General features: G+C 39.9%; 2 protein-coding genes across 2 annotated transcripts; both read left to right on the top strand.

Annotated features, from left to right (window-relative positions):
* Window positions 1-1,595: 1,595 nt before the first annotated feature.
* Window positions 1,596-2,799, top strand: Tacstd2 (tumor associated calcium signal transducer 2). The gene has a single exon (XM_090333738.1). The coding sequence runs from the start codon at window positions 1,814-1,816 to the stop codon at window positions 2,789-2,791; it is 978 nt and encodes a 325-aa protein (XP_090189864.1). The 5' UTR covers window positions 1,596-1,813; the 3' UTR covers window positions 2,792-2,799.
* A 15,475-nt stretch (window positions 2,800-18,274) lies between these two features.
* On the top strand, window positions 18,275-77,574 carry Oma1 (OMA1 zinc metallopeptidase). The gene is made up of 9 exons (XM_090333739.1): window positions 18,275-18,350; window positions 26,036-26,554; window positions 29,689-29,917; window positions 32,285-32,458; window positions 32,563-32,670; window positions 35,754-35,882; window positions 38,693-38,767; window positions 52,983-53,132; window positions 77,115-77,574. The coding sequence occupies exons 2-9, from the start codon at window positions 26,055-26,057 to the stop codon at window positions 77,325-77,327; spliced, it is 1,578 nt and encodes a 525-aa protein (XP_090189865.1). The 5' UTR covers window positions 18,275-18,350; window positions 26,036-26,054; the 3' UTR covers window positions 77,328-77,574.
* The last annotated feature ends 66,605 nt before the right edge of the window (window positions 77,575-144,179 follow it).

Here is a 144,179-nt window from a genome sequence, read left to right on the forward strand (position 1 = left end):
GGTATGAATTTTATTCTAAGAGCCATGGGTACACCTTTCTCCAAAGCATACACTTCAAGCTTGAAGCATTCTCAGCACAGAGGAGATAAGAACACATCTGTGACTTAGGAAGTGTTCTCTGAGGCAGAGTGAACTGCGATTAGTGAGCAGGAAAGAAACTAGAAGCTGGCTAGGCTGTTGGGCCAAGGAAGACCTGAACAGAAGTACGGGGAGTAGAAAGCACAGGGGTAAATGCATATCATCTCTTGTCGCTTACATCTCCACTTCCTCTACCTGTAATAATAGACAAAAATAATATGTTTCCATCTACCTGCCGCAGGAACTTCTTGAAAATTAATGGGGCAGAAGCCCATTATATGGCTTTCATATGTCAAACACCACCCTGTGCTTCTGGTAGTGTGCATTAAGTGCTGATTGTATAAAATGTGCTTTGATGGAGGACCTGGGAATAATTATAGCTTGCTAATGATTGTTAATTTTACCACAGCTTTGGAACCCTGGACTTTCTCAGTGATTCAGAGAAGAGATTGCAATCCCTCCATCCCATTAAGAGAGCCACAGGGGCAGAGCGGTGATTTCTCACAGGCTCTATCCTTTCATTTCATTTAGTGGTCCAGCTACTTACATGGGATTCAGAAAAACAAATGTTGTCATTTGCCTTTTTTGTTGGGTGGTGGTGGCTCAACCTGGGCAAAGTCTGTGAGACTCTTATCTCCAATTAATCAGCAAAAAGCCAGAAATGGAGATGTGGCTCAAGTGGTAGAGTAACAACCTTGCACAGAAAAATCTAACTGAAGACACAAGGTCCGGAATCACACACACATACACACACACACCCCTTGCCCTTTTAGAATTTATACAAAGACCTCCAGTCCCATCTTGGCTGGCTCTTTAAGAATGTGCTCTTACCATGTACAGACATAACAGACCTATGTGAAAGATGTTTAACAGAACGTCTAATAAATACACCGGACACTTGTGGCGTTCCCAGACCTTCTTCCCCCCCCCCCCCCCCTCCGTCTCCTTAGAGCCAGGCAGAGGACCAAGACTCTTGCCAGGAATGAGAGGGGAGCGAAGGCTTTGTGACTTGGGATCTCAGTGGAACTGAAAGGTAGCCAGGGGGATCTGTCGGGGACCGGTGTGAGTGGATGAGATCTGATACACCGTGTGGACGTGTGCTGCTGGGAGAACGTGGGTGCGAGAGCAGGTGGAAGAGACACGGATCCCCGGGAAGAACTTGAGAAAAACGAGCTGGGAAAAGGAGATCGCAGGGGAGGGAGTAGTCCGGAAGGAGAGGGCGCCGACTGTCTTGAGCCTCGCTTCCCAGTGAAGCTGCAGGGAGTCTCAGCCTGCCGGGCGGCCCCAGAGCTCCGCCGCGCGCGAAGGGGAGGGCGGGGCCCGGAGGGAAAGGTAAGGGGGCGGGCCCAGGCACCCAGCAGGTGAGTATCGGTTTTTTTCCCCTGCCCTGCTTTCGGTCGGGAGGAGGCGGGCGGGGAGGGGGGGGGGAGGGGGAGGAGAGTAGTTTTTCCGGGGCTCCCGATCCTATCGCGGGCGGCGCTGGGCTGGCGGGGTCCTCTGTGGGACGGCGGGTGGGAGCCACGATGTGTCACCCAGATACTATTGGGTGACTGACGGCCAACCAGCCGGGCCTGTCGGGCGGAGTATAAGAGCTGGGGAGGGAGCGGGCCCGGGCGACACGCTCGCCGGACGGTGCCCAGTGCGGGGGGAGAGGCGGGGGTCGTGAACCGGTAGGATCCTCTCCCCGCCCTCTCGCCTGCCCTCGTCGGGGTCCACGCGCCCCTACCGCCCCACCATGGCCCGGACTCCGGGCTTCGCGCCGCAGCGGCGGCCTCCGCCCTTCTTGCTGCTGCTGGCGCTGGCGACGGTGGCCGGCCTCGCCGAGGCTCAGCACAACTGCACCTGCGCCACCAACAAGATGACCGTCTGCGGCCCGGATGGCCCCGGAGGCGCCTGCCAGTGCCGGGCGCTGGGCTCGGGCGTGGTGGTGGACTGTTCCACGCTGACCTCCAAGTGCCTGCTGCTCAAGGCCCGCATGAGCGCCCCGAAGGGCGGCCGCGCGCTGGTGCGCCCCAGCGAGCAGGCGATCGTGGACAACGACGGCCTCTACGACCCCGACTGCGACCCCCAGGGCCGCTTCAAGGCGCGCCAGTGCAACCGGACCACCTCGGTGTGCTGGTGCGTGAACTCGGTGGGCGTGCGCCGCACCGACCGGGGCGACCCCAGCCTGCGCTGCGACGAGGTGGTCCGCACCCACCACATCCTCATCCACCTCCGCCACCGCCCCGCCGCGCGCGCCTTCAACCACTCCGACCTGGACGCCGAGCTGCGGCGGCTGTTCCGCGAGCGCTACCGCCTGCACCCCCGGTTCCTGGAGGCCGTGCACTACGAGGAGCCCACCATCCAGATCGAGCTGCGCCAGAACGCCTCGCAGAAGGCCCCTGGCGAAGTCGACATCGCCGACGCCGCCTACTACTTCGAGAGGGACGTCAAGGGCGAGTCCTTGTTCCCAGGGCGCCGGGACCTGGACGTGCGCGTACGCGGGGAGCCCCTGAGCGTGGAGCGCACGCTCATCTACTACCTGGATGAGAAGCCCCCCGAGTTCTCCATGCAGCGCCTCACTGCCGGCCTCATCGCCGTCATCGCGGTGGTCGTGGTGGCCCTGGTGGCCGGGCTCATTGTCCTGGTGGTCACCAATCGTAGGAAGTCCGGGAAGTACAAGAAGGTGGAGATCAAAGAACTGGGGGAGCTGAGGAGTGAACCGAGCTTGTAGAAGCAGGGAAGGGGTGGGAAGGGGGGGGGGGAGATGGGTAGGGGTGGTGGGGTACGCGGAGGGGCGGGGGACACCAGATTTGGGTCACCTCCCAAGTCCAAGTGAGTCACTCGTCATGATTCCTGGCCCAAAAGAGGTCCATCTTCTCCCCGAAGGCCAACCCTCCCCTACCGTCTCCACGGGGCAACAGATATGCTAGATCCTGGATCCAGGGTCTCTTCTTTCACCTTTCTTGAAGGAAGTGTTTTCTAAAACCCCCTGCCTTCCTTAGGGCCCAGCCAGACACCTAAGTTAGGGAAGGATGACCAGTCTGATTTGTCAGGAGCGAGCCTCTGAGACCCGCCATCCTTTCCCAGTGACTGAATTCTAGTCCTCCTCAAAGGCTCTCATCCTGGGTCCTGCTGGAAAGCAGCATCTCTGCTATCTTGGGTTTAAGTTACGGGAGGAGCTCCCTCCATCGTACCTTTCCCAAGAGAAGAGGACTTTGCTAATAGAACCTGGGTCTTATCCTCATACACCATGGTTTGTATTACCGACCACATTTATTGGCCACCAGGAAAGAAGCTGGTTTCGGTTGCCAGAACAGGTTTTCTGTATCTTTTACAGGAAGGCACACTGGCCTAGAAACAGCCTGTAACCATTCCTCAGCTCACCTTTAGTATAATTGAAATTAGTAATTTTTTTTGTAAAATGTTTGTATATATGCTGCCTTTGATAATGCTGCTGTGATTTTTTAAAATATGAATTTAATAAAGTATAAGAAAAACCACAACCCCAAAGATGGAGTATGGGAAAACTTCTTCCAGATTTCTTATCTGTCTTAATATTCTCAAGACTTGGGTTTTGTATTTCACATTCTAACAATACTTTGCAGGAGCAGCGGCATTGGTATTTTCAGAGCTATCATCACTGGTCAACAGAAATGTTCTTTGTAAGTAAGATTATTATGGAGGTGGGAGTGGTAGAGCACTTATCTAGCATGCTCAAAGACCTGGGTTCCATCAGCAGAGGGTGAGTGGTCAGGGTGATTTACAAACTGCCTTTAACAAGGAGAAGGCTAACACAGAGCTATCACTGGGAAAGCAGGCCAGATTCCTTGGCTATCTCTGGACAGGATTTCTTAACAGTGGCGATGAAGAACACCCACTTCTTTTACAAGCAGTCTCCCTCTGAAACCCAGCCCCATGTTGAAATAGGAGCTACTTTTCTCAGTTAGCCCCTGGGCATATTTCCTAATCTCAAAGTGTTGTTGTGGGTCTAAAAAGAAGCTAAACAAATTACAATTGATCTATAATGGCTCTGTGATCTGGCTGTGTGTGTCAGATTATAAACTTTTATTAGTAATACACGGTCAAGACTTGTATTTCCGATTTGCTGTCAAAATCAGCCACTGACTACTGCAGAAGTCTTCTCCTTTTTACTTATTTGTCTTCATTTGTGGGGAGCCATCTGTGTCACTGTAGGGCAGCTAAGGAGGAAAAGGAGTTTCGGCATACCAGAGAAGGAAACAAGGGGAGGGGAGGGGGAGAATTAAGAAGGGAGTGGTTGATATATCGGATATCATGCAACTAATAAACTAGACTCAGGACTTCAGATTCTGCCCCAGAAATTGAATCAACATGTCCTTACTTACATCCCACTTCTACAGTCTATGTTGACACATCCCATGCCTACAGTCTATGGCTGAAGATGCCATCCTCATGGTACTCATACTGTTTTCTTGTCACTGGTTTTAAAACTCAGGCCTGGGGCTGGGCTGTGGTGGTAAGACATAGGTGGGTCTCCTGAGATCTCAGCATCTGCTGTTGCCCCAGCTAGAGAAGAACTATCCTCAATTCTCAAACATCCTCTCAGAATGAAATAGGACTTCCCCAAAGGAGGGGGCTGCAATGGGATGATTGCCTTACAACCAGAAGTGCTAGAAGTTAAAAACAGGGAACAATGTCAATGAGACTCTTAAGTTGGTGCTTTTCCCTGTCTGGGTCATCCAAGTACTTTTAGCAGGTGAGATCTTAGCAATTCTCTAATCCCGCATTTTGCAGGTGAAAAGAAACAGTGACTGCTCAAGGCTAAAGTTCCCATGACCCAGGTGGGATTAGAAAGCCTTGTGGTTTCAAGAGTGACTCCAAAACAAAACAAACAAACAAACAAAAAACGATCACTTGACTAGAAAATAAACAGATTTACGACCAAGAGAGCAAATTGAGCTAAAGGGCTCCTCACCAAAGCCCTGTATTCCATCAGAGTATCACTTCCGCCTAATTAAGTTTCTGGGCTAATCCCTTGCTAGTATTTCCTGCACTTCATAACACTCATGGTTGGGAAAACACTTTCAGGTCAGAGGTATGATCTTTGAGATATTGACTAAGGAAATTAGTAACAAGTATTGATAAACATGAGTTCAAAGTTTACTCCTTTTTGTGAGGCAGTCTTGTATCTCCCCTGTAAAAATGAAACCACAACTGTCTATCTTTGTCTCTCTCTGTCTCTGTCTCTGTCTCTCTCTTGCTGTAGTGTTGATGGATGAGAGAGTTGATATCAGTGCCTAAAACAATCCAGTATTCAATGAACTATATTTTTCTCCCTGTTATATCTATGACACATATGAGAAAACGGAGGTCTGAAGAGACTGATAAAGCCTATGAACTCACATCCTCTAGGATCTTAGCTTCAAGCTCCCTGGCCCAGGTTGCCATCTCATAGGTGTAGAGATAGCTTTCTTTCCCATTTCCCCTAAGTAACTCATGCTTCTGTTTAGCTTCAGCTGAAGAGAAGTCTCACAGCCCAGCTACCCTCAGGGCTTACAGTCTACCTTCACAATCTCATCTCTCTCCCAAATTCACCATTCACTGTTTTGATTGAGCTCAGACCTGGGGCTGAGCTGGGAAGGAATGTGAGAGGCCTGAGCTGCTCAGCTAGCAGGTTGAAGCTTGTTTTCTGAGCCTCCAACAGGCTCAACAGATGTGCCTTGGGACTGCTCTTTCCTTAGGTTGGAACATTTGTCAATTAATCCCAATTCCTTTCTTACATATTTTTTAACCTTTAGAGCCGATAAGAGAATCATTTAGTGTAATACCCCTATTTTATAGATGAAGAAACTGAAGACCAAAGATGACTTGTATGATTTGATAGTCTCTTGTGTATTTCATTTTTAAATGTTTTTATTACATTTAAGTAGTTGTACAAAAGAATTGGAAGTAGCACTGTGGCTCAAGTGATAGAGGGCTCATGTTGAGCTGAAAAGCTCAGGGGCAACACCCAGGCCCAGAGTTCAAGCCCCATAACATACATACATACATAAAACAAAAAACTCCACAATAATAAAAGAATTGCCACTCAACAAAGCAGCTTATGATTATACTAGATCTCAATCAATGTCAAGGTTATCACTCAGCCCTCTCCACTTACCCCTCCCTCCCTTAATTTTGTAGGATATGCATTGAATTTTTTTTGTCACTTAACAAAATAGTTTGTGAGCACCTTGCATTGTTTAATTTTTTCTCAAGTGTTTTTCTCATTTTTCTTAAGTTGTGGTTCTTCTTTAGCTTTTAAAAATCAGTAAGTATAAAGAGATACTTCGGTTAAGTGTAAGATGGATGAGCGTTGGTATTACTGTTGTTTTCCTCTTTGTAAAGGAGTTGTAATTGTATCTAACATGCTTCATTTTAAAGCTCCCATGCATGATCTAAAAAGATCATTTAATGAATGTACCCTGTTATAGCAAGTCACCCTCAGGACCTGGGGTGAGGGAAATTCACTGGTTATGACATGTGAACAGCTCTTCTATTCCACTTGCTGCTGAGAACACCTCTGATCCTAGGCCTCTGCTGTTAGAGAGGCAGGAGCAGACTTGGAAGCCCTCTGCCATGGCTCACCTGATCTGTATAAAACAGTCCTGCTCAGCCAGGTGGCACACTGTTCCTCACCTAGCATGCACAAAGCTCTGGGTTCAATTCCGTGGTATCACATACCCAGAATAGCCAGAATTGGTGCTGTGGCTCAAGTGGTAGAATACTAACCTTGAGAAAGCTCAAGGACAGTTCCCAGGCCCTGAGTTCAAGCCCCAGCACTGGCAAAAGCAAAACAACAAACAAACACACAAAAAAAGCCCAAACCTGTAACCCCTCTGTATATGCCTTTATAATAACTATATATATATAGTTATATATATAGTTATTTTAAAGATTACAAGCCAACTCAGGAGGCTGAGATCTGAGGGACAAAGTGCAAAGCCAGCCTGGGCACAAAAGAACCTGAGACTCTTGTCTCCAGTTGACCTCTAGAAAACTGGAAGTGGGGCTTGGCTCCAGGGTAGGGTGGTAGCCTTGAGTTGAAGAGCTCAGGGACAACATCCAGGCCCTGGGGTAGGGTGGTAGCTTTGAGCTGAAGAGCTCAGGGACAGCACCCAGGCCAAGTTCAAGCCCCATGGCTTACCAAAAAAAAGATTACAAGCCATAGTATACTAGTTTTCAGAGGCTACTTTAACAAGTTACCCTAAACTTAGTGGCTTAAACAATATGTATCTGTTATCTCACTGTGCCCTAGTTCAGAAGCTCAGAACAGGTCTCTAGGGGTAAAGGGAAGTGTCATCAAATTCTGCCCCTTTCTGGAGGACTCAGGAGAAATTTTGTTTCCAACTCTCCCAGGTTGTTAGCAGAATTTAGGCCCTTTCAGTTATGGGACTACTTCTTCTGGCTTGGAACAGGCCTTTATCAGTTTTCAGAGTGGCCCACTTGTGTTCACTCATCCGTCTGTTCCTCTATCTTCACAGTCAGTGACTTTATCTCTCTGACCCTTCTTTTTTTGAAGATGTCCCACTTGTAGGAACTCATATGATTAGATGGGACCCACCAAGATAATCCAGGTTGAAATGGATTATCAAGATCTCCAACCTGATTCACATCTGCTAAATCCCTTCTGCCACGAAAAGGATAACAGATTCATAAGGTTCTGGGATGAGAGCTTGGGCACCTTTGGTGCAAAAGGACATTTCCCCTACCTGCTATCACTCAAGTTTTTGGGGGAGTTTGTCTATGCTTGATACAGTGTATTTTGATATTTTTTCACCTCGAACAATGTCTTTTCTTTTCCCTCTTTAATCCTTTCAAACAGTTCCACAATTGCAAGCATCTTCTATGTATGCATGTGTATATAGGTATGTGTTTATCTTTTTGGTCTAGCATCCACATATGAAGAGAAAATGACCTTTTTCCTGAACCTGACTTATTTCACTTATTTTGATAGACTCAATTCTATCCACTTACCTGCAAATTATATAGTTTGATCATACTTTATGGCAAAATTAATACTTAAAATGTGTGGATGTCTTGGGACTTGAACTCAGGGTCTAGGCACTGCCCCTGAGTTTTCTTTACTCAAGGCTATCACTCTACCACTTGACCCATAGTTCCACTTCCAGCTTTTTTGGTGTTTAACTGGAGATAAGCATCTTGTGAACTTTATTGCCCAAGCTGGCTTTGAACTACACTCTTCAGACCTCAGCCTCCTAAATAGCTAAGATTACAGGTGTGAGCCACCAGCATCCAGCTAAGTAATAGCTCTTCATGTCTTGAATATGTTAGTTCACTTGGCAGAGCCTCACAGCTGTGTTACAAATGATGTCCTCTCACTCTATCCAATAGTGGTGCTGTTTGTCTTCTTATGACACCTGTCTTTCGCTTGGCCTGGGAGTAGCTGGAATGCTGTGGCCTCAGTGAAGGAGGCCATACTGTGTCACTGTGAAATAGTCATGAGTCTGACTTAGAGCTGTACACCACAGTTTATTTATTTGTTTCTTCAAACCCTTTGTCTTTACGCCAATACTTTTGGGAATATAAAGCAATTTGAATAGATACGGTTTACTGAAGTTGATGTTCATTTATCATTTTCTGGTCTTACCTGGCATTCCTGCAGCCTTGTCACAGGACAAAATATCCCTGATATGTGAGTCTCGGTGGTCCAGCTGACTGGTGGTTGGGATATGGATGTGTGATCTGGACATATGATCTGGCTCAGCCAACTGAACTTTCCTGCCTGGGGCATATCCAGAGGACACAAAGCAATGAGTCAGGCAGCTGAGAAATTGCATACAGTGACATCATCTCTGCAGGAGCACAGCTGTTCCACAGGGACCAAGTGTCCATCAGTGGAGAATCCTGATTACATGGACTTGTAGCTAGACTTGGGTCACATTGTTTGCTGCACAGTGAATTTTAGCCCCCAGGCATTTTCCCATGTCTGCTTACTACTTACTGATTTTGTAAGCATATTCTGTATCCTCTCATACATTCCTTTTATGCTTAGGGAAAGCCAAAATCAGTTTCTGAATTTTTTTTTTTGGTAACAACTAAGAATCCTCTCTAGTAGAGTATCTGCCCTTATGTCTGGAGATGGAAACAGTGATTAATTACATAAGCATACAAGTAAGGACACATTTAAACCATGATATAAGCTGGGCACTGGTGGCTCATTCCCAGAATTCTAGCTACCCAGGATCATGAGATCTGAGGATCATGATTAGAAGCCAGTCCAGGCATGACAGTCAACAAGACTCATTGCCAGTTAACTAAGAAAACCCAAACCCAAAACCAAAAGGCAGAAGGCGTGGCCCAAATGATAGAGTGACAAAGTTAAGGGACAATGTCTAAGCCCTGAGTTCAAGCTCCAGAATGAACATGCACAAAATAAGAAGGAAAATAAAAGAAGACAAGTGCTCCTGCCCCACCTCCCAACACACACAAAGGAGTGGAAAGCTGGATGCTGGTGTCTCAAACTTTCATCTTAGCTGCTCAGAAGGCTGAGATCTGAGGATTGAGATTTGAAGCCAGCCCAGGCATAAAGTCCTTGAAGCACTAATATCTAATTAACCAGTAACAAGTCGAAAATGAGAGCAAGGTATGTCTCAAGTGAGACCATGAGGCTTTGAGTTCAAACTCTTGATGGACACATACACACACACACACACACACACACACACACACACACACACACACAGTATTAAAAATAATGGAGTGGAGATCAGAATTCTGACCCAATCATGGGGGAACCACATTCTTAACCTGATCTGAGATGCAAGATAGGAGCAGATGTTAATTATGCTAAAAGAGAAGCAGTTTCCTCAGTAAGAACAACATATTGTAAGGGTTTTGAAGCAGGAGGGATTATGGGTGAGGCAAGAGGAAACCAAAGTCACAGGAGAACCTGAGCAGATCAGCTATCTGGAATATGGGTTGCAAGGAAAAGGCAGAGGAATTTGTTTGAGGAAAGTAGGGGAGGCCTTTTGAGCCTATTAGATATTCTGATATTTATACAGATGACAAAATCATGTGCATTATATCAGTTAGCAAAGGAACCTCTGTAGTTGCAGTCAAGAACATGAAAAACAGACTTGTAGATAAAGCTGTGTGGAAAAAATAAGCTGTGTCTCCTTGCTGACACAGCCTCGACCTTCCTCAATCAAGAATGTAGGAATGCCATTGGAAAAAAGTGAGATTTTTGTTTCTGTTGTTGCTTTTAAAGCAGGGAGTGGTATGTGTGTTGGGGTGGGGGAGAGGGAGAGAGAGAGAGAGAGAGGGAGGAAGGAAGGGTGGAGAGAATCCAGTAACATCTGTGTTTTTAAAAGTTACCTGTGGCTGGAGTGTGAAGAACAGGAAGAAAAGGAAGAAGAGTAGAGGCAACGGTGCCAGAGGCTCATGCCCTTAATTCTAGCTACTCAAGAGGCTGAGATCTGAGGATCTCGGTTCAAAGCCAGCCTTGGTAGGAAAGACCATGAGACTCTTATTTCCCACTAACCACAAGGAAACCAGAAGTGGAGCTGTGGCTCAAGTGGTAAGAGTGCTAGCCTTGAGAGAAAGAGCTCAGGTACAGTGTCAAAGCCCTGAGTTCAAGCCCAATGACTGACAAAATTATTTTCCTAGTTACACCCATCAAGGAATTTATCAGAGATGAGCAACAATGTGACAATGATTTACAAATAGGATTTTGTTCTCTTCCTGTTGTGCTCGATGTAACAGTAATATATATCCAGGGAAATGGTTAGTTTCACAACTCCCTCTGGTGTAGTTTCAGACATTTTCAGATTGTTGAAGAGCAGTTTGGTGCCTATGTTACTTAATCCCTTCAACAAGATAGCTTCCTATTGCCACCAGATCCAAATTTTTTTGTTTATTTGTTTATTTATGGCAGGTCTCACTATGTAGACCAGCTTGGCTTAGATGCAAAACTCATCATTTAACATGGGTCAGTTTTCTTTTGAGATTTCATCCTTTTTTTTTTTTTTGCCAGTCCTGGGCTTGAGCTCAGGGCCTGAGCACTGTCCTTGGACTTTCTCAAGGCTAGAGCTCTACCACTTGAGCCTCAGCACCACTTCTGGCTTTTTTCTATGTATGTGATACCGAGGAATTGAACCCAGGTCTTCATGCATGCTAGGCAAGCACTTTAACCACTAGGCCAAACTCCCGGCCCCAGATTTCATCCTTTTAAATAGCCTTCTCAGAGCACAAGAAAAGTAAATCTGTGTGGTTCTTTTTGTTTGTTGGGGCAGAGGGTAAGCCTTTGGCTAAGCTAAGGGAACTCCTGGGCTCCAGGGAGAGGTAAAGCCAAATTGCTCTTCTTAAAGGTGAGAGGACATGTTTTTGACTATGTAGAAGCTGAATGAGCAGAAGATTGGACTGGGCATTAATTTCCTGGATCAGCCCTACAAACTTTACCATACACTTGGGAGTCTTCAATAACAGAAATTCATTTCTTATGGTTCTGGAAGCTAGACTTCTTACTTTTGATTCAGAAGTTTCAGAGGCCTCCAGAACCATTAGCCAAAGAGATGCCTTTCCTTGAACAGGCATTAAGCCCCTAGGTGGTGAGTTTTGACAAGGGCACTCTGCTGTCAATGAGTGTGGGTCTGGAATTTGGAAGACTTTGACTTTAGAATCATTCATAACAGCAAAAATAACAGAATTGGTGTAAATATCTGTCAACAGGGAAATCATAAATGATACCATATTCTTTGAACAGAACATCATATACTGATTAAAACAGATCAAGTTGACCTATGTCTCTTGACAACCCAATTTCTCCTTGTGTTCAAATGGTATACTGGAAGCTATTATATATATACATATATATATATATATTTATACATGTGTGTATGTGTGTGGATATACATATAATGATATCATGTTTAAACAAAAAAACACTAACATGTATCCAAGGCTCTGATTTTGTCAAGAGGGCGGCTCCGAGACAGATGGAGTGGGGGTGACAAGGTGATTTTTAAGTCCATTCCATCTCTCAGATTCTGTAATCCTAAGAAGTGAAAGTTTATAGTTTCTGTAAAAAAAATATACTGCTTTGACCCATATAAGCCAACTGTAAAACTTTATGGAGAGACATAAAAGAAGACCTGGATAAATGGAGATACATGCCAGTTTCCTGGACTGATAGTGAACACTGCAAAGATATACATTTCTCCTAAAGTAATATAAGATTAAAAACAATGACAAAATCAAAATTCCAATTCATTTTGGCAGGAGACTGGAGCAATAGTTTTATTACAATTTATCTTGTATGCTAAGTGTGTAAGAAAATCAGACATACTAAAAAATAAAATGTGCATTGCAAAATTATAATAAAATCATGTAGAAAGCCTAGAAGAGAAAGAGAACGTTCAAAATGTACAAAAACTTAACATGTAGCCAAAATGACACCTAGGGCAGTCAGGAAAGGACAAATCATTCTGTTCATTGTTGGGATGTCAGTTATCTTAGTGGTTCTACTCAGAATGAGGCAACATGTACGTATGTTTTGTGCAAGCCTGAGAATTTAGAAAATGCTTTAGCTTATGTTTTTCTTCCTATCTCCTGCAATAAATCCCTAGTAAATTAAAAAAGAGTTAACAAAAAAGGTCATTAAAGTATTTGGTGAAATATTGATAAAGGTATCATCTTGGGATTGAAACATATATAAATATATCCTCCAATATGAATATATCTCCAGAAGCAGAAACCACGAAGAATAAATGGATAGGATGTCCACTGATTATTTTTTAAAAAATGAATTAAGGGACCGGGGGTTTGGCCTAGTGGTTAAAGTGCTTGCCTAGCATGCATGAAGACCCGGGTTCGATTCCCCGGTACCACATACATAGAAAAAAGCCGGAAGTGGTGCTGAGGCTCAAGTGGTAGAGCTTTAGCCTTGAGAAAGTCCAAGGACAGTGCTCAGGCCCTGAGCTCAAGCCCAGGACTGGCAAAAAAAAAATGAATTAAGTATACAATCGATCCTGGGTGTTTGCAGGCATGTGGTTCCAAGAAGACCGCTCTTAAAGCATACAGCACTAAACTCTGAGGATACACTGAGGTCAGTACTTTACTGTATATACTTGATTCATTGCTCCTACATCTAAAATTTTACATTTGAATTAAGAACGTTAGCATTCACAGCTGCTTAGGAACCAGCTGTTTAGGGGGCAGATTTTTCACAAAGTCAACTGCAGATCACACAACAATGTGAATACAACTGAAGATCATGTCAAACTGATAGATTCTCCACATCAGTTGGCTCCGTAATACACGAATTCTCTCTTTTTTTAATTTTTAAATTTCTTCTTCTTTTCTATTTATTGTCCTTTGGTAATAATATGGCAAAAACACATTATACATAGATAACGAATAAGGAAGGACTAATGTATTTATATACATGAATTAGCAAATAGGAAGATAAATACCAAAGTGTGGAAATTGCTACATAAATGGCAGGCAATTCTTAAATACATACACAAATTTTACAAGCTAATAAAATAAAAATGAATATTTTATAGAAAAATGGGTTAAGGGCAGGAATAGAGACTTGCTAAAGAAGAAATTCAAATCGCCTGTAAGAATGAAAAAGTGTTTACTTTATAAGGAATCAAAGGAATGCACATTAAAATGACAAGGAGGAACATTTCATCCTATCAATGTTTTAAGTATTTTAAATATTTAAAGGATTTTAATCTTGCATTTCAAGAGGGTTACTTATCAAAATGTTAGCAGTGGTTATTTTGGGGTAGTAAGGTTAAGGGTAATTTTCTTATTTTTTAATGTTGCTTTTTCTGGCATTAATATTTTACTTGCACAATAAGAAATAATCATTTGCACCAACACATAGAAAAATACCCAACTGGAACTTCTGAGGAAGCCATCTGTGTAAAAGGAGCCATGGTGTGTTGAAGCCATGGCCTTTCTTGATGTGTTACTCTGACACCAACTTCAGGATGTAGCAGCTGCTGTTTATTCAAGATGCATGTGGCAAGACAATAAGCCAGAAAGCGGATGCAACGAGAACCCAGATGGCATTCATGAAAATAGCACATGCAATATTGAGGTGTCCACTCTGTTTAAGCAAAACTTTAAATTTCCAACAGCATACCTGCTAACTCACAAGGAGGAAAGGATTGGGATGGCAAGAAAGTAAAGGGAGTCAACTGTGGATAAAGGAAATACCAAATTAACTGCTGTTGGAATAGAACATGTGACTGGAAATGTTGAAATTCTCTAAGTGGGGGTGATTTCAAAGACTCAACCAGCCATTTCAGTCATATGAAAACATCTATTCAAGACAAGGTGACACTTAGATTGTGTGGCTCACCAAATATGCAGCCTTCATCAAGTCCTGTGACTATTTCACCTGGTTGGTTCTCAGTACACACCCAGATCTACAGAGATCTGAGTAATAATGTCAAGAGTGTCCAAACCTGTTACAAATGAATTCAAAGCTCTTCCATAATTCTTCAGAGCATCTATCCTCTTTATTTCAGTGTGTGGCTTCTAATTCTTCCTGTGGGATTTATGAATGAAAGTCTCTGTGAACCAAAGTGACTCCTGACCAGAAAAAAAAAACCCACAAAACACAACAAAAGTGAATTGTTTTAGTCTCAGTTCCTGGGAAACAGATGGAGATCAATATTTTTGTGCATAGTGACTGAAGCCAGACCTCAGGGACAACTCTTACAAGGAGTAAGGTGAAGAGCACTGGTGGTGGAGAAATGGATCTTCTCAGCCAATGTTAAAGAGAATGTGGAGTGGGATAACCCTGAAGCATTATCCTCAAGGGAAGCATGGAGGCCAGAACTTTGCAGCCCTACTTGACTGACTACGTATTTGTTGGGTAGGTGCTGTCCTTGCAGGAGGTTGGAGTGGAACCCAAATACACAAACACACACACACACACACACACACACACACACACACACACACACACACACACACACACACACGAATGCACGCACGCACGCACGCATGCACGCACACACACCTTCAACTAAGAACAATCTACAAGAAGCTCCTGATATGAGAACTGAGTACCTCTTTGAAATGGGATTTGGTGTGCAGGAAAGTGAGTGCTTTGAATGTTTATACCCAAAGTGCTAAACATCGTGATGGTGTCAAAAGATAAAAGCTTCAGAACCCCACAGGGAACTCTTCTCCTGGGTAAGCCACTTTTTCCTCTTTATACAAAGAGGAAGATTCACTAAAAAGGAGAAAAGATGTAGTTTGGCTCACGGCTTCTGTTCAGATTCTGCTGGCTTGTTTGCTCTGGGTCTGAAGACAGAAAGAGGAGACGCCATGATGGAGCACAGCTCCCTAACTCATGGCAGGCAGGAAGCAGAGAGACTGATAGGAAGGGTCTAAGGACCATATCTACCCTTTAAAGACTCACCCTCAGAAATCTACTTCCTCTCATAAAGACACATCTTCTGGTTTCCACCACTTCCCAATTATGCCATCAAATCATGAGTCTACTAGTGGATTATCCATTGGGTAGGCCTCAGCCATCATGACCCAGTCACCTCTCAATTATTGGACCCACCAGTTCATGGGGATATTTACCATGAATGCTCATTTAAGAACATCCACAAAAGGTTCTCATACCTCCCCAAGTTCTACTCAGAAAGCTTCACTTCTCCAAAGGGAATAATGAAAAGAAAATATTCTTGTCAATCCTCTGAATCCATCTGGCACAAATAACTTTGGAATCCTGACTAACACAATGTTTTAAGTTTAGTAACTTAATACAAGAATTTTGGTTCTCAGAAAGGGGTCCAATTGTGCTGCATCTCAGTCCATGCTGCTGTAACAAATTGCCATGGATTAGTTTGTTGCTTAGACAGCAAACACTTATTCCCTGCAATTCTGGAGGCTGGGAGTTCAAGAGCAAGGTGCCAACATGGCTACATTCTAATGAACATCTTTTCCTGTTTTGTAGTTATTTGGTTTTTAAGGGTGTTTGTTCAAAATAGGAAAGAAGACTGGCTAAAAGTTAATGTGGGGACACATTTTAGAACACGGCCTTGTCAGGGCTCAAAGAGATGAAGCAAAGTCACAACTTGGTGATTCTTAGATTCCTTAAGGATTCCATTCAGATGCTCTATTCCATGCTTCAAGTACCAGGTTTTCTCAACCAGGGTCCAGATCGGCTTTAGACATTTAAACAAAGCTGGAGTTCTGTGACTGTTACTATGCAAATCCCCATATTTGCTTCTCCTACTCTACTAGTAGAGAGACAAGAACCCGTGTTATCTATCAAGGAGACACTAACTTGCATTCAGTCTTAACCGTTTACTAAAGACCCTTAGTTTCTCATTATGCTCTGCAATGTGTCAACGCAATGTAGTAATAACTAGTTCACTCCAGTGTTTTCTCAGACACGTTCTTTCCATAACTCTCAAAAGTCAGAATTGGTTTCTCCTTCGACTAAAACATTTCCTCTAGATCAGCATTATTGAAATCTTTGGGCCCAATATCTTGTGTCAGAGACTATCCACACCTTATATAACACTCCAATGGAGTTCTCTTTCTAGTTAGACAGTTGGCAAGCTACTCTTAAAGCCTAACTTTCCACCTTTCCTTCAGATGATACTATTTCTTGTACCACCTGTTTCACTTCATTTGCTGTAAGAAGAAGAGACCAAGACAGGGTCACACGTGGTGAATGATTATTGAACAGGAAATTTGAAGAAGGATCATGGTGAGGGAGCAGAAAGAGGTATGGAGAGCCCTCAGAAATAATTCAGGTCTGATACTAAAGGAGAGTAGGGAGAAAGGAAAATGGTATAAGAAGAGTGTCAGACTATAGTATAGCCAGAGAAGGTTTTGGAATTATAGTCCTTGACTTCAAGTAGCCCATTAGAGGAATCCTGTATCTCACAGAATGGCATCCGTTAAAGTTCACACCATGTTAGTCATTGGCTAAGAGCAGCTGGAGGATCGTGAGCAAATGTGAGGGATGATAACTTCAGAGGTGGGGGATCATTCAGTTATATTACCACATAGATACAAGCATCACATTTCTACAGCTATAGAATCTGGAGGATTTACACTTTACATTTTCTGTTCTGGCTATGTAGCTTCTTTGTACTGCTATTTGGAAAATTCCTTCACGTGCCTTGGCTGGAATATTTATATATGTTGAAACCTATGGTGTTTAGAGTTTGGAGTTTTGGCAAGAGCTAATATGAATACTGAATGTTTCCCAGAGGTTCTTGTGGTAAGTGCCTGGTCCCCAGGCTTGAGTCTTTGAAAGTACACCTCCCAAAGGGGTGGTGAGGCCCTGGGTGTAGTCCTGTCTTTTTCATATTATGTGTCCTGATTTATGATGTGATTGTCTCCACCATTCACTCCCTGCCTTGCCATCTGCCATTCCAACCAGGGAGACACAGGAATGGGTCTACTCAGTTTTGGACCAGAGCCTCCAACATCATGTGTCAAAATAAACTTTCCTCTCTGGACAAGTTAATTATTTCCAGTATTTCATCCATTACTGTCGTGAGAAATTGGTTAACACAGGAAGTAATTAGGTCATGGAAGGGGAGTCCTCCTGTAAAAGATTAGCCCTGACAGGGAGATGGAGAAATCAGAACTCTTTGTTCCTTGGTATATCCTTGGCATGGACAATGCAGGTGGTCCTCAAGAAATGTTTTTTGGTGGAATGAAGCATATTATTTTCAGTAGGTGGCAGTATGCCAACAACCTGCCGGGTTATGCTGATACATCCAAACAATATTTTTCCACACTCCAAATATTATTTGTATCACCAACAGCTTCAAAACTAAGAATTTTTAGTCTTTTGGCAGTCTCTAAAGTCCCTTTCCTATTTGCCAATACTGAAGCAGGACAGACCTGGCCTGTAGCATAACTTTACTTTTATTTTTTCTTATGCTGGAGCTCGAATCCAGGGTCTTGTCCACGGTGGGCAAACCGTCTCCCTTTGAGCTACATACTCCCTGGTCCTTTATAAGATCCGACTCACTGAAGCTTGTGGGCTCCAACAAGAATGGAGCCTTTAGTTCCTAGAGCCCAGAGGTGATCCCCCTCCAGCCGCTAGGGGGAGCCATAGCGCGGGGGAGGGGGGTGGCCTGCTGGGAGGACGACTCTGGGCGTGGGTAACGACTGCTCCAAGTGGGCGGAGCAAAGGGGGCCCGGCGGCTCGCGGGCGGGAAATGCGGAAGTGGGGGGGGGGTGTCTGGGGAAGAGTGCGCGTGCGCCGAGGTCCGGCCGCGGAGTCTTCCCGCTCTCCCACTGACAGAGTACGTCCTCACGGTGACGCCTTTGCCCTCCCCTCTTCGTAGTGGGCCCGAGGTGGGGGGGGAGAGCGGAGCGTGGGGTGGGCGACACTGTGTGTGTATGGGAGGGCTCTGGTGGTGGTGGGGGCGGTGAGGAGGCGGCGGGTGGGGTGCGCGGGCTCTGGAGGGGGCTCAGGAGGGGGGTGTGGAGGGGCGCCGGGCCGGGTCTCCCGCCTGCGGGGCTGGGCCGCTACCTTGGCGGGGAAGGTGCCTGCTCCCTGCCGCCTGGCTGCCTGTTCCGGGGAGCTGCTGCTCCGGGAAGCGTTTGCATGGCCCGGGTCGTCCGAGTAACGCCCCCTGGCCGTGGAGGGCATCCCCGCGGCCGCCCCGCCCTGGGCTGGCCCGGCGCACCCCAAACTCCCCCCCCCCCCCCCCGGCATGGGAAAAAAGGAAATATCCAGTCCGACCAGTTCTTCCTAAACTTGTCTACAGAAAGCACACGTTTGGTACTCTTTAAATGTCACCATCAGTGTACATGAGAGCAAGATTTAAAAAAAAAATAGTTTCATTTAGTTATTTTTTTATTACTGTGCCATGCAATCTGCTACAGGAAATGTGAGTCCAGGGCAGTTGAAAGACCTCATTTGGTTATTCAGGAGTTGATCAACTGGAGGAGGCCTTGTGATTCACATCTCTCGCTCACAACCAGGTCTGGGGATCAGGGGTGCAGGGTGACATTTGGAAGTCAAAGAATCAAATCTGCCTTACAACTTATTTAGTTCTTTTTAAAAGCCTTCTAGTCGTGTGTGTACTTTGTCTGAATGACTATTTTAAAGTACATGTCCTATTTTTGCCAATGTGACAGCAGTTTCCATAGAAACTAGAGAAGAAATAGTCATTTCCACCAGGAGTTGTGAAAACTCTCCTAGGCTTCAGCTGCCATTGCCAGAGAGTGATGTACTTGCTCATTCTGAGATGCCACAGAAAAGAATTGAGGAAGAATTGAAGAATGTTCAAAGAGGCCAGCAAGGCAAATTGTTTTATTTTCTCACACCATTAATTTAGTCATCTTAGAAGTCTGCCAGCACTATTTGTTGGCCTGCCACAGTTCTTCTAAAGAGAACCTATCAGCACTTAATTGTTTCTTAGGTGCCTGATGGTCTAGTGATTGGCTCTTTGAAAAATGTATAAATAGATTTCTTCTTTCCATTCTTTAAGATAAGAAAAATGTATAAATAGATTTCTTCTTTCCATTCTTTATTTAAGATAAGGGACTACAGGTTATTAGCTACTATTTCCATTCTAAGTGACACTTGATTGTCAATGATACAATGATTTTAATTATATGCATGTGCTAGGGCTTTTGTTTTTACTTCTGTCAGTGAAGAATGTCTCCCATGTTCTGAGATGAACAGTTTTCTTGTCAGATGAGTAGAGCTAAGCAGTGCGAGTAGATGTGCACAGGCAGACATAGGAGACTCTTCTGACATGTGCAAGTAAACTATAGGTTCTGGGATTTAGCATTGGGGGAAGGAGGGGTTAATGAAAGAACCTGGGGTAGTGGCAGGCCACATTCTGAAGAAGTTTATTGAAGCCTAAAACTACTATGAAATAGGCATAGTGGTGCATACTTTTAACTTCAACGCTTCAGGAATCAGACACAGGCAGATTTTCCTCCAGAAAAAGTTAATGAGAACCTATCTCGGAAACAGAAGGGAAGAGTTGGGAGCATAACTCAAATGATAGGGCCCTTAGCCCTGGGTTCAATTCCCAATGAAAGAAGACTTTTAAAAATACAAAAGTGCTCGCTTGATTTTAAGATTTACAAAAGCAATGCATTCTGTAAAAATGTAAACTGCCCAGAAACAAGACTTAAATTCTGAGATACTACCCTCCTGCTACCCAAAATGAGTAGCTTGTATATGCTTCCTAAAATTTACTTTGTTACATTAGTATATTTATAGCAGATATATATACCTCTATATATGTGTGTATATCTGCTTTTTATAGATTCGACAAGGAGTTTTGTCTGTTTTTATTCTCTGTTCTTACTCAGAATCGTGTCTGGCACATAGTTGCACTCATATAATATTGAGTGAATGAAAAAGTTGAATGACTGGAATAACACTCTAGAGGTCAAAATTTGAATGAGAGAAGTGTTTCATCAAGGTAGTCAGAGAGAAATTTAAGAGCACTGAAACTTCCCTCTGTTTTCTTAATTTTGTAAGAACTGTATTGATTTTGATGACTGTATTCTGTCCCCTGCTTCATTCACCTACCTTTCCTTCTACTCCGCATTTTCTGCTGTTTGTTTTGTAGGACTTTGAGTTGTTAGCTTTTGCTGTTACTAGGCTCAAATCCATGATAGTAGTTATATCTCTTTTTAGGTGGTTTGAATCTATGTTAACCTCTCTGTGGCTTTGCTCGTACTGTAGGATCTTGCCTTGACCCTACAGATCTCCATAGTTTGGCTGTTGATTCATATTAACTAAACATTCTGTCCTTCAGATGAACCGGCCCCATGTCAGTAGCCACCTGCAGGGCGGCTCCACATACACAGCATTTCCATCTCTACTAGAAATCAAACTGCAAAAAAGCCAGACCCATTCCCTTTACTTCACATCTGGTGAAGTGGTAGAGTGCTGCTTTAAATCTTGTCTCATACTAAGCAGAGTTCTTGTGAGAAGCTTTTATTGTTATTATTTGTAAACCTGAATATCTGCCTAGACAGATTTCTGGTTCCAATAGTTCATAATGTTAACAGCATAGGACATTTAGTTGGGTGCTGGTGGCTCCTGCCTGTAATCCTAGCTACCCAAAAGACTGAGATCTGAGGGTAACAATTCAAAGTCATCCTGGGCAGGAAAGTTCATGACAGTTTTAATTCTAATTAACTATCAGAAAAATGGAAATGGAGCGGTGGCTCAAAGTGGTAGAGCACTAGCTTTGAGCTAGAAAGATTGGGGGCAGAGTCCAGGCTCTTGAGTTCAAGTACCATGACCAACAAACAAACAAAAAAATAAAATGGGACTTTTATATGCACTCTTTACTAGATTCTGTACTTCTGTTTGGTCCTTAGAACAATTGCTTTACTCTAATTTAGGGGATGAACTGGATAACTAGCACTCCAGGGTGGCAAAGCCCAGAAACAGCTGGGTGGAGTCATTTAGGAGGTGGAATTGATTGATTTAATGTGGACTTCAATCTTTTGAACGTCAGAAGTCACCAGGGATAATCTAGAATGTTTTAGAACTGACTCACTGAAAATTGGAAAACATAAGCCACAGAAGGAACCCCCAGGTAGTTCCAGTAACATTTATAACATTAAAATGCTATTAATTTTTATCTGAACTTACGTGCAACTGCTTCTTACTTTGTTTTGCTGCATACCACTAACTTTAGAGCCAACTTAACACAGGCTTTACAGTGTTATGCTGGACACTTTTGCATTACTTTCTGTGTTAGGATAGCCACTTCTTCCTCTGTGGCCAGTGGTAGGGGTCGCTAGGCACCAATATGTCCTTAATACCCCATTTTCTAAGTTGAGGCTAAGATGAGATTTGACATTTATCTGTTCAGTAGCTTAGATAGGAAGTAGAAGAAAGGACATTGGTTTGTCTTATTTTTGTAGTTTGATTTCTACTAGATAGTTTAAATTCCATTGTTAAGTGATTGATGATTGCTAGTTTTGAAATGATCTTTAGGGTTAAATTATTATTATTATTATTATTTTTACCACTTTTCAGCTTCATTCAAAAAGGAAAATAAAAAGGGCTATCATCTTTTTAATGATGGCAAGCTATTATAAATCAGCCTAGATTATAATTTTGTACTAACTTGAAATCAATTTTTATGTAGCATGACCTTTATTCACTTTATACATGAATAATGAAAGAGTGTAATGAATAAGCTTCATTGAGGCTAATTTGAGTATTTTCAAATAGTTTAATATAATGTTTATTACCATTTGCATTTTCTAAATATCTTTGTAGATAGTACTGTATTAGTTAAAGCTGAGTTAGTTTTACCTGCCTCCCCTAACTTTTACTATATAAATTTTAAGACTTCTGAAAACTTAAAAAAAAAGGAAACTAAGGAACTCACACATAAGCCATCATATCAGTATGATAATTGCTAACAGTATTGGCTCTGTCCGTGTGCAGAGCTTGTTTATGTGTGCATGTGTTTTCAGTAAATCTGTACATGTATATGTGTTTGTATTCTCAGTAGAATTTGAAAGTATCAGTTATCATTGAAGAGATACTTCAACAAGCATCAGTAATAAAAGCCACTTCTGTCACCAGAATATATCTAAGAAAAGAATGGCCTAAAATAACTTCAAAACAAGTCCATATTAGATTCCCTTATCTTGTTCTAATTGTTTTATAAAGCTTTTTTTTTCTTTCAGTCTAAGATGCAAAATTTACACATTGTCTCTTGGTTATTGTGTCTTTTTTAGAACCTTAAAAATAGATTGAAATGGAGTTAGTATATAGTAGTTGTATATTGAGTGTAACATAATTTTAGGGACTCTTTTTTGGTAGTTCTGTAGTTTTCTTTTCCTTCCTTCCTTCCTTCCTTCCTTCCTTCCTTCCTTCCTTCCTTCCTTCCTTTCTTCCTTTCTTTTTTCTTTTTCTTTTTGGTGGGTCATGGGGCATGGACTCCGCCTGGGCGCTGTCCCTGAGCTCTTCAGCTCAAGGCTACTACCTTACCCTTGAGCCATGCCCCCCTTCCCATTTTTTAGAGGTTAATTAGAGATAAGAGTCTTAGGTCCTTTTGTGCCTGGGCTGGCTTTGAACCCTGATCCTCAGATCTCGGCCTCCTGAGAAGCTAGGTGTGAGCCATCAGTGCCAGCTAGTTCTGGGGTTTTCAAGCCAGGGCCACATACTTAATATGCAAGTTCCTTGCAACTTCAGCCTTGTCCTGATCTTTTTTGCTTTAGTTTGTCTTTGAAAGGGTCTTATGTTTTTACCTGGTCTAGCCTCAGACTGGGATCTTTTCCCTTTACTTCCCACAAAGCTGGGATGGTGTTTGTACCATCATGCCCTGTTCATGAGACAGGTTCTAGCTAAAATTTGTTCCCTGAGATGGCCTAAAGCCTAGATCCTCCTATCCCTGCCCTTAAGTGGCTGGGATTGCAGGTATGTGCTTTTATTCACACACCTTTGGAAGAATTTGTACATCTCATGGAAAATAACAGATCTGATGTTGTCATTTACATTGATTTAAAGAAGTTATGATGTGCCTTAGAATTGTTTACTTTGTGTGTCTTGTGTGTGTGGGGGGGTCATTAAACTTCATGGGCTATTGAATTTTTAGTTTCTATCACATTTTGGCAGTTTGGGGCCATTACTTTTTTTTTTTTTTAAGATTTCCCTTTTCTTAAAGATTACAACTGCAAGGATATTAGTTTATTCAAAGTTGTCCCAGACTCTTGATACTTTCTTTTAAGTGTGTTTCTGTTTGGCACGTCTTCTAGTCTATAAGTTTTTATTCCTAAATACTTAATTCTAGTGTAAATTTCATCCAGTGTATCTTTACCTTAGAATGATGTGTTTTCTTGTTTGCATTAAATGTAGGCTTAAAAAAATTTTTTTTTTAAAGTTCCCTTACTGTGTAGCCCAGGAAGTTCTTGGACTCACTTTTCTTCAGCCTCTACAGTTACAGGATAATAAGGATGTACCACCATCCCTAGCATGTTGACCTTTTAAAAGAAGTAACCCGTGTTTCTACAAAAATATGCTCAAGTTTTCCTTTAGCTTCTTAACTATGGAATTCAATAAACTTATATATTTGCAAACTTATTACAGGTGGTTTTGACTATGTATACTCAAAGTAAAATATAAAATGAAACTTAAATCTCAAAAAAAAATGAAACTTAAATCTCACGTGCTTATATGTGGATTGGTTTTTAGAGAAGCTGGGTCCATCCCTTATTTACACCAGTTGTGTTTAAATCATGGTGCAGTCTTCCTCTCTAAAATCAAATGGTGTCCCAAAAGCAAAGCAAAAGTCAATATGATTAATTTGAGCCATACAGTGACAATGTTAGATCTCTTGAAAGGTAGCATGCTTTATAGTGGAAGTTGAGGGCATTGTGGGAAAAAATGAGCCAAAAATCTGCTGTACAATATGAACTTGGCATCCTGACTGTCCAATTTTTCCTTATTCTGACTAGAGCCGTATGCATGCCCATATCAACAGTCTACGATATAGTTACTATAGCTACTTGAATATACTTTCTACTAATACTGAAATCTGTCTTATTTTTCATTGATGTTTCTAATTATTTTATATTGATATGTCTAATTATTATTTTGCATTGATTGTTTGATTGTGGACAAAATGTATTTTTTTAACCTCTTGCACTCCTAGTAATACCTAATTGTAAACTGTACTTTGTAAAGTGCTGGGTATGTTTGTATTCTTATGGAGTTCTCTCCACTTTGCTCTTCTCCCCTCCCAGGGTTCCCAGAATGTTGTTTCTTAGAAACTGTTTCATCATTTTGGGTGTTGTTTTTACTATAGTAGGTTTTAGCTCAAATGTCTGAGGCCACTGGGTGTTGCTTGTAATCTGATGTGTGGCCAGAATACCTTTTATTGTAGGACTAATTTTCACCTGACATTAAGGCCAAATTCTTCAGTGTATTCTTCTCAATAGTCATGAATTATAAACATATTGGTTTTCAACTCTGAAAGGTCAGAACAGACACTAGACCCTATTCTCTGAGCTGTGCATATTGTGTGTGCTCTAGTCTTTTCATATTTTTTGGGGGGGAGGGCAGGTTTAGAGTTTTTTTTTCCCCTTCACACATATATCCTGCTAGGACTCAGCAAAATAGGAGCCAGGACTTTTCTGCAGATGGTCAGGTGTCCCTCTGTGTCCCTTTGTCATCTTATTCTTTGTCCAGTAAGCACTGGCTACTTGAGTCTACTTGAACTCCTAGCTTCTCTTCAATTTAGTGATGTGTTTTCTCTGCCAGGTGCCAGGGAACTGTCCAGGCAGTAATCTGGGCAGTTTTAGGACTTACGTTGTTTGTCTTCAGTCTCTCAGTCCTCCACTGCTCCACTGCTCATGTCCAGCCTGCTGAAACAGTTGTCACACACACACACACACACACACACACACACACACACACACACACACACAATCTGGTTTTTTTTTTTTGTTATTGTTTAAGTAGGAAAGTGAATTTGGTCCATTTTTTTTTACCCCAAGTACAAGTCTCAGGATTTTATATGAAGGAGTAAAATTTCAATTTCTAAGTCATATTTTGCAGGATTAGTTGAGTGGCTCAAGTGGTGGTAGAGAACCTGCTTAGCAAGTACTAGATTCTGAGTTCAAACTCCAGGACACCAAAAGAAAAAAAAAGATAAGTTTTCAAAAATTAGGTTTTTCTATCCTGTTACATATTCTTCTTGCCTACACTTACTGAGGACTGACTCTTTTGTTAATTTCATATAGTTTATTTGTTAGTTTCTAAATACTTTGTTAAAAAACTGAAAATAAGAAAATGATAGAAACAATTCTACTTTCTGAAGCCACCTTGCAGTAATGCAATGCATACTTTCTCTGCTCCATGTCATAGGGGGGCTTTGCGTAGGGAAGGCCCTGAGTAGAGTGTTAGAGCACCTACTTAATAAGCATGCTATTCCCACTTTCATAAATCTTTTCCTTGGGTATTTATATTTTATCTTTTGTGTCCTAGGTAATCAAGAACAAGGAAGATGAGCTTCTTCTATGGACTACAGTCTGGCACTAGAAACTATTTTTTCTCCCATTGTCATTCACTGGCGAAGTGGGCCAGATGGAACTCATGCACAGTGACTTCCATGGGCAGCCGTCAAGTACAAAGTCTCCTTGTAGTACATAGGTATCAGGGACTCAAGTCAGCCAGTCACTGTGATGTGGTCACTTTCCTGCCGGGAAATGTTCGTTTCTATAGGACTTTGAATAACAGACCAGAATACCTCTCAAGTACCCAAAGAAGGGCATTGTGGATGGACGCACATAAAGGCGCTATGGGACGTGGCTTTTATCCAGGATGGGTGCTGATAAAGCAAGGTGCTGTAGTTCCTGTTTTCAGGGCTGTCCAGCCTCCCAGCTGTTCTCCAGGAAGAGTAGCCCAGAGTCTCCACACTTCTCCCTGCATGCGGGCCGCCCCAGTGCCCCTCCTGCTGGTCATTTTGAAGCCCATGCAGAAGCTGCTGGCAATCATTGTGGGCAGGTAGAATGCTTTGGCAGCATGACCTTTTGTATTTCTTTTTTTTTGTTTTTGTGGAACAGTTATTTTTATTATCTGTACTGACTTAAAATTAGGCTTTAGTATTTGTACAACTATACTTTTAAAGAAGCCTGGTTACTCTTCCCCCATATCATGTTTAGCTCAATATTGTTTGTAAACAGTACATTTCACTCAATTGTGATTTAATCATCTTTGAAGTAATATGATGCACATCATGGTAGAGAAATGTGTTGTTTAGAAGTCGTGTGTTGGTGTAGTCATTTAAAAATATTTATAATTGCAAGAATCAGAAGTATTGGCAATAGTTCATGTATAAGAACATTGCCTATTTGTGAAATTTTAGGTTGTAAATCATGAAACTGAGTAATTGATAAGAAAGGGCTCATGTCTAGTGAAGTTAACTCTTAGACTATCAGAACTTATTTTTTTTTCTGTTCTATTTCCAAAACATTATTTTTTTTTCATGGTAATTCTTTATAACAATTACTATTTTTATAGCTAATTTTTTTTTTTTGAGTCATAGGGCTTGAACTCTGGGCCTGGGCACTGTCCCTGAGCCCTTCAGCTCAAGGCTACTGCCCTACCCATGGGCCTGGGCATTCTCTCTGACCTCTTCAGCTCAGTGTTACCGCCGCCCTACCCCTTGAGCCACAGCCCCACATCCCGGTTTTTAGTGATTAATTGGAGATTTTTAGTGATTAATTGGAGATAAGATGCGCACACTTGGACGGTTTTTAGGTCTTAGGTCTTTGGTACCCGTCTTTACTGCCTAGGCTGGCTTTAAACTGTGATGCTCAGATCTCAGCCTCCTGAGTAGCTAGTATTACATGAGCCACCAAGCCTGCCCAGCTAGGCTAAATCATTTTTAAGCCCTATTTTCTCTTGCTTGATGAAGATTAAAGCAATTCAATCATTACCTTTTCATAAAGCCGTCTTAAAATTGTTAACTCTGAAGTCCTTTGTACTAATATTTTTTCCCATAGTGACACTTCAATTTACATTTACTCAAAACTCAAGAACTTCCCTTAATATGTTGTCTTTGCAGTTTAGTATTGGCACTCAGAAAATAAGCAGCTATGTTGGCTTACAGGCTAAATAACCATATCATCATTTCCTGGAATAAGGAACGGCTTTCCCAGCTTTAATGTGTTCTCATCCTTGTAAATTATTTATATTTAATTTTGCTGTTGGTTAACACCGGAAGTTACCCATGATTTCATTTTTAGAATATGTTCTGCATACATTTTCTATTTTCTGTTTTTGGTAGTATTGGGGTTTGGACTGCTCCTCTACCACTTGAGTCACACTTCTAGACTGAATATATACACTTTAAATATGAAATATTTAAGTTCATCTCAAGTTTGAAATAGGAGATACGTATATTTTATAATTTGATTTATGGTCCTTCTGCTTCAAATGCCTTCTCTAAGGCATTTCCTGTATGCCACTGTCAGTCAACATTTTGCCACTGTCGCAGACACCTGAAGTATGTGAAGGGAAGAGGCTCACTGTTTTCTAGTTTCATTGGCTTTGGTCCATGATTTCTTGGGACTGTGGTGGCACAGTTCTTCATGGTGGGAGCATGTGGTACAGGAAGCCTTTTTATTTGTTGATGGCCAGGAAGCCTAAAGAGAAGTAAGAAGGAGCTGGGGTTCCAGTGTCCCACTAAGAGTATACCCAATGACTCAGTTCCACCTCCCACTTGGCTTCCCCTCCTAAATCCTCACCACCTCCAGAGGATGCAGGCTGGCAACAGATCTTTACTATTTGGACCCTTGGTGATTCTTCCAGACATTGTAACAAAAGTAAGATACTTTTCATAAGTTAACTATATTGTAAAAACAAAAGAAAATTTAAGGGAATGTTGTATGTATGTTGGATTTGTATTAACATTTTACAGATAACTCACAAGTAAATTTTTTTTTTTTGGTCACATTATTGAAAACATGGCTTATTGTTGAAGTGCTTGTGACCTCTGCTGAGCTCTGGAGTGACCTTTTGCTCACCCTGAGTTGTTACTTGTGAACTTTCCCATGTTCTTATTTCCAGTGCTTTGGGCCTTCTTATCACTTCTCTTTTACAACATAGCGAAATTTCTGCTTCTGAGATTTTTTTTTTTTTGGGTGGGTCATGGGGCTTGAACTTGGCCTTGACGCTGTCCCTGAGCTCTTCTACCACCCTATCCCTTGGCCTGGGTGGTGTCCCTAAACTCATCAGCTCAAGGCCATCGCCCTATCCTGGGCCTGGGTGGTGTCCCTAAACTCTTCAGCTCAAAGCCATCGCCCTATCCTGGGCCTGGGTATTGTTCCTAAGCTCTTCTGCTCAAAGCTACTGCCCTATCCCTTACCCAAGCCCCACTTTCCATTTTCTAGAGGTTAATTGGAGATAAGAGACCTAGGTCCTTTTGTGCCCGGGCTGGCTTTGAATCTTTATCCTCAGACCTTAGCCTCCTGAGTAGCTACAATTACAGACCTGAGCCACCATACCAAGCTGCAATATTTTTTTACTCCTCAAAAGTGAATGCTGAAGTAGTTTCCCTTTTCCCTTGCTGTCAGATTATGCTGTGAGTCTCAGTACAGCGGGCAGCATAGTGGTTGAAAATACAGATTTACTGTACCTAAAACTCTGATGTTTATTTGTGCAGTTTATCCCAGTTAAGCGATCACATGATCAGTCTCTGTAATGTTAGCCGTTGTGTTACCTGGTTTTCTTGTATTACTTCTGTCATCTTGGACAAGTCACTTAACTTCTCTGTATCCCAGTCTCCTATAATGTGGCTACGGGAAGATTAATATGTGTAATGATTAGAAAAGGACTTTATGGGTTATATAATAAATGCTTAGTAGCAGGAGTTTTAGCACAATAACTTCTCACTTAGTCCTTAAAATAGCTGAAGAAGAAAGCTTACATGAGCATTAAAGTTTTCATTTTCAACTATATACAGTGGATTACTCTTTCATTGTTTACGAAAGAGTGCATAAAATAAAGTCCTATTCATACAGTGAAATGTAATGATTGGAATCTTTGATAACATAAAATTCTAGCAGATGCATTTGAGTTTCAGTGATGCATGCTGATATAGTGATCAGAACTTTGAATTTTTCTCTTTGCTCCAGGGGCATAAGGAAATGGTGGCAGGCACTTCCTCCTAACAAGAAGGAACTGTTTAAGGAGAGTATAAGGAGGAATAAGTGGAAGTTACTCCTTGGTTTGAGTAGCTTTGGACTGCTATTTATAGTGTTTTATTTTACTCACCTGGAAGTAAGCCCGATCACAGGACGGAGCAAGCTACTATTATTGGGGAAAGAGCATTTCAGACTTCTATCAGAGCTGGAATATGAAGTAGTAAGTAGTAATTGTTTCTAATTAGATAATACTCAAAGCAAGAAAGTTTCTAAGTATGAAAGATGTACTTGTTTTATGTTAGACTTTGATATGAAGTGGGCAGTGTATCCCAGAAGGCCTTTCACCTTAGATTCCCATTGCCTGCATTGCTCTTGCTCCCATCTACCCAGCCAACTCCTGCTCAGTGCCTGCTCCCTTTACTGACAGTCTCAGGAAAGTCTTCCTAGCATGCTCCCATGGGATTAGGCAGAGTGACTAGCCTACGTGCCAGGGTATGTTCTGCATTCAGACTGAACTATAAACTAACTCAGTTATAGTTGTGTCCTGTGCTTGGCAGTTTAGAGTTATGTCTCCTACTCTGTTTTCTTCTTGGAGCTTACTGTGCTTCTCTTTGCTTACTTTGCTTTTCTTTCAAAGCATTAACTTGCTGTGCTTTCTCTATTGTTAGACTGAGCTCCGTGGGACCAAGGGCCATGGGTGTTTTGCAGATTAGTGCTTAGTGTGTACTAATTGAAGATACACCTATAGTGTGATGTTTTATATCTTGAAAGTCAGGCATAATAAATTAGCTTCCCCCCCAATATCATTTTTGAATTTTGGCAATTTATTGCATTTTTTTTTTAAGACAGGATCGTACTATATAACCCAGGCTCTTCTGGCCTGGAACTTTGTGTGTAACCCAGGCTGGCCTGCAAATCACAATCCTTCTATCTCAGTTTCCTGAGAGCTGGGTTATACATGTACCACCATGCCTGGCTGTATTTTCTGAATGCACAGTAAGTGAAGTTTAGAAGTTTTAACTCCTTGAAAAGCCATAACCCAGGTAGTAGCAGATTTGGACCCTGGTGAGTTCCACAGGGACAGAAGTGATCATCATGTCGCTCCTGTGTGGCACATGCATAGTATGTGCTCAGTTACCATTAGTCAGTTGATGTCTCAGCCTCATTTGATAGCTTTGACATGATTAGATCCACATACCATCCTTTCCAAATGAACTTCCGTTTGTGAAAGGAAAGCTGCCATTGATAAAAGAAGGTACAAGCACTCAGAGCCATAAAGACTGTTTTTAAAGTAAGAACAGTCTCTTGTAGTAGAATACATACAGAGGTTTGGAATGTTTCTTAGGATTCATTTAGTCAGATGCAGTTTTGAGGAAAAAAGTTCTAGAAAGATGGAGATAGGACTAGTTTCATTTATATTGCTTAGAAATGTTTAAGACATGTGCATATATGTCTATACGTGCATACACTTTGTTATTTCATTTTAAAACCAACACCTGTTTGGTATGAAAATTCAAACACATTTCATGATTTTACATTATAGATGTGTTATAAATGTATTATTATAAATAATAACTCCTTTAGAAATAGTTTTTTGTTTCACTTTTTTTTTTTTTGCCAGTCCCGGGGCTTGAACTCAGGGCCTGAGTCCTTGGGCTTTCCAAAGGTGAGAGCTCTACCCCTTGAGCCACAGCACCACTTTTTCTATGTGTATGGTACCACGGAATCGAACCCAGAACTTCATGAATGCTTGGCAAGCACTTTTCCACTAGGTTAAAGTCCTGGACTCTCTGTTTCAGTTTACACTGATGAGTTATACTTTACAATATTAATTCATATGAAGATTATTTTAAATCCATATTAAATAAAATTACATACTTTAACTTTCTGGCAGTACTGGAGTTTGAACTCTAGGTCTTATATTTTCTAGACTGGTATCCCACCACTTGAGCTATAATTCCCTTTCCTAAATGTATGTGTTTTAAATGCATCTTGGAGAAGAAGGTTATACATTTTATGGAAATTGAATATTTTCAGAGCATCCTTAATTTTCTCACTATAGTTTAAAGAGTCATAACTGAAGCTGCTGGTCTTTCTCAATCTACATCAAGTAGAAGAAATCTACGCCCTTTCAGTAATTTCCTTTAATCTCTGTGAATAAAAAATTTAAAAATGAGTGAAATGTCTTTTCTTGTGTATAAGTTAAATTTCACATTAAATATAGGGTTTTTTGTGACTTATAAAAGCAGTTTCCTTATGCATCTTTCTTTGTAATGTTAAATCTTTATTCTCTAGGTAGCATATTATTTTCTGAAATACTTAAAGGTGTAAAGATAATATAGACTAGTAGAAAATAAAAATTTGATTTTGATGCATTTATGTGCAAAACCATAGTGATAGTATTTATTCCTTTGTGAAATTCCTTTGAATAATTCACACTCTTGGAATTTTGAGTGCACAATAAATACATTTTACATGATTAAAAATAAAACTGTCCCACACTAGCTACATCACTTGCCATGAAGTAAAACAAATATTCTGTGGCACTAAACATTTTGTAAAATAAAGAATCCTCTTGCTCTTCTAGTGGATGGAAGAATTTAAAAATGATATGCTAACTGAGAAAGACCCTCGATATCTGACCGTGAAAGAAGTAGTGCATCATTTAATTGAATGCAACAAAGACATTCCTGGGATCCCTGAAATCGACTGGGTTATTCATGTGGTTCATTCCCCTGACATAAATGCCTTCGTACTTCCAGTAAGTCCGTGTGTGCAAACACGTTTTGTATTGCTAGATTTAATGTCCTCATTTCTTTCTTGTTGAGGTTTTCTAATTGCAACATTACTTTCCTTATGGTGCAGAATGGACACATGTTTATTTTCACCGGGCTTTTAAATAGTGTGACTGACATCCACCAACTTTCCTTCCTTCTGGGCCATGAAATTGCACATGCAGTTCTTGGACATGCAGTAAGTAACTATAATAAATGTTTAGTTGTTTAAATACTGTTTTGAAGTCCTCCAGGTGTATTGTTTAAAGAACAGAAGCATTTCAGGTTTCTTTATTTCAGTGATGGAACTTTAGTTTTGAGTAAATGCCTTTTAGTGTTACCTAAAACTAGCTGATTGGCTAATTTTGAGAATTTTTATGGCCTTTAGTATTTGATACTTAGTAATTAGTGTTTCTGTTAAATACTATTTTTTATCACCTGTCTCTTCAGCTAAAAAAAGTAATTATTCCCAACCTCTAATTATTTCAAATTAAAATTTAGACTTTCCATAATTATTAACATACTTATAATCCAGTCATAAAATTAATTGTTGCAAAGTGATATCACTATTAAGTGGGTAGATCAGTTTCCTTCCTTTTTTATTCTCAGAATAGCTTGGAGCATCTCAGAAATGTCTAGAATGATGTGCCATGTATAATTAATGCAAAGTAATAAGGCTACCTTGCTCTCTTACAGTTTCCCAAGGTTTTTCATATGTACCTTCCCATTCGTATCTTTAATGTCTCCTGAAGCATGTATTTATCATCCCTGTTTTATAGATGAGGAGAATAATGTTTGAAAAGACTACAAATCATATGACTAACATGCTACGGTGCTTGCCTATGTGCTGGTCTAGGTTTCCTTTTTTTGTTGCTGTAGTGATTATCTGCTGGTTAGTGTAGAGTCTACATCTACCGATCTTGGTATCAGTCCATTTGTGTGTGTGTGTGTGTGTGTGTGTGTGTGTGTGTGTGTGTGCGCGTGTGCGTGTGCGTGCACTTGTCAGTTCTAGGGCTTGAACTCAGGACTTATGTATTGTTTTTGAGCTTTTTGATTCAAGGATAGAATTCTGTTGCTTGAGCCACAGCTCTACTTTTGGTCTTTTGGTAGTTTATTAGAAATAAAAGTTTCAGACTTATAGGTCCAGGTTGAACCACAATCATCAGACCTCAGATTCCTTAGCAGCTAAGCTAGATAACAGATGTGAACCACTGGTATGTGGCTGTTTCATTCATTTTTAATTGTTATTTATTAAAATAATGAAGATCTCTTTTTGTCCATATAATTACAGAGAAGTATATTTTCTTTAATTGAACGCACAAAGGTTCAATAGTGAAAGGATTGCACAAAATCCAAAATATAAATAATATTAATGCCAAATGGGAACCGTAATACTTATACCTTGAAGTTATCTCAAGTTCTACCTATTTCTTTTTTTTTTTTGATGGGTTGTAATTTTTTTTTTCCTAGTCCTGGGCTTGAGCTCAGGGTCTGAGCACTGTCCTTGGACTTTCCTCAAGGCTAATGTTCTACCCTGAGCCACCGCACCACTTCTAGCTTTTTCTATGTATGTGGTACCGAGGAATCGAACCTGGGTCTTTGTGCATGCGAGGCAGGCACTCTACCTCTAGGTCAAACTCCCGGCCCCTGTAATTTTTTTTATTGTAATTAATAGAAGGGTTACATTATATTCACCCGATAGAAGGTGCATTACTTCACAAACGTTGATACCCTTTCTCATGACATGATCCCCATTTCCCTCTCCTCCTCCTCCCCAGTTCTACCTATTTCTTAGAGAGTGGTAATAAGATGAATAGGACCAGAGTTCTGCTTTTTCTGTGGCATGAATAGGAATTACCTCCCTGGTTTCTTCTGATTTATAGGAAATTTTTTTTAATGAAAAGGCATTTTTGTTAACTATCTGCAAGAATAAATCCAAGCAGTTGGAGTCATCATGTGTAATCTCCTGTCTTTCAAGTAATGGTGTCATACCTGCAAAAATGAATCAGGTTCTGGTTTTAGCAGGGAAAGGATGTTGCTGCCCTTCAGTCCTTTTGTTTTTAGGTCAGTGCAGCCTTGATGTCTCTTGTCAGTGTGAGAACAAAATGAGGTGAGATACAAAATGCAACTATCAGCCTTGATACAAAATAGTTATTAATAGCTCTTTGGCAGAGGTCTTTATTATCAACACAGTTTTTTTTTCTTTTGGGAAGATCAGCTTTGATTAAATCTGCCATTTATGTTGTTTCTTTTGTTCTACAAATAGCCCAGGTTTTTGTTTATTTCTAGTATTTTAAGACTCATAGCGATTCTGTTGTGCAATAGTAGATAAAAATGGCTTTCAAGGCATAGTGTATGTCTTATGTAAGTAAGTCTTACTTCCTTTTATTAAATCCTTGTCTGAATTGTTTCCATTTTAACTACTTTCTGTGTCAGGTAGTATGTAATCTTTATCTCAATATGTAAGTATAATAATATTTATTTGGTACTCGTAAAGACCTAAAATGATGTGATAGTGGTGATGATGGTAATAATGGGCCATGAATCTTAAAAGATGGGCAGTGGGTGGGAAAAGGAGGAGGGGGACAGGGAAAAGAAAGGATACATGGGGGAGGGACCTAGGGGTAAGAGGATTAATGGATTTTACACACATGCCACAAACACATCCATACTCGGGAAGACAGCACAATGAATCCCATCCAACACCGTAAAAGGGAGGAGGAGAAGGAGAAGGAGGGGAATATAATGGGAGGGGGCAATTCATTCAAATTACAGTATACGCATGCATTACCGCAAGAAACCCTCCCATGTTATTCACAAATAAAATTATTAAAAACCCAAAGAAAATATTTTTTTAAAGATATAATGACTATAATAGAGAAAAACAAAAACCCTTCCGGGGCTTGACTTTTGATCCTTTGAGTAAAAGCTGTGGGAAGGTAGGCAGCTTTAAAGATCTCATTCCTTCTTACTTTCTTTATGTATGAAGTGGGGACAATTGTACTTCCTTCATAGAATGGCTATACTTATCTCTGACAGTAAATAGCTTAGTAAATGTTTAGTGCATGCTAGTATCAATTAAATGCATGAAGGCATATATAGAGAAAACCAGAACTTCCTGAGAGCTTACTGTTCCCAATCTGAAGGAAAGTTTTGGACCTTAGTTGGTAAAGGCTAGTTGAACACATATAATTAATTATCTTATGATTCACGTGATGCCTGGAAAATGTAAATATGTACTTTATTTCTTACAAATATTTTCATTATTTTGATTATTTTTAGGCAGAAAAGGCTAGTTTGGTTCATTTATTGGATTTCCTGGGTATGATTTTCCTCACCATGATTTGGGCCATTTGTCCACGAGATAGCTTGGCAGTTTTGGGCCAATGGATACAGTCTAAGTTTCAGGAGGTAAGTCTGATATAATCACCTGAATTAATAATTACCTGTGGCAAAGGCATTTTAGTATTATGGTAAAGCAACAAATACCACATTTTGTTTTTTTTTTGACAGTCCTGGGCTTGAGCTCAGGGCCTGAGCACTGTCCTTGAACTTTCTCAAGGCTAGAGCTCTACCACTTGAGCCTCAGCACCATTTCTGGCTTTTTTTCTACATATATGGTACTGAGGAATTGAACCCAGGTCTTCATGCATGCTAGGCAAGCACTCTACCACTAGGCAAAACTCCTGGCCCCATCACCAATGTTTTTATTTTTTGTTGGTCCTGGGGCTTGAACTCAGGGTCTTCTCTGTCACTGATCTTTATTCTGAGGGCTAGCACTCTACCACTTGAACCACAGCACCATTTCTAACTATTTCTCAGTAGTTTACCAAAGATAAGAATCTCACAGACTTTCCTGTCCAGGCTGGCTTTGAAACTTGGTCCTCAGATCTGAGCTTTTTTAGTAGCTGGAATTACAGATGTGAGCCACTTGTGCCCAGCTACTAATGTTTTTGTCTTTTGTATTATAAAATATGGATACTAAATTTTGGCGTCACCTTTTCTCATTTTTAAGGGATATTTTTGTGTCTGAGCATTTAAATTAAGGAATAGGACATCCCTCAAATAATATATAAAGGATGGATTAGAAGGGCCTAGAAACTTCGAGTTAATGTAATTCTCCACCCCCACCCCCCAGCACTGTAGCTTTACAGAGAAAAAAAAACCCTAGTCTCTGAGCCTTCCTTCCAGCTTCCATTCAGTGCTATGGTATGTGCACTGAGCAAGTGGCCCTGCCCTGGATATTTACATTTTGATAGGGAACTTTAAAAAGAAACCTTCAGGGCTGGGAATATGGCCTAGTGGTAGGGTGCTTGCTTAGCACACATGAAGCCCTGGGTTCAATTCCTCGGTACCATATACACAGCAAAAGCTGGAAGTGGTACTGTGGCTCAAGTGGTAGCGTACTACCCTTGAGAAAGCCCATGGACAATGCTCAGGCCCCGAGTTCAAGCCCCAGGACTAGAAAAAAAAAAAGAGGAAAAAAGAAACCTCCAAATCTTAATGAATGCCGGGTTGACTAAAGGTGTTTCACTACAGTGTACTTCTGCTTCCAGTTAAATGAACACTCTCTGGAAATATTGGAAGCAACAGCCTTACTAGGTGTTGGTTGACATTTGTTCTTAGAAGTTATGTACTTATTAAGTCCCTCATTTTGTTCAAAACACTACCAAATGAAGGTCTTCACAACTACTTTGTTAGCTGATTAATGATTTTCTTTTGCATCTTTTTCTGAAAATATTTCCTCTTGCCTTGGGAGAGGGTTGGTTATTTAGGAGCAGCCTGTTATTTGTTTATTTAATGATTTGTTAGAGCACCCATCAGAGTGCCATCTGGGTGCTGTTCACATTGAATATGCGGCATTCTTTGAGACAAATTGCCTTTGAGACAAAATAGCTGTCATTTGTTAAGTGTTGCCATATCATCTGATCTCACATGCAGTGAAGGTTCATAAAGAAGAAGAAATAAATAGTACTTCTGTTTAGGACCTCATAATTTGAACTTTGTTTCTGTCATTGATATGCTGGAGGACAAAGGAATTAATGTCATTTTCCTGATCTGTCTGTAAATGCTTAATGCTTTTTTTTTTTTTTTTTTGTGGGTCATGGGGCTTGACCTTTGGGCTTGGGTGTTGTCCCTGAGCTCTTGAGCGCAAGGCCACTGTACTACCTCTTGAACTACAGCCCCACTTCCATTTTCTAGTGGTTAATTGGAGATAAGAGTCTCACGGGCTTCAGTGCCCGAGCTGGCTTTGAACTTTGATCCTCAGATCTCAGCTAGGATTTCAGGCATGAGCCATTGTGCCTGGCCATACCATTTATTTATAGCAGTAGTTTTAATTCTGTGTTAGTAGAGTCATTGTAACAGGTGCAGACTACTCATTCAGAGTGAAAACATTATGTAATTCAGTTTGTCAACTTAAAACATGTGCTTGAGAAGGAAAAAAGTTACACGTCCTGTGGATTGGATTGATTATGCTATTTCTAGCCATCACAAATATGTTGCTACTGTCGAAAAACTGCTTCCCCAATTAATAGCTTTTTCCCTCAGAAGTCCTGCATATTGATCCATCTCCTAAAAAGTTTTAGTACTCACTGAAAATTAGAATTTAACTGGAAAACATACTCATAAATACAAGTAATTAGGAAAATTAAAGTTACAATGTCTATTTGTATTTTTTTATTTGACTTCAAAAGAAAATTTCATTTTCTTGGCTAATCAATACTTGGAAAAGGAAGTAGAAATTAAGATAATTTATCAAAGAAGGAACATTCTGCTATATGGTTAATTTTCTTACTGAAATAAATCCTCTAGAGGTGTTACTGCATGTTATACACCTATTTTTTAAAAATATTTTTTCATTTAAAACTGTACAACCAGAATATGCCTTGGCCATAATGAAAGCTTTCATCAGTAAACTTTCTTAGGGAGGTCTGCATTTAGTTGTGAGCTTAAAATGAGAAATAAAGTAATGATATTACATACTTCCTAAAAATAAGTAAGCATAACTTTTTCTACCTTCTCTGTGCTCTTAAATTATTAATCTGTAGTAGTAATAAAGGCCACATTCCCACTTATATCTCAATGTCTATTAAATGTTAATCATACTGTAGAAAATTTTATCCTAGTTTCTTTATGAAATTAAAAAAATCATTTTGTTATTCCTTTAGTCATGAAATGAATCACCTTAACAGAGTTTTTTCTATACCGTTTCTTCTTAGTTCATGTTTGATAGACCATACAGCAGAACTCTGGAGTCTGAGGCTGACAAAATTGGACTTCAGCTCGCTGCAAAGGTAAAGTGATCCGTAGTGAAAGCCCTTCATGTTGTATGGGATGCATGTGGATTGTCCTAGTGTTTGGCATGGGCAGAGAATGAGAATTGGACTCACTAACCCTTTGTGTCAATCAGCTTTAGGTTGGCATAGCAAAATACTGGAGGCTACTATCAAAGGAAATGTTTAGTTTAGCTCACAGTTCTGCCTGCATTAGCTCAGTTCTGGGGAGAGTATAAGGAAGATGATGGCACATTGTGGGAGGAAAATTGGTCAGATTGGAGCCAGAGCAGAGGGAAAAGAGAGAACAGGTAGAGTTCCCAGTATCTTTCCAGGGTAAATCCCAATATCTTGAAGTCTTCTCAACAGGTGCTACCTTCAGAGAGTTCTACCTCTCAGTAAAACCATTGTAGGATAGAAACTTTTAATCATAGTGGACACTTGGGGTCCAAACCATAGTACCCTTTATACAACTTTAATTGAATGATAAAATAAGAACAGTGTGGATTCTGGAAGGATATATAACACTTTTCATCTAACTCTCTTCTGTATATGAGATTTGGTTATACTTTCCATAGAATATATGAAATTATAGCATAGTATTATCAGGTTTTATAAAATCTTAGATCTTTTTTTTGTATGGTGGGCTGTCAGTACTAGGGTTTAAAGTCAGGGTTTGTGCTTCCAAGGTGAGCACTCTCCTACTTTTGCCATGTTCCCAGCTCTTAATCTATTAGAAATAATTTTTGTTTATATAAAATTATTTGAATGCAGACCAGAGATATATGAATTAAAGATTTAAAACATAATCTTAGCTACTCAAGTGGCTTAGATCAAAGGATTGCAGTTCGAAACAAGCCCAGGCAGTCAAGTCCATGAGTCTGTTATCTCTAATAAGCTACTCTTAAAATGCTGGAAGTGGAGTTGTGGCTCAATGATAGAGCACTAGCTTTAAGCAAAAAGAGGCTCAAGGATAGTACCCAGGACCTGATAGACCCCAGGACCAGCACAAACCTCCCTCACTCCCCAACACACACACACACACACACACACACACACACACACACACACACACACACACACACACACACACACACACACACCAATAACCCTGTTTGATAATGTGTGCCTTTTGGAGAACTAAAGCTTTTTGTTGTTGTTTTGCTCCTTTCCTTTTGCTTCTTTCATTTAAGGAGTTGTTTGTTTGTATACACAAAAGATGTGTAATTGTTCTCCTTCACCTGTAGAAAGATGGATATTATTGTTACTATGATCCTAGCTAAGCAAACTGAGTTGTTGCTATTTGTATAGGTGGTAGAAGAACAGGCATTGATATTATTTTTGTTGTAGCAGATGAGGTTTTTTTTTTTCTCTTTCAAACCACCGAAAGCAACTCTGGGCTTTTACTAAGTTGGCTTCTTTCCTCTCTAGTGAAGATGACACTTCACACTTGTGTATTTTACCCACTTGTGATAACTGAATGCTAGGACTTAAAAGAATTGTAAATAATGCCAATTTACTCTTAAACTCAAGTTTTATTTGATCCTTTATTGAGTTTCCAAATAGTTACTAATTATTACATATAACTATTTTTAAAAATCTCTCATGAGTTTAATGAATTTAATTTTCTAAGTCAAAATACTACTCTTTTGCAAAAGTGGTTCTTTGAATTTTAGCTAAGTAGAGTTAAGGGAGTTATTAAAGTAAATATACTAAGAGGTTCCCCAATTTTAACTACATAGAGTTAAGGAAGTTATTAGAGTAAATAAACTAGAAGTTCCCCAAGAACGGTGCAAAAGATTGGCTGTAGCAAGAATTTTCTAATTTTAATATACTACAGTCTATCATCAATTCCTTTTATGTTAGGTGCATTCTGTGTTCTGGTTTAAAAAAAACCTTTTTACTTGTATTGTTTAGTTTGTATATATAAGATGCACAAGGGGTTTCATAGTGATTTTCCCATATGCATGCAATATGCGCCCCTGTTTCCTTCTATTTTCATATGTGCATATAGGATACTTAGGCCATGTTTCTGGCCTTCATACCTTCTTATTTCACTCTCCTGCTGGCACCTATCCAAACAGAACTATTTCTACATTCTTGTCATTCACATTTAAGGACTAGATCCCATATATGAGAGAGAACATGACTTGTCAGTCTGGCTATTTTTGTTTAACAACAGGATCTCTAGTTCCAATCATTTACCTGCATATGATATAATTTTATTATTCTTTATGACAGAATCATACTCCATTGTATATATCTCTCTCTCTATCATCTGTCTGTCTACCACATTTTCTTTATCCACTCATTAACTGATGGGCACGTGGGCTGCTTTTATAGTTTAACTATTGCTGATATTGCTGCTTTGAATATGAGTATACAGGTATCGCTATTGTATGTTGACTTACATTTCCTTGGCTGTATGGCCTTGAGTGTTTTAACAGAATACTGTAGTTATTGTAGCTTTAATTATTTTTTAACTCCATCTCAATTTCCATAGTGGCTGCTCTAATTTACCTTTCAAGGATTCCATTTCCTCCATGTGTACCAGTGTTTGTTGTTTGTTTTCTTGATGATAGCCATTCTGAAGCATGTGAGATGGGATCTCAATGATGTTTTGATTTGCATTTATTTTATGACTAGGAATGTCAAACTTTTTTTCGTATATTTCTGAGCTGTTTGTGTCTTTTATTTGGAAATAGTCTGTTCAATTCACTTGCCCATTCATTGAATAATTTATTCTTTTGTTGTTTAATAGGAGCTCTCTATATATTCTGGACATTAGTTCTTTATCTGGTAAATAATTGGTAGAGATTCTCTCTCATCTTGTGAAACCTTGTGATTATGAAATTTATTTTCCTTGTGTAAGAGGCCTTTAATTAGATACAATTCCATTTTTCAATTCTTGTTCTAGTTTTCTGAGCAAACTGTTGTTCTGTTTAGAAAAGCATTACCTCTGTCTACATTTTGAAGGATTTTTCCTGTTCTCCTCTAGGATTTTCAAAGTTCCTACTGTTATCCAAAAAAATCTTTGACCTATTTTGAGTTGATTTTTTTAAAATAAAAATTAAGAGATATGAATCTAATTTCATTTTTTACACATAGATATCTAGTTTTGTTGAGATGGTCTTTTTTCAACTATAATTTTGACATATTTTACAAATATCAGATAGCTGTAGCTGTGTGGTTTTATTTATGGATCTTTTATTCTATTTGTCTATATGTCTGTTCTTGTGCTAGTACTATGCCAGTTTTGTTACAAAGGCTTTGTGTTATACTATGAAGTCATATATTTTGTTATTTCTAGAATTGCTGTCAGAATAGCTTTGGCTATTCAAGATCTTTTATGATTGAATTTTAGGACTGATTTTTAAAAAGTTTCTATGAAGAATGACTATGGCATTTTGATGTGGATTGCATTGAATCTATAGATTACTTTTGGTCTTTTAGCCATTTTCATAATATTAATTCTGACAATCCATGGTGGGGGAGGGGTTCATCTTCTAATGTCTTCTTTACATTTTTTTTTTCATTGTGGAAGAGTTTCACCTCCTTAGTTAGGTTTTATACTAGGTATTCATTTTTTTGAGGTTATTGTGAATGGGATTGTTTTCCTGATTTATTTCTGTTATTGGTATATAGAAGAGTTGCTTTTTCTTTCTTTTTTTTTTTTCTATGTATGTGGTACCAAGGAATCGAACCTGGGTCTTCATGCATGCTAGGCAAGCACTTTAACCACTAGGCCAAACTCCCGGCTCATATTTTTTATTTTTTTAAAATATTTTTTATTGTAATTAATAAAAGGGTTACATGATATTTGCCAGATAAGAGTTGCTTTTTATTCTATTCATTTTATGGCTGAGATAAGTTGCTTACAGAACAATTTATTGGCCTAAAGTATACATGTTTAGAAGTAACAGACAGTGTTTTTACATTCAAGCATAGCATTGATTTTTAGAGTCATTAGTTGTGTAAGGCTTCTACATCGGGTTGAGAAACTGAAAAACAGTGTTAATCATAATCTAGTCAACCTCACTAAAGAACCAAGGAAGAAGATGGGGCTTCTGTATGTGTGCTATATGTGAAGAAATTAACAGTCGATATTTATTTAATGAAAAATTACTGAGAATTAAGACATAACCAAGGTTAATTTCCTAGACTTGGAACAATCCCACCTCATGCACATCCAGTCACAGAATCTTTCCACCCATAGCATTGCCTGCACCCATGAAATGCAAAATCCGGGCTCCCACCACAACTTCTGAGTCACAAACTTAGGCCCAGGCTCAGGGTCTGGGTTGAAACAAGCCTTCTTGGTGATTGTGATACACACTTAAATTTGAGATTAAGGGAACTATCAAATAAGGTGGTGGCACGAATCCTGTATTATTAATACTCTTCATCAACTTTCCCTTACTGTGCCTTCAGTGGAATTATGTTTGCTTTATTCTACCATGAATGGCCATGTGATTTGCTTTTGGCCAATGGGATGTAAGAAAAAGCTACCTTAAATAACTTTCTGTTACCCTACTGCAGAAGCAGAATTAAAACTCATGATCATGAGTTTTTAAAAAAAATTTATATCCTTCATTTTTATTTAAATTTGAAAAAATAGTATTTTTTCAAGGTATAAAAATTTTTATAAATTAAAAAAAGGTTTTCATAAGCATTAGAAGTAATGAGCATATTATATGAATCAAGATTCAGATAGCAAACACTTATTACTAATGCTATGAAAAGTTGTTTTTTAATGTTGACTTTGTGTACTGCTACTTTTCTGAAAGTGTTCATCTAGTCTAAAGTGTTCTGTTGGCATATTTATAGTTCTTAATGTAAAGAAATGGGATATTATCTACAAGTAAGAATAGTTTGACCTCTGCTGTTTGTATTCCTTTTATTTCTTTCTGCTACTTTATTGGAACTAAGAAACCAACCACTATATTGAAGAAGAGTGGAGAGAGTGGATACTCTGTCTCATTTAGAGAAAATGTTTTAGTCTTCCCTCAATGTTGATTATAGGTTTATCATAGATAGCCTTTCCTATGTTGAAGTATATTTTTAGTTTCTTCCAGGCTTTTATTGTAAAGGGATATTGAATTTGAAAAGGGCTTTTTTTTGCACATATTGAGATAATTGTGTGATTTTTGTTCTTGATTCTGTTTATATACTCTATTATGTTACTTGAGATACATATGTTGAGCCATCATCCTTCATTCCTAGAATGAAACTAACTTATTCACAGTATACGGTGCTTTTAATGTGTTATGGAATTAGGTGTGAATATTTTGTTGAGAATTTTTATATCTGTTCTTCAGGGAAACTATTTTTTTTGATATATCTTATTAGGTTTTGTTATTAGGGCATCATAGAATGAGTTTTATATTGTTCCTTCCCTTTTTATTTTATGTAATAATTTGAGGACAATTGATATTAATTCTCTATATAGCTGGTAAAGTATAGCAATTAATCCATTTGATTCTGGGCTTTTCTTTGTTGGGAGACATTTTTTTACTGTTTCAATTTAATTGTTATTATTTTGTTTAGATGGTTTATATTCTCTTGACTCAAAACTAGAAACTTACTCATTTCTTCTGGATTTTTCAGTTTATTGGACAATAGGATTTCAAAATACTTCCTGTTGAACTTCTGGATTTCTTTGGTATTAATTCCCTTTTTTTCCCCTCTACTTCTGTTATTTCTGCTCCCTCTTTCCTTTGGCTGAATGTTTATTCATCTTGTTTATCAAAGTAAAAATGTTCTGTTTCATTTTTCCTTTATGGTTTTCTTTAAATATGCATTTTTTTCTATCCTTATATTTATTACTTCTTTCTGTCTACTGGTATTAGGTTTGGTTTATTCTTGTTTTTCACACAGCTTGTGATGCATTGTTATATTACTTATTTGTAGTTTTCTCTTTTTTTTGAAGCTGTATATCTCTCTTTTAATGCAATTGCTGTATCCCAAAGTTTCAGTAACATTGTATTGTTATTCTTATTTGCTTGCAGGGATTCTTGATTTCCTCCATTATTCAGCAGCCCACTGTTTATTCAAAAGTGAATTGTTTGATCTTCATATGTTCAGATATTTTCTCTGATTTCTCTTGTTGGTTTCTAGTTTTATATCATTGTAGGCTGATAAAATACAGAAAGTTATTTCATTTTTCTTGTATTTGTTAAGATTTACTTCATGTCCTAAAATATAATCTGTTTTTGAAAAAGTTCCATGGGTTCCTGAGAAGAATGGGTATCCTGCAGCTGAGGGGTGGAATATTCTATAAATGTCTACCAGTTCCATTTGATCCATAGTGCTGATTAATGCTGATATTTCCTTGTGGACTTTTTCTGTCTGGATGACTTATCTGTTGGTTCATATATAGTGGCAACTTGTAAGTTTTCACCCAACTGTACTATCTTGTACCTAGACTCCTGCACCCATCTCTTTACAGATTTATAGATTCCATTTACTCTTCTTTTTCTGTTTCCTGCTGCAAACAGGAAGTAGATCTAGTAAGCTTTGATACTTTCTTTGGGAAAGACTTAGTGCATATTGACCTTCAGGCCTTTTCTGGGAAGACTAACACTTTACTTCTTGATGGATATATTCTTTTGTGTATAGGTTACTTCAGTCAGAAGGCAGATTTTAAAAACTCTGCTTTTTGTTACATTGATTTTTTTTTACCAATTGGACATATATTTTAAGTATTCCTCTAAATGTTAGGCTGTAATAATACATATTCTCTTCATAAAAGTCTGACGTAAAGTAGGAGACATAGACATTCAATAAAAATTCTAACAAAAGGCACAGAGGAGACAGACATTCAGGTTTTGGGAAAGTTTAGCAAAGAGGTATAACTTGGTCTATGGATAGTAAAACAGCTTAAGGAATGGATTGAGAAAGTAACCTGTAAAGTACAGTTCTGAAAAAGAATATCCTCTCAGAGAAATAGGTTCATGGAGGAAGGGCTGAGTGGTTGGCATACCACTTACCTGCTTACGGGCAGGAAAAACTGTGATCTAATCCTGGAACTCAAAATTCTGTATTTCTAAAATACACAGTTCCAGAGCACCAGTGACAGAGTAAAATGGAAACATGGGCAGGGAGCTCATGTTAGCAGTTTAAATTTTAGACCTTTTCTAGCATAGGGATTCAGATTTGGGCTCCCTAGACAGATCTTTGATCTCTTATCTTCCCCATAACTGTAGGGAAATTGCTTTATCTATTTTAGTCATTTTTCTAGTCGTAGAAATGTGAATTTACCTCAAATAATTATTTTACCTAGCTTGGACTTCATTCTTTTTTATAGCTTGTATCTTTTTTTTTTTTTTGCACATTAATACATTGGTGTGTGTGTGTGTGTGTGTGTGTGTGTGTGTGTGTCTGTCTGTCTGTCTGTCTGTCTGTCTGTCTGTCTCCAGGGGGATTAAATTCAGGGCTTCATGGATTAAGTATAGTGCTCTAATAGTGAGTAACTACTATCAGATTCCCTAGACTTCTTGTGCCTTAATATTCAAGTCATGTAACTTAATTCTACTTTTCCTAATTCTCTCCTCCCTAGGCAACCTTCTTTCAAGCACGGTTTTCATCATTACATTCCTAAAAGAGAAAAAATGTGCTGTATACTTTGAAGTTATCTCTGTAAATTAATAAGTTGAAATTCTGATTTTGTCTCAGTCATACGAGCTTGGTCAGTGAGAATGGATCCTGAGAGGCAGGCCTGTCATGTGTTGTTTCACTGAATTTATGAGCTTCCATGGCCCAGGGACAAACAGATCATGGAAAATTTCCTAAATGAAGTTACCCAGTAGGACTTGTTCACCCTCCTTAAGGTTCTTCCTTCTTCTGCTCTGCTGTTTGCTGTGAATTAGTATATTTTATGAGAATATATATATATATATATATATTTTTTTTTTTTCTTTTGGTCTTTCATGGGACTTCAACTCTAGGCCTGCATATTTTCTCTGAGCTTTTTAGCTCAAGGCTACTACCCTACCCCTTGAGCCACAGAGACACTTCCTGTTTTCTGGTGTTTAATTAAAAATGAGTCTCACGGACTTTAGTGCCCAGGCTGGCTTTGAACCTTGATTCTCAGATCTGAACCTCCTGAGTAGCTAGGATTACAGGTGTGAGCTATTGTGCCTGGCTTATGATTGTATTTTTTAAATCACTCTTTTAATTTTTCATCTTCAAGATCTCTTAATTATAAGAATCATGAGAATTGTTAAACAGTTAGTAATAACTAGTAGGATAATGTATCTAGTTACCACCTGACCAAAGAAAATATTTGGTTCAGGGCTATCTACAAATTCAGCGCAATACCCATCAATATCCCAATGGCATTCTTTAAAGAAATAGAAGAGGCAATTCAAAATTTCATATGGAATAATAAAAGACCCCGTATAGCAAAAACACTTCTTAGCAGAAAGAACAGCGCTGAAGGAATTTCAATTCCAAACTTTAGACTCTATTACAGGGCTATAATTATCAAAACAGCTTGGTACTGGCACAAGAACAGGCCTGAAGACCAATGCAATAGAACTGAGGACCCAGATATTAAACCACAGACCTATGGCCACCTAATCTTTGACAAGGGAGCCAAAAAAATAGAATGGAAGAAAGACAGCCTCTTCAACAAGTTGTGCTGGCAGAACTGGTTAAGCACCTGCAGAAAACTAAAGTTGGATCCTTCTTTGTCACCCTGCACTAGAATTAACTCCAAATGGATCAAAGACCTGGAGGTAAAAGCTGACACACTGAAAACTTTACAAGAAGGAATACGAGATATACTAGGCCTCCTTGACACAGGTCGAAACTTTCTTAATAAGGACCAAGAATCACAACAAATCAGAGAAAGGCTGGATAAGTGGGACTGCATTAAACTGCGGAGCTTTTGTGTGGCAAAGGACATAGCTAGTAAATTAATTAGGAAGCCTACAGAGTGGGAGAAGATCTTCACCAACCAAACAACGGACAAAGGCCTCATATCTAAACTATATCAACAGCTCAAAAAATTGAATCACCCCAAAACTAATCTCCAAAGTAACAACCATCCCATTAAAAGATGGGCCAAAGACTTAAAGAGAAACTTCTCTGAAGAAGAAACAAAAATGGCCTATAGACCCATGAAAAAATGCTCAATATCTCTGGTCATAAAAGAAAAGCAAAGCAAAACAACTCTAAGATTCCACCTCACTCCAGTTAGAATGGCCAGGATCAAAAAATCTAATAACAACAAATGCTGGAGGGGATGTGGCCAGGAGGGATCACTACTACACTGTTGGTGGGAGTGCAAACTCATTCAACCACTATGGAAAGCAGTATGGCAGTGCCTCAAAAGACTAAACATAGAACTCCCCTATGACCCAGCAATTCCACTACTTGGCATTTACCCAACCATCCAGAATCTAGGGCATACTAAATCCACTAGCACAACAATGTTCATTGCAGCATTATTCACCATAGCAAAGATATGGAACCAACCTAGATGTCCCTCAGTTGATGAGTGGATCAACAAGTTGTGGTATTTGTACACAATGGAATTCTATGCTGCTGTCAGAAAAAACGACATCGACCCATTTGTTAGGAAATGGAAAGACTTAGAAAAAATCATAGTAAGTGAAGTAAGCCAGACTCAAAGGCACTTAGGCTCAGTGGTTTCCCTCATTTGTCATAAGCAGTAGAAACCTTGGGCTCTACTAGCAGAGATCTGCAATAGAGCAAAACCTTGATGCATAAGGCCATATAGTATGAAGCTAATTGAAAGGACCTCTAGGATATTGAAACAAAAGCCATATAATGAATGACTGTTGTCCTTAATGTACTATGTTATCTCTCATCTCCTTTGCTGTCCCTTGGGTTACAGTATCTCACTTTGTTATCTGATATTTTGGATATATTTATATTTGGTTATTTGAAATTTGATAGGGAAGGGGGGAAAACAAGATGAGAGGTGGGGGTGGGAGGAGGGTAATGGGTACCAAGACATGTGAAAGGGTATCAATGTATGTGAATTAATGTACCTTCTATCTGGCAAATATCATGTAACCCTTTTATTAATTGCAATAAAAATATAAAAAAAAGAAAATATTTGGTTCAGTATTTTGGTGGCTGTGCATATTCATTTGTCACTGTAAGGAATCTTTGATATTTTACAGTCATTCCAAAAATGGCCTTTTATTTTTTTTATTAATTTTTAAATTAATTTTATGAGCAATTAAGACATTTATTTTTTGAGAATTTGTTATTTATATGTGAAAGGAAAGCTTAATTTTCTTTTAGTGATTCTAAACTGGGGTAGCCTCATGGGAAAATAGTATATGTAATTGTTTTTTTATTGTGGCAGCAATTGTGGACAGATTACTTTGTTTTATGGGCAGGAACTAGGATTGAAAAATACTCTAAGGTGGCTTGGAATGCCTTGACAGGGAGGAATTGTCCAGATGCCAGATGCCAGAGTTTTCCCCTTCTGGGAAACACTGCTGGTCTCTTCAAGTAAACAGATATAATTGTGCCAGTAGCACCATCTAGTGAGAAAATTAGGTAACAAACAGAATCTCCTTTCACCACTGAAATAAGAAGTAAGAAAAAAACTCAAATTCTAAGCTTGATGTAACATAGTGTATTGTAGAATCATATGCTTTGGGAGCAGAAAGGAAATGGGAGCTGATTTAATGTATATTTAATGTATTTTCTCCTTTAACTGGTAAGAAGTCAGAGGCCACTGAAGTAAATCCATTCATCTAATAATGTACCTAGTTAATAGCAAGACCTTCTACTCTTTTTTTCTGTTGTTGTTGGTCGTGGGACTTGAACTTGGCCTGGGCGCTGTCCTTGAGCTCTTCAGCTCAAGGCTACCACCATACACTTGAGCCAAGTCCCACTTCCCTACCTTCTACTCTTTTTTTCCCAGGAAGTATTCTGAGCCTTCATCACAGTGAACTGTCTTTGTGTTTTGTTTGAGTTTCTGTCTTAAGTTCTTGGCTTAGTCATTTAAGTAGGTAAAACAGCAAATGAAGGAATCACCTTGTTTAGTCATCTTGTTTAAACATACCCCGTCTTACTTAGAACCTAATTTTATGACCCATATAAATGAGTATTTACTTTCTAATTTCTGTGATTTTATTTCTTAGTATTTTCTTGTGATAAAGCTTGATGTAAGAAACATATATGAACATTTGTTTAAAACTTAATTTATTGTATTAATTGATAAAAGCTGACATGTTGGCAATCAAAGGATGTAGAGAAGTTGGGTAAAACACTATAAAATTAAATAAATGACAATGTGATGTTTCCACTTCCCTGTCTGTGGTCTTTTTCTTTTTTATTTGTTTACTGGTTTCCAGTGGTACTAGAGTTTGAAATTAGGGATTTATACTTGATGGATTGTCACTACCACTGAAATCACGCTCCATATATTTTTTTCTTTCTTTTTGTGCCAGACTTGAGGCATGAACTTAGGGGTTCGGTGCTGTCCCTGAAGTGGTGTTATTTGTTTTTGTTGTTTTCTTTTTACTCAAGGCTTGCACTCTACTACTCAAGCCATGGTTCCATTTTCAGCTTTTTGGTGGTTAATGAGAGATGAGTCCTATATACTTTCCTGCCCAGGCTGGCTTTATAGCCCTGTGATCCTGAGATGTCAGCCTCCTTAGATCTCAGCCTTCTGAGCAGCTAGGATTTACAGGCATCAGCTGCTGATGCCTGTCTTAATTTTCTTTTCTTTTTTTTATTAAAGAATTTATTAACATTGATTTTTACATTATATTTTAAATGTTAATTTTCTTTTAACAGCATCAGTTTTTATTATCAGAATAATGTTTGCCTTATGAAAGGTATTTGGAAACATTCCCTTCTCTTTGATGTATTTTGCTTTGGAGATATTTGCGAAAAATTGGCTTTAGTACTTTAAGACTTTGGTAGAATTTATCTCCTTAACGGGAGACTTTCTATTACTGATCCAGACTTACATTGATCTGGTTAGAAAAAAATGCTTGATACAATTGTAGTGTTCTTATGTTTACTGAGATTTGTTTTGTGTTCTAACATTTGATCTAGCCTGGTGACTGCATCACATATCCTGGAGAATGTCTGTTTTGTTGCTGTGGATGTTTATTAGTTCCATTTGGTCTAAGGTGTTGTTGCTCTAGCTCAGTGTTTTCTTATTAATCTTCTGTCTGGAAGATCTGCTCATTGTTGAAAGTGTGAGTATTGAAGTGCCCTTCTATTGCTGTATTCCATTATTGCTCCCTTTAGGTCCTTTAATGTTTTCTTTATGTATTTAGGGGGCCTGATGTTGGATGCAAACACGTTGACAATTATTATATCCTCTTAATGAATTTATCTCTTTATCACTGTATCCCTTCTTTGTCTCTTTTTTTTAAATGAAAGAATTTATTAATGTTGATTTTTTTTTTTTTGCCAGTCCTAGGCTTGAGCTCCAGGCCTGAGCACTGTCCTTGGGATTTCTCAAGGCTAGTGCTACTACCACTTGAGCCACAGCACCATTTCTAGCTTTTTTTTTTCTGTGTATGTGATACTAAGGAATCGAACCTGGGTCTTTGTGCATGCTAGGCAAGCACCCTGTCACTCGGCCAAACTCCCAGCCCCTTAACGTTGATTTTTTAAAAAGAATTTATTAATGTTGATTTTTACATCATATTTTAAATGACAAGTTTAACAAACAAGTGTTCAAGGAAGGAATCTCTATTTACAATCACTGGGACTTAGTATTTAGAACTTAATCAAAATTAGGCTAAGGGTTTGTATGTTATAGAAACATATTAATTTAAGAAATAAAACATTATGTCTATAGAGTCATAGGTTTTTATGTCTATATAGTTTATATTTCCATTACCATGTCCATAGCTTTGGGTATGCAGTTATTGAGTCCTCGCTCTTGTACTCTTTGGATTTAATAGCCACATATTAAGGATACCATGCGCCTTTTGTTCCTTAGGTCTTGGCTTGTCTCACTCGACATGATTCGCTCTAGGTTCATCCATTTCCCTGTGAATGCCATTATTTTATCTTGTCTGTTGGCTATGTAGAATTCCATTGTGTATATATACCACATTTTCTGTATCCATTCATCTTCAGTAGAGCATCTGGATTGTTTCCATTGCCTGGCTATTGTGAATAGTGCAGAGATGAACATAGCTGAGCAGGTGTCCTTATAATATCTTGGGTCATGATGTTTAGGATAGATGCCCAGAAGTGGTATGGCGGGATCATAGGGAAGGTCTATTTTCAGTTCTTTAAGAAACCTCCACACTGCTTTCCAGAGTGGCTGAACTAGTCTGCATTCCCACCAGCAGTGCAGTAGGGTTTCTTTTTCTCCACAACCCCACCAGCAACTGTCATTGTCTGAGTTCAAAATCTTGTCCATTCTTGTTGGGGTAAGGTGGTATCTTAGGGTTGTTTTTATTTGCATTTCCTTTATGACCATAGATGATGAACATTTTCTCATATGCTAACGTTGATTTTTACATCATATTTTAAATGACAAGTTTAACAAACAAGTGTTCAAGGAGAGTCTTTGTCTCTTTTTATACCTTTTCACTTGAAGTATATTTTGCCTGATGAAAGTATAACTTTCCTGCTCTCTTTTGGTTTCTGTTTTCCCTGAATATCTTTTTTCTAACTCTTTACTTTCTATCTGTGTGTTTCCTTAAAAGTCAGGTCAAATTCTTAGACTGTACGTGAAGTCTGCTGGGATCTCAGTTTTGATAATGTTTTTGTGCTGTACTGTAATAGTATGTCTTAATATTCATGCTGGTTTTAATAAATAAACAATAAATTTGAAAATAAAGTAAATTAGGCTCTTGTTAGCAATGTATAGTTCAGTATTGTTTTTATTTTTAGATAATCCACCCAGTGCTCTCTTTTTGAACATTTAAATTCATTTAGATACAAGCAATTATTGATAGGTAAGGATTTACTTGCCTGGCTCTTCCTTTTCCTTTTTACAGGTTCTTGCTTTCTAGTTCTGAGACCTTCAACTCAAGGCTACCACCCTACCCCTTGAGCCACAGTACCACTTCTGATTTTCTGGTGGTTAATTGGAGATAAGAGTCTCATGGACTTTGGTGCGTGGGCTGGCTTTGAACTATGATCCTCAGATCTCAGTCTCCTGAGTAGCTAGGATTGTGGGCATGAGCCACTGTGCCTGGCTCTAGATAAATTTTTAAACATACCTTTGCAACTAAGCTTATTTTGTGCTTTTTATTAATGTTGATTTCAGGCTTGCATGGACGTAAGAGCCAGTTCAGTGTTTTGGCAGCAGATGGAGTTTGCAGAAAGTCTCCATGGTTATCCCAAATTGCCAGAATGGTTATCCACGCACCCTTCTCATGGAAATCGAGCTGAATACTTGGATAGACTTATACCACAGGTGAGCAGCACTGTATATGGCTGGAACTTTATTTACCAGATCCCTTATTGTTAATGTTACTTCTTTTTGCCCAGTAAAAAGGAGTTCTAGTGTGTCAGCTGGTTTGGTTATTCTGTTTATGGAATATCAATTTTCAAAGGAATGGGTTGCAAAGATTTGCTTTCCCCAAATCTTAGGGGAATAAATTACTGTATGCCCTTGACTTTTTCTCAAAGGTGAAGCCATACTTTTTTTTTTTAAAGATTTTATTAACACTGATTTTTTTACATCATAATTCAAATGTCATGTTTAACAAATAAGTATTCAAGAAGGGAATCTCTGTATATAATCACTGGCACATAAATTTAAGAACAAATTAAAATTAAGCTGAGTCTTTGTATGTCATAGGCACATATTATTCTATATAATAGATCAATATATGTCTGTAGAATATATATCCCATATAGACTTATATGTCTATATAGTTATACTTATATCTCCAAGTTCATAGCAATGACATTGGGTACCTGAGTATTGATTCATCGATCTTGTACTTGTTGGATCCAATATCCACATATCGAGAACATGTGCCTTTTCTTTCTTTGGTCTTGGCTCATCTCACTTAATATGATTTTCTTTAGTTTCATCCACTTCCCAGTGACTGCCATTATTTTATCTTGTCTGGTGGCTATGTAGAATTCCACTGTGCATATATATATATATATATATATATATATTGTATCTGTTCATCTGTAGTGGGCATCTGGGTTGTTTCCATCACTTGGCTATTGTGAATATGAAGCCATAACTTTTAAATTTTAATGATTTGATCAAAGTTTGAGACTTGAGGCATAGTTTTTCAATACATTGGTCATAATTTAGGTTTTCTTTGGTAGATGAAAGCTTTTTATTTGAAATACCACTTAATAAATTGTATAGAAGTTTTGGATTGATTCAGTTGTTTTAGAGAGAATTTCTCATAGTATGTATCTATTTTTTTTTTTCACTCATGGGATATGAACTCTGGGCCTGAGCATTGTCCTTGCGCTCTTCAGCTCAAGGATACCACCTTGAGCCACAGCCACACTTCGAGTTTTCTGGTGGTTAATTGGAGATGAAAGTGTCATGGATTTTAGTTTCTGGGCTGGCTTTGAATCCCAATCCTCAGATCTCAGCCTCCTGAGTAGCTAGAATTACAAGTATGAGCCACCGTGCCCTGCTGACATATGGATATTTTAATGTAGAATCAATAGATCAAGCTTTCTGCCACGTGTTTTTCACTATCCTATGAAAATCTGTTGAATTTTTACATCATTCAAAACATTTTCTGTGCAGGCCATAAAAGAAATGCAAATCTAAACAACTTTGAGATTCTACCCCACTCCAGTTATAATGGCCATGATCAAGAAATCTAATAATAACAGATGCTGGCAGGGATGCAGCCAGGAGGGATAGCTACTACCCAGTTGGTGGGAGTGTAAACTTGTTCAACCACTATGGAAAACAATTTGGTGGTTCCTCAAAAGACTAAACATAGAGCTCCCCTATGACTCAGCAATTCCACTACTTGGCACTTAACCCAACTGTCCAGAAACAAGGACATACTAAATTGACTAGCACAACAATGTTCATTGCAGCACTATTTACCATAGCAAAGATATGGAACCAATCCAGATGCCCCTCAGTTGATGAGTGGATCGACAAGATGTGGTATTTATACACAATGGAATTCTATGCTGCCATCAGAAAGAATGACATTGCCTCATTTGCAAGGAAATGGGAAGACTTGGAAAAAAATCATATTAAGTGAAATAAGCCAGACCCAAAGGAACATAAGCTCAATGGTTTCCCTTATCTGTAATAATTAGTACACATCTAGAACACTCCTAGCAGAGGATTACAATAGCTCAAACCCTAGATACATAAGGCCAGATAGGATGAGGCTAAATGAAAGGACCTCCAGGATATGGAAACAAGACCTTTATACTGTGTGATTGTTGTTCTTAAAGTACTATGTAATTTCTCATCTCTTTTGTTGCCCCTTGGTTAATCTTACATTGTTACAGTATCTTACCTTGTTCTGTGATATATTGTATATATATTTATTTGTTTATTTGAAATAGGAAAGGGAAGGGGGGAAATAAGAAGATTGGGAGGGGCTAGGGGGAGAGGAATGGGGACCAAAACATGAGAAGGGGTGTCAGTGTATGAGAAGTAATGTACCTTCTATCTGGCGAATATAACTGTAAATCCTCTATTAATTACAATAATAAAAAACATTTTCTGTGGCTTCCACATTAATACAGATGGATATCAGATGCAAGTTGGCTAGACACCACACTCCTACAGTTTCATTTGCACTCTGTTTGTGAGTTGCTTATGAAAGCAGAGCATTCATTTTTTTTTTGTTTTTGTTTTTGTTTTTGCCAGTCCTGGGCTTGGGCTCAGGGCCTGAGCACTGTCCTTGGACTTTCTCAAGGCTAGCACTCTACCACTTGAGCCTCAGCACCACTTCTGGCTGTTTGCCATGTATATGGTACCGAGGAATCGAACCCGGGTCTTCGTGCATGCTAGGCAAGCACTCTACCACTAGGCCAAACTCCCAGCCCCTGAAAGCAGAGCATTCTTTAGTGATTATAGAAGTGGTATTGCTTACTTGCTCAAGGACAGCACAGCAGATTCAGGTATATTTGGTATCACTTCAAATTTACCTCAACAAATATTAAGTCCTTGTTAATAGGGACAAAGAGAAATAAGATGTGTTTCTTGATATTTGCATGATGCTAAGAGTATGTTTCTTAAAAGAAAACTAGAAATATGAGCATATGGTTTAAGGCTGAAGAGCCTTCATTGAGTGCTGGGTAAAGAAACAAGCACAGGATTTATTTATTCATTCATTAGATCAATATTTATTGACATTAATTGCTAGTCTATCATTCTGTGCTTTATTGCTAGGAAATGAGTAAGAATGGAACAATTCTTGCTTTCCTGGAGCTAGCATCCCAGTTAAATAATGTATATTGATAACATTAATATAATATGCCAAGTATCAGTAAGCATGCTGGGAAAAATAAAGTAGGTGGAATTATAGGTGACAGAAAGGAGGTGCTGTTTTATGATATAATGTCAAGGAAGGATTCATTGAGCAGAATCTGTGAGGAAATAGGGAGCCAGCCCTATGGATATTTGTAGGCATAGGATTTCAGGATGCAGAAACAGAGGACCTAAAACGAGAGTATGTTTGTTGTGTTCAGAAATAGCAAGGAAGACATGGTATGAATAGAGCAAGGTTGGTGGGAGAAACCAGTCCACAATGAGGTCCAGAGGACCAGGCCATGGAAGATCATTTCAGGTATCATCAGGACTTGGCATTTACTTCAGGCCAGTATGGTATTTCAAATGGATGTGTGATGATGAGTCTTATGCTCTGTAGTGATCACAATATGGACACTGGACTGTAATGGACAAGAGTCCACATGGGAGGTTAATGAAAGAAGCCTGGTAAGCAATGATGGTGGTTGGAACAAGACACACAGAAACAGAAGTGGGAGTTGGAGCTGTCAGATTTTGAGTTCTTTTGAGTGGTGATAGGATTTATTGGTAATCCCAGCATCTCTGTACCTTTTCTGAGTATATGGGACAATCAAACCTGACTTCATAACACATGCTTTGTTTCATTTGGGCTATTACAACATAAGATCATGGACCAAAAGGTTCATAAATAATAGAAAGGTCTTTCTCCCTGGAGAACCTCAGCTCAGCATGCCAATAGATGTAGTGTCTAGTGAGTGCCCACTTCCAAGTTCATAGTCTTCTTGTTTCACAAGATAAAAGGGCAAAGGGATCATTTACTTGTGTTTTGGAGACCAGGTCTTGATATGTAGCTCAGGCTGCCTTGAGTTTATCATCCTACTTCCCTGGCCTTCTGATGCTAGCGTGACAGATGTGGATTACCATGCCTGCCTTGGGATGGTTTTTATAAAAGCTCTAATTCCACATGAGGACTTTTGTGACCAAATCCTGTCATTAAGGTCTCACCTCATCACATTAGGGGTTTGGATTCCAGCATATAAATTCTGAGGGACACAACCATTCAGTTGATAGACTTAATTTAAAGAAAAAAATGGAGAAAGCAATAATAGAGAAATCTATCTGATTAATGTGTAGTAATCTTCAAAGTCCTGTGTAAGCTAAGGACAGTGTATATTTTCTCTGGAACTGAGCTTTGTACCTTTAAGAGTTTCCTTTTTGCTGCACAAGAACCATAGACCTTGTGTAGCAAAGCCACAGACCTTATATAGAGCTGTAGACCTTATAGCACCTAGGAAACCTCAGCCTGTCTCTAAAGCCACAAAAAATGTATGATTTCTCTTTATAATCCTAGAAATATGTAGTGTAAATGAATGAATTCTGTCTCCTAGCTAACTTTTAAAAGTTTTCAAGTTGTAATTTCATCAAATTGCTGAAGGTCTTCATGGAAGTTAAAAAATGTGCTTTAAAGAGGGCTGTAAAATAATTAAAATATAATGGGTTGTCTGGGTGCTGGTAGCTCATCCCTGTAATTGTAGCTACTTAGGAGGCTGAGATGTAAGAATTACAGTTGAAGCCAGCCAGGGAAGGAAAGTCCATCAGATTCTTATCTCCAATTAACCAGTAAAAACTAAGACGTGACGGTACAGTTCAAATGATAGAGCACCACCTGCGAATAGAAAAGGCCAAGCAAGAGTATGAAGCCCTGGGTTCAAGCCTCCGTACACACACACACACACACACACACACACACACACACAAAATAACAGTGGGTTGATAGTGAGTATGGAGAAAAATGGTTAGAGAAACAAATGTTACTTGAGAGCCATTTATGAAGAAAAACATAGGAGGTATTTTTCTTCTAAAAATAAACTATCCCAGTTCAGAAATTTAATTTGAAAACCTTAGATAAATTCCTTATATCCACCCCCCCAAGTGATTAAATTCAATTCGAAAGCAATAAAATTCTACTACAATATTGGGACTAACTCGGTGATTGAAGTGAAACTGGTAGTTAGTGCAAGGGTATGTTGTTAATTAGAATACACAGTCATAACTCAAAGATTGGAATTCCCTTCTATCATAGTTCTAATTTCTATAATGAAGCAAAGCAATTCCTTTGGCAGTATATGGAATTATATGAGTCTGTATGCTACTCAAGACCATGTTTTAAAGTTTTATATACAGTATTTTTTTTCTCGTTAAATGAGGACAGTGTTATACACAATCATTGAATCGCCTGTCCTTTTGATGTTTTGGGCTCTCAGTCAGGGACATAAGCCTTGAAAAAGTACTTGTAGGCCAGGTGTGATGGCTCACACCTGTAATCCTCGTTATTTAGGAGGCTGAGGGTTTGGTTTAAGGACAGACTGGGCAAAAAGTCAGTGAAACCTTCATCTTAATATGCTGGGCCTGGGTGTCACAAGCGTGTCACCACAACTACTTAAGAGGCCAGAGATGGGAGGATTTCCCTGAACAAAAGGCAAGACCCTATTTGAAAAATAACCAAGAAGGAAAAAGGTCTAGAGTTTTGGCTCAAGTGATGGAAGTGCTTATAAGGCTCTGAGTTCAAACTCCAGTCCTCTTCACCCTCATCTCCTCTTGAAAATGGCAGTAGAGCATGGAGAAACCTAGCCAGAAATAATGGTTTCTGTCACTCAAAATATGTGATGGCTAAAGAACTGAAATTGGAGTATTTGGACCAATTTACCAGGAGTTGTGTAGAGAACAAGATGTAGGACAGAAGAACTAACACCAAAGCTGAGAATACCAATTTTGGTAACTATAACTTTTTAATTAACTGAATGTTCTCCCTGTGATCTTTCTGGATTTCATCCATTATTTTAAAAAATATTATTATAATATGCCAGCATTTAAGATATTTTGAACTTAAATTTTATGTATTCAATGAATGTTATCAATTGCTTGTTTGTGCCAAGTCGCAGGTCTTGTAGCCAGGTAGACAAAGCCATGCTCATACAGCTTATTCTAAATAGGAAAGGTGGGGAGAGGTGGGTCTCTGGTGTCTCTTCTTGTAAGGGTGCTAATCCCGTTAAATCGAGACTCCCCCCTTTATGACCTTATCAGCCTTAATTATCTTCTTTGGCTTCCATCTCCAAGTAGGTTCACCTTGGAGACAAAGGCTTCACAATCTGAATTTGGGGTTTAACAGACAGGTAATGTGTGAGTAGAGATGAGTGGTGCTGGGAAGAGCAGCTTCAAAGGTGTTAGTCAGGGAAGTTGGGCCCTGTGAGGACTCTTGCTTTTGCACAGAGATGAAATGCTGGGGAAGGTTTCAGCAGACAGCCTAGTAGCAGGCTTGGCTTGTTCATGGAAGGATGGGATCTGTAGATCCTGTAGAGCCGTGCAGTTGTATCATTTTATAGTGTGTTGTCACAGGATATTGTTCAGAAAATAGACGTTCTTTTCTTGTTTTGTTTTTAAATCGAGATAACACCCCCAAATTAGAAAAAAAATACCCTGGCTATGTAAATTCTGAGGTAAAGCATGTGTGAATGTCTAGTTAAATATAATGCTGTAATCTACTAGCATTTAAAGAGGATAAATACAGGTTTGTAGTAGTAATATTATTTGTTGTTAATAAGCTGATATGTTGTAATTTTATTTACTTGAAATACTGTGTTAAATTTAGGAAACATCCCACATATTTTGGTTACCATAACAACTGGGGTGAAAAATTGAAGAACAGATGTTGTATCAACCTGTTGATGTTTGTGTGACAGTTTTAAAATTATAGTTACACTGTTGATACTTTAAATTTATGTATATCATAATTTGTCCTTCAAAGAAATACTTTATTGCAGTTTTTGCATTAAAAATTTTTATAAAATGTGAATAGGAGACAGTAAACGAAGTTGGCTTCACAGATTTATTTTAAACCCCAAGTATCTACTTGAGGTATTCATGCCTGCTTCTTTCATCAAGTCTCTCTCTCTGCTATCCATCTTTGGAGATGAAGAGGAGGCAACGATAAAACACCCAGGAAAAGCATTTAACTTGTAGTTGTTGCATAGCATTACATTATTATGATCTTAATTTGAATGACATTTATTTTTTGATGTCCCCCCCCTTTTTTTGCCAGTCCTGGGGCTTGAACTCAGGGCTTAGGCACTGTTCTTGAGCTTTCTCAAGGCCAAACCCCCACCACTTGAGCATTACTTCCACCTTTTTCTGTGTATGTGGTACCAAGGAATCAAACCCAGGGCTTTGTGCATGCTAAGCAAGCACTCTATCATTAGGCCCCATTCCCGGCCCTCTTTTTTAAACTATAATTTTACTGTTATCATTAAGGTATTATACAAAGGGCTTACCATTTCATAAACAGGATAATGAGTACATTTTTTATGGATGATATTTCTTTTCTTTCCCCTTCTTCCAGTTTCCCTCTCCCATCCCTTCCCACAACTTACATAGTTCATTTTCCACATAGTATATACTGAACAGCATGACTGCATTTGTTCATTCTGCCTCTCTCACTTTCTGCCTCTTCCCCCTAACAAAACCCCAAAAGCCAAAACAGACACCATCACCACCATCACCACCAAACAATAACAACCCCCAAATCCCCATGTTTCCATTTGCTGGAACATGTTTTGGTAAATAGTATTTTAAATGTTCAGAGAAGTTACACTTTGGTACCTCCCCTCAGGGTACTCTCTTGTAGTCTGACAGTTTGTGTGTGAATGCCTAGAGTCCTGTATAGGTTATCATGCCCAGTTATAGTTTAGATCTAGTGACTGGCATTTATTTTTAAGTGTTTTTAAAATGCCAGCTTTCAATGTCAGCTTAATTTGTAAGCTACATTATTTTAAATCTTGATGCTCTGACCTACTATATTCCAGTTTTAGGTTTCAGAACCACTCAATGGCAGGCTATAAATGCATCCATTTTAATCTCACTTTATCTTAAATCCTTTAAACTTTCAGGAAGCGAGGGGCTTGAACTCATGTGAAAACCATTCCTATACACTTATAATTGGGCAAAGTAAATGAATAAATTATTAATATTATACCTCTCAGGAGCAGGAAATGTGTTTAACATTACTGTGAAATGTCATTGTTGGCCAACGTACGCAAACATACCCTGTTCACCTTACAGAATTTCATTTTGTCTGACGTGGAGAGTATTGAGGAAAGGCAAATATCATAGCAGCTGCTGTAATTGAATTGGCCTCTGAATCATAGGAAGCCAGTGAGCCTGACAGTAACATTGTCTAAAACCTTAAAAAAAACATTATGGTGCATGTGATGTGTATCTACTTGAGACTGAAATGAATGGGCTATTAGAAAAAATTGCTTTTGGGGGAAGGGAAGAGAAAAACAATATTTTCAGAAAAACATGTCAAAAAGCTGGAGGTGATTTATTCTTCCTCCCTCCTATCACCAAGTTGTCTTGCTTTCTGTTTTCAAAGGAAGCTTTTAATCTAATCACAAAGCCTCCTTCTCTTGCATCCATTTCTTCCCTTTCTGTTAAACTTGGTTACTGTCATGTGCACCTTATAACTAATTGCTGTTTTTCTTGGTGTGTAGAACATAAAGAGTCATACTGTTTGTCAGCAGTTGCTTCTTAAACCCTTGAGTTGTTCTTGGGAATAAATATAGCCAGTGATCTTATGAGTGTTTATTGTTTATCTTGACCTTTAAAAGCTTGTGTATTTGTACGGGTTCAACCTAACATCTTAATCTTATATATATATATATATATATATGGTGGAATAGTCAGATCAAGGTAATGAATAGATCTTCCTGTACTTATTTGGGTATGGAGGTGACAGCCCAGATCTGCACTACAGCAGCATTCAGGTATATAACGTGCATTAACTGTGATCCCATTTCGTACAGCAGCTCTTCAGAACTTATTCTTCCTAACTGAAACTTGGTCTGCTTTGATTGATATCTCCCTTCCCATCCTTAACTCCTCTAGCCTCAATTCCTGGAAGCCACTCTTGTTTAACTTCTTCTTTTTCTTCTTTTTATTTTCTTTTTTGCTGGTCCCTGGTTTTAAACTCAAGATTTTGGCACTCTCCCTGAGCTTTTTTGCTCAAGGCTAGCACTGTACCACTTGAACCGTAGCTTCAACTCTGTTTTTTTTTTTTTTTGTTTTGTTTTGTTTTTTGTTTTTGTAGTTAATTGGAGGCAAGAGTCTCACAGACTTTCCTGCTAAAACTGAGTTTAAACCATGATCCTTAGATCTCAGCCTTCTGAGTAGCTAGGATTACAGGTGTGAGCCACCAGCACCTGATTCAGCTTCTTTGCATTTCACATTTTAAAATGCACATAGGAGGGCTGGGGGTTTGGCCTAGTGGTAGAGTGCTTGCCTAGCATGCACGAAAACCCGGGTTTGATTCCTTGGTACCACATATATAGAAAAAAGCCGGAAGTGGTGCTGAGGCTCAAGTGGTAGAGCTCTAGCCTTGAGAAAGTCCAAGGACAGTCTCACGCCCTGAGCTCAAGCACAGGACTGGCAAAAAAAAAAAAAATGCACATAGGAAACCATCTAATATTTTTTTTTTGTAACTGGCTTTTTTCTCTTAGTGTAATGCTCTTCAGAGTCTTCTTCTGGACAGGATTTCTTTATTTTATTTTATTTTTTCAATGTATAAAGGGGTTACAGTTATATTTGCCAGATAGAGGGTGCATTATTTCTCACACATTGGTATTTCTTCTTATGTTTTTGTCCCCATTTCCCTTCCCCACCTCTTCCCTTCATTTTCCCCCTTCTATTTAAAATGAATAGGTAATCATCTATATAATATACCAGGTAACAAAGTGGGATACTGTAACAATATGAGATTAACCAAAGGGCAACACAAGAGAAGGGTGAAAAACATAATGCATAAAGAATAACAGTTACTTATAATTAACCTCCTGTATCCATGTCCTGGAGGTCCATTAATTTGACCTCATCCTATATGGCCTTATGTATCTAGTGTTTAAGTTATTGTAATCCTCTGCTAGGAGTGTTCTAGATGTGTACTAATTATTACAGATAAGGGAAACCATTGAGCCTGTGTTCCTTTGGGTCTGGCTTACTTCACTTAATATGATTTTTTTCCAAGTCTTCCCATTTCCTTGCAAATGGGGCAATGTCATTCTTTTTGATGGCTGCATAGAATTCCATTGTGTATAAATACCACATCTTGTCGATCCACTCATCAACTGAGGGGCATCTGGATTGGTTCCATATCTTTGCTATGGTAAATAGTGCTGCAATGAACATTGTTGTGCTAGTCAATTTAGTATGTCCTTGTTTCTGGACAGTTGGGTTAAGTGCCAAGTAGTGGAATTGCTGAGTCATAGGGGAGCTCTATGTTTAGTCTTTTGAGGAACCACCATACTGCTTTCCATAGTGGTTGAACAAGTTTACACTCCCACCAACTGGGTAGTAGCTATCCCTCCTGGCTGCATCCCTGCCAGCATCTGTTGTTATTAGATTTCTTGATCATGGCCATTCTAACTGGAGTGAGGAAGAATCTCAAAGTTGTTTAGATTTGCATTTCTTTTATGGCCAGAGATGTCGAGCATTTCTTCATGTGTCTATAGGCCATTTGTATTTCTTCTTCAGAGAAGTTTCTCTTTAAGTCTTTGGCCTATCTTTTAATGGGATGGTTGTTTCTTTGGAGATTTGTTTTGGAGAGATTCAATTTTTTGAGCTGTTGATATATTTTAGATATGAGGCCTTTGTCTGTTGTAGATCTGTGAAGATCTTTTCCCACTCTGTGGGCTTTCTATTTAACTTGTTATGTTTTTTTGCCATACAGAAGCTCTGCAATTTAATGCAGTCCCATTTGTCCAAGGTATCTTTGATTTGTTGTGTTTCTGGGTCTTTATTAAGAAAGTTTTGACCTTTACCAAGAAGGCCTAGTGTATCTCCTATTCCTTCTTGTAAAGTTTTTAGGGTGTCTGCTTTTACCTTGAGGTCTTTGATCCATTTGGAATTAATCCTGGTGTTAGGGTGACAAAGAAGGATCCAACCTTAGCTTTCTGCAGGTGCTTAACCAGTTCTGCCAGCACCATTTGTTGAAGAGGCTGTCTTTTTTCCATTCTATTTTTTTGGTTCCCTTATCAAAGATTAGGTGGCCATAGGTATGTGGGTTGATGCTGGACAGGATTTCTTATGTTAGGAGTGGTTGACTAGGAAATGTGTTAATTTAAAAACTTTATTTAGGCGCTGGGAGTGTGACTTAGTGGTGGACTGTTTGCCTAAGCATGCATGAAGCCTTGGGTTCAATACCTTAACACCACATAAACAGAAAAAGCTGGAAGTGATGTGGTGTCTCAAGTGGTAGGGTGTAGGCTTGAGCACAAAAAGCTCAGGGACAATGCCCAGGCCTTGATTTCAAGTCCCAGGACTGGCGAAATAAACAAAAGAACTCACAAAACCCACTCTGTTTAGGTGTGGTAGTACTTGCGAGCACTTGAGAGGTGGAGGCAGGCTAATATTAAGTTTGAGGCTAGCCTGGTCTACACAGTGAGACCCTGTTTCAAAAGCACCACTATATACCACCACCACTGCCCCTACCATTTTATCATTCAGAGGAGGACTATTTCAATGTTTTATGTTTATTTTTAATTTTTTATTGTAATTAATAAAAGGGTTACATGATATTTGCCAGATAGAAGGTGCATTAATTCACATACATTGATACCCTTTCACATGTCTTGGTACCCATTACCCTTCCTCCTACCCCCAGTTTTATGTTTATTTAGTTTACATTTTTAGTTATTAACTTTAGATTACTTCAAAAATCAGTCAGACTCCAATTTCCATTGAAGGTTTTATAAAGGGATAAGTTAAAGGATAAGTATTTTAAAAACATTTATACAAATAGAAAGTGAATACATCTGAGATTTTGCTCAACTCATTGATTAATGAAGCAAAGCATATTGCAGCAACCCATGCAATGGAGAATTCAAGAATTATAGTGTACAACAAAAAGTCATAAAGTTGGAATAAATCCAAAGGCAGTTGTATTTGAGGTTCAGAATAGATTTTCAAACTGAAAACTCAGGTTCAGTTAGATTGAACCATTGATCTACTAATGAAAAACAGGGCTTTTACCAAAACTACCAGCTTTGGGAAACAGTCCAAAAGAAGATGGTCAGTGACTTTGTAAGTCCATGGGTGTGACTAAGTCAAGAGACTGGACTGGGTTCCCTCATCTCTTTGAAACCTCTTAGGACATTTTGTTAAGGTTTTCAAAATCGCTCCCTGTAGCAGATATAGTTTCCACTATAAGGTCTCTGTGGCAAAACTCCCCGCTGTCACATCTCTAAGGCTGTCATTGGAGGATGGACAAAAGCTTCTGGTTTCTAGTAAAAATCTCAGGCTCTTGAAATTCATGAACAAAAGAATTTCAAGCTATCTCTCAAAAAGGAGAGTCTCACAAGGTAAAAGTTTCAGCAAGAATTCATTATAGTATAACAGGGCTAAAGTAAGGAGAAGTAGGAAAGAGAAACATTTGCTGTATCCCACATGGGAAATGAGAGTTGAATACTCAAAATGATTCTTCCTAATCAGCTTTTATACTTTATGAGATACAGTATATATATATATATATATATATATATATATATATATATATATATATGTGCCGGGGCCAGCCGGCAGCGAACCTGGATTCCTGAAATAGGGGGCAGGGACTAGGAAAAAATAGAAGAGAGACAAACAGATGGGGTTCAGGAGGACTACAGCCCAAGTCAGCAGCCCAAGAAGGCTGTGAGCCTAAGACTGCAGCCTCGTGTATTTTCACATGGAAGCTTATACACTTTCTTGAAATCAGGGAACTGCCAGGGGTTACATTCATATGGTAAATCTCAGATCAGTTAAGCAGGACAAGGCCATAAAACAATAAAGCAATAAATCAATAAATCAAAGACATCAGGGAGTTCACAATACAGACAATGTAGCTCAGAAGTTCCTAGGCGTGGCACCAGCTCCCTTCTTAGTGTGGTTATCTTATTCAGATGTGCAGATTCAAGGGACAGCCTGGCTCCACACTCTGGCTCCTAACATATATGTACACACATATATGTATATATACATACATGTAGGTATGTATATGTATATACATATGTGGATATGTATATATACATGCATATATACATATTTGTGTGTATACACAGACAAGATTGTCCAAGGATTAGGACAATCATTTTGGGTGGGTAAGATGGATGAGGCTTACTTAAATCCAGGTAAACTTCAATATATTCTTCTGCCAAATAGTTCTTTTATTCTTTTGTGTTTCTTCCCTGATTTTTTTTTTTTTACAGTTTTAAAGGAGAAAGGAGACTTAGCCTTTTCTATGTCTCTCAGGTTTGTAACTTAATATTAAAAGGGAGGTATACTGTGAGGAGAGCTTACCTGATTTTTGATTTACTTCCTAGGTTTAACTTTTGAATCTAGCTCCTCCTCCTCTTTTTTGGGGGGAGAGGGGGGAGTACCTGTTCTGGGGCCTGAATTCAGGGCCTGGTGGCTGTCCTTGAGCTTTATTGCTCAGGTCTAGTACTCTACCACTTGAGTCACAACTCCATTTCTAGCATTTTGGGGTATTTAATTAGTGATAGGAATCTTACAATATTTCCTGCTGGGGCTGGCTTCAAACTGCTCCTCAGAGCTCAGCCTCTTCAGTAGCTAAGATTACAGGTTTGAATTGTTGGAGCCTGGCTGAGTCTGGCTTTTTTTGATATTTGTTAAGAAGAATATAGCTTCCCTGTCTCTTCACCTGTCTACCTTGCCTCCATGCTTAGGAATGAGTGTTTTCTTTCACTGCTTTTTTTTTTTTTTTAAATCGTTCTGCAGCCATTTTGACTTTTATCAGTAGGCAAATGGCAATAAGAAATACAAACAGGCTGGGAGTTTGTCCTAGTGGTGGAGTGCCTGCCTAGCATGCACAAAGCCCTGGGTTCAATTCCTTGGTACCACTTACAAAGAAAAGAAAAGTGGTGCTATGGCTTAAGAGGTAGAGTGCTAGCCTTGAGAAAGCCCAAGGACAGTGCTTAAGCCCTGAATTCAAGCTCTTGGACTGACAAAAAAAAAGAATGAAAGAAAGAACGACAAATACATGAAAAACATTCCATGCATGGTGTAGTAATCAATCGGTATTATACCAGACATAGTTCCTTTCTATGAACAACTTTCATTTACATTCTTATTAATGCATTACAATGTGAAGATATTAATGTGAATATTATAATGTGAATATAGCTCAAAGACGATGAAAGTTAGTGATAACTAAGAAAAATACTTAATAGAGTCCCCTAATGATTGTTTCTGCCCATTTCTGTTTCTGGCTTCAGTTTCCCTCATCTTTCTTTCAAGGAAAAGGTGCATCAGTGTGTTTTTACCATTAAGTAGACATGTAAGAATTATCTTGCGACATTTTTGTGTCTCTTAATGCAGTAACACTTTTCTCATTCATTTTGGTTAAATATGTTACTTAGTCTTTGGATAGCAGGTGTTGCTTCTAAACTCTCTGGCTTTAAAAAAGAATATGCTTTGTTTTCTGTAATTAAGGGTGAGAGTTGGAAATAGAGGCAACAGTCTGGCTGAAGGCACTGAGTTCACCCCTTGGTGAAAGCAAAGCCAATTAGCATAGCCAGGAGATCAGAGTGTAGGAAGGTTAACTACCTGCAGCAAGTATGAAGAACAGCTTGCTGCTCCTGCAAGCATCCGTGATTGCCCTAAAAGCACCCTCCTAGCCACTAACAGTAGTAAAGGGACTGCTTTTATTTTCCAGGAGAAGCATTTAAAACTCCCAGGAGCCACTTAGAACTAAAATCCCGGATATAAACCCAAGGTTCAAGTTGTAGAAATGTAAAAATGGACTATAGAGATTGGAAAAGAAGAAGGAAAGAGGTTTTCTTTCAATACTTCTTATTTTACTTTTGATTAGGATTTTTATAAAAATGTAAAGATAATGACTTGAGCAATTTATTGAACACCTATATTTTCCTTGTTCATATTAGGTAGTATCAACTCTCTTATGCTTCCTTTATCTATTCTTTTTTTTTTTAACCAGTCCTGGGGCTTGAATTCAGGGCCTGAGCACTGTCCTTGGGCTTTTCTCAAGGCTAGAGCTCTATCACTTGAGCCACAGCACCACTTCTGAGTTCTTTTTCTATGTATGTGATATTGAGGAAACAAATCCAGGTTTTTGTGCATGCTAAGCAAGCACTCTACCACTAGGCCAAACTCCCAGCCCCTATTCTTTCCTTTTTTTTTTTTCTTCTTTTTTTGTTCAGATGTATTTCAGTGCAAATCACAAGCCTCAGGGTATTTTGTTTCTAATTTCTTTATAAAAGGAGAAAGTAATTTTTTTTTGCTCTGCCCTTAGTTGTTCTTTACAGGTTTTCTGTAACAAAAAATGAAAAAAATAAATAGAAGTTTTTTGATGGGTATATGTCAGATTTGCTTAAGAGATTCCCAGAAAGAAGGTTTGAGGAGAGTTTTAAATAGTATCTCCAGCTGACAAGTAAGAGGATGTGAAAAGTTCTGGAGGAACACAAACAACAGGAGTAAGGTTTGTTCTGGAACTTAGGTCAGTGCCTTTTCCTTCTTTTAGCAGAGGAGATTTTCTTTACAGATGTGAATTTCTCTATCAAAAGGACACTTTGTTTTATGCCTTCACATATATATGCTGTTTCTCCAAATAACTATTATTGCTGAAGAGGAGTATTTGGTGTGCCATATTCTGGTCACTGGTGGTTATATTTTAGGATGACATATCCTGAACTCACTTATAGGTTCCTTAGGTAGGCTGCTAATTAAATTGATGAAATAGATTGACAGAAGGAAAAAATCAGATAAAATACACACACACATACACACACATGCACTCACGCACATGTGCACACACTGCACACACACCCAAGTCTCATAGATGAGACTCAACAAAAGAATTACATGATTAGGGTTTATCCTGAGCTATGGAAAGGAACAAGTCGTAGGAAAGGATGAGGACACAGTTATGGTAGGGAGGAAATGTTTGTGAATATAGTTATTTTGTTATGTAAATAAGACATCTCTTAGGAAATAAAAGGTGAAGATTAGGTGATTATTTGATCCTGGTCTAGTCTCCTGATAAGATTACCTAGAAGAGATTCATGAGGACAAATTAGTTCTATCTGCCTGTTCAGATAGAGGGAAATTGGACAAAGTTTTGCCTTTGTCCCACTGTTTTCCAAGGATCTCTGTTCAAAGTAATCATCCTACCAAAATGCTATTTTCAGGTGACATTTCTTGAGCTCCTTTATCATCAACTGTGATAAGCATTTCAGAAAGTAGTTTCATTTTATACCATGATCATAACATTATCCTAATATACTGATTGAGCTTAACGTGATTATAGCCAACTTCGGTAAAAACTGCGGTGACTGTTCCTGAGTCACCCTGGTTGGTTTTTCCCTTCATAGATTACCAGCGAACTATAGACAAGACCATTAGAGTATATTGTAGAGCCTTAAAATTGGCTACTGGTGCCAGGTAGGCACCTAACTGGTATGAGCTTAAGGTTAAGTGAGATAAATTCTAACTGGGACAAAGTCATTTTTGTTCTAAGCAGAACTGTGGGATTCTAGCTGGTCTTGTGCACAGGGCCACACTCATTCAGGCACCCTAATGAAATACCACTGTGTGCGATCGTAGTTGTGTCTTCACCTGAATATCATTGCACCTTGGGACTAGTGCTCATCAACTGAAGCTGGGCTGTTTTCGAACTCTGGCCTAAGTAAATTCACAGTAATGCCTACGTAGGTTTCTCTGTTAGAAAATATACCTTTACAGTTGTTCAAATTAGGACCTTTATGATCCACACACTGCATTTTGTCCTTATGTTTCTATGCCTTCTTGACATGAATACAATACATCCCTTTTAGCTATAAACATGTCCTTTACTTACTGAGTAAATCCATTCCCACATTGTAGAGTCTAGATTTATGTATTTGCTTCTTTGTATTACCATCTGCTTTTTCTTTATACCTGCAAACAGTATTCAAATTTTGGTAGTTATATTTTATAGGTATTAAAAACTCTGCATCACATTGCTTTGTACTAGAAGTCCTCTTACTGTCTGTCTGCTCCACATACAGTGATGTCAAAGCCTACCAATGGGTTTAGATGGGGCCAGTCCTACCTTTCCCTCTGTTGGAAAGGTGGTTTTCACTCATACATTCAGCAAGTGATTGTAGGGTATAATTTGTACCCAGAAATTACCCGTTTCTCCAAGAATTTGAATTTTTTTCCCTTTTGATTAAGGATTATCTTCATCCTCTATCTCAGATGTATCCAAGTGTGTGACTTGAGGCAGAATATATGTAAAATAAGGAAGAATCATCTTAGGCCATCCAAATCAATTGTAATTAAATAATGGACCTTGAATCCCTTTTTCTCTTCTTCTAGAGTAGATCTAAGAGGTAGATAAAGAAATCAGTATGATAGTAAGTATACAAGAAAGAAAGTTGAAACAGGACTGTTGGAGGTAATTTTACTTAAAAGATTTATTGAATATTTGAATGTCACTCAAAAAAACAATATAAGGGCTCCATGTAAACCAAATCGAATAATAACAATGAAAGAGAAAGCCTGTAAAATGCTCCTTGTCTCCTGGTAAGTCTTGAGAAGAGGAAATTATAAAGAGCAAACCCAAATCTCAACTCTCATATACATTTGAAGAAAAGGTTGGTCTGTTGGTAAAGAGGCTTCATTGGCAATCATGACAGGAAGTACAAACACAGTGCCTCTGGAGCTGTCAACAAAGGCCCAGCTTAATCATCTGGAAAGTGAGAGGCACAAGGAATGACCACAAACATAAGATACATTTATTTTTGAAAATTCCTAAAGTTGTGAATACAGCAGAGAAGTTGTAAAACTTTTAGTGGAAGCTGTAACAATTCTAGATACCCCAGAGCAAAGACTCATTGATGTGGAAGACAGAAACATAGCACAACTGAATTAAAACACTTGAACCAGGAAATGTCTGGAAAAGGAAAGAATGGAAAGAATCTAAGCTGCACATAGTAGTAAGGAAGACAAATACATTGATTCCTCTTCTCATGTCATCATTTTTTTAACCATGATATCTATCACATTTCCAGGGTAGATAACATTTCTCAGGATGTGTTTCAGGATCTCAGAGTATGATAAATGCTTGAGCAAACCTGGGACTGCAGAGTGCACATATTTAAATTTAGCAAGTTTTAAATCTTGATTGCAAAGAATGATGCTGCATATCATTGTTTTTTGAAGAAATTTCAAAGTTTAAGATGAAAGAAACAGGAAACAATGAAAGTAGCACACTTTGTTTGGTTCATGATCTAGCCAAACCAACTTTTCTTTCTATTAAGATAGGAGATCCTGGATGTGTGACACCCAGAGAAACATAACAACGTATCAGCAGAACTCTGACAGCCAAGGACTAGACTAGACTAACTCTATCATTTGTTTATCTGTAATTATAGCATTTTTATTATAGTATGCCATTGGGAGAAGTTATGAATTTAATAAAACAAATTCATTCAAATAGTATGAAAAATAAGATTTAACTGACAAAAATAAATGCTACATAAAAGTATATTTTCAAAGTGCACCTGCATTTCTTTGTTAAAATCATGGTCTTAGAAGCTAGGCGCAGTGGCTCAAGTCTATAATCTTAGCTACTCAGGAGCCTGAGATATGAGGATTGTGTCAGCCCAGGCACTGAAGTCTGTGAGACTCTTATCTCCAATTAGCCACTAGAAAACTGGAAGTAGCACTGATGCTCAAGGGATAGGGTGATAGCCTTAAGCTGAAGAGCTCAGGGACAGCGCCCAGTCCCAGAGTTCAAGCCCCCATGACCAACAAAAAAATAAATAAATAATTGCGGTATTGTAACAGAGAAAACGTACACGTGTGTGTGTGTGTGTGTGTGTGTGTGTGTGTGTGTGTGTATAAAAAGACTGTGGTCAACTAGTTTATACAATACATTAACATTAAGAAAATGAAAGTTATGAGATGTTGTCCACATAAAAATTTAAATATGTTAGAAATTTTAAACAATGCACATTTATTCCAATAAATTTGATAATGATTTAGTTAATATTTTCATGGGTTGGTGCCAAGCCTCTGTTCAAAGAAAAGTGTATCACTTTTAGGCATTTATATTAACTAATAAGAGAAAAAGAGAACTACAATAGAGAACTAAAAAAAACAACTTCAAACCAGGAAAATACACTCAATGAAGATAAGCAGAAATAAGCAAAATGATGACTTGATTCTTTGGGAAACTTAGTTAAAATAGCATGCATTGGACCAGTTAGACAAAGAATAAAATACAAATGGGATCAAGGAAGAAGTAAAGTAGTATATTGGAAAATATTATTTTAGTTAATGATGTTAACTCATGTTAAATTAAAAAAGATAAATTACTGCTTATGCGTGTGTGCATGTGTATACTTGTGAGGTGTGTGTGTGTGTGCAAATTTCCAGAGTAGATGCAGCTTGAAGTTGAAATTACAGTAAACCAGAATGAACCTGCTTAGACTAACTTTGGAAAGAGAGACACAGTGTAAATAAATCAAGTTTTTTTTTAAAAAAGTTAAAAACTAGAAGGCCTAACAAATTTGTAAAGAACAATACCTAGCTCTCATGTGGATTGACTTGGAGATTTTTTTTTTTACAAGTCCAAAAAGTAATTATCTAGGACAAATCAATTGTAGCCTCAAAATATAAAAAAGAAATGCCATCAAGTGATTCATTTTATGTCCTTTGGTGAATATTATTTTGACAGTTTGGTAGACATGCCTTTGAAAGAATTTATGGATTGAGTTTATTTAGTCAGTGAACAAATACCATGCTACATTACAATAATGATTTATAATGAGTAAGTAATTTACCTTCGATTCATAGACGACATCATGAAAGAAAAGCAATTACGTCATATGAGGAAACTCTCCACCTATCCCTTCAGCCCTCTCCTTCCTTACTCCCTTCATCCTATCTAGGAGAGCACCTCTGACTTCCTCCGTGACAGCCATTTCCTAGTACAGCTCACCAGCATCTCTCTTGTGGTTCCTGCAGCCATCTCCTAGTTTAGTCTCATCCATTGTTCTCCTCAAGCCCTATTTTCAGCCACATAACCAGAGTGATCTTCTTTTTTTCCCCTTTATTTTATTTTATTTTTGGTTGTCTATGAGGCATGAACCCAGGGCCTGAACCCTGTCCTTGAGCTCTTTTGCTCAAAGCTTGCATTCAAGCACTTTGGATCACATAGGTACTTCTAGTTTTCTGCTGGATAGTTGGAGATAAGAGTCTTATGGACTTTCCTGTCCAGGCTGGCTTTGAACCATGCTTCTCCTGAGTATCTAGGATGATAGGTGTCAACCACCAGTACTCAGCTACCAGAGTAATTACTGTAATTTTCTTGCCTTCCATGCTTTTTCATTTCATTCAGTCTTTATATCACATAATTTGACCATGGTCTATTTTTCCAACTTTAACATCTGTCTTCCTCTCCTCAACTTGTTTTCCTCCTTTTCACAGCCACTGTACTCTCTGATTGCTTTGCCCAACGAATCCTTTCTTCAGTTCTCCACACAAATGTCATCTCCTTGGAGAGGCTTTCTTTGATCTTTTCATATAAAATAGCTTTTCTTCCTTGCAACCAGACTTCATTTTCTGACATGGCGCATTATTCAGTCTCTTCATGTGCTTAACTAAAATGATCTTGTTTACTGTTTATTGTCTGCTTTCTATCCCAGAATATACAGTCATGGCCTCTATCCTTAATGCCCGTGAGTTTCTGAGATGCCCAGTGAATATTTAAGTGACTTCGTAATGTGTAATAATAGGAAAAATAAGCAATAATTGTGGCTAAAAATAGAAGAGTTGGCAGTAGAATTAGATAGCACTTCCACTCCCTTAGAGAACATTAGCTCATAGGAAATTATAGTTAGCTGTGGGGAAAAGATGTTCATAGGATGTTGTAGTATAAAAATAGTAGGCTTAGGAGACTTACTTTTCATTCTGACCTAGCTAACTGTGAGAAAGAAAATCCAACCCTTGGTTAGAGTGGAAGTCATATTAGAATTAGTAGCAATTTTTCTTGGGTTTTGTGTTTGTGTGGGTAAAGTTCTGTTATCTTGCTTTCTTTCCTCACCTTCCTTATAAGACACTTTAATAATAAGTATTATACATTCAATATTTTAAAAATGATTCACATCATAACATTGGTCTAGACAGCTTACCTAGAATATCTGGCACAGTACAAGGCACAAGATGAACAGAATCTTCTTAGCTTTTAGTCTGCTGAATTGCATGTGAGCATCAAATCTTCCTTGGGATTCTCTAGACCATATATTCTTGCTTTGAGAGTCCCTTCCTGCTTTCTCATAGACTGTAAATTCTTCAGGCAGTTTCCCTATGGCATTTATCATAATGACTTATTCATAGCCTAGTGTTCTATAAATGTTTGCTTAACATTCAGACTGCATTTATTAAGTGCCTTTTACATGCAATGCATAGAGTTAAGCAGAGAAAAAAAGAAAAGGAAATGGAAAGGCATATTCTAGCTATACTCTGGGAAAATCCTGTTCATTTTTGAAGAGATGAAGAATGAAGGTATGTCTAATATGATATATTTGAATTTATGAAAAGAAAAAGACATTGGAACCATGGAATATAATAACGTAAAACTGGAATGGAGAGTGAAAGAATAAAGAAAAATATTGTTTCAAGATATCAGATAAAATTTTGCTAAATCAAAACGTTATGTGAAGAAAATACGTAGTCATCTATAACAGGTTATAGCTTCATAGCAGGAGGAAGGAGTTTGCACAAAAAGACAATCCTTATGGAGAATATGTTGTTGTTTTAGCCATTAAGGAAATATTACTGAAGCATTTTGAAATGGCATAAATTTAGCAAAATGAAAACACTTAAAAATGTATCACATGTAGACCTTTTTATTCATTACCAATAAAAAGCATGTTGGAAAAAGATATTAAAACTGAAAATAGAACCTAACCCTAGCTTTTTAAAATTCCAAGTCATTTTCTTTAATAATAAACTTATCTTTTCCCAAACAGTTTGAGGTTTACAGAAAAACTGAGGTCGTAAATAGGTTTCCCATAAACACCAGACTTCATATAGACCCTTCCATCTAAACCAAAGCATTTATTACATTGGGGTCTACACTGACCTGTAATTGTCTCCTGAACTGCAGTTTACATTAGTATACACTGTTGGGAATCTTTACTCTGTGGGGTTTGATAAGTGCCTAACTACATGTATCTACTTTAGTTGTTTCCTTAGAACAGTTTCATTGCCTAAAGTTTTTTTTTCTCTGCCCACTCTTCTTCCACACCAGGCATTCACTATTCTTTGTTGTCTTTATGCTTTCTCAGATATGTCTTAGCACTATGCATTTAAATTTCCTCCATATATCATGTCATCGTCTTCCTAAAGACGAGTAATACTTTAATATATGGACGTAACACATGTACTGAAAGACATTTTTTTAAATTATATTTTATTGTTGGGGTGATGTAGAGAGGGGTTGCAGTTATATTTGTCAGGTAGTAGGCACATTACTTCTTGAACATTGATAACCCTTCCCATGTTTTTCTCCACTTTCCCTCCCCCCACAACTTCTGGGGGTTGTGGCTCACGTGGTAGAGTGCCTGTTTGAAAAACATCTTGAAAACTTCCAAATTCTGATAAAAAAAAAAGGTGTGCTATTCTCCAAGCCAATTTTCATTCTTTGCCTGTCATTCAGCTTCCCTGGGAGCTCAGTTTTTTTTAATCCATAAAATTAATCTGATGGTATCTAAGGATTCTGAGGTTTGAAGTTATACAGCTATTTAGATAAAAATCATGAGATCATATTGTCCTGATCACGCTGAATAAACTAAGGTATGGTTGTATATTTTAATGATATTGAATGTTGGCAATGTCTTTTTTTGGGGTGGGGTTTGGTATAATGGTATATGTCTGTTATTGCTTACTACTCAAGAGGCAGTAGGCAGGAGGATCACAAGTTCAAGCTTATACTGGGCAAAGTTAGAGACCCTGTCTCAAACCAAGATACAAACAAAAGGGTTCACTACATGGCTGAAGCATTAGCATGAGGCTTTATGTTCAATGCCAAATCTTTCAAAACAAAACAAAAAAATTTTTCTGTAAAAACAGATGGGTCATTTTTACACAATTATACCATTTTTTTTTGCCAGTCCTGGGCCTTGAACTCAGAGCCTGGGTACTGTCCTTCGGCTTTCTCAAGGCTAGAGCTGTACCACTTGAGCCACAGCACCATTTCTGGCTTTTTTTCTATGTATATGATACCGAGGAATCGAACCTGGGTCTTCATGAGAGGTAGGCAAGCACTCTACCACTAGGCTAAACTCCCGTCCCAATTATGCCATTATTTTTTACACAATTATTACTCTTTGCTAAGATCTTTCTCTTTTAGGGATTATCAAGTCAGCTGAAATGGAGGTTGACAAATATGATTTTTTTTCAGAAAAGAAATAATTTCATAGCAGGGTAATTTATAGAAGCCAAATAAAACAGAATAAGACTATTGGAACAAGCTATATGTTATGTAGCAGAGGAATATAAAGTAATTTATAAAAGGGCCCAAGGCCACCACTCTGATTGATGTGTGCCTAGTCCTTTCCTCAATGTGATGGTCTGAAAATTCACTGCATATCAGGAGACCAAACACATGAGTTCAGGAGAAGAGTATTTATTGAGCATACAAAAATGTATGCTCAATACAGCCTTTTGGGGTGGTTACTGCAGATAGAATTGCTATTGTTTTAAAATATTACTTGAGCAATTTATGAAAAGTAACTCTACCATTAATGTATTTATAGTTGTGATTTAAGATTAACTTATCTTCTAAAAATGCAGAATGTTTTGCCACATTTGATTCATTTGGATAGAGCCTGGTGGGAATTGCTTTGTATTCTTTCTTTGTAGGCTCTGAAAATTAGAGAGATCTGTAATTGCCCACCCCTTTCTGGACCTGACCCTCGATTACTCTTCAAGCTCACCATGAAGCATATTCTTGAAGAACCAGAGAAAGAAGAGGCAGATGCTGCCATTAAGAAACAGAAAGTAGATGCAATTCCCATTCAAAAGCAGGAACAGATACCACTAACATACATGGTGCGGAAAAGAACTAGAAGCTGAATTAAAATTCATGTGACTTGAGATATGTATAGAATACAGCAATTATCATTTTTATTTTACTTTTTTTTTAAATGATGCTTGGAATGAAAAAAATAAGGATATTCAGGGTCAAATCATGTATCTTACAGGTATTACTAAATTCTACTAGGTTTTTATTTTTCATGAAATATTGATGGCATTTTAATCTATTTTGAAATATCTTCAATGGGGAAATGTCATGGAATAAATTTATATATTATACATTTTACTCTGTCTCATACTTGCTTTTAATTCAAATGCAGACACTGGTAGATAGGGAGTCAGAGCATGTAGTCACTTATTGTGGAGAGGCTCCTGCTGAGCCGACACTGGACATCAGAATCTGGGTGGTTATGATGAACTGGTAAGCTGGTGGGGCTGAAGGCAATCTGATGGCAGAAAATCATTTGCATTCATACAAAAGGGGACCATGGGACAGAGAATTTCCTAGTATTCATCTGTGGATGACAAGGGACATGGCTACAGGCAGAGGCAGGCAGGCAGACCTTTTTTTTTTTTTTTTGCCAGTCCTGGGCTTGAGCTCAGGGCCTGAGCACTGTCCTTGGACTTTCTCAAGGCTAGAGCTCTACCACTTGAGCCTCAGCATCACTTCCAGCTTTTTTCTACATATGTGGTACTGAGGTTTCAAACCCAGTCTTAGTGCATGCTAGGCAAGCACTCTACTACTAGGCCAAACTCTAGGCCCAAGGCCATTTTTTTTTTCTTGTAGAGAAGTACAGGTTGTTGCTAACTGTGGGTCCAGAATGGGGAGAGAGAAGTACTTCATGCTGTGGGTGTTTCTGGTGGTCTTAGTAGGAAATGATTCCATTTTTGACTCCTTGATAATATAACAGCTTGGGATCTGGGATTCTCACAGAAGACAACTACTGTGCTGTCATTGAGGGCTCTACCAGGAGAGGCAGAAGCAAGGTGCTGCCCCTGATTCCTCTTCCTTACCAGCAGGCATCAGGAGTATCAGCGCAAGAACATGAGAAGCACAAAGCAACGCATCCAGTAATGCCCAGAAATTGCTGAATTACCTAAGTGTGGAAGTAAGTTTCTACAATATATTTGTATACTGTCATTCATACAACTGATGAAATCTAATGATACCTAGGTTACATTCTCAAGGTCATTTTTCTTTTCCTTTTTAAAAATAATTTTATTGTTACTATTAAGGTGCTATACAGAGGGACCACTATTTCATAAGTCAGGTAATAAATAAATTTTCTGTTACTTTCTTCCAGTGTTTCCCTCTCATCCCTCTCCACAAGTTACATAGGTCATTTTCCATGGTGTACACTAAATAGCATGATTTCATTGGTTTACTCTTCCTCCTTCCCTTCCTGTGACCCCTCTCTTCATCCCCCCAGAAGAAAAAAAAACCCAAACAAAAACAAATACCACTACCACTACCACCACCAACACCAGCAACAACAACAATAACAAAAACCCTAGGTTTCCACTTCCTGGAGTTTGTTTCAGTAAATGGTATTGTAAATGTTCAAAGGAGTCACACACTGTTCTTCCTATAAGGATATTTTCCTTTAGTCTGACTCTGTGTAAATGTCTAGAGCCCTGTATAGGTTATCATGTCCAGTTATATTTTAGATGTATCTTCCATATCGGAGAGAAAACATGTGCTGTTTGTCTCTTTAAGCTTGGCTTACCTGAGTTAGCATGATTTGTTTTAGGTCCATCCATTTCCCTAATATAATCTTATTCTTTGTGATGGATGGGTAAAATTCCATTGTGTATATATACCACATTCTGTTAATCCACTCATCTGTTGTAGGGCATCTGGCTGTTTCCATAACTTGGCTATTGTGAATAGTCCAGCAGTAAACAAGGAGGCACAAGGGCCTTTACTATATCCTGACTTGTAATGATCTGGGTAGGTGCTCAAGGATGGTAAGGCTGGCTCATAGCAAAGTTGTATGTTTAATTTTTTGAGTTGCCTCCAAACCTTCTTCCAGAGCAGTTGTATGAATTTACATAAGGACATTTTTCTTAAGTAATATATTAAATGAATACTTTCTAAGATAATTAAAAGGGGAAAATTACTTTTCATTGGGTTTCTACTATGAAATTTACCCTATTATTTCATTTATGCCATAACTTTATAAAACAAGTTTTATTTTCATTTTACATTAATAAGCAAGCTTGGATGCATTGAATAATATACTCAGTGTTTCTTACCTAGGAAAATCCAAGTTCTTTCTGTCTGACTATCACTGATTTGACCAAGTTATCAAAAGTCAAGGAAAAAACACTGCATTTTCAGTTGTTTGCCAACTTCCTTATAGATGGCTTTGATAGGGCTAAACATGTAAAATCAGAGATCATTGTGTTGTCTACAGAATGATTTACTAGGTCTAGAATCCTCTCAGCCCCTTCTCTCCCACAGCATGAAAAGCCAGGGTGAAGCAGATGAAACAAGGCCTTCGCTGCCTGTGCATTCTCATGTGGGATATGTTCTGATGCTATGCTACTTTGGACTTTCTTAGTTGTTTTTATTTATCTAGTTATTTTTATTTTTAAGTAGTTGTACAAAGGAGTTGCCATTGAACAAAGCAGTTTATGAATACAGTACATCTTGATCAGTGTCATCTCTTTCAACTTGAGTTCAGAGCCTACTTATATGTTTCAGGGCTTATGATATATTGCTTATAAGCTATTTCTTGATCTGTAAGACAATAGTTATAAGGCAATACTGTAGCCATTCCCTCAACTGCAGTTCTTCACACTCCTGCAGATTAGACTTTTGTAAGAGGTATTCCATATCCTGTAAAAACATTTGGAGCATGTAACCTAAGGTAAATAGTAAAATGCCGTTTGATTTCCCTACAGATTTCCCAAGAAAACAGTGCATTGGAGACCCTAGTTTCTTTTTGTTTTCTTCCATCTCATTGTCACATCTAATCATTTTGTTCAGACTTGTTAGAAAACATATACAAGCTGACATCATGTCAGGAAGAGCAGCGATAAAACAGATATAATGTCTTTATAGTGCATATGAAAAAGATTTTTTTAACCCAGTAATCAAATATAAAAGAAATGTTACATTTCATCTTGGGGTTTTAGAAAAAGTTAAATAGCAATTGAATTTTAAGCTCTATACACGTATTTTAAGAATTATGTAGAAACAACCTTTGTATACTCTGCTTTTAGTTGCAGATTTTTTTTTCTGTTCTTCTCTGTGGGTTTTGTTTTTTTTTCCTGTGCTTAGAGGATTTAGTTTAGCTCAGTTTTCAGGAGCATGAAGCCAGTATATCCTAGTTACAAGTGTAGTCTAATTTCTACTATAATCCAGATAGTTGTGAAACTATATCCTCTAAAAGAGGATATGCTGTGGTATATACCTATTACATAATAGTTCTTGGCATATTTTAGGTAGGCAGTTAATATTTTATTACCACTATATACTCAATATAATCATCTGGCCACAAGATGATAAAGAAAGGAGAAACAGTCATAATTTGTGAAATTGCACCTTTAATACCCTGAACTCTTTAATCTGATTTCTTTATAGTTAAATGGAGACAATGAGCCTTTTGCTGAAAAATTGTAGTTCAAAGCTAGCCCAGTCAGGAAAGTCCATGAGACCTTTTTTTTTTGTTTTTTGCCAGTCCTGGGCTTGAGCTCAGGGCCTGAGCACTGTCCTTAGACTTTCTCAAGGCTAGAGCTCTACCACTTGAGCCTCAGCACCACTTCCGGCTTTTTTCTACATGTGGTACCGAGGAATTGAACCTGGGTCTTCATGCATGCTAGGCAAGCACTTTAACCACTAGGCCAAACTCCCGGCCCCAAGACCTTTTATTTTTTAATTAATCAGGAAAAAGCTGGAAATGAAATTGTGTCTAAAGTGGTAAAGTACTAGCTATCCTTGAGCAAAAAAGCCAAGTGAAGAGTGAAGCCCTGAGTTTGAGTCCCCCAAAACAAAAACAAAATAGGGACAATAAATCTCATGGGCTGATGTAATAATTAACTGAAATGATATACTTAAGCAGTTAGCCCAAATCGTAGAGTTCCAGGAATAGTAAACATTATCATTTTTATTAAATGCTTCTGTAGTACTAAGCACTGCGTTAAAAATTTTTCAAATGTTATCAAATTTCTTTGCAATCTATTATATGACATATATTACACCACCTTCATTGTAAATCAGGAAACCAAAGTTTAAAGGTGTTATTAAACTTGCTCAAGACCAAACTATCACAAGACAAGGAACAGATCTTATTGTTCAGAACAGAAAATTGACTGAACTGAAACTCAAATCAAGGAAATATATTGCCTCAAAATCCTAATAAACCCTTAGAAATCCTATGCCTGACTTGGGACACAGCTTAATCTCAAGAAGTAGCGCCTTTAGTTTGTAATATTTCTCAGCCTTGTCTTCCCTGATGAAATCAAGATGGCTGCCAGTAGCTCCCTGGGTGACATGCTTTACTCAAGTGGAAAGAATGGCCTCCCTCCCATGGCAACACAGCCTTCAGCACTAAGCGCTTTGCTGGAGCTGTCACCCTGGCAATGACTGGAATAATCCTGCTTGGTGTAGATCTGTCAGGATCCAGCAGTGGAACTAAGGATGGGTACTGTCAATAACATCTACTGGAATAGAATGAGAGGAATGCCACCGTAGGGGCTAGAGGATGAGTGCTAGGCCTAGAATTACAACCTGTTGTGATTGCCTCTTTTCAGCAGGCAAAGAAACAGGCCAGTTCCTTAAAATAAAATGTCTGCAATGATGCTTAGTCTCAGCCAAAACAGCACATATATTTCATACTGCTATAATCATTCATTTGCATTAGTCTATTTGCTTATCTATGGAATTTTTTTAAAACCAGAACTATATTATTCTTAAAACCAACTTGTAAGATCAGAAGGACAAATGGGATATTGTTTACTCATAAGGGAGAAAACTAAGTAAGTCCTGGATGAATTAAGCAAGTTACCAGAGTAGGTAGTTCAAGTAAATAGCTAAACTGGACTTGGAATTACCCCATTTTTTGGAGAAGCAGGTATTATCTCCATTTAAAGCAAAACCAAAAACAAAACGAAACTCCAAAGATTTTGAGCAATGTGGGCTCGACACTACTCAGCTTCTAATGGTGGAACTGAGATTCAAACCCTCTGTTTCTGTCTCCAAAGTCACATCCATCCACTTATCACCATTTCAGATGGTAAATCTTATAAAGATAGTAAGGATGGAAAGTATGTTCCTTCACTCCTCATTTGTAAATTGCAGACCCAATACCTTTTCCTCCTGTTTAAGAGCAACATTTTAAGTACCCTGTGAGGGATGGTAAAATAATCTATTTGAAGCATATTCATACATGTGAATAGCTTAATAATATGTTTTACTTTGGGACTACGTATTTTTTTTTTTTTTTTTGGTTAGTTGTGGGCCTTGAGCTCTGGATCTGTGCACTGTCCTTGAGTTTTTCAGCTTAAGACCAGTGCTCTACCCCTGGGCCTGGATGTTGTCCTAGAGCTCTTCAGCTCAAGGCTACCACCCTACCCCTTGAGCCACAGCACCACTTCCGGTTTTCTAGTGGTTAATTGAAGAGTCTCACAGACTTTAGTGAACTGCCATCCACAGATCTCAGCCTCCTCAGTAGCTAGGATTTCAGGCGTGAGCCACTGCACCCAGCTGGGCCTACATAATTCTTTAATCTCTGGTGAGAAGTATTCTTCAGTGTTTAGAAAGAAAACACCTTCCCACAGGGTTGGGAAGGTGCCATAAGTGGTAGAGCGCTTGCCTAGCATGCATGAAGCCCTGTGTTTGATTCCTCATACCACATAAACAGAAAAAGCTAGAAGTGGCACTGTGGCTCAGAGTGGTAGAGTGCTAGCCTTGAGCAAAAGAAGAGCAGGGTCAGTGCCCAGAATCTGAGTTCAAGCTCCAGAACTGGCAAAAACTGGAGCTAGAACACCATGGTTTTCTTTTCTTTTTTTCTATCTTCCTATACCTGGCCCCTGACTTCAACCAACAGTGGTAGGCCACTGTTTCTAGCCTTTTATCCTCTGAGATTCCTTCTCCATCACTTGGTTCTGTAAGGGAGAACTCTTACACGAATTCTTTTCTCTGTGCAGAAGGGTTGGAGTAGCTGGACTCAAAAACACGGTCTCTCACTGCCCTGACTAGTACTTTTTCTGAGTCCTTCAGTAGAAGAATTTGCCTGGTGTGAGGGGTATGAGTTGTAAGTGGTTTCAGGCAGGAGGTGTGTGAACTGAGGGTTGGTTGTCAGTATCAGGGCTACACTGAGTTTAGAATTTTCCCTTCTTTGTATACCAGGTGCTACTGCTGCCCATTGATTGTGTTCTGTGAGCTGGGCACTTTCTTACTTGTTCTCCAAGCCCTGTGTCCAAACCAATGGGTATCCACTGTATGCATCAGAGTGGGAGCAGCGAACAGCACTGAGAGCTGCACTGGAAGAGAAAAACAGGACTCTAGGCATGTTGCCTGCTGGTCTTAGTACTTTCAGAACCTGCCCAGCAGTAAGCTGTCTTTGAGGAAGGAGGAGATGCATGAAATCCAGTTATCCACCAAACCTGGGGTAGAAACTTTTAGTCCTTCTTAGCTACAAACCATGTGAGACAAAACAGCAGTTCTAGAAGCCATGTAGTCAGATGAAGTAGTCTACAGAGAACAGAGTTTGCTCCTAGCCATGAAGTATGGGGCCACTACTCACTGTACTTTCTAGTACACTGATTCCACTGAGCTGACTGATGCCTAAACTTTTCAGTAGGACTTCATGTGACTCTCCCTGCAATATGACTTCCTCTGATGGTCATCTTCCACCATTCCACTCCTGGTAGGGTGTCCCCAGACTCCCTGATTTGTGACTGGCCCTTATTTTCAGGTTCCCAGAGTAATTTAGTTTCAAACAATAGCCCTGACCCAAGATGGTAGGTGACAGGTGCTAATAGTACTGCAATCTGGAGAGCTATGCAGTAGATTTCTGTCCAGTATTTGCCTGCCTTGCAGGAGGAGCCCTAATACTAAATTCCTTCAGGGGACTTTTTCACCTGGAAGTGTGCTCTTAAGAGCTCAGCCTCTATAGTTAGACAGGCTGAGGGTTGGGCCTGAGTGTGTGCTGGGTGGGCTACTTCACTCTGTCAGTCTCAGTTTTCTTCCTCTGGAAAATGAAGACAATCCGTGGATGATCTCTGGGGAAGTGCTAGGCCTCCGTACCATCCCTAGTATGTGAGAAATACTCTCAGGATTCATGGCAGAGTTCCTGACTGGTCTCAGGATGCTGCGGAGGCTACCCCTGCTTCAACTCACAGGCAGCTGTGGTGTTCCCTGCTCTCCTCCTTTAAACATATCTCAGCCGCACCTGCATGTTCCTCAGCCACACGGCAACCCTAAAGGCAAGGGTATTTGTTTACTCCCCAAGGGCACTCCCCCATCTAGTTAGGGTTGGTCAGGGGTAGATGTCTCAGCCTCCCCCTTCTCTTGGGATGATTCTGAGGCATGTTTCAGAATTTGTCACAGGGTTTCCTTGGAAGGAAAAAACCCTCCGAGTTTTAATTGACTTCATTGTGCTTTCTTCCCGGCCTCACCACTATCCCTCAAAGAGCTTCCTGACATCACTGACAAAGAAGCCGCCGATCTTCTCTACAAAGTATGCCAGCTTTAGGGGGAACTTAAACTGTGAAATTAGCTAGAAAACATTATTAAACCCCCACAACACCAAACAGAAGTAATCAGTTTCTTGTTATATAGCAAGTAGCTGTAAGAATCCTTACCTTTGGGGGTTGTTTTGAGGGAGTTACCAGTCAACTCTGACAGAAATGGGCTTTTTAACTGTTGTGTTGCACACCTGATACCTTTTGCCCTTCATAGTGTCACTTTTTCTAATGATATAGCACTGTGATGTCCAGAGTGGCCGTAAACATGCTCAGAGATAATAGCTATTCCTTTCTCAGGCCATACAGTCATCCCCAGAGCAGCCTTATCGTTTGAGCCTATTATCTGTGATTCATAGACTCTGGATCCAGAATGACTATAATAGTCATTATGAAGTAGGAGTTTTGGCTTGGAAACCATAGTCCAGGCATAGTGATATGTATATGTCTGTGGCAATTTGTCTGGGAGCAGAAGTTTATTTAACATCCAGAACAGATTGTAGACACTAGTGGCCTTATCCTGAACAGAAATCCTGGAGGTGAAATGTGAAGGAAAATGGGAACTAAGAAGCCTGTTTTACAGCCTGTAAAGTCATTGTGTTAGAGGGTCCTTGGGTCAAATTGTTTTAGAACTAGAGTCAGGAAGATCAAGACATTAACAAGAGAAGAATCAACAGGAAGAATAATGCCATCTATAAATGTGACTTCTTACAAACCCGGTCCTGAAAGCACTTGACATGCAGTAACTTGTATGGTTCCTGCCACAATTCACTGAGCTGATTCTGTTTGTCCTACTTTTTGAACAAAGGGCCAGGAGCCCAGAGAGCCTGAGTGACTTGACCTAGACCCCACTGTTAAGGCTATATTGACCTTCCAAGCCCCTGATATCATGCTTTTTGGAGACACTAAATATTAATAGGTTTATCTTTTTGGCTGGTTGATTTACTTGTGATGCATAAAGCAATGCAATATAAAAAAATAATGTCTTTGGAATCAGGCTTTAAAAATTATCTCTCTCCTGGGACTACTTTCTTTCCTACCAAATGTTCTGGGTACTATCCACTGTATCCCTGGATTGATGCCTGGAGACTAGTGAGTATTGCTCACTTTTCTTCTTTCCCTCTCACCTATATCTTATCTTCTATCTACTTCCAGAGACAATTTACAAAGGAAAGTTTGGGGCCAGTGCTTGAAAAGGGAATCTATGAGAAATGATTTTGTTAAAGATGTAAACTTCAAGAGTCAAAAAAATGTTTCTACTATAGATAGTATTATGTAACAATCAGCCATTATGCACCTTGATTTCTGTGTCTTCTGCTAATAAGGAAGTCTTTCTGAACTATTTCAACTAACTGGACAGACCTAGGCAGCCAACCTTCATGCCCTAGTCTCAGTGACAACAGCAGATAGATGGTCAAGCTCAGTGGCCACTAATGTTCACTGACTCCCTCGAAAGGAACTGCCTCTGGCCCTTTTTTTTTACCAACAATGTTGACAAGTTTCTGTATTAAAAAGTACTAATGACAAAATACAAAGCTAAACTAAAAGTTATGTTTGAGTTAAATACTCCTAGGATAGGAAGTGTTCATTTCTTAGAGAAGATGATTTTGTTAAGACAAATGATGCCAAAGAACAACTTTACTCATACTCAGTACTGAAACTAAGAATCATACAAGTGGTTCAGCCCAAATTTTCACAGGGGGGCATTCACTCAGAGTGTGGCATGAATAACATGCTATGAGTTAGGTGGCAAGGCAGCCCTACCCCTACTGGTCTGTCCAGGACCATCAATAATATCATTCTTGGTGGCAGAAGATATGGTCAGAGGGACTCTGACTACTTTTTATTAACACAGCAATAATGGGCAAGAATAATAGCTAACACGTAGGAAGCAAAAACATATCAGGCACTATACTCAAAAGTTAGCATTTCTCATTCAGTTTTACACAGTATAATACTACTGTTGCCCACTCAACAGTCATTCTTCTTTTCCAGTAGACATCAGTTTGCTCTTGGTGGCAGTGTGCCCTGCCTGAAGGAATAAATCATAAGCATCGAGTCAGTCCAGATAGTTCTATCAGTCAGTGGCTGGTTTAGGAACAGGCATGTGACCAGATCTGAACAATGAGAAATAAAGCAAAGAAAATATTTTCTGTGGATGCCAAAGTTGCTTTATTTCTCATGGAAAAGCCAGAGTCTGCTTACACCTGTATCTTTTTTTCTTCCCATTTTTTTCTAGACAATTCTGGAGGTGCTTCCCAGTCCTCAGCATTACTGAGTTGCTGAGCCAATACTGGCATTTCCTTCCTTGAAACATTCAGTAAAATTAGATATTTAATGTCTTATTATTTATACAATTTTCATTAGTTATTACTTGCACCAAAAAGTATTTCTACTAATACAATGGCTCCATTTTACAAATGAGCAAAGTAAGACTTAGGAAAATGAAGTCACTTCCATAGGCACACAGCTAATTAGTGAGAGGTTTCAGACTAGGTCTGCTTGTGTCTAAGATTTTTCTGTCACTATTTTGCCAGGGGCAATCTAAAGTCCATGGCAATATTCCATGGGCAGTATTCTAGCCCAGTCAATTAAGAAGTGTTGACACTAAGCAGACACTTGGTAGAAATAAAGAGATCTCAGTCACAGTGATTGTTCAAGCAAGGATAAGGTAATCATTCTTCAAGGTTGCTGGAGAGGAGAGTCAGGTAGCATATAAGCAGAGATGAGAAATGAGGATGGGCTATGAGTGAAAAGCAAATATCTCATAAGATGTTCCAGAATAGAATCAAAGGGGCTCATAGAATCATTGAAACAGTAGTCGTAGTTCTGGCCAATCTGATTTTCAGTATGATGACAAAACACTGTTTCAGGTTTCTGTAGTCAAGAAGATAGATGTAAAAGCTGCTCCTGGACCACAGAGGGTAGGATGGTATGGTGAATGGTGAGAGTCAGGTCTGGGTCGCCACCCAGTAATGCTACATTTGCTGTGAACTTCAGCATCTCACTTTGTCAAATGGGAAGATGGTCTCAGAGTAAGTACTTCAGTAGGGCCACAGTGAAGCTAAAATGAGACGAGGGAACACTTCCAGAAACACTTGCTTTAGAATTACTATGTACTTAGCTTTCTATGGAGTCCTTAGGTCTGCTTGAGCTGGAAAAAAAAATCTTCCTAAATGTTAAGTATCAGTTTTCAGCTTTTATTCTTAACCAGTTGTCCAAGTTGTCTATCCCTCCTACCCTACAAAGGGAAAATCAAAGGACCCCATTCATCTGTGTTGAAATAAATTGTGCTCTTAGCTAGGAAAATGGAAGAAATGGCTGCAATGGACAGTTTCCAGCAAGACAAATCCCCCAGTGGCCTCTCTCTGCCACTGCTCAATAATGGTGTTTGCTATAAATCAGAGAGCTTCTTTATCAAGTGTCTTGGAAGCGCTTGGGACTGATTTAGCCCCGGTGTGAGATTAATCACAAATGCTGCTTTAGAAAGAATGATGGGTGTAAATAAGAAGGTTTGGTAGAGATCATTTTGATTCATCCTGATTGAGATGGCTGGACTTTGAAGAACTAAAGACTTCTAAGGTTTGTTATTATTAACATTTAACATGTCCAAAAAATAGATTTCTTTATCCTTAACACTGGCCTAGTGGAATGGGATAGACAAACGCTTTTTTTCTTTTCTTAAAAGCACCAGACACTGGATTTCCACTCTTTTTAATCCTTGAACAACTCCAGCCAGTAGGTCTGGTTACACTCATTTTGCAGATGTGAAAAGCAAGATCATATCAGTGAGATGACTTGTACTGGGTTATGCAATGGCCAAGTGGATGAGGAAGAGTAAAATTCAAGTCCGTGTGACTTTACTGCCTTCCCATAGAACCGGCTAGAGCTTTGGTGGTTGTTTTTGCAGCAGAGCTCAACATAGATAGCAAGCATAAGTGGAAGTCTGTGATTACGGGCTCCAGAAATGCTACCTGAGACTGTCCTTTGAGTCTTAGGCTTTAACAGTACTGTTCTATGATGATCTTCTCCAGTATCTCATATTCACAAGGTAGAGGATGAATGAATGAATGAATGAATGGAGTCTTCCAGGCTGACTTTCTCTCTATTCACATAGGGTGTGGCAAACATGGAGGGGCTTCATTAGTGCAGTCTTCAAGAGAACACATGTGGGAGCATAGTTCTTGACTGTTCTGGTTTCATATCTACTGCAATGTGTCACCTGGATTGTTCCTTGCCAGCTACTGAGTATAGCTTAGGTGTTGGAGCAGGGGCATTCTTGCCACACACAGGATAGCTCAAATAGTCCTTGTGAAATGATAAGGGAATTGTTATTATTTTAGATTTCCTAGTGGACAATTTTTTTTGCTTTGCATACTGATACATTTCTTTTTTATGAAAAGATTTTATTAACATTGATTTTTTTACATCATATTTCAAATGTCAAGTTTAACAAATAAGCATTCAAGAATGGGATCGAATGGGATCTCTATTTGCTATCACTGGCACATAAATTTAAGAACAAAATTAAAATTAAGCTGAGAGTTTGTCATAGGTAGATATCGATCTATATAATATAACATTATGTCTGTAGAGTATATATCCCATCATAGATTTTTATGTCTATGTTGTTATATTTATATCTCCAAGGTCATATCAATGACCTTGAGTACCCAAAACTTTTTTATTTAGGTTAACTTTTTTTTATTTAGTGAAGATATTTTTTATTTTTAGATAATCCCATTTGTTAAGTCTCTCTCCAATTTGTTGTGACCCTGGGACTCTGTTCAAGAAGTTTTTGCCTGTGCCTATGACTTCTGGTTCTCTCCTACTCTGTCCTGTACCAGTTTCAGAGTTTCACCTCGTGGACAAAGAAACTGTTCATTGACCTTTTTAAGACTTTCTTAGACTGGTAAGCCCAGATAGCTTCCTTGATTTTTTTTTCTTTCCTACCCCTCTTCCATATGCATCAGAACTTCATCCTGGTCTGAAGTTTACCCTACCCCCTCTTGCTTTCCTCCCTTAATATCCAATAATCTCTTGTAAAGCAAATGCCATTTTTGTGTCTACTTTTCAGAAGACACTAATAAACAGATATAGTGATTCTGTTTCCTGAAACCATCAGGAAAACAGATCAATATTATGACATGGTTATGCAGCTCAGTACAATTGAGAAATGTGGACAACATAGATATACTTAAAAAAAACTAATTAACAAAAACCCAAAAGAGAGCTGGGTGCTGGTGACTCATGCCTATAATTCTAGCTACTCTGGAGGCAGAGACTTGTAGGTAGAGGTTTGGAGTCAGCCCAAAGGAACAAATCACAAGATACTTATTCTCCACCCGTTCCCCCCAAAAAGCTGGGAGGCACGGTTCAAGTGGAAGAGTGCCAACTGTGAGCAGCCAAGTGGGAGATGCGGGCCCTGAATTCAAGCCTCTGAGCTAGGCTAGTGTGTGTGCATGCGCGCGCGTGTGCACACACACACGCACACACACACACATACAAACACATGCATGCACGCATGCACACACATACAATTGCCAAGTTATGCAGTGGTTCATGCTTATATAAAGTTTTAAACAAGTCAAATTATACAATTCATCATTTATAGACACATACATGTATAATGAAAGTATAAAAACACACTAGGGGAAGATAAATTCAGGAAAGAGCTTACCACAAAGGAGAAAAAGAAAGAAGTCTTGTATTGAAAGCAGCATGAGCTGGGTGCAGTGGTTCATGGCTGTAATCCTAGCTACTCAGGAGGCTGAGATCTGAGGATCATAGTTCAAAGTCAGCTAGGACACTAAAGACCATGAGACTCTTCAATTAATCACTATAAAATTGGAAGTAGTGCTGTGACTCAAGTAGTAGGGTGGTAGCCTTAGGCTGAAGAGCTCAGGGGCAGCTCCCAGGACCAGAGTTCAAGCCCCATGACCCACAAAAAAAAAAGAAAGCAGCATGATTAGTACATAGTTGTTCATTATACAGGCACTTTTTATGTGTCAGAAGAACTTCAGAATAAAAATTAAAACATGTTAAATGATATCTAACAAATTATGTCTAGTGAAAAGCAATAAAAATGAGTTGGTACATTTTAGAAAAGTTCAGATACATGTCATCACATACTAGCTTCTTGAGTCTCAATCTATTGTGTATGGCCTTAGTGCAAGAGTTATGATGACTTATTTTTCAGTTTGTTTCTTTGTTTTCTTTAATTTTATTTTATTATCAGAGTGATGTATAGAGAGGTTACTGTTACATTCGTAAGGTAGTAAGCATATTACTTCTTGAACATTGTTACACCTTCCCATGTCTTTCTCCCACTTCCCCTCTCCCTACCTCCTCCCAAGTTGTAGAGTTCATTTGCAACATATTGTCTTGTGAATATTGCTGTTACACTGGTTTATCCTTTGTCTCAACAATGTGTTTTCCCCCTTCCTTGATTCAAATAAACAAATAAATATATGTATAGTATACCAAGTACCAGAGTCAGATACAGCAATAACAGAGGATAAACATAAGGGAATGAAAAGAAAAAAAAAGAGCTATTTTGCTCTGCTGCTTGGAAAATCCTAGATGCATACTAATTATCACAAACGAGGGAAATCATGTAGCCTATGTTCCTTTGGGTTTGGCTTACTTCACTTAATATGATTATTTATTTATTTACTATTTTTATTTTATATATATATTTTTTGTCAGTCATGGGGCTTGTACTCTGGGCCTGGGAGCTGTCCCTGAGCTCTTCAGCTCAAGACTACCGTCCTACCCCTTGAGCCACAGCTCCACTTCTGGTTTTCTAGTGGTTAATTGGAGATAAGAGTCTCATGGTCTTTAGTGCTTGGGCTGATTTTGAACTGCAGTCCTCAGGTCTCAGCCTCCTGAGTAGCTAGGATTGTGGGCATGAGCCACTGTACCCAGCTTCGTGTGATTATTTTCCAAGTCCTTCTATTTCCTTACCAGTGGGGCAATGTTATTCTTTCTGATGGCAGCATAGAATTCCATTGTGTATGTATATATCACATCTTGATTCATTCATATACTAAGGGGCATCTGGATTGGTTCCATATCATAGCTATGGTGAATAGTGCTATAATGAACATGATTGTGTTTCTGGACACTTGGATAAATGCCCAGGAGTGGGATTGCTGGGTCATAGGGAAGCTGTTATCTTTAGCTTTTTGAGAAACTACCACACTTTTCCAGAGTGGTTGAACAAGTTTACACTCCCATCAGCAGTGAAGTAGCAGTCCCTTCCCTGCTGGCATCTGTTATTAGTAGATTTCTTGATCATGGCCATTCTAACTGGGGTGAGGTAGAATCTCAAAGTTGTTTTGATTTGCATTTCTTTTATGGCCAGAGATGTTGAACATTTCTTCATGAGTCTATTGGCCATTCTTATTTCCTCTTCAGAGAAGTCTCTCTAAGTTTTTATGAAATGGTTGTATTTTTGAGGATTCGTTTTTGAGAGATATAATTTTTTGAGCTATAGGTATATTTTAGATATGAGGCCCTTGTCTGTTGTATGGCTAGTGAAGATCTCCCACTGTGTGGGCTTTCTATTTAACTTGCTGGCTATGTCTTTTGCCATACAGAAGCACTACAATTTAATGCAGTCCTGTTTGCCCAAGCTATCTTTGATTTGCTGTGTTTCTAGGCCTTTATTAAGAAAGTTTTGACCTGTGCCAAAGAGCCCAAGTGTGTCTCCTATTTCTTCCTGTAAAATTTTCAGGGTATCTGCTTTTACCTCAAGGTCTTTGATCCATTTGGAGTTGATTAGCTTTCTGCAGGTGTTTAGCCAATTCTGCCAGCACCATTTGTTGAAGAGGTGCTGTCTTTCTTCCAGTCAATTTTTTTTCTTTTTCTTTTTTTTTCCTTTTTGCCGGATGTGGAACTTGAACTCAGGACCTGAGCACTGTCCTTGGACTTTTCTAAAGGCTAGAGCTCTACCACTTGAGCCACGGCACCACTTCCAGCTTTTTTCTATGTATGTGGTACCAAGGATTTGAACCTGGGTCTTTGTGCATGCTAGGCAAGTACTCTACCACTAGGCCAAACTCCCGGCCCTTCCACTCAGTTTTTTTTGGCTCCCTTATCAAAGATTAGGTGATAGGTCTGTGGGTTCATTTCTGGGTCTTTAGTTTTATTCCATTGGTCCTCAGGCTTGTTCTTGTGTCAGTACCAAGCTGCTTTTATTACAATAGTTTTGTAGTAGAGTTTGAGATTTGATATTGATATTCCTCCAGTGCTGTTCTTTCTGCAAAGGATTGTTTTTGCTATATGGGGTCTTTTGTTATTCACAGTCAATTCTATTCCTTTCTTTTCTCTGACTTTGATCAGTAGTTCTGAGAAATAAGACTCATCAAGACATTTCTGAATCCTTAGGGCATGATGGCAGCAGGACAGCAATTGTGTATTTGCAGTGTCTTCAGTACTTAGTGGGGCACTGAGAAGAGAGATGGCAGGTAGAACAACACAGAAGAATATAAACTTATTTTTTCAATATATCCAGAAAGGCAAAGGGTCTGCTTTGCTGGGTGTGCTTACATCAGGATAAAAAGTAACAGCGCTCAGATGTGTTTTCTGTTTTTAAATTTTCTCACTAATTTGAAGACTTTATCATTTTCAACTCTGTTTGTATATAATGAAACTGATACTTAGCACATCTGAGAACAGCCAGAGCCATCCATCTGCTGAGTAGAAGAATCAAGTTCACTCCAAACTCTCTGGTCCCACTTGCTGACTGTGAGGCTCTATATCCAGGTAATGAATTCACATCGCAAGGCAAAGCAGTGGATCTGCTCCAAAATTACACATGAATTTATCATTACACTCGCTGATTTGTTACCTATTGCACTAAGGCTAGATTACAGCCATGAACAGCATGATCTAAGACCTGCACCCCACATGGAGTGTAGGTGCAGAATTAGGTTCTACAATGGAGACAAGATCTGTGATAGGCGAAGGAGAAGATAGCACAGATAAGTCAAGCATCTTCCTTGATATGATGGTTACCTCAGGTATCTAGACTTCCTAGAGGTCCATGACTTCTGACAATGTGTGCTGAGGGACATAAGAAAGGACACTCTCCAAGACCTAAAGATGAGAGGAAGGAGACCTGGCTTCGAGTGACAACATTCTGAATATTCCCTTCATCTACTTTCTGGACTTTCAGACCTACTTGTGTTAGTCCAGGTCCCCTGAGAAAGTAGACAGGGAGACACTGTTACTCCTACAAGAATCCGGCATGTGGCTGCCTGAGGGTGGTGTTGGATGCTGAGCCCTGTGCTCAGGGGTCTGTTCCTGCCTGAAGGAGGAAGTGGCTAATTTGCATTTATACAGCATTACTGACAGCTCCCTAACTTGAGTACCCACCCAGTGAGTACCTACCCAGAGTGATGCCTACCCAGAGGAAGATTTGTTTCTTATGTCACAAATGCTGATGTCATCACTGCCGAAAAGCTGGGCTTAGGCTTCATGCAAAAACTGGAGTTCTATAGGCTCAATGGTTTCCCTCATTTGTCATAATTAGTATAAACCTTGGACTTTCCTAGCAGAGATTTACAACAGGGCAAAACCTAGATACGTAAGGCCATATAGGATGAGGCTAAATGAAAGGACCTCCAGGATATGGAAACAAGAGCCATATAATGTATGATTGTTGTTCTCAATGTACTATCTTATTTCTCATCTCTTTTGTTGTCCCTTGGTTATCTCATATTGTTACAGTATCTTACCTTGTTATCTGGTATACTGTATATATGTTTATTTGAAATAGGATAGGGAAGGGGGAAAACAAGATGAGGGGATGGGGGAAGAGAAATAGGGACAAAACATGAGAAGGGTTGTCAATGTATGTGAAGTAATGCACCTTCTCTCTGGTGAATATAATGTAACCCTTCTATTAATTACAATAAAAATACAAAAAATAAATTAAGAAAAAAACTGGAACTCTGCAAGGGTTGTGATCAGCCTTTCGGATCTGATTCTACTTTAGTGACATGTAGTAGGTTTTCCTAAGGTCCCCTTCTGTCCTGATATTCAAAAGGACAAGCAGCCAGTACTTTACCCACATTGAGTTTAGGATCATCACATGATCTCTGTCCATCTCTCTCTCTGTCTGTCTCTGTCTCTCTCTCTGGCTGGTACTGAACTTGAACTCAGATCCTAGGTATAGTTCTTTGGCTTTCTCATTCAAGGCTGATGCTCTATCATTTAACCCACAATTCTATTTCCATATTTTTTAATGGAAGATAATTGGAGATATGAATCCTAGAGACTTCCCTGTCCATGCTGACTTCTTACCTCAGTCCTCAGATCTCAGCCTCCTGAGTAGCTAGAATTATAGGCTAGAGCCAGTGACACACAGCTGTCTTCTTTATTTCTTGGTTTGATTCTCATGACTTGCTGGTAATATTGATATTTTTGTTTCATCTTAGAGATGAGGAAAAAGTAGCTTAGTGGTAACTTGGCAAGGCCATACATACAGCATTAGTTCAGGCTCGAACACAAATCCAAATGGAATTCTTACCTGCCTTTCTAATTGCTTATAATGTTTTTCTGTGTTGCATATTTTTCTTACTTTGTACCCACTTAGAATAGAAAAACTTTGAAGACAGGGGACACGATTCCATTTCATTCCAATTCAGCTGTCTAAATGCTGTCTGAGTTACAGCCAGCATCTGGGAGAGTTAGACATAGCATTTGTAAAACCCTGGGAAATCCTTGTGTCAGTATAGATGACTGTGAATGCAAGAAAAGACACATTGGTATCTTTTATGCACATACATGATATAACTGGTGTAACAGCTTTGAGAAAGCATTTCTGGGTTAAAAAAAATACAGAATTATCCTGCTTAGGCCTGTGTGGCAATTGTGGATTGGTTGGCTGGAGTTCTTGGCAACTGCATTTCTATGCTGTGTTCCCTTCCTCTAGTCCAGGCTCTGTACTTCTTGTTATTAGTACCAGATCTTGTACCACTTACTTGGAAAGCAGAGTCCCTTTGTGATTGTGATTTTGGACTCTCCCTATCAAGAAATCCTCCTTTTTCTGTATAGCTTTAGGGTTTTTCACTCCTGATCTTTGTGACTCAGCTCACAGATGGTTCCAGTTGGCAGCCTCACAACTCACTTGAGTTCACATATCTGAACAGTAAGTAACAAGACACATAGCAAGTGTATATGCATTCTTTAAATTGTTATTGTAAAGGTGATGTACAGAGAGGTTTCAGTTACCTAAGTCAGGTAATGAGGACATTTCTTTTTGAATAGTATCATACCTTCCCTTGTTTTCTCCTAGTTTTTCTTTTCCTTACCCCCTACCGCCAAGTTTTATAGTTCATTAACAACATAGTGTGCAGACACTCATCTGTCAAACCACATATTTTTACAGGTAGGGATCTCATAACCATACAGATCCATGTCTACTGGGCCAATTGCAGACATGCATTTATGCCTGTGGTGGCAGATGCAGCATTGAAAATGTTGCTCATCTTTACATGCTGTGCATGTGGGTTGTGTTCACAGGTCCATGCACACACTGGCTGTCAAATGTGAAAATTATACCTTATGTGTACTCACTTATCTGTTAGAGTGCAGATACCAGAGTATGCAGACTCAGTGCTCTATGCCTTGTGCTGTCAGGTATACACAACCATCTAAGGGCACAGAGGCAGTGTCAGCTTCCTTTTTCACAGGATGCCACATTCAAGCAGATTCCACTACAGTTCTTAGGCTTTCAAAGACATAAGCTCATACCTCATCCTTGAAGCCAGCTCTTCTTTTGTCAGATTGTCTAGCCCTAGGAAGGTGCCCGTGCTTATGGTTTGGGATTCCCTAGGTGTTCATACAATGAAGGCCTGTCACCTCTGCACTCAGCTCCTCTGCTCATCAGGAGTGCTCTGCTCTCAGTGGGGAAGGTACTAAGGCTCAAGGTAATTAAATCTCTTTTCTTTTGCTTCAGCAACATTGATCTGTGCAGGGACACTCTGTATCTCCAAAGGAACAAAGCTTTTAATTTCTCAGCTGGAACACGCTGTTCTTAGACTTGTTTCATATGTGAGTTATTACAAGCGAGAATTGCAGCATGCTTTCTCATCTTCAGAGACTGGTATATGTTAGCAGGTACTTTCCCACTATTTCATTAATCTTCTCATTGGGTAGGTAGTACATGGACTCCCCCATGTTACAGATGTAGGAAATGAAGCTAATAGCAACTTGTCACTAACTTCCATGTATGTCAGATGCTGTCTTAAATGGTTTGTGAGTTTCAGTGCTTCACAACCTTACAATAACACTAAGAGGTATGGATACCCTGACACATATTTTACAGATGAAGAAAATGAAGGCTCATTTATTCTTAGATCACATTATGGTCTGGTTGATTTATGCTGTGTTAAGTTATGGAAACATGATAGAGGACCTTTTATTTTTCTGGGTAAAAACATAAATCGATGGATCCTACACTTTTTAAAAAAAGATAACAGGATTATCTCTTGCTATATAAAGTTTTAAAGATATGTTCTCTAACTAGCAGCTGCTCTCTAACTGGTAACTTGGAGGCCCACTCACTTCTCTCTTTTGGCTCTATCTTCACACATGACTGCGAAACTACTGTGTCCATTTGTCCATTAAAGCACACAGGCAGTTAGTGGTGGGAAGTTTTATGAGCCAGACTCACAAGGGAAGGGCTTTCATGACTCTTTTGTCATCTACAACTCAGTCATGTGGACACATCTAACTATAACCCAGGAACTAAGGGTAGAAATCATGGCTTTGTAGCAGCCCAGGTTTGTAGGGACTCCCAGTTTTCTGTCTGTTTTCCCGTATTTCAAACACTGATAACCACATATATGATTTTCAAACATAATGAACAGGATTCTTAAATGATTTTGTCCAAAATAAGCACTCTATTCAGTAAGAAATGACCCCTTTTTAATGACTAAAACAATTGTGAGAATACTTTATAGAGTCCCGAATCTCTAAGATATTACTAAAAATCAAGATGCCTTGAGATTGAAGAAATCTAAGCAAGAGATCTACGAGGGTATAAAAGAGATCTTGTTGGGTTGACCTGGGTCTAAATTGTGCCCTTTTCCTTTTGCATAAGTAACACCAGTGCCTTCCCTAATCCTCAATTTGTTTTCCTGAAGCAGAAGATGGAAGCAGTACAACTAAAGAGGTGGAAGCACAATTGTGACTATTCCATAACTCCTCGGAGTAAGGAGAGGAATATTTGTAATGGTCAAGGCATGGTAGAACTGGCAAAAGCATATGAAATCAGTTATGTACATTGTGGTCTATCTGTCAAAGTTCCATTTGTCTCAAGACAAGTTGAAAATCAGCACATTTCTCATTGAGGCAGAAAATCACAACAGAGGCAAAATCAAGAACCTTTTGGAATAACTCAACCATGGGGAGAGTTCAGTCCTTTCCCTTGTGCTCTTTGGAGTGCCAGCCTCATGGTTCATTCTGACACCTGCTGCTCTTAATGCACTGATGTTTGCCTTTCTGATTTCTTTTCCTTCCTCCCCTCCCTCCGTCCCTCCCTCTCTCCTTTTCTCTCTCTTTTCCTTCCTTCCATCCTTCCCTCCCTCCCACTCCTTTCCCCATCTTTTCTCCTCCTTTTCTTGCCTTTCCTTCCCTATTTGCCTGTTTCTTTCTTTCTTAACTGTTTAGAAGTTGGGCTGGGAGTCATTCCCATTTCTTGCTTGGGTACTGAGATTAAATGAAAACTTCTGAGCCAATTCCCCTCTTTTTCTTTGACAATCTCTGAAGTACTTCTGGCTCTCAATGCTTTCTTCACTTGTATGTCTCTATGTTTGCTTTTTTTTTTTTTGCCTCAACTCACTTCTACTTTTTATTTTCTTCAGAAGAAGGAATACAAAATTCAACACTAGTAGGAGAAAAAAGTGGGCTCTTGAACATTGGTCTTCATGTGCTTCTACAGCACCAGCAACTGCAGAGTTGTTTTTGTTTGTGTTCTGGTCGTGGGGCTTGATCTCAGGGCCTGGAGTTCTTTTGCTCAATCCTAGTACTCTACCACTTGAACCACAGCTCTCTCAGCTTTATTTTATTTATTTACTTTTTGGTGTAGATATTGCACATAAGAGTCTCATGGGCTTTCCTGCCTGGGCCAGTTTTGATCTGTGATCCTCAGATCTCATCCTTCTGAGCATCTAGGATTATAGGCATGAGCCTTTGGACCTAGCCTGCACATTTCTTTTTAAACAAATCACATAATTACTTTTGTAATATTAAAATAATTTATTAATGAGACACAAATATTTGCTCACACTATAATATCAGGCTTTTGAAAATTCTTGATTTAGCATTTTCTGAAATTAACAAAGGTCTAGCTTAAAGTTCAGTTATGAGAGGTCGAATTTATTTATTGTCTTAGCTATAAAAGACTACTGATAGCTGCGTTTATTGTAGGATAAGTCCAGGAAACCGAATCCTTGCTTTTTAAAAGCCAGCTATCCATCTTGTCTTATTTTTTTTAATTATTATTTTTTTGCCAGTCCTGGGGCTTGAACTCAGGGCCTGAGCATTGTCCTTGGGCTTTCTCAAGACTAGAGCTTCCGGCTTTTTTTCTAGGTATGTGATACCAAGGAATTGAACTCGGATCTTTGTGCACATTAGGCAAGCAATCTACCACTGGGCAGGTGAGCTGGGACACCTCTGCCCGCTTTGGTGGGGTGCTGGGTCTTTGTGCCCGCCGCCTGTTAGTCACCAGTCAATGGCCTGGAGGAGGGGGCTGTTGAGGGAAGGGACAGAATTCTAAATTCCTTGCCCCCTTGTCCTTTCTTGGGTGGGGTGGAGGGGTCTGAGTTAAGTTCTATAGCTCGCCACCAACTCTGCTTTCCCGATGGGTTTGGGGACCCGCTGGGCTACCTGCTGTACTACTCACTCCTCTGCGTTTGGCTGTGGGTGCTCCACGGTGTTGGAGAATTACTCCCTCAGATCTCCGCCGGCTGTGTTCCTCGTCTGGGTTCCACTGCTTGCTGTTCTGGTCTGCGCTGGTTCCTGCGTCTGGCTTCTATGGCTTGCTGGCCTGGTCCTAAGCTGGTTTCTGCGGGTCGGGGCTTCCCTGCCCATCGCCCTCCACCTTGGCTTTCCCGGCCAGGGGTTGGGGAGAGGTCCTCGCATTCCAAATTTTTTGAGAAAGTTGGATGTGAGCTGTATCTGGATTCATTTTCTGGTTTGAGTCCTTCTCCATTGCTTTTTGAGTTTTTTGTTGTGGATTTCTTAAGGTAATTGGCTCGTGGGACTCCCTGGTTCTCTCTTTTTGTGGGAGAGAGCTAGGCAGCGTCCCTTTTGTCTTGGTGCCATCTTTCCTGAATCTATCTTGTCTTTTAATTACTTTTTTTTGCCAGGCCTGGGGCTTGAACTCAGGACCTGAGCACTATCGTTGGACTTTCTCGAGGTGAGCATTCTACCACTTAAGCCACAGCACCACTTGCAGTTTTTTCTATGTGTGTGGTACCAAGGAATCAAACTCAGGGCTTCATGCATGCAAGGTAAGCGCTCTACTTCTAGACCACCTTCCCCGTCCTTTCAATGACTTTTTTTAAAGCATAAAATCAATGAAACTCCATCTAGTACAGAAAATTTGGATCATCTTTTCTCAACACTAATATTTAAGATAATGTAATATGCAACTATACTTTTCTATGCATATGTCAGTTACCAAAAGAGAACCTCAAAATATCGAAGGCCAACAACTGAGTGTAGGTTCCAAAGATATGTTTTATCTATCATGTAGTAACAACACAGAATCTCTAACAGAGCAGGTGATAAACTAGAAAAGTACATCAGTATCCACCTGAATGTCACAACATAGTAAACATTGATGTTCTTGGTTTTTATTTTTGTTGGCCAGTTCCGAGGCTTGAACTCAGGATCTGAGCACTGTCCTTGGGCTTTCTCAAGGCTAGAGCTCGTACCACTTGAGCCACAGCACCACTTCTGTTTTTTTTTTTTTCTGTGTATGTGATACCGAGAAATCGAACCTGGGTCTTTGTGCATGCTAGGCAAGCACTCTACCACTAGGCCAAACTCCCAGCTCCAACATTAATGTTCTTTAAGTTTCATTATATAAATGGGAAGACCAGTACATTTCCCCTTACAGCTCCCTTGAATTGTCACATGCATTTTACTTCCTGAGTAGATCAACCTCATTTTGGAGCTCAGTCAAGAGCAGTGGAATTCAGGACCATAGACAGCTACTTGCTGTGTGGATGGAACCACATTTTCAACAATCTGTTTTGACATCTGATAGTATAGACACAAGGCATAATGTTAAAATGGCATAGGAAGGGCACAGTAATCCTTCCCTCTCCTTCCCTCCCTTCTTTCTCTCTACCTCAGAGAAGTTAAAAGAAACTGGCCTACAACATTAATATTCAAACATTGACAGGTCATACTGCAGATTGTATATTTAGCAACTTTGTAAGCCTGCTACCCTTCACTTATGTACATATTTTGAGGTAGGACAAAGCTAGGTTTAAAATGGTTTCTTCTTCTCAAAGTGCTCTGTGGGGAATGGTCTTTCTGGGATGGAAGCATGGTTTGGCAGTAGATGCCTCTAGCAGGAGCAGGTGGGTTCCAACCCCAATACAACCAAACAAGAATTATACGTTGGCTGGGTACTCAGATGTATAATCTCAGCTACTTGAGAGGCCAAGATCAGGAGGATCATGATGTGAGACAAGCCCACGTATTTGTATAAGATCACTTCTTAACCAGTAGCCAAATCCAGTAGCACATTCCTGTCACCCCAGCTACTATAGGAAGCATGAATTAGGCACATCATGGCACAGGCACTAGCCCTGAGACAAAAGAAAGATCTATCAAAATAAAACACCAGTGCAAAAAATGAGGGGGAGGGGAATGGGAGAGACTAAAAGTGTAACTCAATGGTAGACTGCCTGCCTAATATGTATAAGGTTCTGAGTTCAAACCTTAATACCACAAAAATACAAACAAAAAAAGGAAGTGCCTGCCTGTCTCATTATTCAAGTTGCTATTTGATTGAACCTTCTATATTGATGGAAGTGTGACTATGGGGCGCTTGAAATACAGATGGTATTTTATCTAAGTAGATTCAAATTTCAGAAGCCACATGAGTTAGGTCCTCCTCATTGAACGGGACAATTCTAGACTCTAAGCTCCAGGAAAACAGAAGCCAAGTCTGTTTGACCAACCATGGCCTAATCAAGCACTGAACACATTGCCTGGCTCCAAAGAGACATCCATAATGAGTTGTCAAGAATGAATTTGTGAAAGAAATCTTAGGCACTGCATAAAGAGCATCCATCAGGCACAGCATTGATCTTTAGTGGACCTTTCTTGCCTTCTTCCTACTCCCCCTTCGCAGGGGCCAATTATTCTCTCTTGCAGAAATGTCATTTGAGCTCCAGAAATTGGACAGAGACTGGATTTCAGGTGACTATAGGGGACAGAGGGAAAGAAGCCCCTATATCTTTAATGGGCCACAGAGGACAAGAAACCCCACCTCCACACTCCATTCCTCCAAGACTGACTAGAAAGTTGGTCTGTAACAGAGGCAGTTAAATTAATGATGAGGCTCAGTGACAGGAGGCCAGAGCAGCCCCTTAAATGTCACCTTCATTATTTTTCAAGCCAACAGGATGACTGCCTTCCCCATTGGCTTCCATGTTGTTATTGTTCTGCCTCAGGGTGGAGGGATTTCCTCCCCTAATCCCTACAACATGGGCCATGTAAGTTCAACCAGGGCAGGAGGCAAGATGGTACAGGCTGCTTTAATAAGGAGTTAGCTGTCACCAAGCTGCAGCTATTGTACACGCATGGGAAGGTGGCAGGAGAGGGTGACTTACTGGAACTCTGCTGGCGACCTCCCTGTGATAGAGCATCTGTCTTTCCAGCCTCGGCAGTGAGGAAGCATTGTCTGACTCTTGGGGCAGCTTTCCTCCATACTCCTTCTCTGGATCAATATTTCAAGCTAAAGCAGAAATCAGCCTGGCTAGGAACAATGAATTCTGGCCTGGGGGCCAGGAGATACTAGCTGGAGTCTTGACTCTGACGTTACTGTTGTGTCTGACCTCCCACAATTCACTTTCCCCTGCTGGGACCTCAAGTTTCTACTCTGAAAACAGAGAAGGGGCTGGAACAGCACTTGCCTGTGGCTGAGTGTGGATATCCCTGTCATTTAGCCTCTCGGAGACAGCATCCAAAGAGATGCCGGGAGAGGAAATGAGAAAATGAATTCCTGTGGTCTCAACCTTCGAGGCAGATTAGAATTAACTGGAGGGTTTTTACAAAATCCCAGTGCCCACACCTAGAAATATGGATATGAACTTCATTATCTGTAGTGAGGTCTCAGTGCTGAACTTTAACCACAACCTTGCTAGGTGCTTCTGAATCATGTTTAAGGTAAAGTTATGAAGAGTCTAATAATTTAGTGACTCAATAGGTATTTCATTTTGTATACTTTAAAATTTTAAGTAATTGTACAAAGGGAGTTTCAAGTCAATATGTTAGTTTATGAACAAAACCATCTTGATCAATGTCATCCCTTCTATCCTAACTACTTCAGGATTCTTCAGTAAAAGGGTCATTTTTTCCATTTCCATCATTCCCATCTTTCAGGGAAATTTTTTTCCATATAATTTTTATTGTAATTGATAGAAGGGTTACATTACATTCGCTGGATGGAAGGTGCATTACTTCACATACATTGATTCCTTTTCTCATGTCTTGGTGCCCATTTCCCTCCCCTCCACCCCCACCGTCATCTTGTTTTCCCCCCTTTCCTATCCAATTTCAAATAACCAAATACGCATATATTCAGGCAAATTTTTGAAACATACTGCTTATGAGGGCAGATTGGATTGCCAATCTGGGTTCTAATCCCAGCTCAACCACTTAATAGTTGCATATGTTTTCATATATAGTATTTGTACATGTATATAAGCCTTAGGATGTATTCAATATGCAACGATGAGATAAGGATAAGTCAAAATCCTATTAGTTGTGGTCCAGCAATTCTATAGAACATTAGAAGTTATCCCTTGTAACAAATAGCTCTCCTGTAACCCTCAGCAATTCTCTTTCCACCTCCTGCATGCCCTTTCCAAACTCCATATTACTATCTGCTCCTAGAAGATCCCACATTCTAACTTCCACATATAAGTAAGACTATTGTGGCACTTGGTTTTTAAATGCCTGAGTTGTTCATTTAACATGGTTCTGCTGGATAGTTTTCTTAACCCTCATGTGTATAACTAGGCTGCCAAAGACCCCAGCCTTTGTTTGCAATGAGCTCTTTTCCTCCACCTGACCTTCCCTTACAGTGTTACAAGTGTTAGGAGAAAGAAAGAAAATCAAGGAATTAGAAGCATTGGGAACAGTAAGGAATGTTTTCCTACCTTCTTTAAGTTCATCTCCATAATACTGAGGTGTGATGACAGAACAGTCATCAGTCTGGCCACAGTGCTAAAAGGCAGAGCCAGGGTCCAGACCACATAGTGTTGAGGGGTTGGCATGATTGTAAGGGTAATTTTCTGCTTTGACTACACAACTTTGGGAGAGAGATTGGAGTGCATAGAAAAAGCAGAGACTCCCACTTTGCCAACCACTGCTTCTGAACCAAGTTCCCAATGGGTAGCAGATATCAAAATAAGGGAATTGTGTGTGTGTGTGTGTGTGTGTGTGTGTGTGTGTGTGTGTGTGTACCAGTATGGAGGTAGAACTCTTGGCCTTCCATTCTCACTTTGATTTTTATAAACATGGCTGGTGCTCTACTACCGCAGGTGTGCCTCTACTTCCAGCATTTTCCTGGTTTTAGTTTGATGAAAGATTCTCTTCATTTTGTCTATCAAGGCTTTGTCCCTGGCTCCTTTGATCTCATACTCCTGAACAGTTAGTATTCCAGGTGTGAGCCACCAGTGCCTGCTTACCATTACTTTTAAGACAGTTAGGAGGACACAGAACACTTATGCAGCCAACCTCAGATCTCTATCAAAGAATTAATGCAATGGAAATCATTCTTATCTCACTTTATAGATGGAAGACATGAGCAGCTGATACTTGAAGTGTTCTTAATGAAGTAAATAAAGCAAATTCAGTAGATGTTCACTGAACTGTGTTGTCTCTCCATTTCCCAAACACCTTTATAAAGCTGTGTCAGATTCCCCACCAGCATCTATATACCTTCAATGATTATTTTCTCTGAGAGTTGAAGTCTGCTTTGCCTGCCATGGGGTGTGCCTGTAGCTTCAAAAATTCAGGTTCCGTACAAGTGGCCCTTGAGAGGTGACTGGCTGTGGTTGGTGGGTGCAAAGCCCAACTTCTGTTCTAGTTGGATTAAGCTCTAGCTGGATATGTGTCTTCTTTTGGCTTCTCCCCACCCTTTCTCCTTCCCTCATAAGGTGCTTTCTCATGTCTCCCTCCCCTTTGAACTACCTGTGCTTGAACTCATCTCTCTGAGCAGCTCATGAGCAACCACAGGTGGATCAACCTCAGTGGTGCCAGAGAGTGGGGGAATAGGTGGAAAAGACCCCTTACCACTAGAGTTCATGATCTAGTGAAGGAACAGGAGAGGGAAGCTGTCAGGGTGGTCAGGTCACTGGCCAGGTGTGGTTGCAGATAGCTCAATAGCAGATAGCTCTGCTATCACAGTGAATGAGGAGGAAAGAAAAGTTGAGTTTTCCAGAGTAGACAGGAAAACAGGAAGGATATATAACAATCAGTTTCCTTAACTCAGAAGGGAGGAATGCTCAGTCACAAACTTAACTGGGAGTATTGTCTTGTTGGGAGTAGAAGGAATTAATGTCATTCGGTTCAGACTGTGACAGGTGCAGTGGGCACAGCCTTGCCACCAGGACAAGAAGAGGAGAAGAGGGAGATAGGAAGCATGGAGGAGGAGGAGGAGGAGGAGGAGGAGGAGGAGGAGGAGGAGGAGGAGGATGGAGGAATAGGAGTAGGATGGAGGAGGAGGAGGAGGCAGCTGAACTACGAAAACCATCAATATGGCCCAGAAGCCAGCCTCCTCTCCCTGACTCCTTGAGTGCCCTTCACACAGCTGCCTCTGGCATCCTCAATCTTCTTGGCCAACCCCTTCATCTGTCTGTGAAGCTGTCTCTTGCTCAAGGTGAACTTTTGAGTCTAGGTCAGCCCCTCCTGCAGACATCTGGCACCAGGCCTCCTGCCCTTCTCCTCAGCAAGCTCTTCTTGCTGGTCTCACTCTTGGTGGCTGCTGGCCTTCACTACATTGTCCCTTCAGGGAGATGCATGAGCTTGACCTTGTTCTTGAAAGGGAGCTATGTAACAATCCTATGGACCATTTGAGTGTTATTCCTAGTGTGTTTCCCTGGCTATAGTTTCTTGCAGGAGCAGCTGGTAGGCCTGCTTTGCTCCTAGATTTAACCCAGTTGTTAGCTGGATTGGAAGTGGACACTTAATCCAAATCTAGAATAGTGTGTTTGACTGAGAAGATTGAAGTTGAGTCAATTGGTTTCTCTCCCCCAAGATCTGGAATTGGAAATTTGGAAATCTCTAGTCAAGAGCTGGAGGGTGTGAGAAGAGAAGGAGCTGCAGGCAGATGTAAGGGGTTCACTAGGGCTCCTAGTCACGGGTTGAAACTTCCTAAGTAAAGATCCAGAGTCACAACAAATCAAGGAAAGACTGGGTAAATGGGATTGCATCAAACTGAAGACTTTCTACATGTCAAAGGACATAGCTAGCTAGCAGGATAAATAGAAATCCCACCCAATGGGAGAAGAACTTTACTAGTTATGCATACAGACAAGGGCCTCAAATGTAATATATACTTGGAGCCCCAAAATTAACACCTTCCCAAATAAACCCTTAAAGAAACAACTACCCAATTAATAAATGGGCTAAGGGCTTAAAGAGAGATTTCTTAGAAGAAGAAGTAAGAATGGCCAATAGACACATAAAGAAATGTTTAACATCTCTGGCCATAAAAGAAATACAAATTGAAACAGCATTGAGAATCCACCTCACCCTAGTTAGAATAACCATTATCAAGAAAACTAACAACAGATGCTAGTGTGGATGTGGCCAAAATGGAATGCTACTACAGTGTTGGTAGGGACATAAACTTCTTCATCCATTCTAGAAATTAGTATGGAGGTTACTCAAAAGATTAAATATAGAGCTTCTCTATGACCCAGCAATTCCACTCCTGGGCATTTATCTAATAGACCACCAACAGTAAGCTACACTAAAGCTACCAGCAAAATGATCATTGCAGCTTGTTTACCATAGCCAAGATATGAAATCAACCCAGATGCTCATCAGCAGATGAATGGCTCTAGAAAATGTGGTGTATATACACAATGGAATTCTATACTTCCATCAGAAAGAATGTTATTAACTATTTGTAAGGAAATGGAGAGACTTGGAAAACTTTATTAAGCAAAGTAAGCCAGACCCAAAGAAACATAGGTTGCATGGTTTCCCACATTTATTGTAACTAGAATGTGCCTATAAATCTCAAAGTAAACACACTGGATGGTAAAAGACAAAAAATTACATTTGAACGTGATCAATTGAACATGACTCTAAGCGTTCACACGGTGAGACCAAGGGAGGATATTCTTAGGAGAGCATCACAAAGGCTCAATAGGTATGCACGTATGATCATAGAAAATGATGTTTATCTAAATGAAGTAGAAACAACATATCTTTTTTCTCCTTTTTCATTAATTTTGTTTTCTGTACCTTTTGTATAAGTTTATTTGCTTGGGGGAGGGTAAGAGGGGAGCACAGAAATGGTGAGACAAAGAGTGAACAAATGCAAAGAGAAACTTGGTATCCACTATATTGATAATGGACTATACAACTTGTGGGGTGGTGTTGGGAGGGAAAACTGGGAGAAAGCAAGGGAAGGGGTGACACTGTTCAAAACAATGTACTCATTTTATGTAACTGTAAACCCTTCTGTGCATCACCTTTACCATAACAATAGAAAAAATAAAAGGACTCAGACCCATGTGGAGTAGAGGGGAGAATGGAGGGGTGGGGAAAACATTCAGGGCAGGTCTGAGGTCAAGGTCAGCTGCCAGTTCCTCTGAGACTCCAGTCAGAGGATTTGTGAATGCTTAGTGTGGAAAGGACTTCTCTCAATGGAGAACCCCTCAGGGCTCAAGAGGAATTCTCTTCTAGAGTCCCTAAGGAGGTAGAACCCAGAGGCAGATGTTGAGGGTCTGTGAAGAGGATGCACTCCCAGGGCACACTGGGGAAGCTCACTACAGTGTCCCTTATGGTACCAAGTTTTCTAAGAACATTTACAAGAACAGTGAGCCTGGGGCTGGAGATATGGCTCAAGTGGTAGAGTACCTGCCTATCAAAGGTGAAGCCTTAAATTAAATCCATAATACTACCTGAAAAAAAATACTTTTCAGTAACCAGAAAAGATGAAATCATGCCACTTTCAGGAAAATGGGTAGAGTTGGAAAATATCCCACTGAAAGAAGCCTGATCCTGAAAAACAAAAGGCACATATGTTCTCTTGTATGTGGATCTTTGACCTGAAAACATAACCTCCCCTGTGAATACACATAGAGACATCTGCTTCTGTAATGGTTTGGTTGGCTCATGAACAGTATACATCAGAGTGAACCTCCATGGAGTAAACCTTTTCAACAATGACCAGCTGAATAAAATGAATATCAGGAAGCTGAAATAGGTTTCAGTTAGTGGGAGGGGCTAGTGGGAAGTTCAGATGAAGGACAAAGGATAAGGAAGATAAAGACAGTCAGAACACTCCATATATGTATGAGAGAAAGGAAATGGGAGACATGAAATGCGTTTGGGGCGGGGAGAGGCAGAAGGAATGGGGAGTACTGGGCACGAACATGTAGAGTCAAATTCTAACTCTCTTTTAAAACCTTCTGAAGTTTTAGAAAAATTAAAAAATACGCAAAATGAATGCAAAAGGAGATGCAAAAGGAGAGGAAAATTGGATGTCGAATTCTGGTAATTAGTGGAGATTGCTCTAGATACACATAAACTGATAGAAGGGAGGAGAATCATTTCCAGTGGTCCCAGGGGGTCCCACGTGGAAACGAGAATACATGTATTCCCTTTTATTATTATTATTATTCATGTCGTTTGAAATTATTATCATAATTTGCATATATTTGGAGGAGTGGGGTTCTGATGTTTAAACTGATGTCTAAGTTCTACCACTTGAGTCACATCTCCAACTCTTTTACTTGTAACTGTTAAGTGAGTTCAGAGGCAAGCTGACTGTCCTTTTCTGGTTATACATGAATTTGTGTAAACACTGTCAAACTCAGAATATAGGTCCATTGTCCAAGGCTTTCTTATCCCTGCTATGTACAAATGCTTCCTACTCCATCCGTCCTTTGGCAGTCACTGATTGCTCTCTGTCCCTCCCTGTTTGTTGAGTTGGGGGTGGGGAGGGGTCTCACTAATGTTTTGCATGGACCACCCTCAGACTGTGATATTCCTGATTTCTACCTTCAGAGCAGCTGGAATTATAGGAGCGAGTCACTCTGCCTGCGTAGCTCTTCTATGTTTTTTTTTATTAGTCAATATTTGTACAGTATGTCTTTTTAAAGCTTTTTACTCTTTTATATCATTTAACAATTTTTGATGCTGCAGAGTGAACTCAGAGTCTCATGCATGCTAAGCAGTTTTTCTTCCAGTGAGCTATAGCAGCAGCCCTTCTCTTCCTCAGATACTTTTTTAAAAAATTTGGAATATTTTTAGATATTCAGAGAGTTTCATATACTCACCCAGCCTTCCCTGATGTTATTATCTTAGATTATCATGGTACATTTGTCAAAACTAAGGAATTAATGTGGCTACAATACTATTAACTAAATTACAGATTTTATTTGGATTCACCAGTTTTTCTACTAATGCTTCCCCCCCCCCCATTCTAGGCTCCAGTTCAAGACTTCACTTTATATTTCATTGTCATATCATCAGTTTCCTTTTTGTCTTAGGCTTTTGTTGTTTCCCTTGTCCTTGTCAATTTTGATGAGTACACGGTCAAGTATTTTCATCAAATATCCTCCAGTTTGGGCTTGTCTGGTGCTCTCTTATGATAGGCTGAAGAGGCAAGGTGACATGTCCGCTTCCTGGATCATTTTAGGAAATACATGTCAACATAAGCTATCATGGCTGGCTTCCAGGCGTGTCTGTTCCATGTTGCCTCTACACCCCAAGGTCGGGATCTTGGATGTAGCCCCAGTGTGTAAAAGCAGGCAGTTTTTAAAGGAGGCCAGCAGACACCATAAATCTCCTTCTTCTGTGTCTATAGTCAAGATGCATCTGGTGTGGGTACCAGGATGTCTCAAGATAGAGCCTTAGTCTAGGGAAATGAATGGCAGGGGAAAGGGTGCTAAGTTTAGGTAAACAGTGATGGGGAAGCGTGGAGAAGAGTGTTAAGTCTGGGTAAACAGTGGCAGAGGGAAGCAGGGGGAAGAAAAGGACTCTAAACCGCAGTCCCTAATTTCCACAATTCCATTACAGTAATAGATTTTCCCCATTCCAGAGGAAAATAAAACAACAGGAAACTAAATCCACCTGCAGTTCTCTGTGCTTTTCAGAGTCCTCAGTCAGTGGCTTTGTGAGCTGTTCGATTGCTTTTAGCAAGAGCCAGGTAGTCTGCTAGGTGTCTGTTCTGTCTTGATCAGAGCCCCTGGACTCTTCATTCATTATTGACTAATCCTATCATGTGTCTTCCTTTCACTCATTCTCCATCCATCATTCTTTTACTTACTACTTCCTCGTATGTCACATAGTTGTTCATCAGTTCACTGGCTCAGAGTACTTACTGTCAATTAGATGCCATGTTACTCACTGGAGATACAGACACAGAGGGGATGGATTTCCTATCCCTAAATTCTCATCCATAAAGGGAAGCAAATGAATGATCAGGTAAATATTAAGACAGTAGGATGACTGCTATACTATACTACAGAAGCTACCAACGTGAGGATGCCAAAGGCTGTTTTATTTTGTTGTTGTCGTTGCTGCCATAGCAAAATGTATGTGTAAGGTTGTGTGATTTATGAAGAAGAGAGAGTTGTTCATTTGACTCATGGAGACTGGGAAGTCCAAGCACAAGGTGCTGGTATCTGCCAACGGCTCCTTGCTGCGTGGTGACATGGTGCAGGTCTTGGCAGTGAGCATACAGCATCTTGGTTTCCTTATAAAGCCATTGGTGTGATTATGGGGACTCTTCCTGATGACCTCCTCTTGCCTTGATTACTTCCCCAAAGTATTAACTCAAGTGCCATTAGCATATGACTTTAGGGATCACTATTTAACACACGAGCATTGGGTGACAGGGCCAAGACACAGGTCATGCATCACATGTCCTACATTAAGGACAGGAGTGTGGTGGAGATGCCTCTGCACATATATCTAGAAAGGTCTGGGAGAAATCTGCCTCCCACCAATGTTCAGATATAAGTAGAGCCAGGTTCTGAGATTTACCACAGGTCCATCTCCTTCTTTCCTGCTGGTTTCCAACCATTGGAGGTTCAAGGCCTCCCTATCCATATCCATGTTCTCCCTCCACCCCCAGCATATTCTATAGGCTCTGATTCAATCTAACCTTCCACTATACATTCGTTCTGTTGGTTATTCACTCATGATTGTGACAAGGAAATGTGGAAGTTGTCAGAACCAAAATGGAGTCACTGCATCAAACGTAAACCCCCCCCTCAAAAAAAGAAGGTAAATAAAGGCGAGAAGTTCTGATGAAAGTGTTCTTGTGCATGATTGCCCTACTGTGTAGTTCAGACTACAAGGACAAGATAGGCGGGCAAACCTTGTTCTGGATGACATGGTTGAGGCACCTGCTGTGAACTATGCCTGCTTCAGCCTTCTTGTTGCATTTTCAGTTCCATTTTCTATACACCATTTCTGTCTGGTAGAGTATCAGGTATTATAATACTCACATCGCAACAATCACATGAAAGAACTTCTGCTCATCTTATAGCTCCCAGCTCAATTGTAACCTCTGCAAGGAAGTTCCCCCTGATAGCTCATGTTAGTACATATTGTCCTTTCAGACATTTGTCACTGCTACCAAGCATTGCTTCCTTCTTTTGTTTCATACAACTGTCAGGAGTTTATACCCCTCCTCACCGATCTGTAAGATCTGTAAGCTCTGTGAAGGTAAGCGATGTTTCTGACCCTTTTTATTTTGGTATTATAGTACTGTGGTTTACAACTGGGGTTTTGTGCTCTATAGGAAGGCACTCTACTACCTATCTCCTCTCTCCACCTGTAGTTATTTTTGCCTGGATGTCACACTCCTCCTACTCATGCTTCTCACATTACCTGGGAAGACAGGCAAATACACCATTCTCGGCTATTTTTCTTTTGAGATGGGGTTTGCAATTTCTTGCCTGACCAAGGTGTGTTTCTTCTCAGCCCCATGAGAAGCTGAGATAACAACCCCTCCCTCTCCCCTCTCTCCACTCAACTATTTCTTGAGACAGGGTCTTAAAAACTTTGTGCATGACCTGACCTCAAACCATGCAACTCCTGATCACCACTAAAATGATAGATGTTAGGCACCCGTGCCAGGCCAGGCAATGTTTCTGTGCCGACAATGGCATATTTCATGGCTAGCATGAGGTGCAACATATAATCAAACTCCAGCAAACATTAGTTGAAGGAGGGCATATTTTGAGAAATGCATCATTAGATAGTTTGGATGTATGAGAAAACCAATGAATATGCCTTACACATTTGTTGTAGATGATATAGCTCACGATCTACCTAGAATGCATGGCAAACATGTATCTTCATCATTAGATAATCGGCTTGTCATTGATCAGAATGCAGCACCTGGACTGAATTTAGGATAAACAAAATAGTTTATGGCAGGAGAGTTTACCTCCATTTCTTTCCTGAGACTGAAAAGTTGATCAACTCCTGCTTTTTCATTTTGACAAATGACTTTGTACCCAATCATTGGCTGATGTATTTCTAAACAATTTTAAATCTCCTTTGAAAGGTACCATTATTTCCTCCCATCAGGAGCAGGCCCAACACCCCACCCCTTGCTGCTATTTTTTTTTTTTTAGCATGGATGACAGCTAAACAAAACCCTTCTTTGATTTTTCTTCCTCCTCGCCTCCAGGTGACAGATCAGTGTTACCTGTGACTAATGACCAGAAGGCTGCTGGGCCTGGCAGGAGTCAGGCTCCCTCACTACTGAGCACCACTCAATGCTCAGCTATGGAAACCAGAGCCACATTGTCCCCTGTGCTGTCCTCCAGAGATGTCCAAAGTGTTGCTTTCCATGAATCAGAAAGGGTGATGGGACCCAGAAATAGAGGGAAATATAGGACTTGCAATGAACAAGCTGGAACAGCTTGTGGTGTCTCAGGAGCATGCTGGAAATAAGCCAGAACACCATGGTGATTTATTTTTATGAAGCATCCTATTTGCATAGAAGGTGAACGCCTGGGAGTCTATAGACACTGTGAGAAGCAAAACTTAGCCTTGCCTCTCTCTTAGCCACCAACAAGCAACAGCAGCCCCATTAGTGGTGACAGCAGAAACTACAGGCTGAGCAAAGACTGGAAATAGACATGACAGCAAGTGCCTAGATCCAGTGAAGCAGTACAGTATCGCCCACATAATGTTCTGGAGAGAAAAGTCTCCTAAAGATTTTGATAAACAGAATCCAAAATTTCATATGGAATAATAAAAGACCCCATATAGCAAAAACAATTCTTAGCAGAAAGAACAGCGCAGGAGGAATTTCAATACCAAACTTTAGACTCTTACAGAGCAAATAGTAACCAAAACAGCTTGGTACTGGCACAAGAACAGGCCTAAAGACCAATGGAATAGAACTGAGTACCCAGATATCAACCCACAAACCTATGGCCACCTAATCTTTGATAAGAGAGACAAAAAATAGAATGGAAGAAAGACAGCCTCTTCAACAAGTGGTGCTGGCAAAACTGACTAAGCACCTGCAGTCAACTAAAGTTGGATCCTTCTTTGTCACCCTGCACCAAGATTAACTCCAAAAGAATCAAAGACCTGGTGGTAAAAGCAATACACTGAAAACTTTAAAAGAAGGAATAGGAGATACACTAGGTCTCCTTGGCAGAGGTCAAAACTTTCTTAATAAGGACCCAGAAACACAAAAAATCAGAGAAAGTCTGGATAAGTGGGACTGCATTAAACTGCGGAGCTTCTGTATGGCAAAGGACATAGCTAGCAAATTAACTAGAAAGCCTACAGAGTGGGAGAAGATCTTCACTAACGATACAGTGGACAAAGGCCTCATATCTAAAGTATATCAACAGCTCAAAAAATTGAATCATTCCAAAACTAACCTCCAAAGAAACAACCATCCCATTAAAAGATGGGCCAAAGACTTAAAGAGAGTCTTCTCTGAAGAAGAAATAAGAATGGCCGATAAACACATGAAGAAATGCTCAATATCTCTGGCCATAAAAGAAATGCAAATCAAAACAACTCTAAAATTCCACCTCACTCCAGTTAGAATGGCCAGGATCAAAAAATCTAATAACAACAGATGCTGGAGGGGATGCGGCCAAGAGGGATCACTACTACACTGTTGGTGGGAGTGCAAATTCATTAAACCACTATGGAAAGCAGTATGGCAGTTCCTCAAAAGACTAAACATAGAAGTCTCTTATGACCCAGCAATTCCACTACTTAGCATTTACCCAATCATCCAGAAACAAGGACATACTAAATCCACTTAGCACAACAATATTCACTGCAGCACTATTTACCATAGCAAAGATATGGAACCAACCCAGATGCCCCTCAGTTGATGAGTAGATCAACAAGATGTGGTATTTATACACAATGGAATTTCATGCTGCTGTCAGAAAGAATGACATCACCCCATTTGTAAGGAAATGGGAAGACTTAGAAAAAAATCATATTAAGTGAAGTAAGCCAGACTCAAAGGAACATAGACTCAATGGTTTCCCTCATTTGTCATAATCAGTAGAAACCTTGGGCTCTCATAGCAGAGATTTACAATAGAACAAAACCTAGATACATAAGGCCATATAGAATGACACTAAATGAAAGAACCTCCAGGATATAGAAACAAAAGCCATATAATGAGTGATTGTTGTCCTTAATGTAGTATGTTATCTCTCATCTCTTTTGCTGTCCCTTGGTTATTTCATATTGTTACAGTATTTCACCTTGCTATCTGATATATTGTATATATGCATATTTGGTTATTTAAAATCAGATAGGGAAGGGGGGAAACAAGATGAGGGGTGGGGTGGGGGGAGGGAAATGGGGACCAAGACATGAGAAAGGGTATCAATGTATGTGAAGTAATGCACCCTCCATTTGGTGAATATAATGTAACCCTTCTATTAATTACAATAAACATATATGAAAAAAAAAGAATTCGCTAAACAGGCCCATGGACAAAATGTTCAGAATGCTCAGTGCCTCACCTGCCCTACTGCTTGTAGATAGAGGCCCCTGATTGGGGAGAGGGGAAAGAGGGAGAGGACACATTTCACTTTGTTGAACTTGGTGATCTGGTGCTCACCTCACTAAGGAAACCCCCTTTTTGTTGTTTGTTTTCTAATCAATATTTGCTACTCCTGGAATAATGACATTTGGGTAAATGGTGATTCCAGCAAAGCTGGTTACTATGTATTCCTAAACTCATACTAAACACTTACCAACCAAGCAATTAAAATTTACGCATTTGTTTACCCACTTATTCATTCATTCCTGAAAGATCTACTGTACGACTGTTCTTGTGATTTCATGGACTAGAAGCAAGGGAGAGCAATTTGATTGATGCCTCTGTGAACAAGACAAAGCCATGAAATGAATTTTCCAATTGTTTTCTTAATCGTAACTATGCTGAGTGCCATTATAAAAAAAAACTTAAGATATACCCTGGATAATCTACTAGGTCTAGGAAGATTGAGATGGTTTTGTAATATCCCAGCCATTTTGGGGGGACCCGAATCCCCAGCAATAGAGTCACCATCACTCAGTGAACTGAGTTAGGAGTCCATTTAATAGCAATGTAGTGGCTACTTCCCACATTTGGGCTGATAGAGAGCAGCCCCAAACTTCAGCAGGGCTGAGCTTTGAAAGGTCAACATCACATGCAGATGATCATAACTACACACAGGTGGCCATCATCATATGCTGCCACCTTACAATGACCACAGTCAATAACCACAAGGATGGAGCCTTGTGGCAGCTAACTGTGCCAGGTTATTATACTTATCTACGACAGCAGTATAATTAAGATAATAATACATAATATGTATTATTATACACATACTATGACATCATGTAATATGCTAAAATATGATATATAACATCATGTAATTAAGGTTTTATGTTACTATTATATAAGATACAATTTTATGTATAATTTAATAATACTCATCATTATAACAACTTTGATTTCAAAATATACCAAATGCTTTTAGGCATCTAAGAAAACTCCTTCCCATTAACAGTGATCAACTGGTACATATTTCTTTATTCTGGATCTGGAACCTTCAATGTCATGAATGAGCAGGTGGGTTTTCTGTGAACCAATCAAATGTGAGTGGAACAGACAATAACTCACAACTGTCTCTGCTCAGCAGCAATAAGAATATACAATCTGGAGCCAAAACCATTTGGTTCAAGTCTCTGACATGAAGGCATGAGTGTTCCCAGGTGAGTTGCTTATCTTCTATAAAACTTAGTTTCTTTAACTCTAAATGGGGTAATCCCTACCTTATACCATGGATAATAGGGGGACATGAGTGATGTATGTAAGACTCATAATATTTGGCATAATCCCTAAGATTGGCTGTTTTGATTTCCCCTGTTATATTTTAATTTCTCTTTTAGTGTAGTATGATGATGTGTGCTAAGGGTATTGAAATGGCTACAAAAGATGGATTGGGGTAATATATGAGGAACCACAACCCGCAGATGCTGAACATTTTTATTTTTCAATGTCACAGGAGTTTTAATGAGCTGGAATGAGAAACAAGAGAGGGAAATGGAATTAATAATGCTAGGTCACCCCTTAATATTTACTAGACACAGCATTATTTCACTTAATCATAGCTTCATCACAGTAAATTAGTGTAAGCCTGACTTCATAGATACAAAACTAGAGGGAAGAAGGGTGAAATGCAGTTATATAACTGGTAAGTGGTGGAAGAGTTAGAAAAAAATAGACATTCCGGCTAGGTGAGCAGCTTGGGCACAGAGCATACATTTAGAATACCCAAGGCTGGTTTCCAGCTCCAATATCAAAGGGAATAAAAGAAATTAGAAATTAGATATTTTAGGATGAACAATTATTTAGCAGAAAAAATAGTAGCTGTGATTACTCTGTGTGAACAATGAAAAGGCTGGTTGTTAATTTCTCTTTAGAAGAATAAACATGGCCATTCCTATACAAGTGTGGACCTACAACATCTGCTGTGTTCTACTCTGCTTGTTTATAAAACGAACTTCTAATTTTGGACTAGGCTTACCAGAAACTCGAAGAGATGGCATAGGTATTTTCCCTCACCCTTCTCCAACGTTGCCTGGTGTTATCCATGTTCCACAATAGTACGGCTCATTTGTCAAAACTAGGAAATGAGCTGGGAACATCATGAACTCCAGACTTTATTCAAATCCCCCAAATTTTGTACTCATGTCCTTTTCCTCTTCCAGATCTAATCCAGGGGTACCATATTTAAGTGAAAAAAGTCTTAAAGATGATGTAGATGATGTGAAAGTCTATATGGGATTGAATAGAAATTTGACGGGGTGGTCTAATTATAGTGTTGTTTTCTTAATTTTTTTCCTCTTGTGTTTCAAATCATCATCTTCCTCTTACCGTGACTACCCGGGAAGAAGGCTCCTGTGCTGTGGGAAGCTGGCTTCATCTCACCCAAACGAGTGCTCACATCATCTCCTGGAGAGCCTGAGGCACATGTGTTGGTGGGTAGAGAAAGTAGGTGATATGGAAGCAGTGCTACCACTGACGTGACTGGTGGGGACCAAGACAAGGTAAGAGCTGCATCCATTTAAACTCAGCTTTGTGAATCAGTGGTGGGCAAATCTCAAAGTAAGTTCAAATACATGCATTTTCCCAAATTTGAGCTTCTATGATTCTTAGAATAAGCATTTATGAAATATCTCTCTGGGGCTAAGCCTTCTGTTGACTGCCTTAGGTATACAATTTCTTGTAACCCTCAAAATAAGGAAACCTATTTCAAAATTTAATTTGTACATTCAAGATAAAAAGAATGATATCAGAGTCTAAGTGACTTGTACACAACACAACTTGTTAAAGGTGTTAAAATCCAGGTTTTTCTGACGCCCAGTTATAATCCTTTGACTTCCCCTCAATAAATGTAACAATCTGTCAAGCTTAGCTGTCAAATTCTGTTTTTGTTTTGGTAAAAATGCTTAACTTGCTCAACCACCTGTGTGTTGTTTCATCTTTGTGGTTATTGACTTAGGGCATCATACCGTGATGTCATTCGGTGACCGCCACCTGCGTGAGGTTATGACCACCTGCATGCGGTGTTTACCTTTAAACACTCAGCCCCAACTGAAGCTTGGGGATGCTCTCTATCAGCCAGAAGGTGGAGAGCAGTTGCTGGGTAGCTATTAAAACGATCCCCTAGCTCCGTTCACTGAGTGTTGGTGACTTTATTGTGGTAAGTTTGAATCCTACCTGAGTGGCTGAGATATAACAATAAAAGTCTCATAGACATTTGGCATCAAAGGGAGGCCTTACCATTCTGTTGAGTTGTTAGCCAGAGGGCTAAGAGGTAGATTTGGAGGAGACAAGGAAATTTCAGCAGGTGAAGTGGGATCAGAATGGTACTGGGGAATACACCAGGTACTGGGAGTGAAGACTCCAATCTCTTCCAGCTCTCTCCCTCAACAGAGCTGTAACAAGGAGCCTGGGTCAGCTCTTGGTTGGAACGTCCATTCGGGAAGCTTTGGAGGCACCCTGTGTCCTCCAGTCAGCCTCCAGGCGTGCCTGGGAGAACTGTTTGGGACTAGCTGAGATGATGAGTTTTTCTTGAACCAGCTATTTGGGGGGAATCTTGCAGCTTTGTTTTGGGGGTTCACACACACGAAATACATGCAGTGGGATATAAAAAGTGGAGGCTCCCCAGTGAGCCCTATTTACAAACTGCTTTAGCTCTTTCCGGGTTTTATTTGATTTTCTCCTTCACTGAGAAATGGGGAGACATCAGAATGACTTACGTGTCAAAGAGAGGACTCCGGGCCATCTTTCAGCCTCCTTCCTCCCCTTGGTCCGTTTCATGTGACAAGATGCCCTCAATTACTCTCTCTGGAGGGGTCCCAGTCAGAAAGAAGATGGAGCCAACCATCTGTTACCGACTCCAGTGAGCAATTTAATTTCCTCTGGCTCCCAATGAGGAAGATTTCGTGAGTACATAAATTCCCGTCACTCCTGGTTAATCAGGAGCTTGCTGTCTGAGGGGGTGGAGACCATCAAGCCAGAGACGCCCCCTGACGAGGGCTCACCAGGAGGGCACCCTGCCAGGTGATGGGAAACCATTCGGGAGAAGTGAAGAAGGTCAGAGAAATTCCCTGAGAGATCGTCCAGTCTGACACTTCCTTTTATAAATGAGAGAATCAGTGCCTGAGAAGGAAAACACTCTGTATAGCCAGGCAAGACAGAGTTAGGACTTTGAACAAGGAGCTCTAATTCCCAAACTGCCTCTGGGCAGTGTGACATCAGCTAGAGAGAATGACTTGACTACTTGCCCTCTGATTTAATTTTGAAAGAAGGGACCTAACAACCAAATTCCTGATGACAATGACAGTCTCAGTAAGAACTCTATTTTATAGGACCATCACTCCTAAGAGAATATGGAGTTGCTAGAGTGTCTCTGGAGACAGGGTTGCAATCTTCTTTTTGGCATTTACTAGCTGTTCAGTCTTGGATAAGTTCCTTCATCTCTGGGACCTGCAGCAGACACTATCAGTTCATGGCACCTAGCCTTCACTTGCATGCAGGCCTGTTTCTCCATTTTAGAGACCTGCAGCTCTTTTAGGTGGTGTGGGCCTCGGGTTTTGTCAGCATGCAGAATAGGATTGGTCTCTTGGGGGTTGCCTTTGGCTAATGAATGACAAGTATGGGGATATCGATGGCCCAGCTCAGTTGCCTCTGGACTAGGATTTTCTTAGACATATGTTTTGCACTTTATCCAATTTCTCTGCAAGTTTATGCACTTATCCATAGCAGTAGCTGGCTTAATAATGTAGTTATTTGATATCATCCCTCTCTCCGTGGTTACCTGTGCTATTTGCACCTCTTCATAATCTGCTCTTGAGCCCTTGCCACCCTTGACCTGACACTGTTGGATTAATCTTAAAACAATGTCTCAGCTGTCTCCTATAAAAATGGCAACAATGACTGGTCTAAAAATGTCAAGAACAGGGGCCGGGAGTTTGGCCTAGTGGTTAAAGTGCTTGCCTAGCATGCATGAAGACCCGGGTTCGATTCCTCGGTACCACATACATAGAAAAAAGCCAGAAGTGGTGCTGAGGCTCAAGTGGTAGAGCTCTAGCCTTGAGAAAGTCCAAGGACAGTGCTCAGGCCCTGAGCTCAAGCCCAGGACTGGCAAAAAAAAAAAAAAAAATGTCAAGAACAATGCCTGACCCTTAGTGAGAAGGCAGCACATGTTTGCTGTGTGTCTGAGTAAACACTTATCTCATTGATTATCTCATTAAGTTCATGCATTACACATTGTTACTCGGATTATACAATAAGATAGTACAAGCTCTGAAAGGTTGAATACTTTCCCCCAAAGCCACACAGTTTAATACGGATTCTAATACCAATCTATCTTCAAAGCTCTTCCATTTTTGAACCTCCGAGTCAGGAAGTAATTTTCCTCCCATAATCCCTATCTGGGTCAGAGGTCCTCATCTTGTGCTTCTATGATAGCACTGGTCCTGGTATTGAAATGACCCCCTTGCTCATTATACATTCCCCCCACCCCCACCAGACTCTGAGCTCTGTGCAACCTATGAATTTACCTTGGGCATCTTTGCAAGTTGAGTCTGTAGGCTGACGATCAGCACATAGGAGTCTTCTGGCAGGTGGTGGGTGCTAAACACAGTAGTCCCTCTTTATTCATACTATCACTTCGCTTTCCTAATTTCCAGTCACTCAAAGTCAACAGAGGTCCCAAAATATTAAATGGAAAATTCCAGAAGCAAACAATTCCTAAGTTTTAAATTGCATACCGTACTGTGTAGCATGATAAAAATCTCTCCTTCTCCTTCCCACCCAAGACATAAATCACCCCTGGCCCAGTGTATCCACCCTGTATTTATTACCTTCACACCAGGCACTATCTTGGTTATCATATCTACTGTCATGCTATAACTTGCTTGCATTCAAATAGACTTTATGGTATTTAACAATGTCTCCCAAATGGAAGAATAGTGAGCAAAGAAGGCACCAGGGTATAAAATATTGAAGAACTCAAGATGACTTTAACTCTGTATTGGAAACCCTGCAAAGCATAAAGGCAAAAACTGTATGGTATATGGGGTTTGGCACTGTTTTAAGTTTCAAGCATCTACTGAGCATTTTAGAAACATTTCTTTCAGAGATGGCGGCGGCAGTGGTGGCGTTTGGGTAGGGGAGGGGGGCTCTGGAAATAAAAGCGCCTAGTCAGTCAGCAGTGAGCTAGCTGGGGAGGCAGGCCCAGTGCATAAATGAGGCTGTGTGTGGGTCTCCTGGCGCTCAGATTCCACCCAGAAGTACCTTGGAAATATTCCCACCAAATTCTCTTCTCCCTCTGTGCTACTGAAAAGAAGATTTGTAATAGTGGTTATGGGCCTCTTGGAGATCCTAAAATTTCATCAAGGCCATCTAATCCCTTCTAAAATCTTGTCAGGAAGACTAGGATCTCCCAGGTTAGACACAGAGATAAGCAGGGCTCTAATTATAGCAGCTGCTCTCTTGTGAGGTCCTGCTGTAGTGACAGAAGCAGCTTTCCAGAACTGATAAATACTGTGGGAAAAGCCAGCCCAAGACAAGAGAGGAGGAGGCTCAAAATGCAGAGACCTTCCAATGACAACCAGAGTTGGAATTAGACCCAGTGCTTTTGAGTGTTTACAGGATAGTCTGTCCTAGGTATATTGCAGAAGATTCCATGCTCACAGGCAATACACCTGAGTTTTTGCTTTTGCTTTTCTTTGAGATACCTGGGAATCATAACTAGGGCCTCACACACCTTCTGGGCTAAGACTCAAACACTGAACTACAGTCACAGCACCTATTGCTTGAATTTGAATTCAGTTTCATCACTCATGGCCCTGTGATCGTAAGCAAATTATCTTTCAATGACTTGGTGGTCAACTGTGTATAATGGAAATAACTCTTCTTCCTGGTTTTGTCATAAAAATTAGTATGTGAAGTGTGTGAGTGGTGTGCCTTGCAGTAAAGAAGTAGTCAGCTGCTAGTTTCTATTCAGTGCTGAATAAGACGCAAAGGAATGGAATGGATGAAGACAGGTTTTGCTTTCAAGGAAGTCAGACCAGAGGTCATTCGTTCCTTTCATGTACAATAAAATATTTAGGTAGGTTTCTCTAATAAGCATCCATTATTGAAGGGAGGTAAATGCTAGAAATGGAAGAACCGTCTAGGAAGTATCTAGCCTAGCCAGGATGATGATGGGACCACAGGAAGTGAGGAAAGGCTTTCCAGAGAGGAGGCAAATCTGAAGTGAATCTCCTGGGAAACTGAATAGAGGGGGGAGAAAGACTGCTGGAGAAATGCTGCAAGTGTGGCAGGCTTCAATATTGTGCAGGTGAGAAATAACAGCTGCTCTGTTTCCCTTTGGAGCAAAGACCAGACATAATATTTGGAGAATCCCAGGTCCTGTCTGCTCCCTTAGTCATTCCTACTCCTCTCGCCTCACCCCCAGCCAGCTTTACTCTGACTGTACTGCCTACCTCAGGTTACCTTCTCCAGAAACAGACCTTGAGCTAGTCTCTGGCCCAAGTGGTTTTTTTGTTTTTGTTTTTTCTCCAATTGTTGTCAAGAGAAACAAAAATAAGCAAGAGGAAGGACAGGAAGAAGCCAAACAAGAGTGTAATTGAGGTGTTACTCTAGACTGGGTTTGACTCACAGGGGGCTGGGCCTGGAAACGACGGTCCCCAGTGTTGGTCTTAACTTGGTCCTTCCAGACCTGTCAACTACCTGCCCTGGGCAGCGGAGGAGAGTGTAACTTCTTAGATATGCTAGCTATCCCAGTGAGTGAAGGAAGGGTCTCCTATGCTCAGGCCACACTTCTGGGGCTGCAGGTGTAATGCAAGCTTTTCAGTAGCAAATTATACAGGGATAGCAGGACCCCAGAGCTGCTGTATATGGAATGGTGCCCTACATAGGCCTTCTTTTTGGTGTGCTTTCTTCTCCTGCCTGAGGATTATCAACCATTGCTCCACTATAGGATCCTTTCCCTCTTCTTCATCTGACAAACTCCTCTCATCTCAGATCACAGCTCCATGCCACCTCCTCAAGGAGCTGCCTGGTCATCAAACTGGGTCTGTTCCATCTATTTGTTGCTAGTCCCTTCTCTTTCCTTCCAGCTACTTCCACAACAGGCTGTAGCTATGTAGGTGATTTGTCACTGTGTAGAAGGCAGAACTCTACACTCAAAAAGCAATTGGGACTACAACTTCAGCATTTCATTTTGAAAACTGGTTATGTGCAACAGGGGAGAGAAAGGAGGGGCTCTGAATGGGGAAGAAAGTAGATCTCATTTTTGTGGCTTAGAAAGATGGTATTGAAAGCTGTGTTGAGGGCAGATTGGAGGCTCAGAGATGTGTGAGCTATAGCTACAGGTGGTGGAGAGAAGAGAATTATTAGTTGACAGGTCAACAGGAATTGGTGACTGGCTGGATGGAAATGAAGGAAAAAGTAGTGCAAAGTGATTTTGGGGGTTGTAGTGACAATATTCACCCAAACAGGAACAGAGGGTATTACTGACATGTTTCTTTCTTTAAATATTCTATATCCATCAATGATTTTAGTTGTGTTGTTTGATTACATTCAAGAGAGAAATATTTTTTCTTTTATATATTCTTTTCTAAATGTTTCTCCTTTCATTAAATGTCTGGGCCTTTACCTAAAAGGTCTTAGCATTAACCACTTAGTTTCCTGATTTCTATCTCTTGCACGATTCATTTGCCAAGGAGAGACACAGTAGCCTGGAGAATGATATGGAAGAGTTAAGGGATTCAGAGGATTATGAATCTGGCAAGCTAGAACTTCTGGTTGTTTCAACTGGGGACTTTGGATGAAGTTTGTTTTTCTATTTCCTTTCACCTATGCAGGCAGGATCCTGTAGGGTAAGGGATACTATGTCTATATTTTCCCCTTGACTGACTTCTCAAGTTCCAGTGACTACTTGTGTCTTAGAAATAACTAGCCACATAATTGAGTGCAAGAATTGTGTAAATGAATGTAAAATTCTTGGCACTCAGTATAATCTGTTTGTTTTCTCAGTGAAAGAAGCTAGATATTACTAGCTTCATTCTAGAATGTCAAAGAAGTAAAGTAACTTTGTTCACTGCACATTCACGATGATGAAGATCTGAGTTCAGCTTGTATCCAGCTGGATTCTGAGGTTTGTGTGTTTTACCAATGGACAAGTGAGGGATTAGCAGGTTGTGAGAACCTCAGATAGATGGACATGAGTCACTAGTGGCTTCTGTTCTAGGGAGGAATACCACAACTGTTTAGAAAAGCTGAGGAGCAGTAACCCTCAACCCCCTGCCCCGAGTAGCCTTCCCCAAATTACAGACTGTCCTGTTGTCACTGACTACACTGACCAAACCTAAATTTTCCTTGATATTTGTTCAATGTCTCAGATACACTAAGGTTAGCTGTCCAATAAATCACGGAACAGATTAACTGAGTCAGGCTTGAGGCATAAATAACAAGAGACTCTCCACCCAGTGACAGGATGTATGGTGGAGGCAGAAAAAAACAGCAATAAGTGACAGAAAAGGGGAGTTGTTTTTCTCTTTAGGGAGAAGGCCAGCAGGGAGGAGAGCCAGGAGGAAAGTAGATAAGAAAGGATCCAGGCAGGAGGTAATTCCAGGAAGAGAGACAGATGGAGCAAAGGAAAGGAAGGGGAGTACCTTGGAGGTCAAAAGTTGCTTTACCACTGGCCAGGGAGATTTGGAGATGTCTGTGGGACAGTGTTCTGGAAATACCTGAACATGTGGATTACCATGACACTGTTACAGTGTGGGAAAGAGCTATCACTGCAGCATTGAATAAGGGGCAAGATATGAGTGGTAGCTCAAAGCACAGGACAAAACAAGGCCAAGTATCCCTGGGAGAGTGAAGAAAAGAAGAAGATTTTGGTGAAGGTGGGAGATTGGCATTTCGTAGACAGGAGATGAGCCGGCATACAGAAGGAAAGGTTAGAACCGGGAGAGGTCACTGTTTTCCCAGAACTGAGTTGATCCTAGAATTCTGAAGGAGGGAGAACAGCAACTCCCATGAAGATGGGAATGCTCATGGTACAGTGTCAGATGATACTGAGGTTCCTTCGCTGGATGTCTTTGATAAAGTTAAGGCAAGTAGTTCTAGCAAAATGTTGGAATGAGGGAGGGGGGTAGGAAAATGGGGACCATGTCATGAGAAAGAGTATCAATGTTTGTGAAGTTATGCACCTTCTATCTGGTGAATATAATGTACCCCTTCTATTAATCACAATAAAAAAATGATGGAATGGGGAGGAAAGTAAGACTGGGAGGTTAAAATCTTGTTTTTGTTTTGTGAGTTTGAGGAATGAGTTGACCATGGGGACAAGGTAGCTTGTTGAAGAATTTTCCAAGTGTCTAATACCCCTAGGGTATCAAAGCAAATGCCTAATATTAGAGCATTCTAGGCTAGGCTTTACTTCTTTTTTACTTCTGTGCATTGCCTTGTAGAGCTCATCCATTCTATATGGCAATAAATGTCAAATGATCTCTCTCCTAAACCCTAGACTCATAGACATTCCAAATCCAACAATCAAAAATAGATCCTGGGGCTGGGAGTTTGGTAGAGTCCTTGCCTACTATGCACAAAAACCTGGGTTTGATTCCTCGGTACCACATACATTGAAAAAGCCGGAAGTAGTGCTGTGGCTCAAGTGGTAGAGCTCTAGCCTTGAGAAAGCCCAAGGACAGTGCTCAGGCCTTGAGTTGAAGCCCCAGGACTGGCAAAAAAAGTTCCTTTGATATTCCCTCCTCTGGCATCTCATTCTTTAGCCTCCTTCCATCTCAGTGGGTAGCAAACTCATCCTGTCTGCTCCTCTGGTGTTCTGTGGAATTATCCTTGGCTTTCCTTTTTGTGCCACAGTTCGTATACAAGGCCTCAGGGAATCTGGCTGGCACTATCTTGAATAGTATAGTGCTGCTACTTCTCATCGACTGGTTCTATTCCCTTGTTTGAGCTGCTATCCTTGTTATTATTGCTTGGATGTGTTTGATAGTTTCCTGCCACATTCTGCCCTTTCTGGACTGCTTAGGCTTCATTCTTAACCCAACAACTAGAGTGCTCCTTCAGAAAGGCAAGTCAGATGACAGCCACTCTTCCACTCAAAACTCTACTGTGGACGTCATTCATGTCCATGAATCTCCCCTAAATCTCACCCTGTCCAGGAGCCTTCCTTGTTCAATGGGATAGTCACACGCTCCTCTTGGTTTCTAAACTGGACTTATTACTCATTCGTTCTCATGTCTGGTCTCTAGCCTAGTTGTGAGGCTTCTGTAAACAGAATAGTGGCTTTGACCTAGACAAGTTGTCCATAATGTAGAAAGGAAGGGAGAAAGGGATGGGGAAGGAAGAGCCTATCTTGACAAAGTAGATATATAATATTAGCAAAAATATTTTCAGAACTCTATAGATCCAAATATTTGCAAATGCCAATCAATGTAAAACATATTATTTTTGTCAAGAACTTTTCCCTTCATTGCCTTCCTAACCTTTTGTCTTTTCCTTCACTTTCATCACCATCATTAGCTCCTTCCTTCCTTCCTTCCTTCCTTCCTTCCTTCCTTCCTTCCTTCCTTCCTCCCTCCCTCCCTCCCTCCCTCCCTCCCTCCCTCCCTCCCTCCCTCCCTCCCTCCCTCCCTCCCTTCCTTCCTTCCTTCCTTCCTTCCTTCCTTCCTTCCTTCCTTCCTTCCTTCCTTCGTTCCTTCAATTTGTACACAGAGAAATAATTGTTGGTGAATTTCTAAGCATTGCTTCATGAATATTACCTTGTAAACCTCCAAAGCCATGCTGAGATTTGAATGCTGGTCCTGTAAACCTAGTCACCAGCAAAGCCAATGGCTCTCCAAACTCAAATTAATAATGCTGCAAAATGACAAATTACTACATGTTATAGACCTCAGGGATCCCTGGAGGATAGTGCAAACACAAAAGGTGCACCCAGGAATGCTAATGGCATCTTTCCTCACCTTTAGGGATGGGGCCTCTGGGAAAGACTTGGCAACGAGTTCCCTTTTCCAGATGCTGTGTGCTCTTTCTCACACTGGGCCATAGGTTTAGCTAAGTACTCTGTTACTAAGGAAACCCATGTTGTCAGTCCTGAGCCATATGGGAATAATGGTGATTTATTTAGGAAAAGCAAGGTTTGTCACTTTAAGCTTACTGCAACAAAATTGCTTTTTGATTACCTCCCTCCTTATTGCATTGTCTTGTCACAGTAAACTACAGAAACAAGTGGCAAGGTTAATAATTATGGGATTCGTTCTTGTCACTCTCAGAGCCCAGCAAGGTCATGGCTGCTCCCTGAATGTGGTTGGCAGGCTGCTTCCTAGCCTTGATCAGAAGAGGCCTCTGTGAAGGGTGGGCATATGAAAGTAGACTCTATTTTAATGTCTCTTTACTCCTGACTTTCCATTGCCCCTGGGCTTTCCTTTAGCTAGAGTTCCTAGAAATCAGTCTTTCTAGTTCTTTTAATTTATTTTTAACCTGAGATAATTTCCTACTTTATTTCAATTCTTCTTCTAATCTTCCAATTTTTTATTATTTTATTATTTTTTTGACAGTCCTAGGGCTTGAACTCAAAGCCTGGACATTGGCCTTGAGCTTTCTCAAGGTTAGAGCTTGGCCACTTGAATCATAGCACCACTTCCAGCTTTTTTTGTGTATGTGATACTGAGGAATCCAACCCAGGGCTTGGTGCATTCTAGGTGAGCACTCTGCCACTAGGCCATCCTCCCAGAGTGAAATTATATAGAGCATATATTAAGTTGTACATAGTAAGGGATTTCACCATGACATTTCTACCATCACATACTGTGATGGTATCTAACCCCCTACACCATCTGATGCTGCCAGGCCTTGTCCACTCTTCTATGCTACCCCACCCTTTCCTTGGTACTTTTTTTTTTATTTTTCTGGTACTAGGACTTGAATTCAGGGTCTTGGCTATGTCTCTCAGCTATTCTACTCAAAGCTAGTATTCTACCATTTGAGCCACAGCACTTCTGTATTTTTAGTGAGTAACTAGAGATGAAATCTCATGAACTTTTCTGCCTAGGCTGGTTTTGAACCATGATCTTAAGATCTCAACTTCCTGAGTAGCTAGGAATACAGATGTGAGCCACTGGTGCCCAGCTCTTTGGTATCCTTGGATGGCTCAGTGGTAGCTGACTATGCCTATACTGATTATTGCCTTGTTCCTCTCACTGATGGCATAGAGGAAGGCAGTTGATTTTTGAGGGTTAATTTTATAGCCTGCTACCCTTCCAAAGTTTTGAATCAGCTCAAGGAGCTTGGGAGTAGAGTCTATAGGATTCTTTAAATACAGAATCATGTCATCTGCAAAGAGGAAAAGTTTTACTTCCTCTTTCCCTACTTGGATCCCCTTTATGCTTGCTTCTTGCCTTATTGCACTGGCTAGGAATTCTAATACTATGTTAAAGAGGAGTGGAGAGAGTGGGCATCCTTGTCTCGTTCCTGATTTTAGAGGGAATGGCTTTAGATTTTCACCATTAAGTGTAATACTAGCAGTGGGTTTGTCATGCACAGCCTTTATTATATTGAGGAATGTTCCATGGATTCCTAGTTTCTCCAGAGCTTTTAACATAAAGGGGTGTTGGATCTTGTCAAATGCCTTTTCCGCATCTATTGAGACAATCATGTGATTTTTGTCCTTGCTCCTGTTGATGTGTTGAATTATATTAATTGATTTGCCTATGTTGAACCAGCTTTGCCTCCCTGTGATGAATCCTGTTTGATCATAGTGTATAATTTTTTTGATGAGTTGTTCTAGACGGTTGGCCAGTATTTTGTTGAGAAGTTTTGCATCGATGTTCATCAAAGAAATAGGTCTATAGTTCTCTTTCTTTGATGAATAGATGAGTTTTTAATTTATTATAATATTTCTAGAAAAGAAACTTTCCCTTACCAGCTATTAGATTACCCAGAAGTGTATTTCATAAAGGAAAGGGAGCTTAAATGCTTAATTATTTTCTCTTATTTACAAGGTTTTAAGTAATGAATTTGTTCTTTAGCATTCTCAAAGGGACCAATGATATTTTTGAAGTATCATTATGAACACATGGATTGTTAAAGATATCCTTTGAGCATTGATCCGTTGTAGTTAATGTTGCTATTGAATAAACTTTGGCTAGTGGGGAAATTTTATGTTGGTTAGACTGATGATCTTTTTTTTTTTTTTTAACCATTATTTCAGATTTCTCCCTGAACTCCAAAATTAACCACCTTTTTACCTAACCCTTGGGAAGCTATACCCTAAGTCTAATAGTGGTCCTCTTACTCCTACCATAGTAGGCCACAAAATCATACCCAATGGCAGCTGTATCACTGAAATTCCTCAGATACTGCTTTTACTTTCAACACAAATGTTTGATAACAGTTTTCAAAATATACCCATGACTAATCTTTTTTCTTCTTTTTACTATTTTGGCCCAACCTTGTTACTTCTCATCTGAATAAAACCCATGATATCTAATTGGTAACCCTGGTTTCATCTTATGGCTGAAGATGGCAGCCATGGTGGTACAGTTAACATGTAAGCCAGACTGTGGTGTGATACAGATCAGCTCTACCTAGAACTCCCATCTCTCTTAGGGTAAAAGCCTACGTTTTCAGTACTGCTATCTGCAAGGCTAACTGTACCCCACCCTATCCTACTTCTTTGGTCTAATGTCTCCTGATGTTTCCCATCCTATCATAACCTGCCCCTTCCTCCTGCTACCACAGCACTTTGTATCTCAATTAAATCTTCTATATGGTACTCATTCCATTCACTTCCATTTACCTATCTATGCTCCACAGTACAATTCATTCCATGCTGGTCCACTGACTCGCTTCCCTCTCCTAATTCCACTCACCCCATCATCTACATCCTCATATTTTACCTCATTTCACTCATCCCAAACTACTCTACCCAACTCTACTCCTCACCCTAATTTACTCTACCTAACCCCCATTACCATATTACAATGTGTGACTATTCATTACAATCACTCTGCTAACTGCTCCATTCTACCCTACCTCATCATACGCCATATACTTTGTCCAGCCTGGTGGTACTGGGACACCAGAGGAACTTACCTACTGCTGGGCCTTTGTTTCTACTTTTCACAAACATACTCAAGGTCCATTCTTTTGAGCCTTGCTTAATCATTCTCTTCTCATGAGAAGTGTTCTAACTTTGTAAACATTGTGATCTCCCTACCCAGAAGGGCTGATTCCTTGCCCAACATCACAGCCCATAGCCTGGATTTGAACCTGCATGGTTTATTTACAGAGATCAATCATAATGCCATTCTGCATGTCACTGTCTGATTTCTAGATTCAGAGACAAAAGAGGAACAACAAGAGACCAGAATCTATGGTGCGTTGGCGTTGTCTGTGTTCTAGCACTCTCCAAGAAAGCCACCACCCACAGGACCTCAGCTTATTTTCCTAACCCCATGTTACCTACACACTAACTTCCAAGAGAAGTTAAGGCTTTCTCTACCTTCTCTGCTAAGATGCTAAGAGAGGGGACTAATGTGGCCCAAGAACATGATAGTACTCCTTTAGGAAAGAAGGAGTGAGAAGGAATACTAGGACTAAGGAAATGTAAATGACATGCATCTTGAAATAAGGCAAAATACTTTTAGATGTCTTTAGGGCTTGTATTGTAAGAAATAGTGTTTAAATAAAGATAGTTCTTTAATACTGGAGTTGAATGGCACTCTGGGCAAGTTTGAATGAGCCAGCAAGAGTGTTGATGCACTCTGAGTTAGCAACATTAGAAAGTCATTACTTCCCTTAGATCTTAAGGCTAACCAGAAGGGAAGAGAAGACGACTATGTTGCTAAGAGCTGAGGACAAAGGGTCACATGGCAGGAGCTGTGCCGCAGAGGCTGCGCATGATGCCAGAACTCCAGTGATAAAATCTAGAGAAAGTGAGAGGAAATACCATCTCTTCTTCTTCCTAGAATCATCTGCTGGTGCTATTTACTACATGACACTGGGAGCTGAGGGAGTCCAGTGATACTATACTTACAGGTCAGTGTCACAGCAGAGAAAGATAGATGTTGAATTTGGATAGATGCATTTGCAAATAGAGTCTATATACAGAGAAAGAGCTACCAGCCAGCCGGCATCTGCACCAGGGAATGATCCTCTACCCCTCATCCTAAGCAGGATCCTGAGAGGAGGAACTGATACTCTACTAGATGATTAGTGTAGTGCTATAAGATTGGATGTAGTCAAGGGAGCAGCCCAAGGAAGATCTATTTGTTCTAATTCTTGTGTGGCTAAGGAAGCCAAGATAGTTTTCCTGACTTTGTATAACTGGATGGAGGGTTGGGATAAATGGCTGATTGGCAACAACTTCCAAACTACCTACTCTTAGAAGGCTGTCTCACCACCTTGGAACAGAGCAAAGGTGTACTGGTGGGTAAGACATATCTGTCCTATTCTCATTATGGACTTTTCATGTGCAGAGTTTCAAAGGGTGAAATTACCTTTCCTATATCACTTGGCAACTAGGGTTCAAGCTGTGTTTGAGGTTAGCCAATCAAATTTGCTTGTTAGATTTACAAGCAAAGGAAGCCTGCTTCTACTTCTTCCAGAAACCATGGTTCCAGAGGCTTGATCCACTTTTTCCCCCAGGATACTGTCCCTAAACAGGCATTGTGAGTGTTGCAGGGCAAGTGAGCTGGAAGAGAGTGCTGTCGGTCCATGTAGCAAGGCAGTGGCCAATGATGGTAGAAGGCTTTGCAGGATTCAGTTTTCTGATTACTGTTGTGTCCTGAGGGTAGATTTGGAGCAGATGAGGTGATTTGAGCAGGTAGATTTGGGCAGTAAGGTGCCCGTGGGATTGCCTTGGAAGTTACTGATAAATTCAACCTTGACTTTGTCCTTAACACTCAATAACCCACAGGTTTCTGGTTCCATTGCTGCCTCAGTTCTCTAGAGAAGATATTTTTCTCAACAGAAGGACTTTGACACTACTGCCACAGACTCCAAGTATTTAACATCGAGTACCTTTTCATGCAGTCCCCATGATACCTCCATGATTTAGGTGTAATTCCTGTTATCACTTTGTATGTGAAGAATTTGAGGTGCACATAGATTCAATAATTTGCCTGACATCATTGTGACCAGGTATGAAATGCCATCTCAGTGCCACTGTTGTTTTATGGGCCAGGCAGGCTGAGGACTCTGGAATTTTAGATCTCAGGCATCAGCTTTTTAATCTTCCATATAACTGATGCAATCCAAAGGGAAAGCAGAGGTCTAGAGACACCATGTATTTGGCTCAAGGTCATGTGGGTAGAAAGTGACTGAGCTGGGTTTCAAACGTATCTCCTTGACTTCAAAAATCTATGTTGTTACCATTTCACAGTCAGCTCCCGCTGCCCTGTGACAGCCCTTCAAGACTGAGAAGACAGTGCTCTCATCCCCAAGACACTTCTCCTCTGCAAGGTCAGCATGAGGAGTACCTTCAAGGCATCTGTGCAAGCCCTCTCTCTTCCTGGGTCACCCTCCTGCAGTTTCTGCATGTCTGTCTCACAGGAAGGATCTCGGAAGTCTCTGCGTCTGAAATGCAAAGTAACCCCCCAGCATGGTGACTCTTTATCTCAGTCACATTCTTGGAGTTGTGAGAAACAAATCTTTCTCCTTTTGCCACCTTTCCCCTCCTCCCTCCCCAGTGGGACCCATCACTTTGCCTTTAAGGAAAACGTGACGTATATATTTCTGCACAAATTAAGAGCTTTTGTGTGTGTCGGCTATTCAGAGCAGGAGGGTATGTGTAGTCCCTCTTCTCCTCTGAAGCTGGAGTGGACTTTTGAGGAGTTATTTATGGACAGAATGCTAATTACTTAACTACAAATATGTAAATACTTTGAGAATAAATTCATCACAATATATTAGGCATCACATTGTAATTAAGCTCAATTAGGTATTATTAGCAGTATTAATGTCATGTTGCTTATGCCTGTTCCTAATGAATATATTAACCTAGTCTTGCTGCCACTGTCTGTGTGGGTACATTATGATGATGACAATAATAGACACGTAATTAGAGCATTATTGCTTTGCTTGCAAATTGTGCAGAGAATATGTCAGCATCTTTGGAATCTGAATGACTGGCCTCGGTGTGGTCATGGTAGGCATGGCCTGAGGATTGTGTGATCTGGAAATGAGAAGTAGTGTCTAAGCATCTAAGTGCTAGTGCTTGAGTGAAAGTATTTGTTGTCCTTGTGATGTTTTCCCTATAAAAAAACCAACAGAAGTCATGGGCCTTGAACTAAGGGCCTGGGTGCTGTCCCTGAGCTCTTTTGCTCCAGTCTAGCACTGTACCACTTTGAGCCACAGCACCACTTCTGGTTTTCTGGTGGGTAATTAGAGATAAGAGTCTCACAGATTTTCCTAGGGAGCTGGCTTTATATCTTGATCCTCAGATCTTAGCCTCCTGAGTAGCTAGGATAACAGGTGTGAGCCACCAGCACCTGGCTAGAAGGGTAGATTTTGAGGCCAGACACAAGTTTGGGAGGATATCAGAGCACAAAGAAGGAAGAAGAAAATAAGTCGAGAAAAAAAATCTTGGATGTCTCCCCCTTTCCCACCTCTTCTCTTCTATTAGCTGTATCTCCTGGGAAGCCAATAGACAAAGGAGCCTGGAAAATGTAGTTGCTGTCACAGAAAGGAGTGGAGAAGGAATCTGAGAGAAAGCTGATAATGAAAGTGCAGAGCAGGACACAGACTCTAGCTTTCCTGGCTCCCAGTACATTCTCACATTGAACTGAAAGAAGTGTATTCATTATAAGGGATTCTCATTAAGAAAAAAGGGAAAATAATGGTGATGATGAGAAAGATGACTTATAACTTCAATTTACATTTTTTTACAGTTTGCTGAGAATTTTTCTGTGAAACATATCTCTTAATCTTACAAATCTTGTGAGAAACAATATTAGTTCTATTTTATAATCAAAATGAAAGCTGAGAGGCTTAGTTTTACAGTTTCATACTTGTTAAGTAGCATAGCCAGGATCTGGCCCCATGTGTATTCAACCCCAAATACAAGGAGCTTATAGAAAGGTTGGAGGACATACTAAGATCCAGGGATTCCTATGGTTGTGTAAGCAAGGGGCTAGAAGCCAAGCAGATAAATACAAAGACATGCTGCTTCTCTGAACAGCTCACCTGACCTACTCTTCTCATTTACATGGGCTCACATGGATGCTGGAGACCTCTGAATCAATGTGCTAGATTGTGACAGTCTAACCCCAGTCTCCCTTAACCCCAGTGTCCACAATGTACTCTGCTTTCAAAGAATCATAAAGCATTATGTGTCCACTTTCCTTCCAGTTACAGGAGTTTGCGGATAATTTGTCCCTTTTGGCAGATTATGAAAGGGACTCAGAAAGATGAAATGACTTAAAGCTGATCACTTGTCAGCCTCTCATACAATGTATGCTTCTGCTAAACTTATTTCCATTCTGCAATCAAATAATGACCTGAAGGCTTCTGTTCCTTACACCTAGAATAATCTTTAGCCTTAGTGAGGTCAAGTGAGGTGATTCCTGACTCTGCCTCTGTAATGCTTTGCTTTTGCCTCTGTCATATCAACAGTGTGATTATTGACATATTTATCTATCTCCTCTAGTAGACTGTGATTTCCTGGATGACAAAGTCCAGGTCTTAACTGCATTGAATGGAATAAGTGAATGAGTCTATATGTACAAGTAGACAACACTGAAATCCATGCTAGTTTTTCAAGGTCTCAATCACCACTGCTCTCTGTTCTGAATGATTGTTTCTGCTGGAGTATCAAGTGCAACTGAGGGTGATGTGATTTTTTTTTGTGTATAGCTTGAAAAAAGCCAGGTGTGGTGGCTTGCGCCTGTAATTCTAGCTACTCTGAAGACTGAGATCTGAGGATTGCGGTTCAAAGGCAGCCTGGGCACTAAAGAACATGAGACTCTTATCTCCAATTGAAAACTAAAAAGTGGGAAGTGAAGGGTAGGGCGGTAACCTTGAGCTGAAGAGCTCAGGGACATCGCCCAGGCCCAGAGTTCAGGTCCTGTAACTGACCAAAAAAAAAAGCTTGGAAAAAAAACCCCAGACATCTAGCTTTTCTTCTGCCTGCCTGCCTTCCTTCCTTCCTTCCTTCCTTCCTTCCTTCCTTCCTTCCTTCCTTCCTTCCTTCCTTCCTCCTTTCTTTCTTTCTTTCTTTCTTTCTTTCTTTCTTTCTTTCTTCTTTTCTTTTTTTTTTTTAAGACAGCTTATATAAGGAGTTTAAAGTTCTTTCCCAAGATACTAATTGTGCTTAACAGCATAATTCTTAATCAATTAGACTAAAGGGCTCTCTCTAACATGCCACCTCTTGAGTTTGCCTTTTGATGCAAACCTGTGAAAGAAGGAGAGATGGACAAGGAAGATCTCAAGTGTGCAGGAGAGTTGTAGAATTACACGATGCTATGACGAAAGAAGGACTGGAAGGTGGCTAGCAATAGCTGAGCTCAGTCAGTGTTGAGTCTCCTCTCTCCAACAGAGCACAGAGCTGCCTTATTCCATGTGGAGCAGACCAGAGAAGGGCAAGCACATGTGTGACATTGATTGTTCTCACTTTCTAGTGGGAGAGAATCTTGTACAACAGACATCTCCCATTTTTTCATAATTGGGGAAACTTCAGTCTATGGATACAGAGCAATTCCTCTCACGGTGACGTGTGTCAGTCAGCAGAACTTGCCCTTTCCTTGTTATACGTTACCACTTTTAATAGTACAGGGGACCCATAGGCCATACTGCTAAATATTTACCTATGCCTAGGCCACTGCTTTAAGTGGCATCTGTGGCTCTTGAATGCACAAATCCACTTTTATCTCGTCACATCTCAGTAGCTTAGTTGACTCTTCTCTGGAGAGCTAACTCGTGTGCATTGGAGCATAGTTTGTTGAGTCTACCAGGCAATCAAGGTATCATCAACTTAGCAACTTCTCCCAGCCTAGTGGGGTAAGCTAGACAACCAGATATTTCTGGTCCTGGGATTTCAGATCTTGTAACATGGAGATGCTCCTCTTTAGAAATCAAGCATGTAGGAAAGAGGCTGACTTTGGGTACTGCCCAAGTCTTTCCTAGGCCTATGAGTTTTTCAGAGCCTATGAGTATCCACACGTACCCTAAGAGAATCAGAGCTGAGTTTTGTGCTGGTGATTGTTAAAGAACCCGGAACGGTTCAGTCTTTCTACTAGAGTGGAAGAACTTCTATAAGGGGGAAAAATGAGGGGAGGGGATGGGGGAGGGAAATGGGGACAAAAATATAAGAAGGGATACTAATGTGTGAGAAGTAATGCACTTTCTATCTGGTGAATATAACTGTAACCCCTTTATACACTGAAATAAAAATTATTTAAAAATTAAATAAATAAAAGAAGGAACAGAAAATAAGAGTAAGAATGACTTCTCATGTGTATCTGGTCCTATAACTGAGACTGTCCAAGAGATCACTAAGTCAACTGGATAATTTAAATATAAGACCAGTCCCATATTAAAAACAACAAAACCAGTGATATCTGTTTTACAAATTTAAGTAACACAACCTATCCAGAAGATTATAATTGTAATATGTAATCAGTACAAAATTATTAATTAGATCCTTTACATACTTGCCTATATGAAGTGTTCAAGATCATTCATGCATTTTACACTCTTTAATTTGGATAGGACATTTCATCAGAAATACTTGATCTGTATTAAGAATTTTGTAAAATAGAGACAACTCACAAAAGAACTGTCAGTACACCCAAACTGTAAATACTGGGACGTTTTCCAGTAGCTGAATTGAGTATTCATTAAAATGTTTATTTACAATTTTGTTTAATTTTACAGTTATCTTTAAGGAGTTGTATAAAGGAGTGGTCATTCAACAAAGTGGTCTATGAATATACTATATCTTGATCAAAGTCACCCTGTCAACATTCCCACCCATCCCTTGAAACCCACCTCTTCCTTTACTTTTCTTACATTTGTAGGACAGACATTGAGGTTCTGACTTCATTTGGTTTTAAACATAAATTTCATTTAGCTAAAGCTAATTAAAGCTAGATATCAAAGACTAATAGTCACAAAAGGTTTGAACAAACAAACTTATTACAATCACCAGCCTCCTACCACATCCTACCTCTCATGTTAACCTCCTAAAGTAAGAGAAAAATTATTACTGTTATTGGTGCTATAATTATCACCATCATTGAAAGCATTTTTAAAGTCATTCTCTACATGGGAACATGGAGATTCAAAGAGATTAAGTAACTTTTAAGATGACACATTTAGGGAGAGGTAGGTTCAGAGGTTGACTTAAGTCTATGTGATCAACAGTGATAAATCAGTGTCTGTTGGGTCACACATACGAGATAGCCTTCAAATCATAACGTAAATGAAGTTCTGACACGAATTCATTGTATCCCCTGGAACTCTCTGATTCTCCACTTTGAGTTGCATTTCTATCTCTTAAACAAGAGAGAAGGATAGGATTAGAGATTCTTGTTGCTTTAGCTTGTCCTTGAGGACATCTGGGTAGAACATAGAGTGTAATGGAAGCTACTGCTTGTAGTTGTTTGGAACTCTGAAATGGAGCCTTGATGAAGGTGGGGATTCTGCTCTGCTCACTGCTGCACTCCTAGTGTCTGGCATACAGTTGATGTTCAATAGCTGCTGAGTGAATTAACTGGCTGTAGAGGAAGAGAGATTGTGTTGTTAGGTGAATTTAGGCCTCTGAAGTGTTTTACAAGTACAAGTAGGCATTTGTATTCCAAATAAATAAGCTTCTGAATGCAGTCATATCTGGATAAAGCAAGGGTATGGTGGCTGTCTGCTTCATTTGTTTTCATCTTCTTTCTCACACAGGCATGTGTCCCCGAGGGCAGTCAGCGACTCTGAGGAAGCTCATACCTCAATGAAAATGAATGTCTCTTCCTTTATTCAAACCTAGAAAAGCAAATCATAGAAGTTATGATGCTAAGTGCTGTCATCTGCTTGAGCTGCCTTAACAAACTATCATGGAGGAGGTAGTGTGAGAGCAGAAGTTTTCTTATTACAGTTGTGGAGGTTGGAAACCTAAGGTCAGAGTGCCAACCTGGGTAACTCCCCTCTTCCTGGCTTCCAGAGGGCCATCTTCTGAGTATGATTCTTAGAGTTCTGTCATAAGGACCCCACTTTTATGATCTCATCTGACCCTGACCCTGATTACACCTCAGTACCACATCATGAAATACCATCACATGAAATTTTGGGGAACACAAACATAGAGTCCCTAATGTCAAGAGATACCATGTAGGGTTTGGGTTTATTCCCCCCCCACACAAACTAAAGAATCAAAGGGCAGGAAGTGTTTAAAGCAGACAGAACAGGCTTATTTAAAAGTGAATTCCATTATGGAATAATTCCATCATCTGCACTGGAAAGGTTAACCCACAGGGCATCTCTACAATCAAAAGTACTCTAGTAGGAGCATTGTAAAACAGTACAGGAAGGAAGTGGCAGGTTCTTACGTAGGCAAAAGAGCTGGAGAGGCCAGGGTGGACTTAGGAGGTAAGGTCAATATGGTAAAGGAACATAGGGCCACAAACATATCCAGTGACTGGGCCCTAGGGTGGAGGATGCTCTTCCACACCGAAAAGGGAAATGAAATAGAGGTCATGTGATTCACTATGGTGGTGGGAACAGATTCTTAACAGCTCTGACTTCATTCTGTTGTGGGGGGGGGCGGTGGGTATTTCCATTCCATTTAGCTTCAGAATATGTTCTATATTAAATACCATCAGTGTAATTATAGAATACGATACACTGTAATTATGCTCCATAATTACATTTTCTTCCATTAGCAGCACGGCATTCCCACTCAGTGCAAGCCCCCAGCACCCCGGACTGGCAGCACAGTGGGAACTCTGCAAGCCACGGGGAGCAGACACCTGTCTTTCCTGAATGCCATTGTCAAGTGACAGATTCAGGGAGGCAGAGTAGCTGGGTGGCCAAGAACCTGGGCTTTGGAAGCCATCTGCACTTTTGAATGATACCATTTACTAGCTGTGAGGCATGGGCACATGAATTAATATTTCTGTGCCTCAGTTGGTCGATATTTAGAAAGGAAATAGGAGAGCCTACCTATCTTACAGAGTTAATTGTGAAGAATGAATGAAATAATGGAAGCTAATACCCTAGCATGGTTCCTACACCAAGATGTCAGCCATTGGTAAAGGAAAGGAAGAGATGACAAAAAGGGGATTGTGGTCATCTTTAAAGTTGTGGATTAACAGCTTGCCTTCAGTGATTGGGGTCATAGAGTACCCCAAATGCTGTCCTTGGAATCTAGATAGAAAGGATTTTCCCATAATTGAACACCAAAAAAAAAAAAAGAGAGAATGTCTAGCTTGGCTTTCTCCAGTGTACTCTGCCCAGCTACATTGAGTTCTTACAATCCTTTAGCATTCCATGCTCTCTCTTGACCACAGCATTGTGCTTTCCACTTTTTTTCCTCTCACCAAAATTGTTTTCTCTTTTGCTTAGATGTCTCCTGTTTGGCTGTAATGTCTCATGTAGAGACTACTGTTTCCAAGGAGGCCTTCTCTGATTAGTACCCCCAAAGGATAGATACTCCCCCAAAAGGACACATGTGTCCAGAGCATTGTGCAGTGCTCATGGTTCCCGTCCACCCTACACCATCATTTGCTCCAATTTATTCAGTGCTTACAACTGACACAGCCTATGACAAACAGCTCCGCCATTCCTATCCTTATTCCTGGTAGGGGGAAATGAATCCCACCAGGGGCTAAGTACTTGCCCAATGTTAAGGGGATGGCATTTGAGCTAACTCCCACCTGTAGCTACTACTGTTTGACCATGTGATATCCAGGATTATAAGCCTAAGATTATATCATGCTGCCCCATAAATATCTGTGAATAAATAGATGAAAAGAATGAATGGAAGAAGGAGATGACCCCTCTGTTCCCGGAATTATTGAAGTAAAGGCCTGAGGGTTATTAGTGTAGCAGAGTACATTCTTGCATGATTTGGAGTACTGGGGTAAAAGGTCTTCAAGTTTCTTTACTGCTTTTTTCATATATTTTTATTGTAATTAATAGAAGGGTTACGTGATATTTGCCAGATAGATGGTGCATTAATTCCCATACATGGATACCCTTTCACATGTCTTGTTCCTCATTTCCCTCCCCACCCACCCCCACCCCTCATCTTGTTTTCCCCAGTTCCCTATCCAATTTAAAATAACCAAATACAAATATATCCAATATATCAGGTAACAAAGTGAGATACTGTAACAATATGAGATAACCAAGGGACAGCAAAGGAAATGAGAGATAACATACTACCTTGAACAATAAGGAAATCTAGTATTTTTGGTTCTTGGGGGATATGACTCAGGAATGTTGTGTAAAGTGAAACAAAGGCTTGCCATTGTTGGACTAACAGATTTACTTCTTTAGTGTACTTGTGGCTCTGGGATTGGAAAGAAGGATGGAATTTCTGTTATCGCAAGGAAATGTTCTTTGTTTCCCCCTATCTGTATGCATTGTTGGGGCTTGAACTCAGAGCCAGAGTGCTCTCCCTTAGTTTTTTCATTCAAAGTTGATATTCGATCATTTGAACCACAGCTCTACTTCTGGATTTTGCTGATTAATTGGGAGTAAGAGTCTCATGGACTTTTCCACCTAAGCTGGCTTTGAACTGCAGTCCTCAGATCTCCGTTGCCCGAGTAGCTAGGTTACAAGAATGAGAGCCATTGGCATCAGCTGGAAATTATTATTACTTTTTTTGTCAGTCACAGGGCTTGGACTCTGGGCTTGGGCACTGTCCTTGAGCTCTTCAGCTCAAGGCTACTGCTGTACCCCTTGAGTCTCAGCACCACTTCCAGTTTTCTAGTGGTTAATTGGAGATAAGAGTCTCACATTCTTTAGTGCCCTTGAGTAGCTAGGATTGCAGGCATGAACCACCTCATCTGGCTTGGAAATTATCTTTCATATTTTGGGCATGAGAGGTTCAGCCTTTCTAATCCCTTCTAGTCCCTAACTCAGGAACATAAATGAGGCCATGTAGTAAGGGAGCACTGTGGTGTGTCAGAGGCTCTGGCCTTGGAATCAGTAGAAGTACATTTGCACCCAGTTTCATTTCCTGGACAATGGGATAATACCTTTTCAGAGGAGTCCCAGAATCATAGTGAGATAGAAGATCATGATGAATATGAAAAGTCTTTGAAGATAGACAGCTCAGCATTATGAAGAAATGCTTCCTGTCCCCTCTCCTGAATCTTGAGATGAAAAGGATGGCAGAGGCAAAGACACATTAGGAAGAAAGAACAATTCCCTAGAATCATAAATTCCATCTCAAGACCTTACTGCCCTATAAAATTGTTATCTGAAGATGGGAAGCGATTTATGGAAAAATAAAAACTCCTCTGCTGGAGAAAGCATCCTTAAAGTCCTTATATATGATTTCATAAAATGGCATGGCATCTTTTCAATGCCATCATAGGCCAGCAGACTGATAAAGTAGAGGGATGGCTGAGGCTTAGAAGGAGAAAAATCCAATAACTCTGCCTTTGGGATAAAGAAATTCTGGGGATTCAAAGTCTAGATTATAATTGGAATTCTATTGAAATGAGCATTTTGAGGTATGTGTATGTGTGTACGTGGGGGAATAAAGTGGTTTGTGGGGAAGGACAGGTTTCCAAAACAGCGGTGGGAATGGCTCCAGAAGCCTTCATTGTCAAGCAGTATTTTGCTGCCTGGAATTTCCCAAGTATTTTGTGTGTGTGTGCCCAACTGGAGATGAAATTGGGAAGACATGAGGTTTTTTTTTCATATTTTTTATTGTAATTAATAGAAGGGTTACATTACTTCACATACATTGATACCCTTTCTCATGTCTTGGTCCCCATTTCCCTCCCCCCACCGCTCCTGTTATTTTCCCCACTTCCCTATCCTATTTCAAATAACCAAACACACATATATACAACATATCAGATAACAAGGTGAAATACTGTAACAATATGAGAATAACCAAAGGACAACAAAAGAGATGAGAGATAACATAGTACATTAAGGACAACAATCACTCATTATATGGCTTGTGTTTCTATATCCTGGGGGTCCTTTCATTTAGTGTCATACTATATGGCTTTATGTATCTAGGTTTTGCTCTCTTGTAAATCTCTGTTAGGAGAGCCCAAGGTTTCTACAGATTATGACAAATGAGGGAAACCATTAAGCCTATGTTCCTTTGAGTCTGGCTTACTTCACTTAATATGATTTTTTTCTAAGTCTTTCCATTTCCTTACAAATGGGGCGAAGACATGAGGTTTTAAAGCTCTCAAGTCTTACGGGTAAGCAAGGTTTTGTCACCAAGTGTGGCTGAAACTATTCTGGCCAGTGTTCAATATCCCCTCCAACATGACTGTCTTTCCAAATAGAAACTCAGAGTGCTGGGGCTGTGGCTCAAGTGCTAGAGCAAAGTGAGACTCAATTCAAAGCTCAGGTCTGCAAAAGTAGAGAACACTCACAGAGACACAGAGACACAGATACAGAGACAGATACATATAGACACACAGACACACAGACACACACAGACACACACACACACACACACACACACACACACAAACACACAAAACCCTGAAAAAATAAACCAAGGCAAGACAGAACAAAAGACCTGGAGGGCTAGACAATTTAAGTTGTCATATAATATCATAAAATTAACATGAGGTCTACTTAGAGAAAGCTTTATAGCCTGGTAACTAAGAACAAAGTTCCAGAATGTCACATCTAGGACCTCTCTCTCTGTCTGTCTCTCTGTCTCTCTCTCCTCCCTCACTCCCCTCTATCTCTCTTCTCCGTTCCTCCCTCTGTGTCTCTCTCTCTCTGTCTCTGTGTCTCTCTGTCTCTGTGTCTCTCTGTCTCTGTGTCTCTCTCTCCAGAGAAAGTGGCAGATAGAAAAGATCTAGACTCAATAGTTTTTCTTTTTAACTTGTTTTGAGTCCAGGTGCACTATCGCCTTCCACAAATCACTTCAACTTTTCTGAAGAGGGGATTATGATAGTAAATACCAACTAGGAATGTTGTCAGAATTATTAGAAAACATTTAGCTTAAAATAGACCAAATGTCTGGCAAACATGAAAACAAAAAGTCCACGAGACTCTTATTTCCAATAAACTACTCAGAAAAAGCCAAAAGTGGCATGGTAGCTCAAGTGAAGACCCTTGCTGATGCTATGGTTTGGCTGTGCTCATATACTGAAATCTTGGTCCCCAACACAATGGCTGATAGAAGGGGTAAATTCTTGGGCCTAAACATAGTTAGGTTATGAAGAAGCTACTCAAGGAGGTGATTAATGTAGTTCCCCAGGACTGGATTAGTTCTTGTAAAATTGGCTTATTGTAAAGCAAAGCTATTAGTGTCTTTGACCCTTACTAGATATTGCCAGTCCTTTTTGCTTCTTTGCTGTGGTGTACACATCAAAGGAGTTCTCATTAGATGCTTGAGGGATTTATAGTCCCTAGAGTCAGTATCTGAATAATTTTTTCTATTTTATTTTATCCATTTTTCTTACTATCTTTAAATATATGTACGAAGGAGTTGCCATTTAACAAAG

This window comes from Megascapheus bottae, chromosome 6, assembly GCF_031878675.1.
Source record: "Megascapheus bottae isolate mThoBot1 chromosome 6, mThoBot2.hap1, whole genome shotgun sequence".
Classification (NCBI taxonomy): Eukaryota; Metazoa; Chordata; class Mammalia; order Rodentia; family Geomyidae; genus Megascapheus; species Megascapheus bottae.

Excerpts from the sequence above, each read along its gene's own strand:
- Tacstd2 (XM_090333738.1), top strand. The coding sequence starts at position 1,814 with ATGGCCCGGACTCCGGGCTTCGCGCCGCAGCGGCGGCCTCCGCCCTTC.
- Oma1 (XM_090333739.1), top strand. The coding sequence starts at position 26,055 with ATGAGCTTCTTCTATGGACTACAGTCTGGCACTAGAAACTATTTTTTC. Across the intron at positions 32,671-35,753 it reads ATGCAGTTCTTGGACATGCA|GCAGAAAAGGCTAGTTTGGT; the intron begins GTAAGTAACTAT and ends GATTATTTTTAG. Across the intron at positions 35,883-38,692 it reads TACAGTCTAAGTTTCAGGAG|TTCATGTTTGATAGACCATA; the intron begins GTAAGTCTGATA and ends GTTTCTTCTTAG.